This window comes from Ailuropoda melanoleuca, chromosome X, assembly GCF_002007445.2.
Source record: "Ailuropoda melanoleuca isolate Jingjing chromosome X, ASM200744v2, whole genome shotgun sequence".
Classification (NCBI taxonomy): Eukaryota; Metazoa; Chordata; class Mammalia; order Carnivora; family Ursidae; genus Ailuropoda; species Ailuropoda melanoleuca.
Window position 1 is genome coordinate 54,514,888 of NC_048238.1, and position 115,710 is coordinate 54,630,597.

Sequence of the window (115,710 nt, forward strand, 5' to 3'; positions counted from 1 at the left end):
TTCTATTCTTGAGAATGCTCCATGGGCATTAGAATAGAATGAGTATTCTTTTGTTCTGGGATGTAGTGTTCTAAATATATCTATGAGGTCCATCTCATCGAGTATGGCATTCAAAGCTCTTGTTTGTTGATTTTCTGCTTAGGGTGATCTGTCTATTGCTGATAGTGGAGTGTTGAGGTCCCCTACTATTGACATATTTTTATCTATATGTCTCTTTATTCTGGTTAAGATTTGGCTTGTGTATCTTGCTGTTCCCCTGTTGGGGACATAGATATTTATAATTGTCATATCCACTTGTTGGATACATCCTTTAAGAATAATATAGTGCCCTTCCATGAAAGATGGTATTCCATCCCTTTACTTTCAGTCTGGATGTATCTTTAGATTCAAAATGAGTCTCTTGTAGACAGCAAATGGATGGGTCATGTCTTTTTATCCAATCTGCCACCCTGTGGCGTTTTATGGGAGCATTTAGGCCATTTACATTGAGAGTGATTATTGAGAGATATGATTTAATGATGCCATGTTGCCAGTAAAGTCTTTGTTTCTATCGATTGTGACTTTCTGTTCTGTATCACTCTTGGGGCCTTTTTACTTTTATTGGATGCCATGTTGCCAGTAAAGTCTTTGTTTCTATCGATTGTGACTTTCTGTTCTGTATCACTCTTGGGGCCTTTTTACTTTTATTGAATCCCCCTTAATATCTCCTGTAGGGCTGGTTTCATGGTTACGAAATTGGTCAGTGACTGCTGATTCTGGAAGGTCTTTATCTCTCCATCAATTCTGAATGACAGCCTTGCTGGATAAAGGATTCTTGGCTGCATGTTTTTCTCTGAAAGAGCTTTACAAACAAATGCCCTCACAACCCTTTCTCTCATTCCAGGTCTGCGTAGAGAGGTCTGACATAATTCTGATACCTTTGCCTTAGTATATGAGAAATTTCTTTGCCCTGGCCACTTTCAATACTGTATCCTTGGATCTAATATTTGCAAATTGCACTATGACATGACGTGGCGTATGTTTGTCGTGGTTGAGCTTGGGAGGGGTCCTCTCTGCCTCTTGGACATGAATGCTTGCTTCCTTTGCTAGATTAGGGAAGTTTTCAGGTACAATTTGTTCAAATATCTCTTCTAGAACTCTGTTTTTCTCCACCCCCTCAGGGATGCTGATCTGACATTGGAACGTTTCATTGAGTCAGTAATCTCCCGTAACCTACATTCTTGAGATTGGATTTTTTTGAACCAAGTTTCTGTCTTAGCTTTCTCTTCTACTAACCCATCCTCCAATTTGCTGATTCGTTCTTCTGCCTCATTCACCCTGACCGTCAGAGCATCTAGTATTGACTGCATTTGATTCATAGAATTTTTAAGTTCTGCCAGATTCGCTCTCATTTCTGCCCTTAGAGATTCTATATTCTCATTAACATTTTCGTTAATATTTTTTTCAAGTCTACACATCCTCTTGACCAGATTCGCTCTCATTTCTGCCCTTAGAGATTCTATATTCTCATTAACATTTTCGTTAATATTTTTTTCAAGTCTACACATCCTCTTGACCATTGTTACTCTGAACTCCATTTCTGATAATTTGGTTATATCCATATCCATTAGTTCTGTGGCAGAGGCCACAGACTCATTGTCTTTTCTTTGCTGGGGGGGATTTCTCCTTCTCTAGGGATGTGGGCTTCTTGATTTTTCAGCCTGCCTTCTGGGGGAGGGGCCTGCCGCGCTGATACTCAGGCAACCCTCTGTGGGTAGAGTCTCCCTGTCCCCTGCGAGGGGGGATGGGGGTGGGCACACTGTGAGCTGGTATTTCCAGGCTTTTGTTCTCTGGCAACTTTCCCTGGTGGTTTGCTGTGCCTCTTCTGAGAGTCAGAGCAGCAGTGGCCGAATCTCAGCCTCTGTCTCAGAACAGAGGGATCGCAGACCGCTCTCCACTGGGGTCTTCTGGCCACTTTAACTCTGTTTCTGTTGGTGCTGCTCAACCCTGCAGCATCCCGGGATGTGCGCCCCACAGCCGGCATCCCAGCCCTCACTTCCAGGGCTGGCACGTCTCTGTCCTTTGTGTTTCTAACACCTCCAGCCGCCAGCTGCCCCTGCGTGCTCCAGAGCTACGTTTCAGTGTGGTTCGTGCACTCCGGAGCTCCGGTTTTCAGTCTGGTGGCGCGCGCTCCCCGCTCACACTCTCAGTCTGCTCTCTCGCAGGTGCCGGTCCGCGAGTCCGCCCGCTCCCCCGTGCAGGTGGCTACCGCTTCCCGGCGCCGGAACGCAGCGGCTCCCTTCCCCTTCCATTTATCTTCCGATATCTGTGCGTGGTTTCATGGCTCCCCGCTTTGTACCTCAATACTCAGCGCTGGAGAGGTTCATTTGTAGAGATCCAGATGTATCTTTCTGCATCTCTGGCTGATTCCGTGGGTGCTCAGGATGCTCTGGTACCTAGCCCGCTCGACTCAGGGGACTAGCTGAAAAGGGGACCCCCCTACTCCTCCGCCGTCTTAACTCCTCAATCTTGCCAATTCTTTAGATTTTTCTGATGTAATACAGAATCAGTTCTTGTGACTGTTGCAAATGTGTTTCAGATGAATTATTTCTGTAATTCTTCAAAGCAGAAGTGCATGTATTTCCATATCCATTTGGCAAGGCTTAGGAGTTGGGTTGTTTAAATCTTCTGTATGCTGTTGATTTGTATATGTGATTTCTCAATAATTGAAAAGGTGTTGAATTATTTCACTTGGTGGATTTACAATTTTTCCATGCACTTCTATTAATGCTCTGTATATTTTGAGGCTATTTTTAAATGTATATGCAATATTACATATTTTCATGGAAGTTAACATCCCATCAACTTTACCACACCCTGTTGGTTAGAAGCAAGACACAAATCCTGCCCACATTTAAGGGAAGGAGATTACACGTAGGTGTAAGTATCATGATCTTTTAGATCTACCTTTAGTCATAGTTTTACAGTAAATATTTGTTACTATTAAACACCCCCTGGATTAACTTAAGTGGCTTAGAACACTTACACTTCAAGTCCATTTATACCCATCCTAATTTACATTGTCATATATTTGACAAGGCAGACTCCATTAAACACTTTCGCTCTGAGCAAAATATTGTTAATGGAAAGACAAGCCACAGATTCAGAAAACCCATTTCCAAATAACACACCTGGCAAAGGACTTGTATCAAGAATATATGAGAACTGCACTCACGTGTGGAATTTAAGAAACAAAACAAGCAAAGGCAAAAAAAATGAGAGGGAGGAAAGCGAGAAACAGACTCTATATTACAGAGAACAATCTGATAGTTACCAGAGGGGAGGGGGACTTGGGGGGGGGGAAATGAGTGAAACGGGCGATAGGGATTAGGGCACCTCTGATGAGCATTGGGTGTTGTATGATAGTGTTGAATCACTATACTGTACACCTGAAACTGATATAACACTGTATGGTAACTAGAATTAAAAAAGAATAGCAGTGCCTGCATGGCGCAGTAGGTTGGGCATTCAACTCTTGGTTTCGGCAGCTTGGGTCATGATCTTGGGGTTGTGGCACCGAGCCCTGCGTTGGGCTCCACATGCAGTGCGATTCTGCTTGGGTTTCTCTCGCCCTCTCCCCCCCCAGAACAGGTAGATCTTTAAAAAAAGAAATAATATATAAGGAAATCTAAACACTCAATAGTTAAGGAACAATCCCCAAAAAAGGGGAGGCAAAAGATATGAACAGATACTTCACCAAAGAAGATATTCAGATGGCAAGTAAGCATATGAAATGATGCCGAAACTCATATGCCATTAGGGAATTGCAAATCAAATGTACAGTAAGATTACACTATATACCTAGAATAACTAAACATTTAAAAAATATATAATCCAAATTCTGGGGAAGATGTGGAGCAACTGGAACTCATGTATTTGTGGTGGAAATGCAAAATGAAACAGGAAGTTTGGAAAAGCTTGGTGCTCATTCCCACTCCTAGGCATTTACCCTATAGAAATGAACATTTTTATTCACACAAAACCAATATAACTGAAAGTTTATAGCAACTTTATTCATAATTGCCCAAACTGGAAACATCTCATATGCCCATCAATTAGTGAATGTATAAAATACTGTGGTACATTCATACAATGAAGTACAACAATAAAAAGGGATAAACTAATGATCCTCGTAACATGGATGAATCTTAAATGCATTTCTCTGTGAAAAACCAGACCAAAATATCTACATATTGCACGATTCCAATCATATCACCTCTGGAAAGGGAAAAACCATAGGGATGGAGAACAAATCAGTGGTTTTCAGGGATTGGGAATGGGAAAAGTGGTTTACAACAAAAAGAACAATTGGGAGAAAATATTAGTAATAAAACTGTTTCAAGTGGTACTGAAGTAGTATACATGACTATACTTGTCAAAACCCATAGAACAGGGGCGCCTGGGTGGCTCAGTCAGTTAAGTGTCTTCCTTCGGCTCAGGTCATGACCTTAGGGTCCTGGGATTGAGTCCCATATCGGGCTCCCTGCCCAGCGGGGAGCCTGCTTCTCCCCCTGCCCCTCCCCCCACGTGTGCACACACTCTCTCAAATAAATAAATGAATAAAATATTTTAAAAAACCCATAGAACTATAAATCAGGACTGAATTTTACTATATGTAAATTACAAATACAAATCTCTAATAGAACATTAGTATATTTTTACCTATTAAATGAGCAGGGATTTATAAAAAGAAAGGCCATATTTTGATGAACGTGTGGAGAAATATGCACATTTATACACCACTGACGGGAATGTAATTTTTACAACTATACTGAGGACAATTCAACAGTATCTTTCAGATGCCCTAGTAATGCTCTCATCAAACTCAGTAATTCTAATTCCAGAAATTTACTGCAAAGAAATAATTAGAAATGTACATAATGACTAATGTACAATGATGTTTATTACATTTTATAGGCAAAATTGGTAATATGCAAAGTGTCCAGCAACATACAATCATCTACCTAAATTTTGTTACATCCATATGAAATATTACATAACAATACTGTGTTTTCAAAGAATGCTAATGACATGGAAATATATTATTTTCAAACAAAAGAGATACAGAACATATACAACGTGATGTCAATTTTGTTTTTAAATTGTACACCTGAAATGAATAGAACGCTGTGTGTTTACTAACTGGAATTAAAATAAAAACTTGAAAAAATTGTGTTACAGATATTCTTTTTTAATTAAAAAGGCAAAAGGAAACACACTCGCATGTTGAGCTGTTTTCTGGGTTACAAGATTATAGGTGTTCTTTACTTTTTAATTTATACCTTTGATTTTTCAACAATGATCATCTGTTACTTTTATCATCAAGAAAAAAAGTATTTTTTAAATTCTGAAACAACAAACAAGCCCAGCCCAATCCAGCCAAGTCCATGATCTTTACTGTTGCCATCTTCACTCAGAAGACCACACTGCTGCCCCCGGGATGCCTGCTGTCCTCTTGCTCCTTCAAGCACTGGACTCATACTGTAGATGAACACCTGTCAAAGCAAGAGAGTGGCAGTAGCTCTCCGAGGGCATGAAAGCTCTATGTCAGTACTGGCCTAGGCAGCCACAGGCTGATCCTAACTGGTATCAATCTCCATGACCTATGTAGGCAGCAGATGTCTTTAAAAGCCGTAATGCCCATATTACATAATCAGAAGTTCCCCTCTTCTAAATCTCTTCTATGAAAGAATCTTTTATAACTCTTAGATATTTTATCATGCTCTGGGGATTGACAAAGAATAGGTCCAAGGGCTGACCTTTCAGTGTACTCTTTCCTCATGCCTTACCAGGTGTTTGGAGTTGCCTAGAACCACTGTGTTCCTCGCCTCTACCCCATCCATCCTATATAAAAAAACCCAAGCGATTTGGTACTACCTGGGCTACCTCCTCTGTCCTTGATCCCCCTCTGTCACTGATCCAGAGAGTTCTGAGTTGCAAACCTTGTTCTGGGTTGTTGCTCAACAGGGCTCAAGAGAAATCGCCACAAAGCAGCTGTACCTGAGAAGAGTGCTTGGAACGACTCTCACACAGATGGCAACCGAAGTAGTGCAGAGCAACGACTCATCTTCAATCCACCTTAAAAAGTCCCTGGTTTATGAAGCAAGTCTCAGGGCCTCCTCTGGGGACATAAAGGATTTTATGACCTCCTTCACTTTTCTCCTCTCTCTTCCTCCATTACTAAGGGCAATAAGGCGTTCACTCCTATCTTCATTCATACACACCCGAGGTCTCTCACATTTGTTTCCTGCATTCATGTAGGCTTCTAGGTCCAGTATCTACTAAAATGTCATATTTTTGTTACTCTATTATGGCATTTCATGGCCTCCTTCCCTCTCCTTATATTCAGAGAAAAAACATGGGTGTCACTCCAAACACTCACTGAGGCTTCATTCACTCATTCACAATAAGGCTCCTCCCAGATGACGACTGTTACAGATGGCCTGAGGAAGGGAAAAGAAAAAACAAAACAAAAACATCCGATGAAACCCATCATGGTTGGGCAGGGAATAAAAGGCAGTTAGTGAGAGCAAGAAGTGCACTAGAAAAACTCTGAAGAAGAGGCAAGACCCGCGATAAGGTACCAAATGGTATGACCAACGGTGTCCTGGGGAATCCCTGGGATTATATCTGAAAGGCACAAGACTTTCCACTTACCCAAATCTGCCCATTCCCAAGAGAGAGAAAAGGTAATAACCTGGACTCCTGATATTGTTTACTATTAACCCCTGGGTTATCTGTCCTTACGTCACATATGCCCTAAGACAAGTCCTGATCTCTAATGACTAACTCAGAAGAGGGACTGGGTTGGGGCAAGCCCTCCTACTAGTATTTTGTCATCAGCTGAGACATCAGGAGTAAGTCCCGCGGCTGGGGGTCAAAGGGCTGCTGGCCCTGGCTACAGCTTCTCCGGGAGCTGTCATGGTATCAGGTGGAAGTCGGTATCGGGCTGATTATCATTAGTATTCCCCAAGCACTGAGACAAGTAGGACAAGTTTGACCCCAACTCCAGCATTCATGACTCTGTGGGTCTTAAGAAGGAGGTGCTCATGAAAGAGAGGGACTCCTAACAGCATCTGCACAGGCCAGAAAAGTGCCAGTGGAAGGAGAAAGTACGGCTTTGGTTTGCTCTCATTAGTGGTATCTTAGTCAAGGAGCTGAAGGAAAAAAAAATATGTGAGTGCAGGGATAGGGGTTAGTTTGAAGTCAGCTGACTGCCTTCGCTTCCATGATGCTGGGGTCCTTTGTTGCTGAAACTCAAACTCCTCTCTGGTGGCCTATATTCCAGCTTTGGGGATCCAGCAATTTTTGCCCACTGGAGGCCTAACAGAGAGCGAGCCTTATGCCTTACTGTAGGGATTTTTTTTTTTTTTTTTTGCTGTGAACATGGAGTACTCTTTATGGGAAGTAATAGTTCATATACGCACATACAGTACAATTTCTGAACAGAGAAAGTAGCTGAGAGGGCTAAGCATGCAACTGAAAGGAGCAACCTGTGGTCTGGAGAGTCTCAAGAGGACGATCCCTCTGCTGGGTCACAGAGACGAGGACGGGCTGTAGTCATTCTCCGCTTCTTGCCTTTTCTTCTCCCTCACACGAAGTCTTCTACCAGATCCTCCTGAGGAATAAATATAAAGCAGCCTCCACAGGAGGGGATAGGCTGTCTGAGGGCCTGGTCACTCTATCACAGTGGCTCTAAACCTTCATTGAAATACTGACTCATGTGAAGACTATAACTGCAGAAAAATGAGACTACGTGCAATGCCACAGGGTTCACAGAGACTCTCTTCTCCTAAACTTGACCCTTCCGGGTCCTAAAGGCCATCTTTCTGGGTCAGTTTCCAGCCCTCCTTCCCAACAGCACAGCGGATTATCTACAACACGTCCACCAAACTGGAGGCACCCTGACCTCAGAGTGGCTTTCACGAAGTGGTTTCGTTATTCACCCATCGATGTGAGCTCTCTTTCATCTATCCTTCATCTTAAAAGCTCAATTAGATAACCGACTGTCTTGTTCCAGTTAATGAATATGTGTGTTTTTAAAGTGCTGTGCCTGTTTTTATGTTTGGCTTTTTTACCAGCATACCTCTCAACTCAGAGGCTCAGAAGCCGGAATACATTATGGACCAGCCAACACAAGCTTCTACCACATAATAAAGTTAGCTCAACGTCAAGGGAACTTCTGATCCTAAGGAAATCTTTTTATGCCACTTCAAGCTGCCCAATCTGCTGGGATGGCCACAGCATTCCATCAGTTCTGAGGGCGAGCAGCTCCCCTTGCTGTCCTTGCTTGGGACTGCTGCTCACTCTCTCACACCTGGTATGTGACACCCAAATGGGGTAAATGGGTAGCACAGAGTAAGGTGCCGGGGACAGAGCAGGCACTTAGTAAATGAGGGGATCGTTTTAGCTGGGCATTCCGCAAGCCAGCACCACAGTGCAATGTGCGAATCATAGTTCTTGTAACTTCTAATGATACCTGCCACTCTTCTGCAGCTCCTTCTACCACTATCCCATTACATCCTTTCCTCTTTCGCATCTGCACAGCTGCCATGAGCCAACCTCTGACCATTCCTCAGTCACCGAAGCCTATTCTATCAGCCCACAGTGTTCGCTCCCAGCCTAGCTTTCGCTATAATCCTGGGTCGCTTCAGTATTTATGTAACTGGCCATCTTGACATCCCAGCTTCACAAGTATCTTGACCACTCCAGTTTTGAAATCTCAAGGTTTCAAAATCCACCCTCCGATTACAGGCCCAATTATTCTAAGTTTCCAACTACTCAACACGCATCTTGATCACACTAAGTCCTCTTTTTATTCACAGACTTTGAGCTCACTTCTGACCTAACTGCCTTCCCCATATAGTTTGCATTTTCAAATTCATTTCTGTGTAACCCCCTCTTGCTAGCTGTCCACTCTTCAATCAATAAAGGCCAGTCCCAGGCAATCAAATTTACTTGTGACAGTGGCCCAAGACCACGTTATAATTTCCTGAGTTTCTAATTGAGTTTCAAACTAGTTTCTCACTTTAACCGAATATATCATGTATCATTTAATACAATAGTTTCTCACTTTAACATACCAAAAGGCCCCACTCCAGCCTTTTGGCCCGAATATTCCTTAGATCGTGTCCCTGGTCAGCTTCCTCTCCATCATTCACCTCAACAGTTACGAATTTGCAATACCCTTTCTCAGCTACTCTTCCTTACTCCTATCCCTATACTCCAGTGAGGAGGTAACTCCTTTCAACCAAGGCTATCCCTCTGCCCCAATTTTAGAGCCATAGGTTTTACCCTCCCAACCTACACCGTTTCCCAGGATCTTACTCCATCTGCTATGGTCTTTCTCTCCCCTGTCTACAGCACCTCCCTTCTCAGTTCTTCCTGCCCCAAAGTCTGCAATTTTCTCCCACAGCAAAGGGGAGCTTATATGACTCACTGTAGCGCCCTGATGGAATCGTTTAACTTGTATTCTAGTTGTCACATCTTCTAACAGAAAGAAGGCTTCATGGAACAAGAGCAATTAATCATACCAAATAAGAAAAGAAACATGAGCCTGTTGGGTGGCAAACGGAAAGGGGAGGCCTACCTGTCAGTGTAGGTAAGGGGATAGCTGAGGTAAAGTTGAAAGGGGAAACTGGGAATATCAGCCACAGGAACAAACCCCAGACTGTGAGGATGAAGGTTCTGAGCAATGATCACTTTGGTCCTACCCAAGGAGCAACCAGCAGCAACTGGAGCAGCGGCGGCGGCAGCAGCCATGCAACATCTGCAAGTAGCCAAGACTAAAATGCAGGCATAGAAACAGACTATTTCACGGAAAACATAATATCAAACATGACACATACGTGGCCCTTGTGCCGTTACGTCCCCTTCTCCCCCCCTCGGCAAACATCAGTGATTAGTCATTAACGCTCTTTCACACTGAAATGAGACCTGGCTTCAGAATCCTTTTGATCAAACATAATCAAGGCAGGTACTCTCAATCGGCTGGAGATGGTACTTGAGATGAAGTAAATGTATCTGCTATCCTTGCACTATACAGAGAAGTCCTCAGCAAAAGGATTAGAAGATAGGAGGAAGCTTCAGGAGAAAGCATACTGAAGACAGCTTGGACGTTGTAGGCAACTGGCGGGGAAAAGCTGAGCCCATGGAGATCACAGAGCAGGCGCCCAATTAATGTCTGTTGATGATTCAGTTTTTCATTCAACAAACATTTAATGAGGCCTACAATGTGCACGGGATTAGGCACCGAATACAAAGATGAATAAGGCACTGTCCTTGCCTGTAAGGAATTTAGAGTCTGGTAGACGAGAGCCATAGACACGGACAATGATAATACAACCTGATAAGTGCTAGGACACTTAGCAGGTTGTATTATATCCATCCGAGTAGGATTTCTTCAGAAGAGCACAACTCCAGGTTGAGGTTGGATCCATGCAGTCCTCCCAGCCACCAGGGCCTGCTGGTGTTTCTGCCACGTGGTGAGTATCCCAAGCACTAACAATGATAGCTATGATTTATAGAGTGCTTATGACATACACTTGACAAATACCCTCACCGAAACCCTGCAAATGAATTACTGTATTAGATGAAGAAACTGTGGTTCAATGAAGTAAAGTAACATGCCTTAGATCACACAAATAGTAAGCAGTTGAGTCAGGTTTTAAGTTCAGTTTTGACCAACTCCAAAGCATTTTTCTACATTTTTAGGATAACCTTTATTCAGGTATAACACAACTTTTCAACAGGTTTCTATTTGGAAATAAGAGCAAAGGCAATAGATTAGTGATCAGGGCATGGACAAAATTCATCTGGTTTCCCAAACCTATTTGGCGGACAAGAAAAAGTAGGCAGAAAATTGACTTCGTACTAGTATACCATTGAAAACCTTCAAGTCAGTTCATTTTCCTTTCTTTCTTGAACCCCAAGAGTCTCATTGACAATGTAAAATATAAGCACTTCTAGTTAACTATCTTCTTTCAATCCTTGTCGCGGTCAACATCATTATCAGCAGCAACCATAGTTGATACAGCATTTAGCACACTTCAGACTTGTTCTAAGCAATTTACACGAACAATACCATGAAATCCTTACAAATCATTGTGATCATCCATCCCCCCACAGATCATTGCAAAAAAGATTATTACGCGGATTTTACATAAGAGAAAGGAAAGTCCCAGAGAGGTGAAAAACCATGCTTGACACCACACTAATGAATGTAAGAGCAGGTCTGTGCCTAGGCTATTTCGCTCCGAGGCCCAAACTCTTACTGTACTGCTTTGCTGTCCTACTCGGAGCTTCCTCTCCCACCCCTTCTTCCCCTTACCGCCCTCTAGGATGGCTACTTACACAGGGTCCACTGAAAATACATAAGGTCTACTTAAATATAATCTCCTATTAATCGTTCTAGTCACAGAAATCCATTCTCTGAACCCGCAAGGTCACTACTCTGAGCACTAGGTGAATTTTCCAAAGGACATGTTCCTATTGCTTTGAGAAAAGAGGAAATGAATACTGCATGTATAGATTTTTGATTACTGAATACATTTTACTGGGAGGTATAACCATAAACACTGTAAAATCCCTAAGCAAAAGAGAACAGCTGAGACAGTAACAACGAGGGCCGTCTCTTCCCTGAGTGGGTTTTAGAGATGATAGCCTCCACTCTGACTTTGGGCGACATGTTGTAGGGAGCGAGGGCTGCTACTGCTGAGAAGGACCAGGAACTAAGTAATCCTAGGAGAGGTCTGCAGCTGTTCAGATGTCTTTCTGAGAATCAACATTTCATATAGAGCTACCATCTCAAAACGCAACTTGCAAAAAATGGTACAGTCAAGCCCTGGTCCAGAAGAAAGCGGCAGCAACGCCCATCTAAAAAACATGAGACCATTTCTCATCAAGGCCAGCGATGGAGGTAGGTGAATGGACATTTGCCAAAGTCTGAGAGCCTTAATTGTCCCCTCTATTACTCTTCCCAGGTTCTATTATGTCTGTGTTTGTATAGCCTTTTGTTAAGAGGTTAGCTCCTCTTCTCCACTCCCACTCCTTCTGGCCTTAGATCATTTACCATCTTACCTACTTCAGTATCCTTCTAGCTAATCTCCCTGCCCGGATTTGAAAATCTTCCAAAACATACTCTATAGTACTGCCAGAGTGACCATCAAAAACACTCAAAATGGAATCTGCATTTCAAGGAACACTATATAAGGATCTATTGTCAGCCTACATTTCTAACCTAATTTCAGGAACTACTTGTAGTTCCCCCGTTTCATCATTCTATCTCTAATGTCCATGCCTTTGCTTGAACGGTCCTTCCCTGTTTTCTTCCTGGTCAAGCTTCATTTCTTTTAAGAATCCACTTAAGCATCAGTTCCTCCAACCTCTGGCATCTCCATACTCAATCAAATGATTTCTCTTCTGAACCCCATAGTTATCTTGTACATACCTCCATTGTAGAGCATACCATACTGTTGTAATTATCTGTGTACATGTCGAACTCTCTCTCTAGACTGAGAACTCCTGACGACAGGGACTGTGTCTAAATTCGTCTCCATATCCCCATCTCCCAGCACAGTGCCTGGCAGCTCAAAAGGCAGCAGAGAGAAGAAACTGAAGATGCAGGAGAGAGAACAATAAAGCAATATTTTTGAGTTGGGGTACAATACAAAGATGGCGATTAAGCTGAAGCTGTAGAAAAATATATTTCAGCTCAAAACTGCACGGAAGTCTTCGAAGCAGGGCCAAGCTGACTTAGGAAGGACTTCCCCACTGCTAATTGTACTGGCCCACTGGCTAAATTTAAGGCCATTTATTGGGTATATTTTAAAAGAACTGGAATTAGGATCAAACTGAAATAAGCTGGTTTAGACAGGAAGTTTTTAAGGTCCTTCCATCCCTGAGGTTCTAAATCTGCAACCCATGCTATAGTCAAGGGAGCCAACATGCTGAGCCTATGTCACAGACCCACGAGTCACTTGGTTCCTAGAATTGTGGCAGGGGCTGAGCCTTCATTCCCATCCGTACCAGACTGATCGCAAACTAACAACGTAACCCATTCTCTCCTGCCCTGCTTCCCGTGTGTCCCTTGAACCTGGAGCAGGAAATACTTTAAATGTTTTCAGAGCTACCAAGAAGGATCTCATGACCCAAAGTATCTTCCATGACCTGTTCCCTAAAGCCTTAAGTTTTCTCCTTAAACCCTTAGTGCCTTTGATCAATGTCTGTTAAAATGCCATTTACTCTAATGTGGTGAGCTGGCCTTAATCAAGTGTATACTAAAGGATGGATAAAAGCAACACAACCCTTCTGTCCCCCCAGGATATCATGTAGCCTGATCTTCCCCTCCCTCCAACACAAATCAAAGAATACCTACGAAATACACTGATTTTTAATTCTGGTACTCAGTTTCCTCAACTGCAAAACATGGAGATTGTATTGCATGGGCTCCCAGATCCCTCTTACCCCCGAGAAACTCGAAGAGTTTCTAAACCCATGTTTTTCCACTTATAAAATAAACACGTGAAATCTGTTCTTCCAAATGCACTGAATTTTTATAAGGATCAAATAAAACCATGTTTGTGAAAAGTTTCTAAATGATAAAGTGCTATACAAATCTAAGAAATTACTCTTGTAAATTAAGATATACTGGAGAGGTATGTTCTGCCATTAATTAGATGAGTTACCTCAACAAATTTATTCTACCTCTCTGGGATGCCTCAGAAAGTTGTAATGATGATTAAATGGGAACACATGAAGTAGGCACACAATAATACTCGTTTCACTTGTCCTTATTGAGATCGTCAGAATCTCAGAAATTAATGTGACCTCTGAGTGCATGTAATCCAACCTCTCAATACAATGCAGGGAGATTCTCAAATTCCATTCCAAGTGGTCATAGAAACCACGAGGTATCACTTCCAAGAATATTTTCATCTTTGGACAGTTCTTAAATCTGTTTATCCATTAACTAGAACTGCCTTCAAAAGCATCAAAGAGCAACTATTCCTGACTCTCTAAAAGATCAGAAAACAGATTACCAAACTCTTTATTTTGGAAGTGTTGTCTCCCACAACCTAAACGGCCCTAATTCCTGTGATGCTTCTCATAGGATCCAAGTTCAAATCCCTCTCAGAATCCCTCTTGGAAAGCTGCTCTTAAGATTGAAACAGGACCATCAAGTGGAACAAGACTCTTACCTCTCTGTTTCTAAACTTCTGTAGTGAGAACACAAGTTAGCCTTATACTGGAGGGCATGAAGGTCTTCAATGGGTACACATCCTATATTCAGTGGGCACTGAGTTCCCAGAAGCTTGCAGGATGGAGGAAGCACTTCTAAATGGGAACGAAGAGGGTCAAGGGATGCTGAGAGCACTAAAAACAAATGGCCTACTTCATAATTTCCCTATTATCAGAAATCATCTCTGTAATTAATACAAAACAAGGATATGGAACATTATAAACAAGGCAGACCCCTAGGGCCGCGTGGAAGAAATGTCACCATTCTATCCAAAAAAATACATTTTAAAGCAGGCGTTGGTGGTATAGTGGTGAGCATAGCTGCCTTTCAAAAAAATACATTTTGTATGACCTTTTATACTGAAGAATCTAGTCTATGCAGATGATATCTTCTGTACTTTTCGAACAGAATCTCATTTTCTAGGATGTCTGCCTATTTCTTTCAGAAAGTAGGAAAAAATATTGAAGATAACAAGTGGAATAGATACACACAATACTTCAGACCTGAACAAAAGCAGAAACATACCACATTCATGTATGAGAAGATGAGAAAGACGACAGCTCTCCAAAAATTAATCTACACATTCAGTGCCACTCCAACTGCGATTCCAATGGTATTCATGGTGAGGACTTGACAAATTGTTTCTACAGGTCTCCTGGAAAAGTAAGTACATGAAAATAAAGACAATTATTTTTTTAAAGTAAGAATGAGGGACTTGGTGTACTAAAGTTATTAAGAACTAGGCATGTACAAAAGGACAGCAACCACACTAATCAAAATGCGATACAATATATTTTATATATAATTTTATATGTAACTTAAAAATATACAAGCTTCTATATTATATGCTTACATATAATATAATACATACTTATATAACACATATATCATGTATATATGAGGTAGTTCAAACCAGAAATTCTCAATATGAAGCTTCACAGTAAATAACTATTGGGTCAAAAAACAAATGTAAATTATGATCAAACACACTTAACAAACAACAAAACAAGAACACCGTTTATGAACTTCAGCCAGTACTACAGAGAGCCTTACGTTCTCTTATTTATTATAAAATAATGAAAAAGAAGTACTCAGTAAAGATGACAAACATAATGGGAGTCAAACAAAGGTGAAAAGAGGACAGAAAGAATAAGTGAATAAATAATGGCCAAAATTTGCCAAATCTGATGAAAAGTACTAATCTATACATCCTGCAAGAAGATCAATGCATGCCAAGAAGGATACCCTCAAAGACATTCAAATCAAATTTAGACTCATAATAATCAAATTGTCAAAGTGACTTCAGAATCTCGGATACAGCAAGAGAAAAACAACTCATCATATGTAATGGACCCTAAGTAAGTTTTCATAAACCATAGAGACCAGAAAATAGTGGGATGATTATATTCAAACTACTGAAGGAAAAAGAATGTTGACCAAGAAGTCTGTATCCAGCAAAACTATCCTTGAGAAATGAAGGAGAAATTGACATTCCCAGATAACCAAAAATTAGAAGAATTCAGTGCTAACAGACATGCCCTACAAGAGATACAAAAGAGTCCTACAGGCAGAAATGAAAGGACACTAGACAGTAACTCATATATACATGAAAAATAAAGAGCATGAGTAAAAGTAACTGCATAAATAAATTTAAAAGACAAAAAAATTCTATTTTTATTTGTAACATTTTTTGCTCATTTCTGACTTAAAGACAATAGCATAAAGGAGTAACTAGAAGATTCTGTTGGTGTTTACATTGTATACAGATGTAATTTGTATAATAGTAACAGCACAAAGAAGAGGGAAGAGAACAAGGATAGAGTGGAGCACATTTTGTATACAACTGAAATTAAGTTGGTATTAATCTGAAAACAACTATTTTAACGTAGGATGTTAATAATTGAAATACCAGAGCAAGCATGAAAAGAATGTTAGAAAATACAGTAAAAGAAACAAAGGAATTAAAATGGTACATAAAAGAAGGCAGTAAGAGATGAACAGAGAAACAAAAAGACATAAGACACATGGAAAACAAATAGGAAAACAACAGACATCAGTCCTACCTTATCAGTATGTTTAATTACATTAAACATAAATTTTAAAAATCTAATAAAACATCAGAGTTTGGCAAAAATAGATTGAAAACTACAATTCACCTACATGCTGTCTATAAGACACATATTTTAGATGCAAAAACACAAAATGTTTGCAAGTAAGAGGATATAAAAAGACATACTGGGCAAACAGTAACCAAAAGCGAGCTGGATAACTATATTAGTAAAAACTGTAATTTAAGAAGATTTGTTATTAAAAAATGAATAAGGATATTTCATTATAGTGGAAAGATCAATTCCGCAAAAAATACAAACATCATAAGCATATATGTACCTAACAAAAGAGCAACAAAAATAAGGGAAAAAATGATGGAAACAAAAAAATAGGTAATTCAGCACTAAACAGCTGGAGACATCAGTACCACACTTTCAACAACAGAACTAGGCAAAGGTCAACAAGGAGACAGAAGACTTGGCTATTCTATAAGAGCACTGGACTTACTAAACATCTGTAGAGGTGCATCTACCTAACAACTGCAGAATAAACATTATTCTCAAGTGCACATGGAATATTCTCCAGGACAAGTGTATGCTAAGACACAAAAGAAGTCTCAATAAACTTAAAAGAACTGAAATCATACAAACTAGGTTCTCCCACAATGAAATGAAATTTAAAAAAAATCAATGACAGAATAAAATTAGGGAAATTCTCAAATTTGGGAAAATTAAACAACAAACTCTTAAATAACCAATGGGTCAAAGAAGAAATCATAAAGAAAATTAGAAAATACTTCCCAAATGTAAACAAAACGTATAAAATTTAGGAGATACAACAAAAACAGTGCTGAGAGGGAGAACTATAGCTGTAATTATGAGGATCTCAAATCAATAAGCAAACTACCTTAAGAAGTTAAAAAAAAAGAAACTAAACCAAATGAATCAGGAAGAAGGAAGTAATACAGCTGGAATAGGAGTAAATGAAAGAAAGACTAAGGAAAAAAAACAAAATCAAGGGAACTAAATATGGTTTTTTGAAACAATAAAAGACAAACCTGTAGCTAGACTGGCCATGAAAAAGAGAAAACTCAAATAAATATGATCAGGAATAAGAGAGGAGACATTACCAACCCTACAGGAATAAAAAGAATCACAAGGAAATACTATTAAAAAGTGTGTGCCAATTAGATATCTTAGATGAAATGGACACATTCCTTGAAAGACACAACCAAATCTGACTCAAGAAAAATCTGAACAGACCTATAAAAATAAATACGATAATTAATCTATAAAAGTCACAAAAAGAATCCTTGAACAGATGACTTTAACAGTAATCAGTGAAACGTTTAAAGAATTAATGCCAATCCCTTGCTTAATGTTCCAAAAAAATATTAGAGAAGGAAACACTTTCCAACTCATTCTATGAAGTCCATATTAGCCTGATACCAAAGCCAGACAAAGACAAAATGAGGAAATCACAGAGCAAGCCACCTTTTGAATACAGATTTCCAAAAACATCCAATGTAACACTAGCAAACCAAATCTAGACATGAACATGATTATATACCATGACCAAGTCAGATTTACCTCAGTAAGGCAAAGTTGGTTTAACATCTGAAAATCAATGAATCTAATACACTATATTTACAGAATAAATACCAACAAATGTAGAAAAAACATTTGACAAATTTCATGACAACCACTCATGATTTAAAAAAAGGAAAACCCCAACTAGGAACAGAAGGGAATCTTCTATACTTGAGAAAGGGCATCTACAAAAACTGTACAGCTATAATCGTAATTAATGGAAAAAAAGTAAGTGTAGTTCCACTAAGGCCAGGAAGCCTGCTCTTGCCAATACTGTACAGGAGATTTTAGCCAGAGTAATTAGGCAGAAAAAAGAAATAAAAATTGATGAGATTAGAAAGAAGTGCAATGATCGGTATTTGTAGGGGATATAATCTTACACATAAAAAACCTAAGGAATCTACCAAAAAAAAACCCATACCCCACCTAATATTAAAACTATTAGAATAAAAAAAGCAACTCTAATGAGTTCAGAAAGCTTAGAACATACACTATCAATTAAAAATATTTACTTCTATATACTGGCAATGAACAATCAAAATGAAATAAGAGAACAATTCTATTTTCGATATCACGAGAAAAAGCAGAACACTTAGAATAATTTTTTACACAGAAATACAAGACTTTTTATCCTGAAAATTACAATGTTGAAGGAGATTAAAGACTAAATGAACGGAAAGACATCCCATGTTAATGGACTAACAGAACTAAGAGAACTAATAGTTAACATGGCAATACTCCCCGAAGTGATCTACAGGTTAAATGTGATGTTCATCAAAATTCCAGATCTTATTTTATAGCAATTGACAAAATGATCCTAAAATTCAAATGGAAACTCAGGGTCCAACAATCATGAACCAGGTTGGGAGGATTCATACTTCCAGATTTCAAAATTTATTACAAAACTAAAATAATAAAGACTGTATGATCTGGATATAAGGATATAGAGATAAATGAAAAAGAACTTACAGGCCCAAAATAAACCCTTAAATTTAGAATCAATGGATTTTCAATACAGGTGTCAAGATAATTCAATAGGATAGTCTTTTCAATAAACGGGGGTAAGACAATTCTATATCTACATGCAAAAGGATAGAGTTGAACTTACACCTCACACCATATATAAAAATAAATGCCAAATGGATCAGACATCAATGTAAGATAATGGTTTCTTTGTTATGACACCAAAATCAAAAGTGACCAAAAAACGGATAAAATGGATTTCATCAATATTAAAAATTTATATACCTCAAACAGGAAAGTTAAAAGACAACACAGAGAATGGGAAAAATTATTTGCAAATCACATACCCAAAAGGGGTCTATTATCTAGTTATATAAAGATTTTTCACAACAAAACCAAAGACATGTAACCCAATGCTAACGAACAAAGGATTTGAATAAACACTTCTGCAAAGAAATACAAATGGCCGATAAGCACATAAAAAGTTGCTCAACACAGAAATACTAGTTAAAACCACAGTGAGATATTTCACGTTCACTAGGATGGTTATTATAGAAGACCAAAAGTAACAAGTGAGAACAGGGATCAGCTGAAATCCTCATACATTGCCGGTGATACAGTAGGATGGTGCAAACACTTTAAGTCTTTCAAAATTACAACGTTAAAATAGAGTTGCCATACTACAAAGCAATTCTACTAACTGTATGTATAGCAAAGGAAATGAAAATATGTCCACGTGGAAACTTATACACAGCACCATTATTCAGAACAGACAAAAGGTGGAAACCCAAATGTCCTTCAACAGATAAACAGACGAAATGAAGTTCATCCATAAAGTGGAATGTCATTCAGACATAAAAACGAAGTACTAATATACACTATAATATGAGTAAACCACCAAAACATGCTAAGTGACAGAAGCCAGACATAAAGGCCACATATTGTATGATTCCATTCATATAAATGTCTAGAATAGACCAACCCACAGGGACAAAAGTTAGATTAGTGGTTGCAGGGACTGCAAAAGATGAAAACGAGGAATTACTGCTAATGGGTATGGGGCTTCTTTCTGGGGTGATAAAAATGTTTTACAGTAATACAGAAATGATGATTGCACAATTCCATGAATATACTAAAAGCCACTGAAATGTGAAAGGGTAATTTCATAGCATATGAATTATATCACAATAATTATCATTTTTTAAAAGAAGTTATTTGCCTTATTCAGAGTCACACTGATTAGCAGGGTTGCTAAAATAGGCATAAATCTTTTAACGAATTTAATCTTATGACAAAATTGAGAGGACACTTGTTAGCTATAACCCCACTGACAGGTGGCCCCTCAAATAGTGGTCACCAGTATCCTGGCCATGAGTGAAGGTAAAGTGTTTGTAAAAGCATCAAACTGCCCAGTATGTGTAGGCATAACACGTAAGCATGTAAGCAAAGATTAGAGATAAAGGAATACCACATGGAGATTAGCCTTATCACTGAAATATTTTCATCCACTAGGAGATGTAAGTTTTCCAGTGCACCACGAAGTCAAAAGATGATCTCATATTTTAACTGGGCTAAATAATGATCTAGTGGTGAAGGAGCAGAGGCAAGATTTGACGAAGAACAGTCACTAAAGAACCTCAAAAACAGAAGGCATGCCTACGTTTGACCACGGGTGATAGAAAGAAAATCTTAGCAGGACCAGATCTACAATAGAGAGGGACTGCTGAGTCAACAACTTGACAACATATATTTCTGGCAACACGTAGGAAAATATGACAACTCACAAAATAACAAGACAGTGGAATACCAAAATTTTCTTCATGTGGAGAAAGTCTAAGAGTTACCAAATATATCTGAATCACCTTGGTGACTAGGATTGAGATGAATACTATTCAACAAACGATGGCTCACCATGATAAAATTCTGGGTACATTTTTTGATCAAGTGAATAACGGCAGTTTAACTACTCATGGACCTACGGTTTCATAATACGGCAAAGAACAGTACTTCTAGAACCACTCAACCCATGGTTGCCAGGTTCTAATACCTAATTTTTTGCAAATAGACAAAATCCAGGCAGTCAACTGGAGGGGCAAAGGTAAATAGTTAATACTAAATAGTAACAGCTAAATAGTTAATACTATTAGAATATACCCAGTCTACACAGCGACACTGGACTAAAAGTAAACAACGAACAGTTACACACATGAAGCCGTATAATGTGCTGAGCAACACTGGTGCCAATACAAAAGCACAATAATTTGCAGCAAATTCTTTAAAAGCCTCATTGTATTGGCAGTATTTCGAAAATGGGTGTCCAACCTGTAATCTTACTGGGCAACATGACTGTACAATTGTGTGGAAATCGCCCAACTAGGTAATAGGCTTTCTAACTAAAATTAAACACTGCACCTAAAAACACAGTGACTGGTGTATCACTATGTGTTTATACGTATATGTATGAATACGGTTCCAAAAATCAAAAGCCCTTAACATGCAATGTTTTTTTTTAATAAGCAGCAGATTTTTACTAAAATTTTACTAGGTCTAAACTTTGGAACAGAGCTGTGCATTAGAATTTTCCAAAGGACAAGGTCACAATTACATATAAAAGATTTATTCGCTTCTCATTGTTCACAAAGAAACCAAAATTGGAAATTCATTACAACCATATACATGGCAAGATAATCCTTTGCTGAGTTCAGCTGCTCACTGGGTGTTAAATCCCATCTGAAGAATCAATTCCGCTAGAAAAATAACAGCAGCACCGTATATGAGATGTGCATCCTATTTCGGGACAACGACTCTCCAGCGGGGTCTGTCGGCAATACCACAAAGCAGTTTCTACAAGAGCAAGCTTAGGAGGGGCAGGTGGATAACTGGAAGAGAGGGATGGCAGCAGCACACTTTCAAGAGAACAAAATATTCCAAAAGCATTTATTAAAAAAACTGCTAAGCTTAGCTGCACTACCAATGTAGGGAATTGGCTGTAAAATCTTCACTTTGTGAAAATTTAAGTAATATGTCTTAGGCAGTAAAATGCTCGAAAGGAACAATAATGGCTACTAATAGTAATAGACATTTACTAACTAGAAAAATACAATCCAGCCCATCAGCGGATAGTTGAGAACCACAGTGTTTCAAAGAACCCCGGCTGGCTCAGACCAAAAGTGCCAGCACTATACTAAAACCACTTCCTGTTCACTTGCAGTAAAACTGTCCTTGAAGCCAATGGGAGGAGATGCAGTTGCAATCACAGGGTTCCCACAGAGCAGGGGTGCTACAAATGACAAAATTGTATCAGAACCTTTACAGATCGCAAACATGTTGAAGACAAAACTCATACAAATCAGGCATTAAAGAATTTCATCACCTAAAAGATTGTTCCGTATTTGTTGACAGCAAATTTCCACCTGAGGTTTTGCCTCCTAGCTCACTTGAGGAGACATCTTATCAATGTTGTCATAAGGCAATTCTGATTTCTTATTAAGTATTGAGGTGTGATGGGAGGCACTTCACAATATGCTGAGGGCTCCTAGAAAGGATCTTTGTGTGGATGGGGTCCGGGACAGACTACGGGGACACCTATGTGTTTCTGATTCACCTACTCTCATGCAAAACAGGGAGGGGAACAATGAAGGTAAACTGACCTTAACGGAAGGATGAGAGATCTTCAGGGACAGCATGAGGCTTCTTTTAATCATTAAAACAGCCAAGCAGGGAAGTGTGTCCATGAATCCCACCCATACTCCAAGGACACAGTGCAAGGTATTTGTTCCTCCCTCCTTGCAGGAAACTTGCCCAGTTTAGAGTTAACCCATGCATAAAACCAAATGCTTTTCACTTAAAAATGCCTTTTTTCCTTCTCCCTCCCTCCCTCTCTCATAGTCTAAAACTGACAATTCAGAAGCCGGTTTTATTTCCACCTCTGCCAGTGTCACTTTTAAACTTTAAAAACAAAACAAAACAAATCTTTTTGACAGGTAATTGATGGCAAGATACGAGCCAGGAAAGGAAATGGAAGCTTTCAGGGCCCTTTTAAGAATCAGGCACAGTAAAAGCACCTCATCCAAAGGACAGACAACTCAATATAGGGAGGGTACTGAATACAAAGTGCACTGGGCATTCTGGCTGGCAGTGATTAAAGATTACCTCTATCAATGGTTATGGGCATCAAAAAGCATTTTGGGCTAAGTGTACCACAAACTAAAGGCATCAGGCTCATCCCTCCTCCCGAGGAAAGCAGGGCTAGTCTTTGTTCTTTTTACCGCAAAACTGTTCTGGATGATTCTTGGGGTCAATGCCCACAACCACCCTTCTGGGTAAAAGCCACCTCACTACATTCTTTACCACATACTCTCGTCCTAACATAAGGTATGGGATTTCTTAAATCTTTTATTTTGGAATCTCATCCAGGACCTCCTAACACTAACAGTACACCCTGCACTACTGCACTTAGTTAAAAGGCAGCAGGGTGGGGGCGCCTGAGTGGCTCAGTTGGTTAAGCGTCTGACTCTTGATTTCAGCTCAGGTCATGATCTTGGGGTTGTGGGATTGAGCCCCACACTGGGCTCCATGCTCACCAGGGAGTCTGCTTGAGATTCTCTCTCTCCCTCTGCCTCTCCCCGCCCATGCTCACTTGCTCTAAAATAAATAAATAAATCTTTTAGAAAAAGGCGGTTCTTAAAGAGTTCCTAACTTTCCTAGGAGCACGGTTACCACCAGACACTGAAAAGGACCTCATTTTTTTCCTCCCACAACTAAAGCATCGATAAAGAAAAGAGAGCCTACAGAGCACAGACTTTGGGGCCAAACTGCCTGACTCTGACATTTGGGGGCAATGTTACTGAGTGTAACTGACCTCAATTACCCCATCTGAAAAAAATAAGGGATAATATTAGAATGTAGTTCCTGAGCATTAAAACTGAGTTGATGCACATGGACAACAGTGTGTAATGCTTACTCTGTATGCTCAGTTAATGTGAACTATTGCTATTAAAAGACTACTATAAAAAAAGAATACTGCATAAAATGGAATGCTGCCTGAAATAGAACAAATAAAGAAGAGACAATTAAGAGGTACTGATATGAGAAAAAAAATAGTTTAGTAGGAAGTGCTGGAAAAACTAATTAAAAGGGTAAAATAATCTTATGATCATTAAAAGTGTGTCATTTTGTGAGAGAAAGGAACAGAGCCATCTCATTACGTAGGGCTGTCTTGGAAAGCAAAGAATAGTGGATGATCACAGGGCACAGGATGATTGTTTGTCAGAGGTGAGAATGAATTAACTGCAAAGAGATGCAGGGGGTATATGAACAATATTTGCTTCTTGAATGTGGGTCTACTTACTTTACACTCAACTTCATTCACATTAGCTAATCAAGAGATGCAAAGCAGACAAAAAAAATCGGTCTCTAACAAGATTACAATAAAAGAAATCATCAAGGAGGTATGCACACAAAAATGTTTCCACAAGTATGTTAACTACGTTATGTTCAAATTTTATTTTAAAAAACTTAAAATAACCTTACTGCTTAAAAAAAGATGTAAATATTTTATAGAAACTCATGGCCCAAAGACAAGACTTGTATGCATTCATATTTAAAGATAGGAAAATGTTCTCCTTAACTCAAGAGCCATCTAATCACTAAGTTGTTCACCTGAAGCTAATGTAACATTGTATGTCAACTACACTCAAAAGAGTATCTAAAAACATTATTAATATACATAAACATACTTGAAAGAAATGTACCAACAAGCTGCGTATTTCTACATATTTTTAAAATCGTGCTATGGTTTTATTTCAAATTTTTTACAATGAATACCATGCCTTTTATAATTTTTTAAAACACTGTATAATGGAGGAAAGGAAACAATTCTTTAAGTAATAGGTATATATTTGAACTTATTCCTGAACTGACTAAAGGCCCTCAGAAAGTACGAAGAGACTAGGAAGGAAAAAAAGGAAGGAAAAGAGATGTTCAGGAAGTGGATGATAATTCTGCACAACATACTAGCCTGCACTAAAAATAACAGCTGAGGCACCTGGGTGGCTCAGTTGGTTAAGTGTCTGACTCTTGGTTTCGGCTCAGGTCATGAGCTCAGGGTCCTGAGATCGAGCCCCACATCAGGCTCTGCGCTCAGCATGGTGTCTGCTTGTCCTTCTCCCTCTGCTCCTCCCCCCCACCCTGCTCTCTCTCTCTTTAGTAAAATCTTAAAAAAAATAATAGCTAAAAGAAAAATATTTTTTAAATCACAAAACTATTCACCCAATTACTGTTATTGTTTACTTTTAACTGAAGAAAATAGACAGTGATGCCAAAGGTATCACATCTAGAATAAGAAAAGATTTCGTTAATTTTTGGATAGACTGTGCTAATATGAATATGGATGCTTCACAATTCCAGTGGACTGAGGTTTTAATACTCCAGAGACAATTTCAGGATTTTATTGCAAGAGTTAAATAATTTCCTATTGTACAGTTTACTATGACCAATCTAATCAGACTAATAAGATGTGATAATAATTAACCAAAAATATGTTCTAGAGCAGTGCTATCCATTAGACAGATGGTGGATAAACAAAATATGTATGTAAATAACTATATGCTAATATATGTATATATAAGCAAAATGTGGCACATAAAAACTGAATGGCACATAAAAACTGAATGGCACATAAAAATATGGCATATACATACAATGGACTATCATTCAGCCATTAAAAAAGCATGAAGTTCTGGCACGTGCAATAACACCGATGATGAACCTTGCAAATATGTTAAGGGACATAAGCCATACACAAAAGGACAAATATTGCAGTGCTCCGATTATATGAGGTACCGTGAACTGGCAAATTCAGAGACTGAAAGTAGATTAGAGTTTACCAAGGGCTAGGGAGAGGTGGGAATGTGACAAATGTACCTAGTAATATAAAATGTTAACACAAGACACCCTGAGTTGAGGTATATGAGAACTCTTTGTAACTTTCACGTAAATCTAAAACTTTTCTATAAACAAAAAAGTTTATTTAATAATGAACAGAATGGTGAAATCCACTCAAAAAAATTTTTACTCTATAAATAGGTTACCATACATTGATACTTTGTGTGTGCTAAAAATGAGACTTACTACAAATTCAACAAAGCAAACTGAATCAAGTTTGTAATATCCTTGAGACCCCTGGTGTGCAAAGAAAATTCTGGAAAACGTGTTTTGTGATACAGTCCTAGAATACAGGTTAAGCAGTCCACAATCTTGTATATTTTGAAGAAAATTACTTAAGCAACTATAAAATAGTTAAATAAAGCACTGTGACATGTATTAAAACATTCTGAGATGGGCAATTTGGGAGGAACTTTAATAAACAAAAACTGTTCTTATTTTTATCAACTTTTGCAAGGATTCCACCATGTTGTCATATAGAAATAAGAATACATGGATCAAGTTTTCACTGCACCATTATTTATGAAAGACGACCAAAAGGCTTATTAATAAGTAAATGGTTAAATTATGTTAAATAAATTATGGTATACATGAATTTTCATTTCAAACAAAGAGCCATGTATTCTGATGCACAGCCCATAGTCACATTAAATGCTAAAACCAATGATTTTTTGAACGTAAAACTGAATGACTTGTGTATGACAAAGGGTCCTGTTTGAGCCACACAAAGACACACAGCAAGGGAAAGGTCTCCTTATGACTATGACAGCCATGAAATATCCCATAAAAACTACTTGTTACTCAACCAAGAACACAAGCAATGTGCAGCAACTAGGCATGCAAGAAAGGACAGATCATGAAACATTATCTATACTGTTTCTGATATAACTCTATCACATGCATTCGGATTAAAATCACCCTGCATATTAATTTTAACATGTAAATTTTTCTATTATAAAGTGTCTCTCCACACACACACACCCCCCATGTGACATCTTTAGGGTACATCTGGCAAAAGAAAATATAGTAGCAGCTGAGAAAAACAAACAAAACCCTGGGCAGAATTGACACAAAATATTCAGAGGGGAGGGGAATGGGGGATTGGGATAGGCCAGTGATGGGTATTAAGGAGGGCACATATTGCATGGTGCACTGGGTGTTATATGCAAATAATGAATCATGGAACACTGCATCAAAAACTGCGGATGTGGGGCACCTGGGTGGCACAGCGGTTAAGCGTCTGCCTTCGGCTCAGGGCGTGATCCTGGCGTTATGGGATTGAGCCCCACATCGGGCTCCTCTGCTAGGAGCCTGCTTCTTCCTCTCCCACTCCCCCTGCTTGTGTTCCCTCTCTCGCTGGCTATTTCTCTCTCTGTGTCAAATAAATAAATAAAATCTTTAAAAAAAAAAACTGCGGATGTACTGTATGGTGACTAATATAACAAAATAAAAATTATTAATAAAAAAAACATTAAGAATTGACACAAAATAGAATAATGAAAAAAATCAAGATGGAGCCTATTCTAGTAAACTGTTGAAGTGAGGAAGTCAGGAACCATAATGAATAGTTGTTGATACAAAAATTGTGTACAACCAAGAAATTTGGCATCTACAAAATGGTATCACAAATGAATCTAAATGTGGACAGGCAGCAGATGAGCACAGCAAATAGTGACATTTAAAATACTTATAAATCAAAATAATTCTACAACTACCACAGGAGAAGAGAGTTAATGACAAGCCAAGGAACCCAGATGCAGACCCAAATTATGAGAATTTAATATTTGACAGATATAATTTTAAATGAGTAAGCAAAGGATGGATTTGCAATAAACAGTACTGGACAACTGGCTGTCCCTTAAAAAAATCAAATGTGAGATTATATGATGACTGACATCAAAATGTGATCCAAATGGATCGGTAATTCTAATTAAATCAAAACAATACTAAAAAGAAGTTCAACTTGTAGAGCTACTCTTCTGATAGTTTTTCCTTTGACCTACAATGTCCTAAATGATATTCACAGATTTCCTAAAATTGAACCATCCTTGAACAGCTGGCATGAATACGCTTGCCTCATGAATTTGCTTGTGGAATCTTTTTTTTTTAAAGAATGTATTTATTTGTTAGAGCGAGTTAGCGCACACAAGCAGGGGGAGGAGCAGGCTCCCCCACTGAGCGGGACATTTAACCGACTGAGCCACCCAGGTGTCCCTGCCTGTGGAATCTTATCACCAAATTTATATTTGGGTTATTTGCTTCTATATTGCCATCAGAGGCTGGTCTACAGATTTCTTTCATTTTTCAGTTTTTATCAGGCTATTTTTCTACAATATGCTGACTTTATAACAAGACTACTGACTTATGTATGTAGAGACTATCTCTGAAATTAGTAACAATACTTGGATCTATAAAGAAGGAAGACTGAGGACTAGAAAACCAGGGGTAGGGAGGAAACTTTTAACTAAATTAACTTTAGTACAAATTGAATTTTATACTATTTACCATTTGCATGTATTATTGTTTTTGAAAAAAGTCTATGAGAATAAGACTGGAACATTTTCAAAGGGTAATTTAGCAACATAATGAATCAAATTATTAAAACTATATACTCTTTACTTATAAATCATGATATAGAATTACTAGTGCAAGTACCCAAAAACAACAGTGTAAGATATATAAAAATATAAATAAATGCGTAACACATTGTTTTCATTCAGGGGACGATACATGTAGTATCATATATGTGTGTGTATTGGTATTATATCCATACCAATGTTTATTCAACATTTAAGGAGTATCTACTACGTGCCAGGCAGTTTTAAGAGTTGGAATCACAACATTCTAAAAGGACAAAAATCTTCTGTCTACAGACGCACAAATCCTTGTATATAGCAGCAAGAAGCTTATATATCAGCAACAGCAACCAATTTGCCACTAGGCTGCCAAATCAATCAGGGGTTATAGGAAAATACACCAAAGCAGGAATGGCAGGCCACCTTATATAATTCCAACCTAACTAGAGGCTCAAGTGTTAATGCTTACTGGACTCCTACAAATTCTAAAACACACCTTTGACCTCCATGAGTCTGGCAGAAATTGATTGGTTTTAGGAAGTTCGTACAACGTGTTGAAAGTGGCTAAGTCTATAGCCTACATTACAACAATGTAATTTCAGATCCAGGGTGCAGTGCTTATATGATATAACAATTATTCAATCCCAGGTACTGACAGACATATCATGTAGTCTCTTAACTAGAAAATAATCAATCCCAAAGTATCAGATTACACTTAAAGATCATTCACTAAAATTACTACAAGATATACTGACCCCTTGGGATCATTGTATTTGGCCTAATGTCAGAGGAACCATTCTGGGTCAAAGAAATGCCCAAGCAGAACTTAAGTCAGACATCTGACATTATTACTTCAACAGATTTCTAAGGTTCCACAAAATGAAAATAATCTAGAAATCACTCCAGGCTACCAAAGTACCATGACTCCAAGAGAAAGGAATGGATGATGACCAACAGTTTAACATGAAACAAAAAAGGACAAAATTTTATCTAGGGACATCATGAAAAAGGCTACATTTATTTATTTATTTATTTTTATAATTTTTATTTTCTTATATTAGTCACCATACAGTACATCCCCAGTTTTTGATGCAATGTTCCATGATTCATTATTTGCGTATAATACCCAGTGCCATGCAATATGTGCCCTCCTTACTACCCATCACTGGCCTATCACAATCCCCCACCCACCTCCCCTCTGAAGCCCTCAGTTTGTTTCCCAGAGTCCACAGTCTCTCATGGTTCATTCCCCCTTCTGTTTACCCCCTCTTCATTCTTCCCTTCCTTCTCCTACCAATCTCCCTGCTATTTCTTATGTTCCATAAATGAGTGAAACCATATGATAATTGTCTTTCTCTGCCTGACTTATTTCACTTAGCATAATCTCCTCCAGTCCTGTCCATGTTGCTGCAAATGTTGTGAAATCGCTCTTTCTGATGGCTGAGTAATATTCCATTGTATATAGGGACCACATCTTCTTAATCCAGTCATCTGTTGAAGGGCATCTCGGCTCCTTCCACAATTTAGTTATTGCGGACAATGCTGCTATGAACATTGGGGTGCATATGGCCCTTTTCTTCACTACATCTGTATCTTTGGGGTAAATACCCAGTAATGTAATTGCTGGATTATAGGGTAGCTCAATTTTTAACTTTTTTTTAAAAAAGATTTTATTTATTTATTTGACAGAGACAGCCAGCGAGAGAGGGAACACAAGCAGGGGGAGTGGTTGAAGAAGAAGCAGGCTCATAGCAGAGGAGCCTGATGTGGGGCTCGATCCCAGAACGCCGGGATCATGCCCTGAGCCAAAGGCAGACGCTTAACTACTGCACCACCCAGGCACCCCTCAATTTTTTAACTTTTGAAGGGACCTCCACACTGTTTTCCAAAGTGGCTGTACCAACTTGCATTCCCACCAACAGTGTAAGAGGGATCCCCGAAAAAGGCTATATTTATGAGTGACATGATTCCTTATTCAAAATTACAGTAATTTTAGCAGAACACCTAATGTACAAAATTAGGTCCCTTGGAACCTCTAATAGTTGAAACTTAAGCCCTAAAAATATTATTCAGTGGCAAGAGATAGCTAGATAGCTAGATAGATATAGCTAAGTCCACTGTGACAATACCAAAAGTCCTTCAGAGAACAAGATCTACCAATGTTAGCCTGATTAATTGTTCTTAAAGTGGGATTCTGCTTTAGGATGCCACTTTGGTGAAATTCCCCCAAGGTCCATTGTTACAAAGCCTTCCTCTCTTTCCTACCTTGGCTTCATATCTTCTATACTGCTAGGCAACCTTCCTACATACCCTACACTTAACTCTATTACACTTCCCCTAGCCTACTGAACACCCTGAGAAAACCTAGAAATTACTACATGCATTACTGTATTTCAGTAGTCATGGCATGGGAGGCATTTAATTTATACAAATTGAACAAAAAGCTAATCAAAAGAACAAATGAGTGAACATAGCCACAATAGTTTTTAAAAAAACACATATTAAAACATAGTTTAAAGACCAGTAGGTAAAAGGAAATCAACAGATCAACACTTAGAAATTTACACAAATATATAAAAGTTAGAATTAAAGTTAAAAGTGTATTTTGTCACTGGAACCTTCCAAACATACTCATTCTGCTACCTTCCCCTACCAAAAAATTATATATAGAAAACTCTTGCTCTTATCCCTGGGTGCACCTGCCCCATTCCCCCAGCACCAACAGGTAACCACTTTTATATAATCTATATATTTTTTTAAGACATAAAGCATGTATATTTCACTAGTTTCATTTAAAAACATATCACTGCATAGACTGCTTCCTCATTCATTTTTACAGCAATCTAGTATTCCGTTGTGTCAATGGACCAGTTATCTAGTCCCACACTGATGGGCTCCTGGGTTGTTTCCAATCTTTTGCTATTATAAAACATTCTTCAATGTTACAGAGGCAACTTGTTTCACATTTTCAGATATGCAGGATAATTTCTAAAGAGGGATCACTAACTCAAAGAATAAAGGCAACTACAATTTTGATAAATATCTCTGAAGTACCCTCTGTAAGAATTATATACTATTTTGAACTACAACAAACATTCTATGAATGCCAGTTTTCCCACAGTCCTTCCAACAAAGTTCTCAAATGTTAACTTTCTGTAGTTTTATTTTGCATTTCTCTTATGAGCTTGAGCATTCTTTCACAAAGGTTTAGGTGTCATTTGTTTTTCTATGACTGTCTGTTTATGCCCATTGCTCATTTTAAACTATGGTCTGATTTTTTTTTATTTAGAAGCTTTTTATATATTAATGGAGATTAGCACTTAATAATGTGCTGCAGATATTTTTCCAAGTATTTCATTTTTCTTTTGACTTCATTTACGGTGCTTTTTGACATGAAGTATTTTATTATATAGCTACATTTATGAATCTTATTTTATGGCTTCTATGTTTGAAGACAGAAAGATAAAGATGCATTTATAAACCAGTGAACAAAGGATGGATTAATTAACAAAAGGAATAATTAAACAATTGAGAGAAAAAAGCAAATCCTTTTCACTTAAAAAAGATTAAATATTAGAAGACTTTGTAAGAATAAGAAAAAATACATAAGCAAATATACTTAGTCTTGGCATTTAGAATTCCTTTCTAAAAATAAATCCAAAGTCAAACACTTATTTAAACTTGATTACATTTTTTGTCATGACATTTACCAATCTTTTATATTAAGAATTTTGCTTTGGGGCGCCTGGGTGGCTCAGTCGCTTAAGCATCTGCCCAGGGGTCCTCTGGGATCCCCCCTGCTCCTTTGCAACCCACTCTCCCTCTCTCTCAAATAAATAAAATCTTTAAAAAAATAATTTTGCTTTTGGTATTAAGAAAAGGATTGATACCCTTAATATCCTTAATATTTTAAGTACTCTTTAAAAAGAAACATTTTAATGTTGTTTTAGAAGTGATTTGCATTGCAATGAGACAGTCTTCCTTTACACCCTGAGAGAAGTTTCTCTGTCTTCGGAGCCCAAGAGCAGTACTCCCAACCCCAGCTAGGAAAGAGCCCGTCAGGATGAAAGGCTGACAATTCCTACGCACTCAAGTTTTAAATATGCAGAGCCAAGTAAGAACTAGAACTGGATCGAGTTCATGAGGAAGCAGAAACCATGAGTAAGCATTTTGGATACTAACCCTTCATCAGCTGTGTTATTTGCAAATTATCTTCTCCCATTCAGTAGGCTGTCCTTTAGTTTCATTAATTGTTTCCTTTGCTGTGCAGAGGCTTTTTACTGTGATGCAGTACCAATCGTTTACTTTTGCTTTTGTTTTTTAACTTTTTAAAGCTTTTATTTAAATTCCAGTTAGTTAACATAGAGCATAATATTAGTTTCAGGTGTCCAATGTGGTTGGTGATTCAACCCTTCTATAATATCACCCAATGCTCATAGCAACAAGTGCACTCCTTCATCCCCATCTCCTATTTAACCCATCCTTCCACCAACCTCCATTCTGGTAACCACCAGTTTGTTCTTATATAGTTGAGAGTCTGTTTTTTGGTTTGCCTCTCTCTTTTTTCCTTTGCTCTTTTGTTTCTTTAATTCCACATATGAGTGAGATCATATGGATTTATCATTCTCTGACTGACTTATTGCACTTAGCATAATATTCTCTAGCTGCATCCACATCGTTGCAAATGGCAATATTTCATTCTTTTTCATGGCTAAGTAATATTCCATTGTGTATACACACCATATCTTCCTTATCCATTCATCAGTCAATGGACACTTGGACTGTTTCCATAATATGGCTGTTGTAGACAATCCTGCCATAAACATCAGGGTGCCTGTTCCCCTTTTTTTTGTTTGTTTGTTTGTTTTCCTCACCTGAGGAGACATATCTAGAAAAATGTTGCTATGGCCGATGTTAGAGAAATTACTGCTTGAGCTCTATTCTAGGATTTTTATGGTTTGAGGTCTCTCTCACATTTAGGGCCTTAATCCATTTTGAGTTTATTTTTTTGTATGGTGTAAGAAAGCAGTCCAGTTTCATTCTATTGCATGTCACTGCCCAGTTTTCCCAGCACCATTTTTTGAAGAGACTATCTTTGCATCACTGCATATTCTTGCCTCCTTTGTTGAAGATTAATTGACCATATAATCATGGGTTTGTTTCTGGGCTTTCTATCCTGTTCCACTGAACTGTGTGTCTATATTTGTGTCAGCACCATACTGTTTTGATTACTACAGCTTTGTGATATACCTTGAAACTCTGGAATTGTGATACCTCCAGATGTTCTTTTTCAAGATTAAAGCACTTTGGCTATTCAGGGTCTTTTGCGGTTCCATACAAATTTTAGGATTGTTTGTTCTAGCTCTGTGAAACATACTGTTGGCATTTTATAAGAATTGCATCTGTACATTGGTTTGGGTAGTACGGACATTTTAACAATATATGTTCTTCCAACCCATGAGTATGGAGTATCTTTCCCTTTGTTTGTGTCATCTTCAATTTCTTTCATCAGCGTTTCATAGTTTTCAGAGTATAGGTCTTTCACCTCTTTGGTTAATTTTATTCCTATGTATTTTATTATTTCTGGTGCAGTTGTAAATGGGACTGTTTTCTTAATTCCTCTTTCTGCTGCTTCATTATTAGTGTACGGAAATGCATCTGATAGATGTGAAAAGAAGGGGCACATGCACCCCAATGTTCATAGCAGCAATGTCCACAATAGCCAAACTGTAGAAGGAGCCAAGATGCCCTTCAACAGATGAATGGATAAAGAAGATATGGTTCATATATACAATGGAATATTACTCAGCCATCAGAAAAGATGACTACCCACTGTTTGCATCAACATGGATGGAACTGGAGGGGATTATGCTAAATGAAATAAGTCAAGCAGAGAAAGACAATTACCATATGGTTTCACTCATATGCGGAACATAAAGGAACAGCACGGAGGACATTAGGGGAAGGAAGGGAAAAATGAAGGGGGGGAATCAGGCGGGAGATGAACCATGAGAGACTGTGGACTCTGGGAAACAATCTGAGGGTTTCAGAGGGGAGGGGGGTGGGGGGATGGGTTAGCCCGGTGATGGGTATTAAGGAGGGCATGTGTTGTGATGAGCACTGGGTGTTATACAGAAATAATCATGTAACACTACACCAAAAACGAATGATATACTCTATGGTGACTAACATAATAATAATAAAAAAATGTATCTGATAAAGGGTTAGAATCCAAAATATATAAAGAACTTCTACAACTCAACACAAAAAAACCAAATAATCCAATCAAAAATGGGCAGAAGACATGAACAGACATTTCTCCAAAGACGTACAGATGGGCAACAGACACATGAAAAGATGTTCAACATCACTCATCATCAGGGACACGCAAATCAAAACCATAATGAGATATCACTTCACACCTGTCAGAATGGTGGAAATCAACAACACAAGAAACAGGTGTTGGCAAAGATGTGGAGAAAAAGGAATCCTCACGTACTGTTGGTGGGAATGCAAACTGGCGCAGCCATTCTGGAAAACAGTATGGAGGTTCTTCAAAAAATTAAAAACAGAATTACCCTATGATCCATTAATTGCACTACTGTGTACTTACCCAAAGAATATGAAAACACTAATTTGAGAGGATATATGCACCGCTATGTTTACTGCAGCATTATTTACAATAGCTAAATTATAGAAGCACTCCAATTGTCTTTCTATAGATGAACGGATAAAGAAGATGTGTGTGTGTACACAAAGGAATATTATTCAGCTATAAAAAAGAATGAAAGCTTGTTATTTCCAACAACATGGATGGAGCTAGAGAGTAAAATGCTAAGTAAATAAGTCAGTCAAAGACAAATACCATATGATTTCACTCATATGTGGAATTTAAGAAATAAGACAAATGAAAAAGGAAAAGAAAAAGAGACCGAAAACCAGACTCTTAACTATAGAGAACAAACTGATGGTTACCAGAAGGGAGGTAGGTAGGGGATGGATGAAATAGGTGAAGGGGATTAAGAGTACACTTATCTTGATGAACACTGAGTAATAAGTATATAGATTGTTGAATCACTATATGGTGCACTTGAAACTAATACAACACTACATGTTAATTATCCTGGAATTTGAATAAAAAAATACAACTAATTTAAAAAAAGAAACTATGAAGTCAGCAAAAGCTCTAGGATAAAGAAGGACATAGAAGGAGGGAACAAAAACAATCGGAGGCAATGTGATGACAGAGCAGGAATGGCAGAACAAATATGGCCAATAAAGAAATACAGAGGGTTTTTCCAGATACCTCCATTTCCTGATGTCTTTCTAGTTCTCATCCCGGAGAGGCATAGCCAACTCACCAGTTCTTTTCATGGATTTCCACCAAAATCCCTACCTCCCTTACTGCCCACTATCCCCTTGTAGCCTTGCAAATTATGATCCCCTCACTGGATCTATCTTTTTTGCTCCTCATAATAAAAACCTTATAAAACCAGAGGTAAAATATAAAACTATAATAAATCTGGGTTTTGTCCCCTGTTGGTAGCACAGAGCTCCAAAACACCCAAGAGAAAAGGAGTGCTCTTTTGTTATTCCTAAGAAGCCCCTTTGACCACCCCTGAGTTTATGCTGATGAGGTGACTCAAGGTGGGCCCTAGGACAGTTTCCAGAGAGAAGGGATGGCCATGCCAGGAAGACCAAGCATAGGATTAGAAGGCTGGAAGTTTCAGTCCCAACCCCTAAGACCCCTAAGGAGAGAAGAAGGACTGGAGGCTGGACTTAATCAAGTGGCCAACGACATAGTAAGACTCCCAATAAAACTCTGGACACCCAGACCTCAAGGAGCTTTGGAGCATAGAAGCTCCTTATCTAGATCCCCCGGGGGCCTTGTCCTGTATATCTCTTTCATTTGGCTGTTCCTGAGCTGTATCCTCTATAGTAAAACTTAAGTATAGTGCTTTCAGGGAGTTCTGGAAATTGTTCTAGCAAATTAACAAACTTGAGATGGTCATGGGAAGCCCTGAATTTAGCCAGTTGGTCAGAAATACAGATGGACCTAGACTTGCTGAAGGGAAGGCAGTCTTCAGGAAGGCTCTGCGAGTTGTGGCATTAACTTGGGTAGTTAGCCTCGGAAATGAACTCAATTGCAGGACAGCCAGGTGGTGTCAGAACAGTATCAATCTCTCATTGTTAAACTACCAAATAAGTAAATTATTCACTTTTTCTCAACATAGTATATTTTCATCAAGAACAAGAAAATCAAGGAACCAAAACACCCCCCCCCCACCAAATAACAATTACTTAGCTCAATCTGCCTCAAAAGACAACTAATGTGAACATTTTGGTGTGCAGACTTCAACATTTTTTAAAAAGATTTATTTATTTGAGGGAGAGCAAGAGAGGGAGAGAGAGTGTGAGTGGGGGGAGGGGCAGAGAGAGGGGGAGACAAGCAGATTCCCCATTGTGCGGGGAGCCCAACCTGGGACTCGATCCCAGGACCCCGAGATCATGACCTGAGCCAAAACCAAGAGGTGGATGTTTAACCAACAGAGCCATCCAGGTGCTCCTCAACATTTTTAATTTTACCAGAAAATGCATCAAAGAGGTTACAGCAATTCCTTTAATTTCCGACAATGGGCAAAAATAGGATTACCTAAATTGAATTATGTCCAGATAGCACAGTTTATCTGTTTTTAAATCTTGTCAAATGGAAAGGCCTGTTATTTTAAACTTTCAGTTTTCTAATTAAAGTCATGTGAGACCACAGAACAAAAATTTCACATTCCCTTACACTTATTTCTTTAAAAATGGTTCCTAGAATGTCAAATTCCAAATTAACGTGTGGGGAAGGAATGACGCATGAATTTTAAAATTAACATACTTTTTACAGTTATCTGTCGCAACAGCATGAGAAAAAAAGGAAGCAAAAAAAAATAGCAGTGTATTCAAGATTTTGTTAAAAATACTTTACAAATAAGCTTAGATCACACTCTGACATAACAGAGTTCCAAACAGGCACTCTCAAATTTTTCACGTGCCCCAAACAGAACAGAAAACATGTATTTAAACTCGCTCTTGTCAAAGTGGCCCACCCTCTTCCCTTAAACAGGGTCTGAATGTGATCGATTATAGAATGCTCTAATTCCTATCTTTTATTATACATTCAACCCATGTACACAGAAAAGAGTTAACATAAGCAAGCCTAAGACTACTATCCTAGAGAGGCCTGCTTTGCAAGGTTGGCCTCGGCTGGCATCCAGGAACTTTACAGGCAAACAGTTCCCTACGCTGGTAGAAAACTTTCTCTAACTGATAAGGGTGGCTCACTGTACCTAGATTACTGGTAGAAATAATGTGGATCATGCTGAACAACTACTTTCCTTCTGGAAAGTAGAACTTTGGTACACGCTAAGTGGAAGGTGCCAATGTGACTGACCAGTCCACAATAAAAACACTGGCTCTTGAGTCTCTACCTAAGAGGCTTCCCTGGCCAGAACACTGCACACATGTTGCTGCATTTTGTTGCTGGAGGATGCACTCTGTGACCGCTCGTAGGAGCGAGAGCATAATGAAGCCTGTATAGGGATTCCTCCACGCCCTCCTCTATCTTCTTCCCTTATGGTAATTTTAGAAAGGCTGTATATCCTTACTGTGTTGCTGTCATAAATCTTAGCTGTGAGTACAACTATATGCGAGGTCTGTGACCTACTGACCCCCAACATACCACCTATTTTTTAATATTAAGATGCCAAATCACATATTTTTCCTCTAAGTTTCCAAATTGGGCTTTTATAACAATAACATATAATACCTATTTATATTAATGACAATTAGATGTTCTGGGGTGTTTCTGTCAGATTTGTTAGAATCATTGGATTAGATCTGTCAATAAATGAGGTTATATCTATAGAACATAAACTCACAGCTTAGTAACGACTTCTGACTTAGAACAAAATGTCAAACCAGTCTTCAGGCAAAAAAAATGCATGTTCCTAGCTAGGCAAATCATTTTGTTTTGAGAGGCTACCTTTCTCAAAAGAAGAGGAAGAAGAGGAAGAAGAAGAAGAAAAACAAAAAAACCCCAAAAGGTGGTACATTTGTTTCCTTGCTCCCAGCAAGATATTTTTCTTTAGTGATGCAGAAGTTCCGTTTAGATATTAAGCTGTTGGTCTCAGTTAAAATATATCCTATATCCTACTTTTAATTAGGGATATTACTATCACGTTCCAGATAAAAACAGTCATTCTTATTTTAGATTTTAAATTTTATTTTATTTTATTTATTTTTAAAGATTTTATTTATTTTTTTTAAAGATTTTATTTATTTATTCGACAGAGATAGAGACAGCCAGCGAGAGAGGGAACACAAGCAGGGGGAGTGGGAGAGGAAGAAGCAGGCTCATAGCGGAGGAGCCTGATGTGGGGCTCGATCCCATAACGCCGGGATCATGGCCTGAGCCGAAGGCAGACGCTTAACCGCTGTGCCACCCAGGCGCCCCTAGATTTTAAATTTTAAAAAGTTCAAGCAATTCTCTCTACTTGGATGACTTCAAGGTGTGAAAAATCCTTTGTTGGCCCATTGTAGCTAACTTCCAGCAACCGTGCCTCAGAGATATATATGCTATCTCTAAACTGTTAAAAGTAATTTTCTAGGTTTAGTTAGAAAATGAGGGAGTTTCTCTTAACAAACTACAGCTGTTGATTTTTATTATCACACTATCTTCTCTTTTTTTTTTTTTAAAGATTTTTTTTTATTTATTCGACAGAGATAGAGACAGCCAGCGAGAGAGGGAACACAAGCAGGGAGTGGGAGAGGAAGAAGCAGGCTCATAGCGGAGGAGCCTGATGTGGGGCTCGATCCCATAACGCCGGGATCACGCCCTGAGCCGAAGGCAGACGCTCAACCGCTGTGCCACCCAGGCGCCCCCACACTATCTTCTCTTAATACTTCCAAATGCATACTCACCCTCATCCCTGATGCCAGAAACATGTCCATGTTATCAATCTTCTGTTAGGTTCTTTTCCATGGAAACAAACCACACTTCAGGGCCATGAGAAAATTCACCGTAGCTTCTGTGACTAAAAATTACAGTTGATAAGGAAATGATGAGTCAAGTGTAAAAATAAATTACAAGGGCACTCACCAGAGCTGACATATAATAAGAAATAAATAATCTTCAACATGCCAATTTCTTAATTTACAAGATTGTAAACATACCCATCAATGTAACCAGAATACTTGTTTCCACATGAAGAACATTCTTTTCCTGTAGGCAAACTGTATAATAAAATTGCTTCATCAGTACAGAATTTGAACAGGTGGCATAATTAGATAAAATAAATGCTCAATAACATTAAACAAAGACAGCCTCACATTCAAGTTTATATACCAAAAGTTTAACGGTGGTTTTAGTTGAATGATGGGATTATACCTTATCTTGACTGTATTTTTAATATCCTGTGTTATCTGAATTGTTTGTAAGTACCTCTTCACTTTATAACCAGGAACAATAACACTTTTATTTTGAAATAAGTTAGGAAAAGTAACTACTTATTAAAATCAACAGAAAACAACCTAATTAATTTTGGCTATATATGGCATGAAATAACTGAGGAATAGCATAAGAAATACTGGAGATTCACATGATGAAAATGATGATTATTAGGATATAAAAAGTTTAATAAATATGTTTAGAAGGGGAGAAATGTTGCAAACATGTTAATTCTGACCAAATGAATGTACAAATCAAATGCTGTTACAGTATCCCCAAGTGAATTTTTTAGACAAAGCAGAATTTTACAAATTCTTGTAAAATATTTATTTATTTGAGAGAGAGAGAGAGAACAAGAGAGTGAGAGAGCGTTTGTGAGCAGGGGGAGAGGCAGACGGTGAGAGAGAATCCTCAAGCAGATTCCATACTGAACGCAGAGCCCGACGCGGAGCTCAATCCCAAGACCCTGAGATCATGCCCTGAGACCAAACGAAGAGTTGGCCGCTTAACTGACTGAGTCACCCAGGCGCCCTTATAAAACACTTCTTAAATTCAGTTAATATTAGGGAACAGTAGCTAAGAAAATATTGAGAAAGAATAAATAAGAAATTTTACCATAAACAAGAAGGGAACAGATTAGGGGTCAGCAAACTAGAGCCAATGGGTCAAATCTGGCTGCCAACAGATTTTGCATTCATCGTCTGTGGCTGATTCTCCAAGTGAATGGTTGCAGAAGAGCCTGTGGCCCACAAGTCCAAAGTATGAACTATCTGGGACTTTTACAGAAAATGTTTGCCAACCCTTGCAGTAGACATTTCAATTATGTTGTCATATCCATAGCCTCTTCTCTAAGGGAGTTCATGGAGCCCAAGAGAAGGCAATTTATGAGGTACTACAATCCATGAGTACCACGAGGAAGCAGAAGGTAGAAGGTAGAGAAATAAAGGTTGGGGAAGCCAGCTGATCACAAAAGAAGAAGAGTGGGAAGGAGTTTTAAAAATGCGGGTGACTGGGGCCACTCGAGGCCAATTAAATCACAATATCTTGCTCTGGTTTATTTTTAAAGTTCCCCAGTTAATTCTAAAGCACAACAGTAATAGAAAACCACAAAGCTAGGGGAAACAGCAAATGTGGAGGGGCTGGGTGGGTGATGTCAATGGTGAAGCACAAGAATAATGATCCAAAACATACTGCCGTTAAGGTACCTCAGGGCTGCTTGAATCTGGTTCCCATATTCAGTATTATTCATTTAGAGTCCCACTAAATCCCCATCTTCCACCAATGTTCCACATGTTTATATACAATAAACCCCTATTAATGTGGTAGGCTGAGTGATTCTTCATTTCTTGGAGCCGAAAGAATCTAATTAGTATAGAAATTAGTATCAGGTATATAGTTGCATGAAACAGACCCTCAGCAGAAAAAGAAACACTTGGAATTGTTACGGTATGGCTGTAGAGTGAAAATCACGCACAATACCCGCCACATACCAGGATGAAACGTTTCTTTGGAAATCCAGGTTATACTGTGGCAAAGCCATGAGTTATGCAATTGCCTTCTTGACTCCTGCATGCACCCATGTAGGGCAAAGCTCTGAGGCAAGAGTAGTGGCAGTATTACAGCAACTTCAAAGAAATAAGCAAGCAGGGTTTGACAGTTTCTCATCTGACAATGATGTACAAATTCTGATATAACCACGAAGTTTGACACTGGAAAGCATGATTTTGTCTTTACTATAGCTAGGCATGATTCGCAGTTACCATTTCAACAGTCATGGAATAACATGGATAGATAACAGATTCACAAATCTGAGAATCATTGGACTAAATGTGTCAGTTCTGGTTCCTACCAAACATATACCTGTTTCCTTCTTTTTTTTTTTTTTTTAAGATTTATTTATTTGGGAGGGAGAGAGAGTACATGGTGGGGAGGGGCAGAGGAAGAGAGAGGAAATCGCAGACTTCCTGCTGAGCATGGAGCCCGACGCAGGGCTCCATCCCATGACCCTGAGATCACGACCTGAGCCAAAACCAAGAGTCAGACACTGAACTGACTGAGCCACCCAGGCGCCCCCACCCATTTCCTTCTAAAGACCTGTTTACTGTCACAGCTGTAGCACAGCCCAGTATGATCAGGTTTCGTTTCACATTATCCAGCATTATATCGTCTCCACTGAGTACAGCTGGTGGGATCAATCCATACACTGCCAGCAGCCTAGGAACTGTCTGAGCATGAAAAAGCACTGCACAAATAAACATAAACTAAGCCAATTAGATGTGCTCAAACTCTTTGAAATTTGAGAAGAAACCAAGAGAACAAGTAATTAACGGTGAAATCTGAAGCTAAAAGCGTCACCAAAGACAAGGTAACGGCAAAGCCAGGCATAAGGAAGATGAATGAGGGAAAATGTAGATAAGAGAGGAGAATAGAAAGCTGAGTCAAGTCAATGGCACAGCAGAAAAGGTCCACTAATTCCATGTGCTTAAGTCCCTAGAGCCACCACAGATGAATTTCCACGCCACACTGTTCTTGACAGTCTTATGAAATCCCTATTTTCCTTACTACATGTACCTATGTGATAAACACCGGTTTCTTGACCTAAGCCTGTGTCTTATTTCTTGAAACCAGAAATCCTATGTAATTTAGAAAAAAAGTAGAGAGTTGGGCTACATGAGCAGAACTTCGGCAGGAATGTGGACTATTTAGACCTGGTTATTACCTGGTGGTGGGATAGAGAGTGTATACATCCACCACAACCCTGGCTAGAATGTTCTAAGAGCCTCGAACTGTGGCAAAGTTCGTCACAGGACCACACATCCAGTGAATGTAAGTTGTGACACAATCACAACAGACAAAATTCAAGTGGCCAAGGACGATCACAGATAGCTGAGTGCTTCTGCAATTGGAAAGTAAATTTCAAAACTGGCTTTATGACATTACTTCAGACTACAGCATCTGGCTTGCCTTAGTTACTCTCCAACATCTATACTTAAGCACAAGTTGGAAAAGTACAGAAAGAGCATCTTTACAAATGAGTATATGACATGAGGAGCATATATACTTAGAGGTCAACATGTAGAAACGTAGTACAAACACATCTGAATTAAATGGTAGCCACACGCATAGTCCCATCCAAGGTAAACTGTCCCAGCCATAGGCAGTTCTGGAGAAAAGGCAGTTCTAGACAGCAATAAATTTTAGAATACAAACTGTCATGTCAACCAAAGTAGAATGAGCCAAGTGTAGGATACACTACCCAAGTGCTGTGTTATTGCATAACTCAGAAAGCGACTATCCAAGCCGGCGTGAGCTAAGCCACTGAAATTCTTGCACTGAACAACGCAGTTTGTGAAATGCAAAGACAGTGAGGCCCATAGCCAAGGGAGTTGAACTGCAAAGGACAGAGCTGGGAAACATGAGATACAGCCAAGGACACCAGAGCTCAAGGTTTAATGATGACTAATTGAAAATTTATGAGGAGGCAGAATACAAAGCTAGGAGGTAAACTAAAGCTTGAGTAGGTATGAGGAAGCAGAGACAAAAAAAGAAAAAGCAGAGACAAAGGGGAATTAAGACACGATGTATGAAATGGTATCTACAATTAAGACTGTATTGAATACTCAAAATGTGCTAATAGAGTAGATTTCAGGTGCTTTCCTCACACAGTAAATTTTAACAAGTGAGAAGATAGGTTAGTTTGGCGTCTGACTATAATCATTTCATGATGTATATCAAAACATTGTGCTGTATACATTAACTATATCCGATTTTTATTTTATTTTTTTAAAGATTTTATTTATTTATTTGACAGAGATAGAGACAGCCAGCGAGAGAGGGAACACAAGCAGGGGGAGTGGGAGAGGAAGAAGCAGGCTCATAGCGGAAGAGCCTGATGTGGGGCTCGATCCCACAACGCTGGGATCACGCCCTGAGCCGAAGGCAGATACTTAACTGATGTGCCACCCAGGCGCCCCACCGATTTTTATTTTAAAAAGATGTTAAAGGTGACATACTAGATGCAGGATACAAACCCCTGCTGCCAACATTCCTGGATCTGTCTTGGAACCACCATTTCTAACCCTCAAACCATTTTCCTCAGAGGGGAAACCTAATTTTATTTTTTAAATTGTCTTTATTCGAATACAGGGTTTTCTGTATTTGAATTCGTAGGAGATCCTTGTCTATCTTAGAGGCTGGCCATGCATAGCTGCGGGTGGTCCAAATTGCTTGGATGGCCCAAGAAAAGTCTCTTTCTTGAAACAAAGGAGCCAACAATACCAGAAATTGCTAACAGGATTCCAGCCACAACTGAAGCTCACCAAGAATGTGAGCTTTCCAGAATTAGTTAGGGAGTCACATCTGGGAATAAGGAAGTGAGAATCTCCCCACACAATAGAATAGAGTAACAGTCCCTAGTAGTCCATGACAAAACTGCTAATTAGGCGTTTAAAGCCACCAAAGATGATCCTTGTGAGGGATCTGGTAACTGTTGCAACAGAGCAACCTCAAAGTTTTTCTGTTCATGGCCAGGTAGTAAGTAATTTAGGCTTTGCAGGCCATATGTCACAACCGTCACAACTACTCTATTCTGCCCCTGTAGCATAAAGCAGGCAGAGACAATACATATATCAGTGTGGTGCTATGTTCCAATAAATGTGAAATTTGATTTTGTATATTTCATGTCACGAAATATTATTCCCCTTTTGATTTTCCCCTGACCATTAAAAAATGTAAACATCATGTTCACTCATAGGCTGTAAAAAACGAAGTGGTGGGCTACATTTGGCCCATGGGCCACAGTTTATGAACAGATCCTTGATATACAGAAATGGAAGGACGGTCATAAAACTCTTAAAACTTGAAGACGTTATATTTAACATACCCAAGGATATTCTGATGACTGTGTAAATTTTCTGTTTAATGAACTATTCTTGTTCGATTTTTTTATACCATCTCAACCACTTCTAGCTCAGTGGTGTTAAGTGTATTCACACTGTTGAGCAACCAAACTCCAGAACTTTTTCATTTTGCAAAACTGAAACTCTATACCCATTAAACAACTCCCCATTACCACCACCCCCAGCCCCTGGCAACCACCGGATTTTTATGAAACATTATGTGGGTCTAAAGGTGGGGATCCAGACCAGAGGATGCCAGTTTGCTCACAAAGTTCTTTCCTAATCTATCCTATTCTATTCTATACAATTCCATTCAAAACTGTGACCTAGTTTTAAACACTACCTAAGGGAAACTGCCAACCCCCAGGTTAAGTCGAATGGGCAGGGCTACACATCCATTTCTCATACCACATTTGAAAAAAGTAACACCACAAATAAGCCAAAATTATGAAGAAGCAGACACTTATGAGGTCATAAAAACATTTATAAACATGCTGTGTTGGCCTGTGGAATTTTTTTAAAAAGTAAAATAATAGGGGCGCCAGGGTGGCTCAGTCGGTTGTGTCTGCCTTCAGCTCAGGTCGTGATCCCAGGGTCCTGGGATTGAGCCCCACGTCGGGCTCCCTGCTCCACGGGGAGCCTGCTTCTCCCTCTGCCTCTGCCTCCCTCTCTCTCCCTCTGGTGAATAAATAAATAAAATCTTAAAAAAAAAGTAAACTAACAGCTCAAAATCAGTCTCCTTGCAGAGAGCTGAAAATCCTGTCAATATTGAGCTGTTTTCCCACTGGGCAACAATCAAGAGCCAAGGAATAATGGCCTTCTCCTTTGTATCAAAGGTGCATGTTCCATGGAACCACAATCCCAAATACTCCCTACTAATCCTCTCAGAAGCATCAGCTGCTCTTTACCATCCAATTTGCACTCTTGTTTTTAAGAGCAGAGAAATCTCTTCTCCAAGGTCTCCATCAAAAGTAGATAAACAAAAGAAAAGCCCCTTGCAAAAACCCCTAAGCAGCATCTGAAGAAAAAGGAAGAAAATAAATTTCAGAACCATGTTACGCATTTACCCCATCTGGACCCTGCAGGCACTTGCAACTGAAACCCCTGAAATAAAGGATAGAGAAGCCAGTTGTTAATGGATGCATTAGAGGCAGGAAGAAACGAAACAAAGTTAAAAAAAAAAAAAAAGCAGAGACTGAGTATAATAACGCTATTAACTGCAGAACACGATAGTGAAGACCCACAAACTGCTGCTACTGGCATATAAACATCTAACTAAACTGAGGTAAGTCAGGCCTAATAATTTGTGTCCTCAGTATTAGAAGTGGGCTATTAAAAGTCATCATACTAGCAAAGGGAACTGAAACTGAGAGGACACACAGCAAGCCAACACAATGCACAGGTAAGGCCATGAGGGCCACAGGCAAATGAAACTTACGATGAAGCTGAAGCCTGAGGTAAGCAGAACTCATGAAAGCTAAAAATATGAGGTGGATTAAAAAAGATAAAATGAACAGGAAAGCCAACATGTAATGGGAGAAATAAGACACAAAAGGTAAGTGAAAACAGTAGCTCTGTTACATAAACGGCACAATCTTAACATAAAGATCCACAAACTCCTGCTGCAACTTTTCTACATTCATTTATTCTAATAGCTTTTTGGTGAAGACTTTAGGGGTTTTATTTTTTTTTCTTATGTATGATATGTCAGCTGCAAATTGTGACAGTTTAACTTCTTCTTTACCAGTCTGGATGCTTTTATTTCTTTTTCTTGGCTGGCTGCTGTGGTGGCTAGGACTTCCAATACTACATTGAATAAAAGGAGTAAGAGCGGACAAACAACAAAAACACTAAACACTCTTAAAAATATAGAGAACAAACTGGTGGTTGCCAAAGGGGAGGTGGATGGGGTATAGGTGAAGCGGGTGAAGGAGATTAAGAGAACACTCATCATGATGACCACTGAGCAATGTACAGAATTGCCGAATCATTATATTGTATACCTGAAACTAATAACACTGTATGTTTAATTATACTTGAATAAAAATAAAATAAAAAATAAAATAAAAAAACAACATCCACACCAAATTGGGGAAAACAGCTGCAACATACAGTAGATTCAAAATCTGTGTGAAAAAAGAAAATAAAAAAGTAGTCTCCAGTAAGATTTTTAACTGCTCTTTCTCACTAGGAAACAAATAAAAACTAGAATATCAAGGAAGACCACTTTTCACATTTGCAACTGGCCAATTTTTAAAAGACTATAATATAGTATATTGGTGAGGATATGAAAAAATAGGCATTTTCATACACTACTAGAGAGAATGTACATTTAATTCAACCTTAGGAAACAAATATGGATACACACAGAGATTTATCTATAGAGAGGTTCACATTATTATCATTTGCATGATCTTAAAAGAACAGTAATTGAACAAGAGCCCAAATACTGGATAAGAATTAAAATTTTACATTAATGCAGTGACATATTATGTGCCACTTTAAAAGCGATGTTATTAAAGTATATTTAATGGTGTGGAACATGTCTGAGATCTGCTAAACTGAAAAGATAAGGCAACAGGATTTCATTAATGATCCTAACTTCAACAACCGACAGACTGCCACTCCAACCAAAAATTCACTTTTGAACACGGAAACAAAGTAATAAAAAAATAAAATGGAAAATGACATTAAAACAGCAAATTTAGGAAACCTAATTCAAAATCCTTGAAAAGTAAAAGATTTTCTTCTAGAAATGCAAGGTAGGCATGTGTTGGGATACACAACTAATGAATTGCTGAACTCTACAACAGACACTTATGATGTACTGTATGTTGGCTAATGGAACATAATGAAAAATTTTAAAAAAAGAAATGCAAGGTAGGTTCATTATTAAGAAAGCTATCAAATGTAATGCATACAACAAAAGGTCAAAAAATATTCACTTCCACGTCAAAATAATCACTTACTTGACTGAGACACCTGTTCCTTTGTCCAAATCTCATTTTTAGATATCACTGGAAGGATTAATTCCTCCTGTCCTGAATGAGAATTTTAGGTTTTGACACAGCAAATTATCAAAATCACAGTCCTTACATCTACAGTAATCTCTGTATTAGACTCACTTACGGGCTTAAGTACCATAGAATACATACGCTGCTGAAGAAGGTAAACACTAGAGCTGATAATGTAAGGATAAGAAAAAAAAATGAAATAAATATTCCAAGTCATGCAAAGAAAAACCTACTGTACACAAACCAGACAAAGATGCTACAAAAAAAGAAAACTACAGGCCAATAGCAAACCACATTCAACAATACACTAAAGGATCATTAACCACGATCAAGTGGGATTTATTCCAGGGATGCAAGGATGGTTCGATATGTGCCAAATCAATGTGATATACCACCATTAACTAAACAGAGGATAAAAACCATAAGATTGTCTCAATAAGTGCAGAAAAAGCACTTGACAAAATTCATCATCCATTCACGATAAAAACTCTGAATGAAGTGGGTTCAGAGAGAACATATCTCAACATAACTAAAGCCATATATAAAAAACCCACAGCTAACATCATACTCAACGGTGAAAAACTCAAGAGCTTTTCCTCTGAGATTAGGAACAAGACAAGGACATCCACTCTCTCCACTTTTATTCAACATAGTACCGAAAGCCCTAGCAACACAGAAATTGGTTCTGTTTCTATACACTGATTATGAAATAACAGAGAAAATAAGAAAACAATCCCATTTACACCTGCACCAAAAATAATAAAATACTAGGAATAAATGTAACCAGGGAGGTGAAAGACCTATACTCTGAAAAGTATGAAATGTTGATTAAAAAAACTGAAGATGACACAAATGGAAGCATATTCCATGCTCATGTATTGAAAGAATTAATAGTTCAAAGTCCATGCAACCTAAAGCAAGCTACAGATTCAGTGCAATCCCTAACAAGATAGCAATGGTATTTTTTACAGAACTGGAATAAATGCTACTAAAATTTGTATTGGGGGGGCGCCTGGGTGGCATAGTCAGTTAGGTGCCCCGACTGTTGGTTTCGGCTCAGGTTGTGATCTCAGGGTCGGGAGATCAAGCCCCGGGCTCTGGGCTCAGCACAGAGTCTTGCTTCAGATTCCCTCGCTGCCTCTCCCGTGAGCCCCCCTCCCACTCAGGAGCTTGTGCCTCTCTCTCTCTAAAATAAGTAAGTACATCTTTAAGAAATAAATAAATAAAATAAAATTTGTATGGAACCACAAAAGACCCCAAATAGCCAAAGCAATCTTGAGAAAGAACAAAGCTGGAGGTATCATAATCCCAGATTTCAAGATTACACTACAAAGCTGTAGTGATCTAAACAGGAGTAAGTCACGGTGATAAAAGGTACAGCGCAGGGAATATAGTCAATGGTAGCGTAATGACATTGTATGGTGACAGACAGTAGCTACACTTGTGGTAAACAAAGCATAACATATGGGCTTGTCAAATCACTATGTTGTACACCTGAGACTAATGTAACATTGTGTCAACTGTACTTCATAAATGAATGAATGAAAACCTATGGCAAGGAAGAGGATCCTCTAAGGGATGGTAATAACATGCCCCGTGAAAATGCTATCACTCTACCAAAAACTCGAGCCAACACTTAGATGACTTTTAAGTCATGTACACATGCACAGATCACAAGCCACTTGAGGGCTGATTCAAGTACAGCTGTGTTACTGTTATTGTATCACGTGAATAGTTGAGTAAAAATTACCCTTAATGTTTGCTTTAATGGATCACCTCAAATCTTGTATGTATATTGCAGAGTGGGGATGGCCACTCTCCCCATGGGCTGAATCCAGGCTGCTGTTTTTGTAAATGATGTCTTATTGGAACACAGTCCTGCCCATTTGCTTCCATACTGTCTATAGCTGCTTTCATGCTACGGAGTGGGGAGATATACTAAAATTAGGTAAAGTCATAATTAGGAAACATGAGTTCTAACTTTTTGGATACCCGAGAATGGCTAAATTTTAAAATGGTTATCCCTGAAAAGGAGGGAAAAAATGGGGGCACCATATACGATAAATGACTTAACTACATGAGGCATATGAAACACAGTTCTTTTTTGTATATACGGCCCAATCTGTATGTGTGCTTTCTTGGTGAACTTAATCTGAATGGGAAGAAATCCAGAGGCAAACTGACCACTAAGAAATTCTGTACTTTGTAGGATTAGCTAGCTGTAAATTCGAGCCCCACAGAAAAGAAAACGGGAGGGGGAAGGCAAGGATTTGTAGACACAGTACATTTAACCTATGTCAGGAGTTGGCACACTTTGCGTGAAGGGCCAGATGATAATGCTTTAGGCTGTGGACCACAGAGTCCATCGCAACTACTCAGCGCTACCGCAGCACAAAAGGCAACTGAGAATAAGCATGATCCTGTGCTCCAACAAAACCGTCTTTACAAAAACAAGCTGCTGCCATGCAGGCCATAGCCTGCCAAACCTTAGTCTATGCCAACTATCTGGACACTGTTACCTTACCAGCAATAAAACTGCTGGAAGTATTAACTGATACGTATCCCTGTTATTTTCCACTCAAAACATACGAAGAGGAATTTTATCAGTGCTGTCCACTAGCAGAATGCAGTGTTTCTGCTGACTTCCAGTGAGGATGTACTGATCGGCACAGCAAGCTGCTCCAGCCCTTGATGCATCCGCACCTGAGCTAACATTCCGTAAGCAGTGGGTGTTCACTCGTGACTCTGACTCTTGTGATTCCTTTTTGTTGGGGTAGAAGAAAACATAACCTCACAGAAATTGTCCAACATAAACATCATGCAGGATGGTGGGGGGAACACTACAAGGTGAAAAGACAATGATAAGCACACAGTGAAGAGACGTGGGGGGAAAAAATAAATGCTACTTTACTCCAAGTGGTTATTTCTAGAAACTGAAGGGACCTACACATCCCTCACACCATCTCTCTTGCACATCTGAATCCCTCTTTTAAAACAAACCCTTCACATGTGCCCCCGTGTTCTGGAAGAAGACAGTGACAAGGGTCCCATGAGGAGGCAGGAGGGCCCAACAACGAAGAATATGCTCGCCACATTCTAGGGCTTCAAGTACAGCAAGGTAGCTAAGCTTTCTGGAGTGTGACACATACAGCTCCTCCACTGGCTCTCTGTGGCACGCTGGGGACATCATCTCTCTGATACTCAGCTTTATTATCTGTGAAGTAGGGACAAATCAGACTTCCCAGAGTTACTCTTCGGTTAAAATGAGATGACAAATATGTATAAAGCACTTGCCTAGAACATAAAAGGCACTTATAATTAACTGATAACCACTGTTATTGTTATAGGACCTCAGGCAGAAAATTTTCAAAAGTTGTGCGTGGGTATTACTATAGGGGTGATGGCTAGCCGAAAGAGAAAGACAAAAGAGAAAAAAAAAAACCCGCAACGGACCTGCTGTCACAAAAATAAAGAGCAGATAATGAGGATAGGGAAACTCTAGGGAAAGAACTGGGGTTCAGAGAACAAAAGCCAGATTTATACAACCCATTTTGGCCCATATAGAGAAAGAGACAGAAGATTTGTTTTTTGACAGCATGCTAACATTCATATGTCATTTTAAAATAAGCTGTGAAGGCGGGCGCCTGGGTGGCTCAGTTGGTTAGGCGTCTGCCTTCGGCTCAGGTCCTGATCCCAGGGTCCTGGGATTGAGTCCTGTATCAGGCTCCTTACTCAGCGGGGAGTCTACTTCTCCCTCTCCCTCTGCCTGCCTCTCCCCCTGCTTGTGCTCTGACAAATAAATAAAATCTTAAAAAAAAAATAAGTTGTGAAGGACATCGAATGTGGGAACTCCCTTTGTATAAATGACTATCCCAGGCTTCTCCTTAGGGAAAAGACAATTTTCCTATCATTCAGGTTCCCTGTGCAGGCTAATTATCTAATTCTATCAGTAGGAAATTATCCAAATATTCCAGAGAGCATATGAGGAACCTTATGCTATGAAGGGACCATCTCAAGACCATCCTCATGGGAAAAGGTGACCTTTATTACTTTTATGAAAAATGGCAGACACCAAGGAATGATCTAGCATTCCTTAAAAAAGCTTAAAGTAGGGGCGGCCTCTGCAGAGCTATCCCAGGGATGGTCATATGCTGCCTACTTTAACTCTGGACCATTTAAGTGCTCCCTGGAGCCTATCAGGGGCCACTCCCCTTAGGAGCCAAAAATGAATACTAGTCCAGTGGGTTTAAATGCAGTCCAAAGACCCTGCGGCCTCTGAAATTAGTAACTCAAAGTGCTATATACTTCGCTGCTGCTGAAATAATGAGCCTCTGCTATGAGCTCACTTTTGATAAGATGTATGCAGCTCCACTGTCTGATGAAAACTCCCAACAAATCTGGTTAAAAAGAACAGACTCTCCCCGTAAGGGGAGTATAATTAGTGTCATAGTGATATTATATGTGACATGTAACTTATGCTACCTATTGGGAACCATTTCAGTTCTGATCCTTTGCAGGGGTGATCACAGACGGGGTAAGCATGTCATTTACCCCTGTTGTTTTGAGGAGGATGTACTACAGAATGAACTGCAGGCTTTAAAGATATTGGCCCCTGGAAACAACATTTCTATGAGCCTCCCTGATAGGAATCCAGGCAGTCATCCTTCCCTCCCCTATTTATCTAAATCACTGAGTTACCTTAATCACCGAGAGGATCCCCTCTTCTGCTACACGTTCACTCATGTGAAAGAGCTGGTAGACTCTCTAAAACACTTTCCAGAAGACATTCTTCACAGTTCAGCCTAGTGAGGGGTTACAAAAAGGAAAAAGATTGCTTTCATCATCTATCACCCCCACCCATGCAGCCTGGTCAGCCTCCACTGTACTGAAAGGTAGTGGCAAGTATTAAAAGGGAGAATGGTGGGGGCAGTCTGGGTGGCTCAGAAAGTTAAGCACCCAAATCTTGATTTCAGCTCAGGTCATGATCTCTCAGTCATGGGATCAAGCCCCGCATCAAGCTCCATTCTTGGCGTGGAGTCTGCTTGAGATACTCTCTCCTTCTCCCTCTGCCCCTCCCCCAACTGTGCTCGCTCACTCGCTCTCTCCCAAATAAAGAAATAAAATATTTTTTTAAATTTTTATTTATTTGACACAGAAAGAGAGACAGCCAGCGAGAGAGGGAACACAGGCAGGGGGAGCGGGAGAGGGAGAAGCAGGCTCCCAGTGAGCAGGGAGCCAATGCGGGGCTCGATCCCAGGACTCTGGGATCATTCCCTGAGCCGAAGGCAGATGCTTAACGACTGAGCCACCCAGGCGCCCCAAGAAATAAAATCTCAATAAAAAAAAAAAGGGAGAATGCAAAGTGGGGAAAAACACAGGTGTTGCTTCATCTAACCCACCCATTTTTAATGTAATTTTCATACCGTAATGGAAAAACTTGAGATGTAACATTTATGAAACTTTATGCTTTTAGTGGTTCTTTATTCCTTTGTCTACTCTCACAAGAATGAAAGTTCCATGATGGCAGAACTCTGTTAACATCTAGAACAGTCTCTGGCAACTAGTGAGCACTTAATAGCTGTCTGTTTAGAAGGGAGGAAGTGCTGCATCGCAACCATCTCTTCTCTGCCCCCAGCTGGGGACCCCACCCAAACCACTGGCAACTTACCAAGGCTTCCCAACTGCCTCACGAGGACATCCATGGCAATGGGGATTCACTCTGGCTTGCTGATGAACTCACTGGGCAGGAAGCCTCAATATAAGTGACAAGTAGGTCTTAGTGTTGCTCTTGACAAGGCTTCTGGCTGCCCAGGAATCTGCATTTTTAACAGGCCTCCCAGATGATTTTCTGCATAAAAAAATGTAATTACACCATGAACATTTCCTTCATTGGGCAAGAACAATCTCGGAGGCTATTATAAAGATCTTTCAGTGTGGAATAAAAAACACTTCTGTCTCACACGGCCTCCTTGGACTCAAATGGAACCGAGAGGAAGCACTAGGTAGAAGACACAGTACTGGCTTACACTCAAAGCCACTTCCTACACTAACTAGCTATAACCTTAGGCAAGATAAGCAATTCCCCCACCTGCAAAAATGGGAGAAGGAAAAAAATGAAAGGTTAGGCTCTACACTACTTCCTAGTGTAGTCTGAACATTTTGAGACCTTTTTTATTCATACCATGATGGGGAAAATACCAAGTAATCGCCTCATACCTACTAAGACAACCTTCCCTGCCCCTTCCCACTAACTGGGCTAGCCCGCCAAAGCCACTAGCCACTTACCAAGACTTCACAATGATTTGATAACCATGTGCAGGATGTTGATCTAAGCTTCTCCCAATTCTTCATAACCTCCCTGGGCCAGGCGGGGCTCAATGACCTCCTCACCAGTGGCACGGCTTCTGAGCACATCTGATGTCACCTGTAGGATAGAAAGAAGGAAGAAGAAACAAATGTTAAGAGAGAATAGCCAAGGTTTGAGACACAGCTTTGATTTACTTTTACCACCTTAGTTAAGTCATCCAGCCCACACCATGGACCTCATATTTTGCTCTCTTCTTTATCTGGCAGACTGCTGAAATGTCTACAATTATTATTTAGTAAGAATTCTTATACTCATTTTAAATGAATAACCTGAGTACAGAGACACAAGTAACTGGCTATATCAAAGTGTTAGAACTCAGGTATTAACTCATGCGGATCTTCCTAGCTTCCTGCAAGTCCTTCCCCTCTTTAGACTTCAATATCCCTACCTTCAAGTGGGGGTAAACTTGATTTCTTAGGGGCCCTTCTCTGTCTGGCAGCTATGACCCTTCAATCTGTAATCCTGGCTAAAAGAGCTCCCTAAAAGTGGATGAAACCTCCATCTATCTGGTCTGTGGATGGCTTCTGGTTCACACTAATGAAGAAAGGTAACAAAACCCTGGGCTCTGGGCCAAGGCCTGTCACTCACAATCTCAACTCCCACCAGGACTCACTTTACCTGTGTGTGAAAAGGAATTAAACATATCTATTGCCTTATCTGCTGCCCAGGTTACCCAACGATCGAAGGGAGCTACACAGGCCAATGGCTACTCCCCTATCTCCCAAGACTCAACTGCTAGGAGGAATGGGACTCTGAGACCTAAGACCCACACGGGATAAGCCAAAGATCCCCAAGGGTTCTTTCTTTCTAAGAAAGCAGACTAATGTCTTTAAGCTTCGCAGTCCCTAGCTGCTTAGCATGAAAAGCAACCCAGAAATCTGGCAATTCAGCAATGGCCCAAAGCCCAGGCTACTAAAATCATTAGATGCTGGCAGCACCAGTGAATGCAACTAGGTTTCCTGTTACCTGGTGAGGCAGACAACCCTTGCACCCCAGGAAAATGCAAGGAGCAGTTTCTCAGGATTCATTTTTAACTACTGCATTCCCCATCAGCAAAAATGTCCTAGAATCTACTAGTAATCATGAGAGCCAGGCAGAAAGCTCTCCCGCCACAAGTGGGGAAGATTTCATGCTGCCAAGCACTGGGGAAGGGGAGCAGGAGCCTTGATGAGTTTGAGCCATCTCTTAATTGGATAAAGTAAAGAAGCTGTTACTAGAGCAAGATCTGCACACCTACAAGCAGCAGCTGCCACTGGCAATTACGTAGCTTATTACAGCCCAGAGGGCAAGAATGGGGAATAAAATTTGTACAGGGCATAATTGGGAAATAAATGGTGAATGTAAATGTAGACACCTTACCGCGAAATACCTGCACTACGGAGCCAAGAATAGAGTAGCTGGTAGGTAGTACCTCTCTCTGAATACAGAGATCTTATTTCTCCCGCTCCCTTCTCCCACTCCACCTCGCTCTTTTCTAAACTAAACTACTCCAGTTCCCAGCCGCCTTGCCGCCCAATTTATTCCACTTTTGTTTAGGTCAACAAATTTCAAAATGGAAATACTTTCCATGTTTGTCTAACTTTGAAAGTTATAAATGCACACTGTGAAAAAAATTCCAGAAATATATTAAGGATGGAAAGTAAAAATCACAGAGTCCCAAAAGTTTAACACTCGGGGTATATTCTTCCAATTACTTTCATGTACACAAACATTAATTTTTATTTCACAAGAACTGGATGAAAACCATACTACTGCTCTCTAGCTTTTTTTCAAATTAATATACTTGATACATCTTTCCAAGTAAAATATTCGTCTACAAGACTATTTTTATTTTTAATGCCATGTTGTAATATTACATGAATACATCAAAATTTATCTACCCAAATTATTATTCATGAATAGCTAAGGTTTTTTCCCCATTTTTGATTGCTATGAACATTGTAAACATCCCCATAACTACATCTTTTAGAATATCCTTAGACTATTTTTTTAGGATTTCTTTAGAATATTTTGGGGTATATCCCTAGAAATGCAACTGTGTGGTCAAAAGACATACAATATTTATTCTGCCACAATATATATTGCCAAACTGCCCCTACAAAGGATTACACTGAAACTGGATAACCCTACTAACACCAGCATAACATTTTTTAGTATTTGCCCACGTGATAGGTATTAAATGCAATAATACATTTTTTATGAATTCAAACATTTATTACTAAGAGAATTACAAAGGTGAGTAAGATCCAGTCTCTGCCCTTGAGTTTAAATGAAGGGAGACAGACACAAACAGGTAACATTTACCATCATCATGCTCATGAGAAGAGAAATTAAGATTTCAGTTCGTGGTGCTTCCTAAATTGCCTCTGCGGCTATTGCTAATAGAAAAGGTCTGGGGGCGCCTGGGTGGCACAGCAGTTAAGCGTCTGCCTTCGGCTCAGGGCGTGATCCCGGCGTTATGGGATGGAGCCCCACATCAGGCTCCTCTGCTGTGAGCCTGCTTCTTCCTCTCCCACTCCCCCTGCTTGTGTTCCCTCTCTCGCTGGCTGTCTCTAACTCTGTCAAAAAATAAATAAATAAAATCTTAAAAAAAAAGAAAAGGTCTGAAAGAATATTATTTGTCAGTACTTCAAATTAAAAATTCATCTGCTAAAATTCCAAGGAGTTGTGCTAATCCTAAATCACCTAGGTGGCATTTTGATGTGACTTTGTTGTTTTTCCTTCATCAAGTCTAAGTTAAGAACCACACAGAAGCCGCTCAGGAGGGTCCCCCTCCCCCCAGGCAGGGAAGTGAATGAAGTATAGGGCAATGTTTTATTGAAAGGATTCACTGACAATGGACCTGGATTTCCAGCTTTCCTTCCCCTACCATTTCCAGTAAGCTGCAAGCATTTTCTCTCAGATGTCAAATGTCTTCTCTCCCTGGAATCTCACTGCCAGGAAGATCTGCTTATACACAGTTAGGCTGCAGCAGTATTTGTTCCAACTTGGGAAATACAAATAAGAATAAAAAGAAACTATTTTTCAAGTACCATGTGGGGCAGATACAGATGAGCTCAAAATGGATAACACCATAAGCATTTTAAAAACCTATGCGACAAAGATGGATAAATATGCAATAAAGCAAATACAGCAAAATGTTAATTGCAACATCCAGTTGGTAGGCAGATGGGTTTTCAATGTGCAATTCTTCAACTTTTCTATATGTATATTTAACACTTTTCATAATAAAATGCTGGGAAAAATAGAACAAGCAACCTGAAAAACAACGCCATAATAAGGGCCTTTCCCACCATTTTACTCCTATGTTCCTTCCTTTCGTTTGTTTTTAGATCTAGCTTTCTTGAATTGGACTTGGGAGCTCTCAACTTCTTAACGACATGAAATCATGAAATGAATCACAATAGACCCCCAGGCAGGTTACCAAGACAATGTGTGGAAGGTTAGGGAGGGTAAAGGGGAAGGCCCTAAGCTCCTGGAAGTCCAGGTTCCCTAACTGTATGAAGTCTAAGTAAGTGAATATTTCAGAAAACCCTTTTCTTTGTGTATTAGCATTCAGACCCTGTCGGCATTTGCCTTGGCCTACCTTTCTGCCTTAGCTCACATTAATTTGTTACTTTCCATATTCTCATTGCAAAGAGCTGTGCAGGAAGGAGGGGGTCAAGGGATAAGGCACCAAGGTATGACATGGCCACATTCTTCAGGTTAGGATATAACAAAAGGAATTTCTAGAGATGAAGCTCTAAGCTTGATGCCGAAGTACATGGTATAACTGACTAACTGTCGGACCCTGGTGGAGGCCTTATAATCTATCTAGTTTGAAGTGTGTTCTAGCTGGCCCACCTGTAAAACAGGAAAAAAGACCTGTTATAAGCAATAATGAATGAAGTAAATAAATGAGTTTCTGAGATGCTAAAAACATCTTTGTTGACTGGCAAGGAACATGAAACCATCATTGCCAAGTAATGATCCAAAGCAGGGTAGGCAATCTTTTTCTGTAAAGGACAGGCTTTATGGGCCACCAGGTCTCTGATGTAGTTACTCAACTCTGCCGCTGCAGGCCAGAAAGGCCACAGACAAAACATCAACAAATAACATGTGTTCCAACAGAACTTTATTTGCAAAACCAGGCAGTCCACGGGCTGCATTGGCCTACCCCTGATCTAGAACATGCAGCCCTCCCTAGGAACACCATCTGAAGGCTGACCTGAGGAGGAGTGAAAAGGGGATGAGTCTACAGATAGGAACCGCTTAGCACACACTGGGCAGGGAGGATGAGGCTCCTGACCTGGCAGCTATCACCCAGGTGCCACCAAGGAAGAGAGCATCAGCAGCAGCAACATAGCAACATCTGTAAATAGCAAGGACTGAAATCCAAACACAAAAACAGCATTATCTCAGAAAAACTCTTTAGATACATAACTAGAAAGAAACAGCACGTTTCTGACCACATGCATTTTGAATAAACAGTTGACAGTCCAGAGCCTGTGGAGATCACCTTAGCAGGCACACGATAAATGTTTGTTGATGACTCATTCATTTATTCATCCAATAAACATTTACTGAGGCCTACTAATGTGCCAGGCTGGGCTCTGGAGAAGACACTGTCCCTGCCCTCAAGGAGCTTACAGTCTAACTGACAACATAGGAAGGGAGACAGGCATATACACAGACAATTACAATACAACCTGGTAAGTGCTGTAACACTTATCAGGTTGTATTATAATGGCCGATGTAAAATTTCTTTCCGGGGGGGCGCTGCTCCAGGCTGCTGCTGGCTGTAACATCAAGAGAGGGGAGGAACAAATTGTAGAAATCAAAGGTTAAAGGCTTTTAGGCTATTTCAAATACCCACGCTCTCCCTAACTCCTGATCAGAGATGGGCTGGGGAACTAGACACCGGCCATGATGTAACATGGGACTCCCACGCTTAAGACAGGAAGAGACATCCAGTAAAGGATCTTCTCAACCACCTCCTCTACAGTACAAGTTCTACTGTTTTGTTTTGTTTATTATACATCTGTCAACCTCCCCCACACACATAATAAGCCTCTGTTTAACACCTGCAACTAACAAAATGCTGAAAAATGGGGGCTTATGATCGCCTGGATTTACCCAGTGTAACTGGATAGCAAAAAGCAGTAAGTAACAAATCACTTGGCACCTCTAATCCTATAATTCCCACCCTTCACTGAGAAAGTAAAAATTTATGTTTGTTAAATTGTTATTAAATATGTTATTAAATATATTATTAAATATTAATTATAGAATGTTATTAAATATATGAGATAGTATGGAGCTCATGTACTGGGAATGATAATTTAGAAAGGTTTACTTAATAAATATAATTAAACAGATTCTCTGAACCACAAATAACAGACCCAGTTTCAGGAAACCTTCTAAGACACCTCACCCCAAAACCTTTAAGAATATCTATCCTAAATTACCTACATAATAGTAAATAACAAAATAAATAAGAATAATGAAACAAGGAGGTAATATACTCTTCCCAACCACTTGTCAACACTGAGTGATAGTAAGAGACTCCTTGAGGAGAGATTACTAGTGTTAACTAGTCATTTGGTTCAGATGGTTTTATACAAACACAGGATGGAATTTTTCTGTGTCCCATACTGTTCTTAATAAGGCCTAGGGTTTTAAGGGCTCTTCTGTCTCTGCACCAGCAAACTGAGCTGATGACATCAATAGATTGTTGCCCTTTACACTGAGATCCCTGTCTTGGGACCCAATGTCTCCAAAGCCACTTTTATATGGACTATTTCCCCTTAAATTCATCATATTGCTCTTGCCTACACTGTTCCATTCTGCCACTGTCAGCCCACACTCACAATGTCTTCTCAGGTGATGCAGTTTGTTCCTCCTAGCATTTTACACTTTCAAAAAGCTTGGTGTTATCTATAAATGTGGACATTACACTATGTCCATATCCTCCTCCAGATCACTCCTAAGTATTCAAAATAAGATCAGTCCCTGAACGGATGGGGAAGAGGGTTCTACTGTTTTGCATCTTGTCTAAGTTGGTTTCCTATTAGGGACAAAATGTTGCCATGTCTTCTTTCCACAACCATAGCCAGGATGTACCAATGCTATGCAGCACATAATAAAAAATTATTATAAAAAAGTGCTCTTTTTAAATAAAAAGACATGGCTATTTATTTAAAGGACAGACAAATGTTATCTCAAAATGGCTACCAAGAATCTGACACGTATCCCACAAAGCAGTTGTCTTTGGAATCACAAACATTTCTTAAGACTCAATGGCAACATATACCAGGAGTATATGTGCAACAAATCGCATTTGTCATTTGCAATAAATGACAAGGGATAATAGATCCTTATACAGAACACGTAATATACAGCTCTTACAAATACATAACATTCAGACTCAAATCAAATAGTTCACAAAGCAAAGAGCTAATAATTAACATTTGAGAATCCAGCCTCACCAGGAATCAGAAAAATGGACCATAAAACAAAAATGCCATTCTCTTACATATAAGGTAGCAAAAAAATTTTTTTCTAAATGTCTAAATAACTGGGTACAAAAAAATGACAATTTTTTCGAATGTTACTATAGCAAGTCTTATAATGTTCAAACTTTTTGATGAACAATTCTAATTCTGGAACTCTATCCTATAAAGAAATGACTCAAAATAGATAAACAATAACTAAATGAAAATGAAAAGACATTCATTACATCATTTAAAATACTTAAAATTTAAAAATATTTCCATACAACAAGATATCATGAAACCATCAGACGACAATTGCAAAGCATGTTTAACGCAGAAAAATGCATGTTATAATGTTAAACACAAAACACAACGTAAAATAGTACAAATATATGATCAACTGTAGAAAAATGCAGGGAATGAAAAGACGTGAGCACATTTATAAACACCGGGTTATCTCTGGGTGGTGAAATTACAGATCCTTTTCCCCCAAACTTGATGGTTATCCTCAGACAAAGCTACAATGCATATTTACCGAACTTCTAGATTGAGGGAACTATTCAAACTTAAACAATGGAAGAAAAATCAGAAAACAGAAGATAGAGATTTGACCACTTGCTTTCAAATCTCTACTAACCCTAAATTTAAAAACAAAAATTAAAAGGCAAACAATAACCTGGAGTATGTAACACTGCAGAAATCCAAGTAATAGCCTTTACTTGAAGAACACTTTCAAATAGGTAATAACAATAACACTAAACTAAAACTCCAACAGATAATGGTGACTAACATAATAAAAAAAGATTAAAAAAAACTCCAACAGATAAATCAGTATAAGACCTGAACTAACATTAAATGAAAAAAAATTAAACTGTTAAGAAATATACAGAGGAAAAAGGAGTTCAAACTCACTAATAACCAAAGAAATGCAAAATTAAAATACTGGTTTTTATCCAAAACATATATTTTTAAAAACAAACATCACCCAATGCTTGTGTGAGTAAAAACTGGTACCTTTTCAGAATGAAATCTGTCAATACATACTGAGTATTAAAAACGTTGACATAGTAATTCCACTTCAGTGAATCCATCCTAACCAATAATAAAAGAAATGCATGTATTTTCAGTCTTTTATTATAAGAAAAAAAAACAATAATCTTTCCTTTACTATTGGACATTTGTATTAACACACAAAAATACTAATAACGGATAAGAAAAAAATCTCTACTGCAGCAAAAGACCGCTGTCTGAAAGCATTTGACCAGCTCTCAAACTAGGCAAAACAAGAAGGGTGTGTCCAGCCTGCCGCAGTCGGCCATTTTAAACCCTCTGCAGAACAAAAAGCATAGAAGACAAGGGTAGATAAGGATGGCCATCCCGGTAGGCTCCAAATCAACAATTCTTTACTTTTTGTCTTCTACATATGTTACCCTGCACAATACACTGAGTAAAAAGCAGCCAAAAGCAAACAGGTCTCCTTTCTTAAATAGCACAGGTAAATTACAAACAAAATCTGAAATCATGAAAGAAGGGTCCTTTAAATTTTGAACCCTCATTTCAGGGGAATAAAGCATAATGTTTAAGAGCACAGCATTATGGAATTATACAACATGGATAAAAATCCAGTTTCGACCATTCAAATAAGTGTAAAGCCTTGGACAAATTACTTAATCTTGTGTCCCCCACATTTCTCATTTGTAAAATATGAATAATGGTACTGCTATTTCATAGGATTGTCCAGAGTACTAAATGAGTTAAGGCATGTGTAAAAGCACGTAGACCAGTACTTGGCATACAGTTTTAAGTGCTACAGACGTCTAAATATAATTATTACCGAAGAGAAATGGGCTCAGAGAAGAAAAAGGACCAGTATGAGGTCACAGCTAGGATTATTGGGCAAGAACGGTCTCTTCTATTTTGAATCCTGTGCCCTTTGTGCTGCATATTTAACTGCTAAACTATTAGTTTTAGCGATTCACAGATCCTCACTGACAGCCTTCTGAGATCCACGACAGTACAGCTACCTAAAAAAATCTTCCCCCTAGGCTACAATTTTACAGAAAAAATAATTTAGAGTAAAGGATACGAACCCAGGTTACCTTCCTACCATCACCACCATTTGCCCAAATCCTACTTGGAAACAGCCAAATCCTCACACCAATATTCTGCAGAGGGGGAAATCAAGGGCTTCTGACCAACCTTAACAGTAGATTCTCACAATATTGCAACCACTGTGTTCTGCTACTCTGATGGGATGAGAGACTGTGTCCAGAGCCAAGTACAGCGGCCCGAAGTCTGACAGAGAGCACTCCAAATGTGTATTGCCGGAATGTGGCCTGGCTCCAGGGCTCCCATTTTATGCATTTCCTACACACAGCCAGCCGCCGAAACCTTTTAGACAGTCATCATCGCCTCCGCATTTTCAAACCCACATGTATCAATGGGCCAGTGAAAGGCTAAGATTCTGGGTTAATTTCTGGTGGATTTGGCCACAGCCTAGGACATCTCCCACTCGGCAGATCCCTCCACGCAACCAGAAAAGTAGATTCTACTTCTCTGCAGGGCCCCCTAGCCCAAGACGGCCAAGCAAAGACAACTTACCTCCCCCCTCGCCATTTTGCAATCTTAATTACACACACGGCGCGCGCCTCCCCTCCCCGTCATTCCATCTGAAATACGCCTGCGCTCCTCTCTCCTCCCAAAGCCAACCGTCACAATGTCGTCTCAAATACGCATGCGCGCCTTCACTCTCCCTCCCAACTGTGGCTGCCAACTGTGTACTAGAAACTTTGCTTTCTTAGATACGCATTCGACACCCTGCCCCGCCCCCGCAACATCCCAAGCTTGCGCGTGCTTACCTCCCACTCTCCCCAACTGGGGCCCCTTCCCCCTCACATCAGGCCTTCTCAAAGGTACGTGCGCGAATCTGCGCCTCCCCCCAACCTCTCAAACACACATGCGCACCAAGCTCGTCCTCGCCTAGTCCCTGCCCTCCCTCGGTTTCTTATATATAACATGCCTGATGCCATCTCGATGTGTTCCTCGCCATAGCTGTGCCCCACTACTCAAGGAGAGACGCTACCAGCATTTCCTAATGGGGGTACGTGTGATAAACTAGGGAAGTGGAAATATTGCAGGTGACCGCAGGGGGCAAATCTAGATGGAATCCGCCCCGGCCCCCAGGGAGGAGCTGGATGGAGTACCCTCAGACTCCGTGATGAGACCCACCGCCCAGAACAAAGGCAAAGAAAGCTCTCATAATTGGATGAGCCTAGTGCTAAGGCCCATACTCTAAATACACCTTCTGCTACATAAGAGGAACCCCCAATTTTTAAACAGAACGTTACGGAAAATACCGACGCTCATGTGCCTCAACCCTGATTAGAGGAAAGGAGTCTGTATCCTTTCACAATGGAAGTAAACGCTCAACATCCTTTTGTAGGTTTGAGACCCATGCTGTCCCCCACTCTTTCCTCTCGTGAACCGGGAGAACACACAGATCAAGGATCTCCCCGTCCCGAGTTCCCTCCGCCGCCCTCCATGTTCTTCTCCTACCTCCTGGCTGAATCGAGTGTCGGAGCATGAATTCTTAGCGCTGGCCGCCGCAAGACAGGGTAGAGGGAGCGGCGGCACAGAGTTCGCGGATCTAGGGTGGCTGCACAGGCCAAGGTATAGAACTGGACAGGCGAAAGAGAAGCAGCGGCGCCTCCAGCCGCAGCGCCGCTGCCAGTTAAAGGACTGCCTCTCCCGGACCGCCGCAGTCTGCTCCTGGCGCATGCGCTGAGTACGCCCTCTTCTCTCCACCCCCACCCGTTACCGCCTTTCAGAGGTTAACCCTCTGGCCTTCTTCACTTTTTCCCCAGGGCCAGGTCTTTAGCCCATCCTGCTTCTTCCAGCTTTCCTCCCCTTGGTCTCACCGGCCTACATCACCATTCCTTCTTCAGCCCATCCTTCCTTCGTCACTCCTTCTCCTATTCTTAGCTCACCATTTCATTGCCAAGTCTCTCCGTTGGCTGCCTTTATTTGCTTTTTGTGTTCTTTTTGTTGTTGTTGTAAGTTTTATTGAGATATAATTTTGTGTCATACAATGCACCAACTTAAGGCATACAATGCATTGGATTTTAGTATATTCACAGAGTTGTGCAGCCATCACCACGATTTGAGAATTTTTCATTACTCCAAAAAGAAACCTCATGCCATTAGTGTATCTTTGTGTTCTTTACATTTTTGTTTAAACATGTAATGTTTTAACATCGACATTTTTATTTTTACATCTGTAACAATGTGTCATCTTAACTAATTTTCCATATTTCTAATTATCATCTTTATCTTTTTTTTTTAAGATTTTATTTATTTATTGGACAGAGATAGAGACAGCCAGCAAGAGAGGGAACACAAGCAGGGGGAGTGGGAGAGGAAGAAGCAGGCTCATAGCGGAGGAGCCTGATACGGGGCTCGATCCCATAACACCGGGATCACGCCCTGAGCCGAAGGCAGATGCTTAACCGCTGTGCCACCCAGGCGCCCCCTGTGCCACCCAGGCGCCCCATCATCTTTATCTTTTTAAATGAATGGACGGCATTATTTTTTTAAGTATTGTAAAATTGAGGTCTGACCTCAATAATAATTCTTGCAGATGGAGTTCCTTGCTCTTTCCACTTTCTCTTCCTTTTGACAAAACTTCCCTAATCTACAATGGTCCCATCTGAAGAGAAATTAAAAAAGGAGGTACAAGTAGTAAATTGTGAGTCCTATAAAATGCTTAGAGTCCTGGGCCTAGCTCTTTGTCTGAACTTCCCAGTTCATATGCAGTTCCTCAGAAGTGGTAAAGGAGAAATTTGGAGACCTCTAGTGTATCCATCCATTTTAGGCTAACATTCTGAGGCTCTGTTTCCCTCACCCTGTACTCTTAGAGGATGTGATGGTTAATTTTATGTGCCAACTTGGCTGGGCCATGGTGCCCAGATATGTGGTCAAATATTATTCTGGATGTTTCTGTGAGGGTGTTTTTGGGTGAGATTAATATTTAAATCTGTGGACTTTGAGTAAAGCAGGTTACTTTCCATAATGTGGGTGGCCTCATCCGTCAGTTGAAGGCCTGGAGAGAAGAAAAGACTAACCTTCCCCAAGCAAGAGAGAATTCTGCTAGCAGATAGCCTTTAGACTTGAACTGCAACATCAACTCTTCCCAGATTTTGGACTTCCCAGATAGATATAAATATATCATCGTAATTGTAGATATATAATTATAGCTGTGTTGGAGATATATATGTATCATATTGGTATGGTCCTATATATCCATATATAGATAGACATAGATATCATTTTGGTTCTGCTTCTCTGAAGAACCCTGACTAACACAGAGGATTTCTTGAAACTGCGAATACCCTGAACTGAGGTTGGGGTGCAGGGAAAAGAGGCAATCAAGAATACTCTATTAATCCCTTGAATACAGCTTTGCATTGTCAAATTGTACATCAACAAAATCTGAAACAGAACTGGACTTAACTTTGCAAAATCTATCATTACAAGGATATAAAACAACTGAGGAAATAAGTACCCTTGTCTTCTCAGAGTCCAATAATTTTTCCATGATAGTACTAGTCTACTTTGGCACAAGAACTTGTCTGTTCTTTGTGACTTTTGAGGAATGAGGCAATAGGAAAGCAGAGACTGGCAAAATGGTACAGTATCAAACTCATGTTAATAAAAGCCTTAATTGCACTGCTAAAGTTTAATTAGTCTGAATATGTGAACAAGATGGCTAAGAGACAGTAATGGGATTGATTTGTTTATTGACTCCCTGATACATTACTTGAAGAAAAACCTCTTGCAGCAAAATCCGACCAGTGGACAAAAATTATATACATCAGGGCCTAGAATGCATCCAGTCTTGTGTATGGGTAATAAAGATATCTGGTTATGGAGCAAAGATGTGTCATTTAAGAGGATGTGTATGTTTTTAAGGAGGTCATAATTATGATTTGGGAGATGTTTGTATCAATCAGGATTCATCGTAAGGAGGAGAAAACCTATCTGTATTTTATATGTAAGAAGGAATTTAATATAAAAAATTATATGTCTACAAACTATATGGAAGGAAAAGAAGAACAGGTTCTAGGTAGAGTCTCAATGAATAACTCCCAGAAGAATATAGAACTGACTAACCAGAGTTCTGTTACCACCACTGCTGCCACCTCTGTCCTGCAAGCACATTCCCCAGCCCCCACCCCAGGCCCCTGCCTCCCCTGCAGCCACCACCCTTCAAAAAACCACCTAACAGAGAACATGGCTGAGACTTAAGATTCCCAAGGGAAAAAATGGGTCAGGTGACTGCTTTGCCCCTGAGCCTGCCCCCTCCCTACAAAATATGCATTTCTGGCAGCTGGACACGGAGGAGTAATATGAGGCCTTGTGGTAGGGAACTGTCCTCTGGCTGGGGGCTTGAGGGTCCATTTGGAATAGGGTTTGGGCTTCTGGGAAGGGTAGTTCTTGGATGGGTCAGATGGGGATAAAGGATCAGGTTTGAAATCCCCTCCCAATCCAAAATATCCCCATCTGGCTTGAGACACCCTGGAGTGAGTCTATGCATAGGCATCATTAAAGGTAGGGGTCCTGGTTTGGTGGGGTTCTCTAGATGGGGGCTCCAAGCTGGTGTAAGCCAACTTCAATGTATCTGTGTGTTTGAATCTGAGCCTGGACTTAGGGGTCTTGGATGGGTCAGGGGCTCGGATCAGAGATTCTCGGCCTAGAGACCCTTAAGACAGGGTTTAGGAAATCCAGAATATGGGCTTGAGGGTTGAAATACTCCCAGGGGTAGGATTACAGTGTTGCCACTGAGTCTGTGGGCTCCAGTCTGAGATCATGAGTGTGAATCCTGGGGCCCAAGATAATGGGATCCCCATTAGAATTGGGAGCATAGACCATGGTTCTGGTGGCCCCACCTAGGGCAGAATTTAAAGTACCTCTCAAAACAAACAAAAACAAAAATAAAAAACTAACCAGAATTGCTAGTACCTATGAGGCTACAACTGCATCCATGAACTCAAGAGTACACCAAAGCCAAAGTGAAAAACCACAGCTGCTGCTGTCACCACCATAACTGATTACTGGCAAACAATGTTGATGAATGAACATCAAAATGTTATTTGTGTGGCAAGTCTGCACAATTCGCTTGTCAGAAACAAGCAAAGTGTAACTGGAAGATGTCACATTTGCCTTCCAAATCTTGAGGAGTTGATTCTGATTGATAAACCCTATTTTACCTCCAGAACTATGGCCATAAGTGCATATAGAAAGTGGACTCTTTGACTTTCTAACTTCTCAAACAAGAAGGATAATTAAATGAAGATTGAATAAGCCAGTCCAGAGTACCCAGCTCAGTGGTACATACAGTAAAGGGAGTATTCAACTGGGAGTTGGGAAACCTGGGATGTAGTCCTATCTCTGTCACTGTCTTAATTTGATCTTGGGAAGATTACTTCGTCTCTTGGGCCTAACAAAGTTTATCTAGTAGTTATTGAAGAGAAAGATTTTAAGCAAGAGTTTGACGTGGTCCACTTTGCATTTTAGAAAAATAACTTGGTCAAGAGATGATGTAAAGGTGCTTTAGAGTAGTTGTGGGTTGGAAAGAAATGTGACACCTTGGAGAAATATTTAAAAGTTCAAAGTATTTTATAATGATAAGGGGGATGATTCATCAAGAAATTATAACAACTAAAAACATATATGCAATTAACAAAAAATCCCCAAAATGCATGGGAGAAAACAGACGAAATTAAATAGATAAAGGAATAATTCAACAATAATAGTTGGAGACTTAATATTCTATTCTCAATAATGGATACTACAGTAGACAGAAAATCAACAATGATATAGAAGTAGACAGAAAATCAACAATGATATAGAAAACTGGAACAATACTATCAACCAAATTGATTTGATCAACATCGAGAGAATGCTCCAACCAATAGTAGCAGAATAGACATTCTTCTCAAGCACTCATGAAACGTTTTTTTCCAAGACAGACCATATGCTAGGCCATAAAACAAGCTTCAATAAATGTAAAATGATTGAAATTATACGAAGTATATAATGGAATGAAGTTATAAATCAATAAGAGGAGGAAATGTAAAATGATTGAAATTATACGAAGTATATAATGGAATGAAGTTATAAATCAATAAGAGGAGGAAATGTGGGGAATTCACAAAAATGTGGAAATTAAATATTGCACTCCTGAATAACCAGTGGCTCAAAGAAATAATCACAAGAAAAATTAATGAACACTTTGAGATAAATGGAAAACACACCATACCAAAATTTATGGGATGCAGCTCAGAGAGAGTAGCAGTGGAGTATGGGAGTAGTGCTCAGAGGGAAATATATAACTGTCAATACCCATATAAAAACAAGAGAGATCTCAAATCAAAAACACAATCCTCACCTTTAGACACTAAAAAGAAGAGCAAAATAAGCTTAAAGCAAGCAAAAGGAAGGAATAAAGATTAGAGTGAAAATAAGTGAAATAAAGAGGTTAAAAAAAACACTAGAAAAAAATTGACAAAGTCAACAGTGGCTTTTTCAAAGATCAGGAAAATTGAAAAAAACCTTTGGCTGGACTGGCCAAGAAAAAGAGAGAAAAGACTCAAATTTCTAAAATCAGGAGTGAGAGAAAATGCATCACTACTGACCTTCCAGAAATAAAAGGAGAATAAGGGATACTATCAACTACTGTATGCCAATAAATTACGTAACCTAGATGAATTAGACAAATTCTCAGAAAGACAAACTGCCAATGCTGCCTCAAAAAGAAATAGAAAATCTGAATAGAGCTACAAGTAAAGGAACTAAAGTAGTAATTTACAAACTTCCCACAAGAAAAGCCCAGGCTGAGATGGCTTTAATAGTGCAAGTTTCCAAACATTTAAAGGAGAAATAGTATCAATTCTTTACAAACTATTCCAAAGAGTAGAAGAGGTGGGAAGACCTCAAAAATCATTCTTTGAGATCAGTATTACCTTTAAATGACAACCAGAGAGATCATCATCATCATCATCATCATCATCATCATCATCATCAAAATGCTATAGATCAACACTCTTTATCAATAAAGATGCAAAACATTCAACAAAATACTAGCGTACCAAATCCAGCAGCATAAAAAAGGTAGTACTTATCTGAGGAATGTAGGATTAGATGAACATATAAAAATCAATGTAATACACCATATTAATAGAACAAAGGACAAAACCACATAATCAACTCAATAGCCAGAGAAGAATTTGACAAGATCCAATGAAATTTTATGATAAAAAATGTTTAATAAACTAGGAATAGGAGGGAACTTCCTCAATGTGATAATGGACATCTACCAAAAGCCCACAGCTAACGTCATACTTAACGGTGAGACTGAATGTGTTCCCCTTAAGGTCAGGAACAAGACAATGACATTCATTTTCACAACTTCTATTGAACTGGTGGTTCTAGCAAATGCAATATGCCAAGGCAAACCCAAGAGATGCAGAAAAAATATTTGACAAAATTCAACACCCCTTCATGACAAGGACATTCAACAAAGTAGAACATCGTCACCTGATAAAGAATATGTATAAAAACCCCATAGCTAACATGATACTTAGTGGTCTTAAAGACAAAACTTTCCCCCTAAGATCAGGAACAAGACAAGAATGTTCACTTTCACTACTTCTATTCAACATTGTATATTGAAAGTTCTATTCAGGGCAATTAGGCAAGAAAATGAAATAAAAGTCAGAATTCAAACTGTCTCCATCATTTGACATAATCTTGTCTATAGAATCTTACGGAATCCACCAAAAACTATTGGGACTATAAATCAGTTCAATTCAGCAAGGTTGCAGGATAAAAGATCGATATACAAGACAGTTGTATTTTTACATATTAGCAATGAACAACACAAAAATGAAATTAGGAAAATAATTCCACTTACAATAGCATCAAAAAGAATGAAATACTTAGAAAAAATTAACAAAAGACATATGAGACTTATACACTGAAAACTACGAAACATTGTGGAGTGAAAATAAAAACCTAAATAAATGGAACATCCTGTGCTCATGTATTGGATGACTTGTAAGATAATACTCACCAAATTTATCTATAGGTTCCACGATATATATCAAAATCTTAGTTGCCTTTTTTGCAAAAAATGACAAACTGATACTAAAATTCATATGGAAATGTAAGAAACTCAGAATAGTCACAACATTTTGGAAAAGAAGGGAAAAGTTGGAGGCCTCTTACCAATTGCAAAACAAAATACAAAACTATAGCAATGAAGACTGTATGGTACTGGTGTAAAGGTAACCATATAGACATATGAAATGGAATTGAGGTAAGTATATGAGAAACCAAGGAAATGAAGAATGACAATAACAAACTCCAGGAGACAAAAAGCTGTGCAGGTAGTAAGAATTGATCAGAGTATTCATGGCTCAGCCATAAGTAGCATTTACATAGTTATAATTATGTAAATGTTGGCTATTGACCCAACCAATATTAGCAGAAAGGTGAAGCCATGGCAGGGGGGCTGGAGAATTTGAAATGTTTAAGTGCATGAGGTGGACCAAAAGATGGTATAGGTAAGAAAGGGCTACATGTTCATTCTCTGAAATGGAAAATCATAGATCAATTAAAACATCTAAAAAACATCAAGAATTCATAAGCATCTGCTTGACTTATTTCGCTTAGCACGTATTGCATGGTGCACTGGGTGTTATACACAAGTAACTTGGAACTTTTCATCAAAAACTGGGGATGTACTGTATGGTGACTAGCATAATATAATAAAAAATATTATTATTAAAAATAATTACACTTAACGACAAAAAAAGAATTCATAAGCATCATTTATAGTTATGACTCCTTTTTAAAAAAGATTTTATTTATTTGACAGAGAGAGACACAGCCAGCGAGAGAGGGAACACAAGTAGGGGGAGTGGGAGAGGAAGAAGCAGACTCCCAGTGGAGCAGGGAGCCCGATGATGTGGGGCTTGTGATCCCAGCGTCCTGGGATCAGGCCCTGAGCCAAAGGTGGACGCTTAATGACTGAGCCACCCAGGCGCCCCTATAGTTAGGACTCCTTAAATCAGTGTGTTTTAAACTGTGAATTACAATCATTTAATGTATTTGAGAGATCAATTTAATAGGTCACCACCAGCATTTATTACAATATGAATAGAAAATGAAATAGCCAAATTATGGAAAGAGCCCAAGTGTCCATCAACTGATGAATGGATAAAGAAGATGTGCAAACATTCCAATATATAAATATTCCACATCCAGAAGATGAAATGAAAAAGACTCTTAACTATGCAGAACAAGCTGAGGGTTACTGGAGAGGAGGTGGGCTGATGGACAGATTAAATAGGTGATGGGTATGAAGGAGGGCACTTGTGGTGATGAGGACTGGGTGTTGCATGTAAGTGACGGGCACTAAATCCTATACCTGAAACTAATACTACACTGTATGTTAACTAACCGGAAGTTAATAAAAACTTGAAAAAGAAAAAAAAATAAAACTAGGGTGTTCGTCTGAAGGGGGAACAAAAAGAGTTGCAGGGGCTCACAAATTCATCACCTATCTTCAAAATTTCATGTTGTCTTCCCATATATTAAACCGAATTAGATTTTCAGGATCTCAAGTCTCAAGAAAACAAGAAAGAATATATTTCCTTATAGAAATCATTTGCCCTCCTGGGGCACCTGGGTGGCTCAGTCGGTTAAGTGTCAGCCTTCAGCTCAGGTCATGATCCCAGGGTCCTGGGATCCAGCTCTGCTTTGGGCTCCCTGCTCAGTGGGGAACCTGCTTCTCCCTTCACTCCCCACTCCTGCTCTCTCTCACTGTCTCTCTTTCTCAAATAAATAAATAAAAGCTAAAAAAAAAGGAAATCATTTGCCCTACTAATTCAAAATTTATGCCATAGTATCTAGTGTACTGTACATATCAAATGAATATTAATTTCCTCTTTACTTTGTCTTATCCAACCAGTCCTAGGCTAGAAAATACAGCTGGTGGTATAATGAAACTGAGGTATATAGATACAGACATATAAATTTCATAGTTACTTCATCATTTTAAGTTCCCTTTTGCCATATGCACCTTTTACACATTCCAGTGTATAGCTTACATTATTATATGATCCTAATTTTTAGGTGGGCTCTATTTTAAATTTATTGGAAGTTTCTAAATTTAAAAAAAGTAATGGATAGAGAGCTTGTTAGATTTTCTGGTTGTATCAGTTATGGTAGGTTGTGTTTTATAAGAAATTTGTCCATTTTATTAGGTTATCAAATTTATTGGCATAAGTAAATTATTCTTTTAATACCTAAAATAAAAGAAAACATCAAAGTGCATTGCACACATTAAAGGTAAGTATTTTTTTCTTGAATTTGTTTGAGTTATAACACAAACATATATATCCTCTATTGTGATGTAAAATGCGTATCTTCATGTCTCAATTAAAGTTGTTTGAAAATCAATACTTTAAACTATGGGCATGTATTACTTAATAAAGATATAAACCTAAAGGGAAATATACATGTTATAATTAATAAGGTTAATTTAATAAACATATATCAAATTTTGAACCACAGAGAGGTTTTTTGCCTTTTGAAACCATTTATGCAGCATCATTTAATTGTTTAGGAATAAAACTCATTTCATTACTATATATATAGCAACTCATGCTCTTTGGCTCTAATCCTTTATTAATTTTTGAAAATATTTATCTTTGTCATTGCATTTATGTGACCAGTTGCACATTCCAATGAAGTCACATTGAAAATAAAGACCAATGGCTACGTATATTATTCTTATGTCTGTGTTTTACCAAATATGTTTGTAATGCCTGCCTAAAAAAAATTCATATGCAAAACTATAGTTAACTAGTAACTTAAAGAAAAACATTTATTGTGAGTTTTTAAAATTATCAATAACCTAAACTTATTTTAAAAGCTGTAAAGTACAGAAAAGGAAAATAAGGAGAAAAAAATTGTGTTCAATCACAGAAACACAAAATAGCTATGGTTGATATTTCAGTGTCTAGTATTCTATATTTATTTGTATATCTATATAAATGAACATGTCCATAAATCTTTATGCAGTTTATATAAGATATAAACAATTTGGAAAACAACAGAGAGGAAATGTGTCCAATATTTAAATTACGGTTTTGTAATTTATTTTTCAAGTGATAATGTGTTCTTTATACTGACTGCTTCAATCCTGTTATGTTTTATAACTTAAATGGTGGTGATTATCTTGAAAACTAGAATTCCTTCAATAAAATATGCAAGATTATAAGTCTCACTGTGGCATTTTGTTTATTTTTTTAAAGATTTTATTTATTTATTTGACAGAGAGAGAGAGCACCAGGCAGGGGGAGAAGCAGAGGGAGAAGCAGATTCCCCCCCAAGCAGGGAGCTGGACTGGGGCCTCAATCCAGGAACCCTGTGATCATGACCTGAGCCAAAGGCAGACACTTAACCGTCTGAGCCACCCAGGCACTCCTCACTGTGGCATTTTAAAGATTTTTTTTTCTACCCTATGTATCTTATATCTTTGTGAACATTTGTATTTTATTTTTTAAAACAAAAAAGGTGGTTGGTCTAATTTGTTATAATGTGTTTCTTTCATTTACTGGATTAGATACATCTCATACATATATTTCCTATGTCCATAAAAATGTCATCTACTAGATCACAAAGATCTAATTCTTAATTATGAGAAATCTTGTAGGGTGTATTTTCTGAACGGGGAAGGATTCCAACAAACGTAAAGATCCAAGCGTTTATTTAAAAACACACACACACACACACACACACCAGAAAACACCAACACAGCCATGCTTTTGACTTCAAGGATGGAAGGAAAGCGGGGCGGGTGGGGGGGGGGGAAGGGCAACTGGAATGCCTGTGACACATAATTGGGGCCGTGCGCAAACCTTGTGTGACGTTACCGAGGCCCCTAGAGAAAAACGGCCACTTGTCACTTGTTTCTAAGCCGCCGTAAGGGGAGCTGCGTTGGAGCCTCCGGGGCAGTGGTGGGCCGGCTCGACCTAAGATCTCACCGCCGCCATGAGCAGTAACGAATGTTTCAAGGGTGGATGGTCTGGCCACTGGGCCCGGGGATGCCCTAGAGCAGGAGGGAGTCGAGGGCGCGGAGCTAGAGGCCGCGGCAGAGCTTCTCCGAGCAGTTCCACCAACCTACCTGACATCTGTTACCGCTGTGGTGAGTCTGGCCATCATGCTAAGGATTGTGACTTTCTTGAGGCCCTCTGCTACAACTGTGGGAGAAGTGGCCACATCGCTAAAGACTGTATTGAGCGGAAGAGAGAGAGTGAGCAGTGCTGTTACACTTGTGGAAGACCAGGCCACTTGGCTCGTGATTGTGACCGTCAGGAAGAGCCGAAGTGCTACTCTTGCGGGGAATATGGCCACATTCAGAAAGACTGCAGCCAGGTCAAGTGCTACCGGTGTGGCGAGACCGGCCACATGGCCATCAACTGCAGCAAAACGAGTGAAGTCAACTGCTACCGCTGTGGCGAGTCCGGACATCTGGCCCGGGAATGCCCCATGGAGGCTACCGCTTAGTTTTTCCCCTTTGTNGCCCCCCCCCCCCCCCGCCTCTTGCTGATTGATAATTGTATTATTTTCTCTTAAATCTCTTCACTGACCAGAAGTTGGTAGATGGAGGCTACTCCCAGGCCAGTGAGCTTCGATTACCTTGTTGAAGAACGAAACGGCTGGAAAAAAAATCTCAAAAGAATTTGTTCGCTTTTAGATACTGTAATTAATGTGTTTCTGTGTCACTGGTGAAACATTACTGGACAATCATTCTAGACATTAGACAATTTTTGGTTCTCTGTACTTTGATTTAACATCCAACTAACTGTTACTGTGTGCCAGCCACTACTGCAGGAATTGGGGATATATCAGTGAACAAATCACGTGAGATTTGAGAACACAGGTCTAGAATCTTAACGAATAACACAGAGTGTCAGTGAAGATAAATTGCTATAGAGAAAAAGAACACCAGGTAAAAGGATAGAATATACTGGAGAGGGGACATGCGGTTCTTAGATACACAAGGTGCCCTGAGGACATTTCCTCAGAGATTCGTTGATAAATAAAGCTGATTCTAAAAATGTCTATGACTTTGTCAAAGTAATTTCAACTTTATTATATATTGACTGTTTTGAATTATCTGATCTCATTAGTTTTTAAATAATGTTGAAAGACATCTCTATCTGACCCTACCTAGAGTGTACAGTTTAATGAAAATAAACCAGAAAATGTGTACAATGTATGTAAGTAGCTTTGAGAGAGAGAGAGGGCAATGAGAAACGAACAAAAAAACCTTCACAGCAAATGGTTGACATAAACATATGGCAAAGTTTGGACTTACATATTTTTTAAAATCTAAGAAAAGTATAAACATTAACATTAAACATTGATTGGGACTTTGACAATTTAAAAAATACCCATTTTCATAGATAGGAAAATTATATTTATATTTAGGAGTTTCTGAAAAAATGTGTTGTCACAGATATAAAAATGTTCAGTTTCAAATGCTGGAATCTATTTTTAAAAATCAAATCTGAAAACAACTGAAGTCTATAAAGTAGAATATAAATTCTAAGTCTATAAAGTAGGATTTAAATTCTAAATAAACCCTGGGATGGGGGAGGTAACCATAATTGAAGTTGTAATGAAAAAATGGTTTGGAAAATAATAACTACATGTCAAACCTAGGATGTGATAGAATTTATATTAGAAAAGATAGTGTAGAGGGTACAATTTTTGGTCTATAAACACATGAGGTCAAAGAAATGTACTGATTTTATAACTGAAGCCACATTCTTTTATGAACCTCCATAAAATTTCATGTGTAATTCTTCATTCCTATCTAAAAGATCCCTTCAATGCAGCTGAGTTTCAACTTCTGTGACCCTCTTGGGTTCCTAGAAATTGATTCTGCCATTGTGTGCTGTTGCAACAAGATAACCTCAGGTACACTCCCATCCCCTAAGTGAGGCAATCTCAGTTCAATCTGCCAAGACACAATATTAAACCCCTACATCACTCTGAGCCAAACAAATTCTCGAGTCTCATCACAGTGCTGAGCTCTAGGAAAGGAGGAACACAGATCTCTGCATTTGAATCCCCCCAAACAATCTGGAGTTTCATTTCCCATGTCCTTAGGAGTTTGGCCCAGAGTTGGAGGGGAAAATACACTGTGTCCCTTTATAAAGAACACACTCAGCATTTAAGTCCTCTTTACATTTTTTTCTAGTTCAAGAAGAAAGGAAGCCTTATTTTGACTCATTAGTATCCCTGTATCAGAAGTTACAAAATGGTGGCCCTTTTACTGAATCAGGTCCATATTATATTTAGTCTGATCTACACATTGTTTAACAATATTCATGAAATAGATGCCAACATTTAAAAATTGCACCATTTTTCATAGACATTCTTATTTTTGGTCTCTCTGGAACATAAAACAAAGATCAGAAAGCAGTAGTCACCCATTTCCGTGTGGAAGCTTTCAGATGAAGGTGAGTAGCATTTTCTCCCTATTGACAAGTCACATGTTCCTCCTCTGACTCCAGCACCCACTATTCCCCATAATCTTACAAAAACCCCAACAAGCACTCCTTTCTCATTAACTTTACCTGCCAGGCCCCTCTAGTCGCTTGAGTCTAAACCTTTGCAATATGCTTGGGGATAGGGGTAAACAACTATATGACATTCCCCAGAGAAGTTTAATTAAAGCTGTTTATATTCTCCTCAGTATCTGTAGATACAAACAGGGAAGCAGGTTATATCAATAGAGGATAAAAAGTCATTTTATCAAATTCAAGTTTCTAATTTAAAAACAAAATAACAAAACATCTTTTCAAAATAACTTAAAATAGGGTCAATGGGGCTTCTTTCAAGAAGACTGAATAAATGCACTTTTACCTATTCCCATTCAGTGCAATAAAAACCTTGAACATTATAAAACAAACATAAAAAAACTCTGAAAGGTAGAGAGAAAAAGATGGGTAAGGGCCTTTGGATCAAAGAACTACACTGCAGTGAGTTTCCTGGGTTTTCTTTTTGCCTCCTATATCCTGGACTTGAAGCCGAAGAAATTTTAACAGGCACAGAAATAAAAGCTTTCACTAGCCAAATGGCCATGAAAGAAGTAGCCTAGAAAGTTAGAAAACTTTTGGACAATAACTGCTTTACTTCAGCCAAATATCACAAGTAAAACTATGGCCCCACCCCCACCAGCAAAAGCCTAATGGGGAGACTAGACTTACACCCTGATAAAGCTGTAACAAAGTACTCCAACACCTCAGTTGGAGAACTGTCCAGAGAAAGCCCAGCAGTAATGAAGTGGCTTTTTGAAAAGATTTTAAAAATTGATAAACCTCCAGCAAAACTAACCAAGAAAAAAAAAAGAGGGGAGAGAAATTACCAACATCAGGAATGAAATAAGGGATATCACTACCAAGCCTGTAGACATCAAAGAAATAATAAAGATTACGATAAACAACTCTACACACATAAACTGGACAACTTAGATGAAATGGACCAATTCTTTGAAAAACACAAGCTATCACAGCTCACCCAATATTAAATGGATAATGTGACTAAGCTAGGCAGCCATTAAGGAAATTGAACTAGTAATTAAATATCCCCCCTCAAAAAATCTCCAGGCCCATATGATTTCACTGTAAAATTCTATCAAACTTTTAAGAAAGAATTCATACCAATTCACACCAATAAAAAGCCTCAAGAAAAGCCTACTTTCACTAGCCAAAGGTGCAGGAGGGAGTCAGCCTAGAAAGATAGAAAATAGAAGAGGAAGGAACATTTCTCAATACATTTTATAAAACTAGAATTACCTTAATAGAAAAATTAGACAATGATAGTACAAAAAAAACTACAGATCAATATCCCTTATGAATATAAATGCAAAAATCCTTGACAAAATATTAGCAAATAAAATTCAGCAATATATTAAAAGAATTACATATCATAACCAAATGAAATTTTTTCCCAAGGCTGCAAGGCTGGTTTGGTATTCAAAAATCAATAAATGCAGGGGTGCCTGGGTGGCACAGCGGTTAAGTGTCTGCCTTCGGCTCAGGGCGTGATCCCAGCACTATGGGATCGAGCCCCACATCAGGCTCTTCTGCTATGAGCCTGCTTCTCTCTCCCACTCCCCCTGCTTGTGTTCCCTCTCTCGCTGGCTGTCTCTATCTCTGTCAAATAAATAAAAATAAAATCTTTTTTTAAAAAATCAATAAATGCAAGCCAATGTATTAATAAGCTAAAGAAGAAAAACCACAGAATCATGTAAATTTAAATTGATGCAGGAAAGGCCTCTGATAAAATCCAACATTCATTCATGATATAAACTCTCAGAAAAATAGGAATAGAGGGGAACTTCCTCAACATGATAAAGTACATCTACAAAAAACTACAGTTAACATATTTAATAGTGAGAGACAGAATGCTTTTCTTTGGGGGTCAGGAAAATGGCAAGGATATAGACTCTCACAACTTTTATTCAACATAGTGAGGGAAGTCCCAGTTAGTGCAATAAGGTAATAATGGGAAATGGAAGGCATACAAATTGGAGAGGAAGAACTAAAATTCTTCCTATTGGCAGATGATATGATTGTCTATATAGAAAATCCCAAGTAATCACCAAAAAACCCCTCCTATAACTAATAATTTCAACAGGGTTGCAGGACAGAAGAAAAACATAAAAATCGATTGTATTTTCATATACTAGCAATGAATACTGAAACTAAAAATGCAACGCAAATTATACTCAAAAAGAGAAATACCTAAGTGTCAATTTAATAAAATATGTACAATAATTGTATGCTGAAAGGTACAAAATGCTGATGAAATAAAACAAAGATCTGAATAAATGGAGAGACAAGTTAATGCAAATCTTATAAAAATCTCAGCAACACCTACAGGCAAAGGCAAAGGAAATAGAACAGCTAAAGCAATTTTGAAAAACAAGAATAAAGTGGGAGGAATTGTTCTATCCAATTTCAAGAGTTATTTAATTGCCATAGTAATCAAGACAGAATGGTATAGGTGGAGATATAGACATGTGTAGATCAATGTAACAGAATAGAAAACACTGAGGTAAATTCTTACAAATATGTCCAACTGAACTGTGATAAAGGTATAAAATCAGTTAATGGAGTTTTAAAAAAAGGAATCTTACATAAAAATCAACTAAAAACAATTACACACTTAATTGTAAAATGTAACCTATACAACTTTTAGGGAAAAAAATCTTTGGGATCTATGGGTAAGTAATGAGTTCCTAGGCACAACAAAAAAACACAGGCAAAGGAAAAATTGATAAATTGGACATCATCAAATTTCAAAACTTTTGCTCTGAAATACCCAACTGACAGAATGAAAAGACAAGCTGCAGAATTGTAGAAAATATGTATAAATCACATATCCAAGAAAGAACTGTTATTTAGAATATATAAAACAACACTCAAAACTCAACAGATGCAAATTCGAACACTCTGATTATAAAATGGGTAAAACACACGAAGAGGCTTTTCACTAAAGAAAACATATAGATGTCAAATGAAGAAACATTAAGATTTTCAACATAATTATCTACTAGGAAAATGCAAGTTAAAGCCACAGTAAGATATCACAACATACTTATCAGGATTGCTAAAATAAAAAAAGAGTGACATCAAATGTTGGCAACAATGTAGAGAAATTGAATTATTCATACATTGTTAGTAGGAATGTAAAATGGTACAGCCATTCTTGAAAATAGTTTGGCAGCTTCTTTAGAAAGTACACATGCAACCACCATATAACCGAGCAATTGCACTCTAGGGCATGTAACCAGAATAATGAATAAACTTCTATTCACATAAAAACCTGTACACAGGGGCGCCTGGGTGGCTCAGTTGGTTCGCATCTGCCTTCAGGTTGGGTCGTGGTCCCAGAGTCCTGGGATCGAGCCCTGCATTGGGCTCCCTGCTCCGTGCAGGGCCTGCTTCTCCCTCTCCCTCTGCCGCTGCCCATGCTTGTGCTCTCTCTCTGTCTCTCTGTCAAATAGATTTAAAAAAAAACCTGTACACAAATGTTTATAGCAGATTTATTTGCCAAAAACTGGAAACAATGCAGCTTCCCTTTAATGAGTGTATGGTTAAACTATGGTATAGCCATATGGATTATTACTCAAAATAAAAAAGAATAATGGATTATTACTCAAAATAAAAAGAATAAACTATCAATTCATAAAAAGTGTAGATGAATTTCTAGAGAAATATTATTGAGTGAAAAAGGCCAATACCAAAAGATCATATACTGTATAATGCCATATATATAACATTTGTGAAATCATACGATTATAGAAATGGAGAACAGATTAGTGACCATCCAGAGTTAAAGAGTGAGTGAGAGTGAGAAGGAAGTGGTGTGGCTATAGAAGAATTACATAAGGGATACTAAGGGTGATGGAAATGTCTGAGTTTTGACTGTATCAATGCCACTTTCTTGGTTGTGATATTGCATTATTGTATTATAAATTGTTACCATTGGGGAAAACTGGGTACATGGGGTATTTATGTATTACTTCTAACACCTATATGTAAATCTGTGATTGTTTTAAAATGAAAAGTTTAATTTTAAAAAATAGGACTTCACAGCAGAAAAACCTGACAAACACTACCTAAAATAGGTGATCAATTTCAACATGCCCAGTCACAAATAATGTTGACAGTATATACTCATTTTTAATTAAGTTTTTAATTTTAATTCCAGTATAGTTAGCATACAGTGTTATATTAGCTTCAGGTGTACAATGCGGTGATTCAACAATTCCGTACATTACTCTGGGCTCATCGTGGTAAGTATACTCTTTAATTCCCATCATCTATTTCAACTGTCCTCCCACCCATTTCCCCTCTGGTAACCAACAGTTTGTTCTCTATAGTTTAGAGTGCTTCTTGGTTTGCCTTCCTCTCTTTTATTTTTCTTTTGCTCATTTGTTTTCTCTCTTAAATTCCACATATGAGCAAAATCATATGGTATTTGTCTTTCTCTGACTAACTTATTATGCTTAGCATTATACTCTCTAGTTCCATTCATGTCATTGCAAATGGCTAGATTTCATTCCTTTTTATGGCTGAGTAATACACCACGTCTTTTTTCTCCATTTGCCTATTGATGGACACTTGGACTGCTCCCATAATTTGGCTATTATAAGTAATGCTGCAATAAACATGGGGGTTCATGTATCCCTTTGAATTAGTGTTTTTGTATTTTGGGGGTAAATACCCAGTAGTGTGATTGCCAGGTTGTAAGGTAGTTCTATTTTTAACTCTTTGAGGAATCTCCCTGCTGTTTTCCAGAGTGGCTGCACCAGTTTGCATTCCCACCAACAGCGCACAACCGTTCCTTTTTCTCCACATCCTTGCCAACACTTGTTATTTCTTCTGTTTTTGATTTTAGCCATTCTGACAGGTTTAAGATGGTATCTCATTGGTTTGTATTTCCTTGATGATGAGTGATATTGAGGTATGTAACCTTTATATAATGTGATTAAAATGACACTTTACCTGGCAATTTTTCTCCTCTGAACATGTAACCCTAGTCTAATCATGAGAAAGACATCAGACAAATTCTGAGAGAAAGGATTCCTATAAAATAAATGACTAGTATTCCGCAAAACTGTCAAGGTCATCAAAAATGAGGGAAGCATTAAAATGATCACAGCCAAGAGGAGTTTAAGGAGACATGACAACTAAATGGAATGAGATATTTTGGATGGAATCCTGGAACAGAAAAGGCATTAGTTAAAAAGTAAGGAAATCTGAATGAATTATGGATGTTAGGTAATAATTAGGTATCAATATTGGTTCATTAATTGTAGCAAATGTACCATACTGATAAAAACTGTTAATAAAAGGGGAAACTTGGTGCAATGTATATTGTAACTCCCTATACCATCTTCTCCATTTTTCTAGTAAGTCTGAACTGTTCCAAAAAATAAAGTGTATTAAAAATTAGGGCTCTTGGGTGAGAGGATTCTGGGAAGATGGGGGGGTAGGAAGCCTCAGGAATCTGCCTTCCCCCCTCAACAATTGCACTGGCAGAAACTGTCTGATGTAACTATTTTGGAATTCAGGAGTGTATTGAAAGATCAAAACTTCCAGGGGAAGGCTTGCAATGGGAAATTGAAGTTAATTTTGATCAGTTTCAGCTCTTAACACAGTAGCAGCTACCCATTTCCCAGCCCCAGCCTTAGGCAAGCAGCTGCGCATGTGTTCCTGGATCAGCTTGCACACAGCTTGCAAGAGCCATGGTAGGCAGAAAGGACCGTGTTCTCCAAATATCAGGGATCTGCCTTCTGATCATCAACTGCTTTCTGATCAACTGTTGCTTCCAATCACAGAGGTACAACAAAAAATCAGTGACCATTGTTGTTGCATCTTCCCGCATTGTTGCAAACTCCACCCACTTTGGCTGAAGTGACTCCCAGTGGATTTAAAGGACTGGTGCCCTTTTCCCCCTCCCCCGCTTGATTTCTCTCTTTTACCCCTTTTGAGAGCTAGACATTAGAGATAAAGACATTTAAAAATGGGGAAATTAGAAAGTGAGTATGCATGCCCACAGAAAGTCTCAAAAAAGACCCGAGAAGATCTTAAGTTTCTACCACAGCCTGAACCTCAGCATAGAAACAGCCTAAAACATCATCATCATCATCATCATCATAGCAAAAGACAGCAAACCCTGTGTAAGGGGGAGAATCTGATTTCCAGAATTATCACATTATTAGATTCAAATGTCTAGTTTTCAACAAAAAAAAATCACAAGACATATAAAGAAAAGAAGTATGACCCATTCAAAGGGGAAAAAAACCAACAGAAATTGTCCCTGAAACATATTTGATGACAAATCTACTAGAAAAATATTTTAAGCATCATTCTTAAAGCTGTTCAATTAATTAAAGGAAGATGTGGATAGAGTCATAAGAATAATGAATGGACAAAATGGAAATAGCAATAAGGAGAGAAATTCTAAAAAGAAACCAAAAAGAAATTCTGGAGCTGAAAAGCACAATAACTAAATTAAAAAATTCACCAGAGGGATTCAAAGGCAAATTTGAACTGGCATAAAAAAAATAATCAGCAAACTTCAAGATAAGGCAATGGAAAGTATTGCATTTGATGAACAGAAAAAAAAAATAATGAAAAGCGAACATGAGTTGAAGGGACCTGTGGGCTACTATCAAGAAGCTCAACATACACATTATGGCAGTCCCAGAGGGAGAAGAGAGAGGAAAGGAGCAAAGAGAGCATTTAAAGAAATAATGGCTGGAAACTTCCCAAATTTGACGAAAGACATGAATATAAACATCCAAGATGCTCAATAAATTCCAAGTAAGATGAACTCTAAGGGATCAAACTTTAAAAACACGAAAGAAGGCAGTAATGCAGGCAATGAGGGACAAAAACTATAAGACATATAGAAAACAGATTGTAAAATGACAGAAGTCCCTCTTTATCAGTAATTACCTTAAGTGTAAGTGGTTTAAGTTTTGTCAAAAGACAGATATTGAAAGAATGGATAAAAACACACAATCCAACTATATACTGTCTACAAGAGATTCATCTTATTTATTTATTTAAAAGTTTTATTTTTAATTTCAGTAAGTTAACAAACTGTATATACATATGCAAGTTTCACATGTACAATATAGTGATTCAACAATTCTATACATTACCCAGTGCTTATCAGAAGTGAGCTTCTTAATTCCCATCACTTATTTAACCCATTCCCCCACCCCCCTTTCCTCTGGTAACCATCAGTTTGTTATTACAAGAGACTCATTTTAGGTATAAAGACACAAATACATTGAAAGTGAAAGCATGGAAAAAGATATTCCATGCAAACTGGGGATGTACTGTATGGTGACTAATATAACAAAATAAAAATTATTTTAAAAAAGATATTCCATGCAAATTGTAACCAAAAAAGAGCAGAGGTGACCATACTAATATCAGCTAAAATAGACTTTATTTTTTAAATTTTTTAAAACTTGATAAAAAAATATTTTATTTATTTATTTGAGAGAGAGAGAGTACGAGCGGGGGGGAGGGGCCGAGGGAGAAGCAGACTCCCTGCTGAGCAGGGAGCCAATCATGGGGCTCCATCCCAGGACCTTGAGATTATGACCTGAGCTGAAGGCAGACGCTTAACAGTTATATCTTATTGGCCCATGTATAGAGAAATGAAGGTAGAGAAACGAGCCACTGCCAGAGAAGCTGCCCAAAGTACAGAGAAATGCCCTAGAGTCTTTCTTCCTCCCAACCATGGAGGTTTTTCCTCAAGAGGCTGGGAGCCAGGAAAAGTAGAATAGTTTTGAGGGCAAACACAGCCAGGAGCAGCACAGGCCTCAAAAAGCTGCACTCCAGGGATCAGAGTGAACCAGAAGTAAAATATTCCCTTCCATTATAACTTATTAGACCACTGCTCCATTTTAAATGCAGGTGACTCAAAGCCACTATATTCATAACAGAGTACAAGTTAGACTATCTGGAACTATGTTGGAAGAATTAACTTTGTGATTGATAAGATGATTGGCCCAGTATCATATTTTTCCCCCACTTCTCCTTGCCATTTATTTGTAGAGCCATGTATTTTGTTGTGCTTTAGATATTCATAGAAAAACTTTTCTAGGGTTTTTTTTTAAATCATGATAAAAATTTGCCATCTTAATCATCTTTAAGTGTTTAATTCAGTAGTGTTAAGTATATTTGCAGAGATTGAAAGTATGGATAAAAACACATAATCCGATTAGAAGTTTTTCATCTTACAAAACTGAAATTCCATACCCACTAAACAAGAACTCTCCATTCCCCCCTCTCCTCAGTCCCTGGTAAACACCATTTTACTTTCTGTTTCTATGAATTCCTCAGGGATTTTATACATGCACATGCATACACACACACAGACACACACACACGAACAGAGACATTAAATCAAATTGACAAGATGTTAACATTTGTTGAATCTGCATAGTGTGTATATAGAGTACACTGCATTACTCTTTCAGCTTTTCTGTGTTTGAATTTTTTCATAATAAAAATGTGGGTGAAAAGTAATTAAATGATTGGGTACGACAAAAATAGTAGGGATAAGATAAAAATGGACATTCCCAGTCAAACAAAAAATGAAAGACTTTGCCACCAGAAGACTGGAACTAAAGGAAGTTCTAGGAGCACCTGGGTGGCTCAGTCAGTTAAGCATCTGCCTTTGGCCCAGGTCATGATCCCAGGGGCCTGGGATCAAGCCCCCTCGTGGATCTCCCTGCTCCACAGGGAGCCTGCTTCTCCCTCTCCCTCTCCCCCTCCCTGCTTGTGCTCAATTTCTCTCTCTGTCAAATAAATAAATAAATAAATAAACAAACAAATGAATAAATAAAATATAAAATCTCAAAAAAATAAAGGAAGTGCTAAAGGATGTTCTTCAAGAAGGGAGAAATGATATCAGATGCTGGGTCAGATAAAAGGAATTAATGATGAGCAGTGAAAATTTTGTGCACTGTTGTGGAAATAATAATATCATTGATGCTAGAGATAAGGATGATGTATTATTTGAGGGTAGCAGTGATTCAGTTTTTAATTCAGTGAATGCCTAAAATGAAGAACGTTCTCTACATATACTGGTGATGAAACATCTTGCTCTGAAGGTAGTGATTTCCTGGGCTTTGAAGATAAAGATAAAAACTTTTCAAAGATAAAATAAAAATCAAGTGTGGCATCTCCTCAAAAAATTAAAAATAATATTACCGTATGATCCAGCAATTCCACTTTTGGTGATATATCCAAAATAATTGAAAGTAGAGTCCTGAAGAAATATTTGTATGTAGCATATATAATTCACAGCGATATTGTTCACATTACCCAAGAGCTGGAAGCAACATAAGTGCCCATCAACAGATGAATGAATAAACAAAATGTGGTATACACATACTATGGAATATTATTCAGCTTTAACAAGGAAGGAAATTCTGACACATACTATAATATGGATGAACCCTGAAGACATTATGCTAAGTGAAATAACCCAGACACATAAGGGCAAATTTAACAAGGTTCAACAAAACAAAAAGGCAACCTACAAAATGGGAAAAAATATTTGCACACTATGTATCTGATAAAGGGTTAATATCCAAAAATATAAAACATTTATACAATTATTGAAAACTAACCTGACTGAAAAATGGATAAAGGACCTGAATAGATATCTTTCCAAAGATATACAAATGGCTAACGGGTATATAAGAAAGGGTGCTCAATATCACTAAGCATCAGGGAAATGCAAATCAAAACCACAATGAATTATTATCTCAAAGAATTGCTAATATAAAAAAGAAAAAAAATAATAAGTGTTGGCAAAGATGTGGAGAAAATGGAACCCTTGTACACTGGTAGAAATGTAAATTGATACAGCCATTTTTTTTCAAAAAAATTTAAAGTAAAACTACCATGTGATGCAGCAATCCCACTTTGGGACGTATATCCAAAGGAAATGAAAACAGGATCTCAAAGAGATATCTGCATCCCCATGTTCACTTCAGCATTATTCACAGTAGCCAAGACATTGAAACAACCTAAGTGTTGCATGGATGAAGAAAGTGTGGGCCATGGACATGAATATTACAGCATAAAGAATATAGTCATTGATATTGTAATAACATGGTATAGAGATAGATGGTGACTACACTTATTGTGTAACATTGAGTAGTGTATAGAATTGTCAAACTAATGTATTGTACACCTGAAACTAATATATTATTGTATATCCATTATACTTTAATAATAAAAAAGGAAAATGTGAATATTATTTGGTCATGGAAAAGTAAGGAAATTCTGCTATTTGTGTCAACATGGATGAAACTGGAGGCTATTATACTAAGTGAAAAAAGCCAGAAAGACAAAGACAAATACTGTGTGGTATCATCTTATATGTGGAATCTTAAAAAAAAAAAGGTAAACTCAGAAACAAATAGTAGAATGATGGCTAGCAGTGGCTGGGAGGTGGGGCATATGGGGAGATATTGGTCAAAGGGTACATAGGGTTATAAGATGAATAAGTTCTGAGGATCTAATGTACAGCATGATGACTATAGTTATAATACTGTATTGTGTCCTTGAAACTTGCTAAGAGAATAGATCTTAAGCATGCTTACAAAAAAAAAATTAAGGCCATTGTGAGGTGATGTGTTCATTAATTGATTGCAGCAATCATTTTACAATGTATATGTACATTAAATCATAAGTTGTACACTTTAAATATATGTAATTTTATGTGTTCATTATACCTTAATAAAGTTGGGGAAAATGGTTGATATGGTAAATATTATGCTATGTGAATTTTACCACAATTAAAAATAAATAAATAACAATAATAAAAGTAATACTTCTAGTTGTATCTCTAGGGGTGGGTAAATGAATGTTGATTTCTTATTATTATTTCTGTATATGTTAAAATATGCTGTATGTATGATATTTCATGATAATAATTTTTAGAAAATAATTTATAAAGATATCAATTTTTCCTATTTCACAATTTAACAGGATCCCAACAAATATACTTATGTGGTTTCTTTATTTGGTTGTTTTTTGAACTAGACAACCTGATCCCTTAGATCATGTGGAAAAATATACATCTAAAAAGATGCAGAAAATCTCTGAAAAAGAAAATTAGAAAGAACTCATTTGTTCAGTGTTTTTTAATGTGAAAGGGTGTTGGACTTTGTCATGCTTTCTCTGCATCAATTTTTCTGTATCAACAGTAATATGGGTTTTCCCCCTTAATCCTCTTAATATAGGTTATATTAATTTATTTTTGTATTTTGAACCAGCCTTGCATTTCTGAGGCATTTCCCACGTGATCACAGGTATAATCATTTTCTTACAAATTCTATCACTTTATCGCTATAGGTTTGTTCAGGTATTCTATGTCTTCTTGAGTCAGTATCAGTAGTTTGTGTGTTTCTAGGAATTTGTCCATTTCATCTAGGTTATCTATTTTGTTGGCATATAATTGTTCTTAGTATTCCCTTATAATCTTTTTTTATATGTAATAGGAAAAAATCATCTTGGAGAGAAAGATGTCTTCTTATTTTCCTTTGCTAGGCATGATACTCCTTAGACCTAATTCTTCCAGACAATTTACCACTTACTGAACACAAATCATGGTATGTTGATCAATTTTAGGCTATTTGTTTAGTGTACAATATTCCTACCTTCCCAAGTCTGTTATAGGTTGTGGTAAAATCAGGGATGAATAGACTTGAATATAATGCTCTAAATAAGAATTTGTAAAGAAAACCCATAAGGCTAGCTGCAGATCTTTCAACAGAAACATGGCAAGCCAGAAGGGAGTAGCATGATATATTCAATGCACTGAATGGGAAAGATATGCAGCCAAGAATACTCTATCTAGCAAGGTTGTCATTCAGAATAGAAGGAGATAAAGAGTTTACCAGACAAAAACTAAAGGAGTTTGCGACCACTAAACCAGCCCTGCAAGAAATATTAAATGGGGCTCTTTGGAAAGGAAAGACCAAAAGCAAGATAGACAGGAAAGGAACACAGGAAATCTCTAGAAGAGACAAAGCAAGTGATAAAATGGCACTAAGTACTTATCTATAATTAGGCTGAATATAAATGAACTAAGTGCTCCAATCAAAAGACATGGGGAGTCAGAATGGATTAAAAAAAAATAAGACCCATCTATATGCTGCCTACAAGAGACTCATTCTAGACCTAAGGTACCTGCCAGTTGAAAGTGAGGGGATGGAGAAATATTTATCACACAAGTGGATGTCGAAAGAAAGATGGAGTAGCAATACTTATGTCAGACAAACTAGACTTTAAAAGAAAGACTGTAACAAGAAATGAAGAAGGGCATTATATCATAGTAAAGGAGATAATCCAACAAGAAGTAGTAACAATTATAAATATTTATGCACCCAACATGGGAAGACCCAAATCTATAAAACAGTTAATAACAAACATAAAGGAACTCATTCATAATAATACCATAATAGTGGGACTTTAACACTCTGCTTACATCAATGGATAGATCATTTACTAACAGAAAATCAGCAAGAAAACAATGGCTTTGAGTGACATACTGGACCAGACGGACTTAAAAGATATACACAGAACATTCCATTCTAAAACAGCAGAATACACATTCTTTTCAAGTGCACATGGGACATTCTCCAGAACAGATCACATACTAGGTACAAATCAGGCCTCAACAAATACAAAAAGATTGAGATCATACCATGTACCTTTCTGACCATAAGGCTGTGAAATCAGAAATCAACCACAAGAAAAAATTTGGAAAAAAACACAAATTACATGAAGGTTAAATAACATGATTCTAAAGAATGAATGGGTCAACTGGGAAATCAAAGAAGAAACTAAAAAAAACACATGTAAACAAATGAAACTGAAAACACAGTGGTACAAAACCTTTGGGATGCAGCAAAAGCAGTCCTAAGAAGGAAACTCAACACCTACAAAAATGAATGATCTAATTTAAAAATGGGCAGAAAACATGAATGGATGTATTTCCAAAGAAGGCATACAGGTAGTCAACAGCACTGTGAAAAGATGCTCACTATCACGTACCGTCAGGAAAATACAAATCAAAACTTCAATGAAATATCACCTCACACCTGTCAGAATGGCCAAAATCAACAACACAAGAAAAAAATGTCAGTGAGGATGTGGAAAATGGGGAAAAATTTGTACTGTTGGTGGTGATGCAAACTGGGGCAGCCACTCTGGAATATAGTATGGAGGTTTCTCAAAAAAGTTAAAAATAGAATGACCCTATGATTCAGCAACTGCACTACTGGGTATTAACTCATGGAGAATGTATATAGAATGCAGCTAAATATAGCTCTGATGCTGCTGGTGTCAGTAACGAACCAAAACTTTGAAGAGCTTGAAAATGTCCCTAATGAATGCAGTGCATTCTGTTCAACGTGTGGAGCCTGAGTTTCCCACTGGAGAAATGTCTACACTTCTATGCTCCATAACTCCTTCTACACTTTAACCCCAAGTTCTCTGCACTTCTGCCATAAACTCCCAATTCTAGTAGGTCTTGAAAGGGGACAGATGTCACCCAGAATGATTGAAAAATGATAGAATCTGGAAATTTCAGTTAGAGATGGTGGACCAAATATTCTAGAAACTCACAAAAATGACAGTAATGGGATATTATGAAGGTATAAGTCTTGTAGGATCTAGAGAGGGAGACAAATAACAACAACACAATTTCGGAAGAAGGAAACGATGAAACTGACTTTGCACGCCTAAATCCCAAGCAATGGAGAAAACTGAAAAGTAATCCAGTTCACCCTGAGAAACCCCCCAAAAAGTCAGGAATTGGCAGCACTGAGTATTTCTGAATATGGGAATGAAGATGATGATAAAAACCAAGGGCTGATTATCTAAATTTTATCTAAAATCAGTTAGATCCCTAGATCCCCACCCCCTGAGCACAGCCAGCCAACTTCCTTTCTTCCATCTTGGTGGAAGATTAGAGATTCATTCTTCAGAGAAGGTAAAACAATTTCTGGAGCAGGGAACCCAGGCACAATTGAAGTGAGAAGTATTACACTTAAAATAGTATAATTCATTTATATGAAAGTTTATATACTCAATATTGATACCTACCTCATCCCAGTTCCTGAGATTATTGCTATTTAGATTTACTACAGGGGAAAGATTGGACAACTCTATATGAGGAATCTGATCACCCTGACAGAAAAGACTAAAAGATACCAACATGGTAAGTTGCTCCCCAAAATGGAGCAATCAATACCCTACAGAGTAAGTTAGTTTTTAAATCCCATCCATGTGTACAGGACTTCTAATCAGCTTCCTAGTATTCAAATCTTAAATACAAGTAGTCAACCAAGGATCACCATGCACTTGAGGAAATACAATTATAAATAATATGAAAGACAGAGGACCAAAATCAATAGAGAGAGGAACTTTGGAAATAATAGAGGCCATAGTGAAAAGGAAAACTTAAAGAAATCTAAACATTCCATTTCTCTAACATTTCTTTAGCATATTATTCCATAGTTTAGTCTTCTTCCTTTGGGAGCCACTTAACCACCTCAGCAAAATCCTGAGCTACCTTCAGATCTGGTGTGTATTAGATCTTCCTACCTCTAGTAAATTGCTCATGTATGTGTCTTACCTATCTAGAAGCAATTGAACTTTCTTTGAAAAATTCGCATCACTATTAAATATTTAGGAATAAAGGGCCTTGACATCTGTCATTTATTCTCAAATGGTTTAACGACAACAACAACAGCAACAGCTTAAGGTATATGGGAATTCCCTGTACCATTATTGCAACTTTTCTACAGAAAGCTTTTATAAGTTTTACATTTACATTACATGAACGTTTTCATTTACAAAACACAAGTTTTACATTTTTAAAAAAACAAAAGGTAAAAAAACATTGTGTTAGACAATACATATGTACATACAGCCCCATGTGGCCACCTTCCCTTGGGATTTACCACAGTAAATTTTATTTAGAAACTGCTCAGCAAGCACAGTTCCAATTTTCCATTTGAAAAACTGTCTCTTGCAGGTCACTGCACCCAGTGATTCTAAGGGAAAGAATTCAGCTCTTTATCATGTCCCCCTCCCTTTGAAAGAATATTTCAAACACTATTACAGCTCATGCCGAGTTCATCTCGATTTCTTTGTGTGATTTTTCTAACAATCTGAGTGCCAGAAATGGACATTTCTTGGCTCAGATTTAAGGCATGTTTAGATTTAGGTAGTGTTGAATATGAGTGTATAGTTCCATTATCATGAAAAAGTCCCCAAAAGGTAATCATTATAAATACTGCACCCATGTGGTCCATTTGTTGCAAAGAGTTGTATTCAAGGAAGATAATCAAAAGATCTTAAATAGTTTAAAAATATTTTACATTTTATTTTGTGTCCCTTCCAGAATATGAAATAGAATCTAATTTACACATGCCAGCAATACTTTTTAAAATCTTTTTTAATTTAAATTCAATTTAGTTAACATATAATGTATTATTAGTTTTGGGGGTAGAATTCAGTGATTCATCAATTGCATATATAATCCCCAGTGCTCATTCTATCAAGTGCCCTCCTTAATGCCCATCATCCAGTTACCCCATCCCCCCACCTATCTCCCCTCCAGCAACTCTCAGTTTGTTTCCTATAGTTAAGAGTCTTCTATGGTTCGCCTCCCTCTGCTTTTATCTTATTTTACTTTTCCTTCCTTTCCCCTAGGTTCATCTGTTTTTTTCTTAAATTTGACGTATGAGTGAAATCATATGGCATTTGTCTTTCTCTGACTGACTTATTATACTTAACATTATACTCTCTAGCTCTAAACATGTCATTGCAAATGGCAAGATTTCATTCTTTTTGATGGCTAATATTCCATTGTACATATATAGCACATCTTTATCCATTCATCTGTTGATGGACATCTGGGCTCTTTCCATAGTTTGGCTATTGTGGAAACTTCAGCAGTACTTTTTTTTTTAAAGATTTTATTTATTTATTTGACAGAGAGAGACAGCCAGCGAGAGAGGGAACACAAGCAGGGGGAGTGGGAGAGGAAGAAGCAGGCTCCCAGCAGAGGAGCCTGATGTGGGACTCGATCCCATAACGCCGGGATCACACCCTGAGCCGAAGGCAGACACTTAGCAACTGCACCACCCAGGCGCCCCCAGCAGCACTTTTTATATCCTCTCTCTTCTTTTCAGTTTTCTTAAACACCCCACCCTAACATGTCTGAAGCCTCTCATCTGCAAAAAATGCCTTCAAATACTCTTGTTTCTCTCCCGCTCTCTCTTTCTCCCCAATATCTTCTGGTTCTTTATTATGTAGGTTAGTTTAGCTTCTCTCTTTATATGTTTCATCTTTTCCCTCCACTTTTGAGATATTGTCTTCCTCAGTTATTTTTCTATTTCTGCATCGCAAAAGTGTAAGAACTCACCTGGTAGAAAATTAGTCTTCTGGTTGAGGCTACTAAATTGGAAAGATTCCATCTCTTTACTTCCTTGAGGGAGAGAGAAAAATTGAGAAACCTGATATGTTAATAATTTTTTGCCCCTTTACTTAAGCAAAAAGAGAAAAAGCATCCAGGAACCAACACCTAGGGCAATCCAAGTAATTCTACCTGGCAGTCTTTTTCTCCAGTGGGGCTGCTTTTAACAGACCAAACCTGCAGAAAAATTTGCATATATTATTATTTAAAAAACTATTTATTATGTTTTGAAATGCAGAAAAATTTGAAGGAGAAACAAAAGACCTATAATTCAATGCAGATAAACTTTCACTAACAGTATTTTTTTTTTTTACTGGGAAAATAACTTCATTTTGTTTAGAGGTGTGGGCTGATGTCTAATCTCAGAACTCTGAACTGCTTTTTGGTGCCAGCAGCCTTGGTGACCTTGAGCATGTTGAAGCTCAGAGTCTCTCTCAAGGGCTGGCACCCACCCGCTGTGACAATGTTGCCAATGTTGACATCCCTGAAGCAGGAGGGAAGGAGCATGGATATATTCTTATGGCATTTTTTGAAGCAGTTGTACTTTTGGATGTAGTAGAGGTAATCTTGCCAGATGACAATGGTCCTGTGCATCTTTGCTTTGGTCACCACACCAGATAGAAACTGCCCTTGGATGGAGACATTACTAGGAAAGGGGCATTTATTGACAATGTCATCTTGAAGCCCAGAACAATGTTTTTGTAGTATCATGAGAGCTTCTCCTTACCAGGCCCCTCTTCTTATTTTGAAAAATGGTCAGTGGCTTTTGTTGGGCATACTAACTGTGAATGTCTGCCATCTTCCTGGCCACCCAAAGATAGTATTTTTAACAATAAAATAAATATATGCATATGTCCAGAAAATTCAAACAAAATAGAAGGATAAAAAGAAATGTTTTCTTTCACCGTCCTGCTCCCTAATTTTTCTCCTCAAAGGTAAAGGAACTGACAACAGTTTCTTGTGTACTCTTCCAGAAACACATTAATGCATATGCTAGCATATGCGTACTCCATAGTGTCATCTCAAAAGCTCTAGACGATAATACAGTCTGAAAATTCTTTTCCTAAATCAAGATGATAGAGGAAAGCTAGTGACAATATTTAACTATATCTGAGACTTGTGCTCTTGGAGATTAGAGGTGGTTGAGAAATCCTCCCACCTTTTTGTGTTCTGAGAAATGGCTAACCACAAAGGACCACCTGCCCTCATGTATTCCCACTCTGCTTCATAACTTAAAATTTGCTGTCCACCTTTCCTCATGGTTCCCTTGTTTATCTGCCTCTATAACACTCAGGCCCCCTTCCTTTTCTTTAAGACATTCTTCCACAGAATTGAACATTTTCCTTATTGCACTTGCCTGAATTAAAAAAAAATCTCTTTAATTGTCCAGTGCATTTGTCTTTCACATTAATGTCAAAGAAAAATTATTCTGACACTTGTTAAAAATGGTAAGGAAGACTTTATTCAAGTGCCTATTGTAATGGGGATGGGAGTCAGTGGGTAGAAAATTACTTAGAGGTGAGAGAGGATCCTGATTTGATAGGATTCTTGCTGAAGGAAGGCCAGTGTGATTAGATACTAGGGTAAGATACAAAGAATTTAATCAGATATCAAGAGTGGTCATATGCTGAGTGTGGGGATTCTTGCTAAACCAATTTAGGAGGAGTTTTGCTAAAATTGGGTAATGCAAAGATGGACATGGAAGTTCAAAGGTTGAGGCCTAGTTGGAAAGAGGTTTCAGAGGAACCTGACTAAAATTTGGGTCAGGGAGAGAGTCTATGTTACTAACAATTGAGGAATTCGGCCTCCTTTCCATAAGCAAAGACTAACCCTCAACGTTAGGCTAAAAAATGTATGTGACTTTTACTCTTGGATCTTTCCAGTTTACAACTTGAAACTACAAGAAGTCAGGTGCCGGGGAATCCTTTGGGTTCCTGACCAGGACTTCCAAATATCTAAAGATGCATTCTTAAAATATTTTTAACACTATCATTTCTCTATAATAAGTCTCTAGAAATGGTTGCTGATCAGCAGCTCCAATATCTCTAGCAAGGGGTAATACAAACTACCAGTACTTTTTACAGGCTTTTTTCCTGCAATTTACTTTTGTTTTTCTTATTAGTATTAGAGCCAATCCTTCAGTGCTGCCCTTTTCCATCATTTATTCTCCCCTTATTGGCATGACAGTGAAAGGCTATCTAGGCCAATAAAAAGAGCACAGTGCTTGGAGCCTAATCCAAGTTCCAGTACTGCCCTAGATGCCAACAAAAATGAAGAGGACTGAATTATCCAGAAATGGAAGTTGCCAAGTTTATCTGTAATGGTAGGGGAACATCAACAAGAGGTCTCATGGCAATAACGTCCTGAGTTGTCTCATTCCTTCTATCCTTGTCTACAAACAGTTTATTCTTGGCACAATCGCAACAGAGACCCAGTTAATGACTAGATGATGTAATTTTGCTCTTCTCCTGAAATTGCAATGGTTTCCCACTTCACTGAATTAAAGCCAACTTCCTTATCATGCCATGTAGGGCTGTGTATAATCAGACTCACCAATTCTCTGCCATCATCTCCTAATATTCTAATTACCTCATACTCTTTACAGGAACATTGGTCTTCTTGTTCTTCAAACATGTCTCAGGGAATTATAATTATAATTGTTGTTGTTCTTCCTACCTGAACATCTTCCCCTAGATAATCATATGGATTGTTCCCTGACTTTTCTTCAAGTTCTTTCTCAAATGTCACTTTCTCAAAAAGGCATTCGTTAATGGCCAAATATAAAAGACAGATGCCCAAACTATGAATCTTGCAACATCTTATAATCTTCCTATTGATTTATTTAGTGTTTGTTTTCTTCTATTAGAAGGTAAGATTCATCTTTTTTTTACTGTTGTATTCGGCATCTGGAATGGTGTCTGCCATATGTCAAGCAACCAATAAAAATATGCTGAGAGTAATAATGGAGGATTAGCATTCCATTGTTTCTTCTCCATATATCGAAGCTTACCTTTATAATTCATTAGTAGTTGCCTTGTGTCTTCTGGAACTAGGGAAAAAGCCCTGTGTTCTCTGGGTCTCACTTTCCAACTCTTAAAAAAGAAGGGGCAGGATGCAGCACACCTGTGCTTTCTCCCTCATTGACTGTGGACAGGGTTAGGGCTCAGCATAAGGGAATAAAAGGAGGTGGAATCCTGGGTCCTAAAGGACTAGGAGCCCACTCTTTTCCATAGACACAGCCCCACATCAGGGACAGAGGCAAAGAGACAGTACCTACACATGGTTGGAGAGTTGGTTAGGAGAGACCCAAGGGACAAGAGGGCCCTTCCTTTTCTGTTCCAAGAAAACATACAGCTCCTTAATAGCTCAGCACTTACAAAACAGCCTGGAAACAAAAAGACTCGGAAACCAAACAATAGGAATGACCAGGCAGTTAAAACAAGGCATTTCCTTACTTTTTCCCACGAAAGTTTCACTTAAACCTCTCTACATGTCACTGAGCTTCGTAAACATAGAATCCACAGGACACTTTCCATAACTTCCCTCTCCCCCCTTGTTTCCTGTGTCACTTCCCACCACACACATAGCAGAAGAGCAGCAAGGATGGAGAACAGGGGCAGCCTTGCTCAGTGCCCTTGCTCAGTGCCCTCTATATTAATTGTCAGGATCAATGGAAGATAAATCACAAGCACAGGTTTGAAGAAGGAGATGACTTGGCCCTCAGAATGAGTGGGGGCAATTTTTTTTCAGAATAATTTAACTTTTGACATTTTTTGAATCCCCACAATGCACACTTCACATCACCACAACCAGCAAGAGAAAGGGGGCCAAGTTCATATGCAACTTCTGCTCAGGAGAGCCACTGAAGACTCAACAGTGAGTTTTGGGGTCCCAACCCATTACTTTGAGAAGCCCCGCCTAAAGAAAAGGAGCCTCACCTCTCCTCCAAGCTCCAGAAGTTGCCCAGTTCTTACTGAGATAACAAAAAGTTCCTGAGGGTCATCCACATCCTTGACTATGCCTGCCTGACCTGAAGAAAGGAAATCAATTGCTCCCCACAGCTACCCTCCCAACCGACCAGAACTGACTCCTCTAGAAATGGGCACAACCAGGACAGTGCCTGTAGCTCTCGAGCCCCTGAGATGGGCTCTGCTGCGTTCCCACAGGCTCCGGCTTCCTTTAGCTTGGGAGTAGCTCCCTGAGTTGGAATCTCCTCTTGAGCACTTGCCTATGTTGCAAACTCTGAGAGGGAGGGACCATGTCCCACTTGTTCACAGTTTGGTCCCCAGTAACTTAGTCACTATTTGTTGAATAAATGAAATAGCTGGGAGATTCAGTAGCTCCTGGTGGGGCGGTCAAGTTAGAGCCCCAGCTCAGGTGTTTGGTAGTCAGACATGTTTGTGACCTCTTCTCCTGTGGTCTGTGTGTGTGTGTGTGCTCATTCCCCCAGGAGAACCCAGCAGCTCCCTGATGATGGGTTTCACAAACTGATTTTAGTTAATGCCACAACTCTGGGGACTGGTTCTCTTCCTCACCATCCCCACCCCTCACTAGGAAAGATTCCCTACTGAGGAGGTCCCCAACTCTTCCCCACTCCAAGCTCCTCTCTGTCCTAGCTCTTTGTGAGCTTGGACAAGTCCCTGTTTCCTTGTCTGGAGAATGGGGAGGTAGGGCTACATGGAGGGCAAGGAGATGATCAGTGTCACAATCGTTCATCTCCATGACATCTGAACGCTGCTGCCTCCTGAACACCTCTGGGGTTGGGTGTAGGGGCTGCAGAGCTCCAGACCCCACTCTCCCACCATTGTGACTTGAGTTGTGCATTCTATTCCATGAAAGTGCCTGTTGCCCACCCAGATACTTCTGCGACAACGAACATGCCTATCTAGACCTGGGCCTTGGCCAGAGAAGCCAAGACTCAGAGACAGTAGGAAACGGGCAGGAAGACCCTTCTGACTGTAAAGATAATAAAGAACAGTAACCATTTACCAAGGAATGTTATGGGTCTCTGTTTCCTGGAGATCATAGAAATGTGGGGGCTAGTGGTCCCCTAGAGATCATCTGGCCCAACGCTTTCATTGTATAGATAAGGAAACAAAGACCCACAGGGAGGAAATTGCCTGCCCAGGGTCACAGAGCAGCAAAATGAAAGAGCAGAGACCCAGACCTGCCATCAGGGTTCCCCAGCTAGAGCACACTTCAGTGCTCCAAGCTGAGAGGGCTCCTTCAACCACAAGACAGCCTGGCAGATTCTCTGGAGTGTCTTTGCTGCACAGATGAGGACTCCCTGATGCCTCCAGAGGGTAAATAGTCTGTAAGAGGGAGGGGTGAGGCCAAAGGCCCCTGTCATCAGGATGCCTAGACCCAGGCTGCTCCCTGGGCACTGCCTTGCCTCCTCTGAGGACAAGAGAGACCATTTTCACTCTGCAGTGTCTGACGGCTGCTCCTTCCTGGGGTCCAGCACCTCTCCTCCCAAAGACTCACCTGTATTTCCAGCACACCTACCCGCCAGAAGGCCCCTGACTCAGGCAGTCAGTCAGTAGGCCCCCCTCCTTTGGGGAGCACCTTCCAAATGCCTCTGGGTGAGTCTCAGCTGGGGCAGGTCACCAATATCCAAGAGCTAAGGTCCTTGTACTCAAGGAGCTTCTGAGTGGGTGGGAGACCGAGGCACATGCACCCAAAGGCAGATACTTGGGAGGAAAGAAATGGGCCAGAGCGGTCAGAGGAGGTGGGATTGCATGGGTCTTTCGCAGATGCTGGGTAGGACCTGGACTAAGAGGTGGTCAGGGGAGGCCTTCCCCGACTCCTTCCTAAAGCCTTCTCTTACCTCTTTGGAGGCAGGACAGGTGGGGGTGGCAGAGCATGGTTGTTGGAACACATACAATTAGGAGTTTGGACTCCTGACATGAGTTACTGGCCTGGCCCAGTGCCTCATTAGCTGGGTGACCTTGAGCTCTTCATGTCACCACTTTGAATCTCAGTGTCCTCGTCTTAAGATTTGGGAACTAATAATGCTCCACACAGCTCAAGGCAGAGCTCATAGGAAGTCTAGGAAAAGCCCGGGCGTCGATGGTTTCCAGGATAACTTCAGTTCCTTGTTATGTTGGAATATTGTGGGGACCCACTTGGAACCCTAGAGTTGGTATAAAGATTATTTTAAGCTGAAGAACCTTGAGATTCAACAGATGACAGGGGGAAAATCCTTCTTGGAGCCTCCCTTATCTGACTAAAAGCAGCAACTTCTGGGAAATGAGGCGGTCATAAATTCCTTCTCAGGCCATGTACTCCCAGAAGGTAGACTGTGAATAAAATCTACCCCAAATCTCTTCTCCAGGAGAGTTTTGTGGTCCTGAAGGAGACAGAAAGACCACTCACACCTGTAGAGACAAACGTTATCACAAACTTTCTTATCAACTGTTTGTTCTCCTGAAAACCCATTTATCTTTCCAAAAAGGCATTTGTTTTCCAGCAAGTGCCTTTCTCTCCTAGCCCTCACCTAGTAAGATGGCATATAAGCATCAAACTCCAATCACTCCTCTGAGTTATGATCGCTCCGTTCTGCCATGTATACAGAGATTGGGCCTGTAAATAAACTCTGGTTTTCCCCTCCTGTTAGTCTGTGTTTTATCAGTTTAATTTACACACCTCAGTGTGTCAGTTACTGAGCTTAAGAGAGTAGAGGAACATGCAACACTACATCAAAAACTAATGATGTACTGTATGGTGACTAACAAAACATACTAAAAAGAGAGAGAGACAGTAGAGGAGAAGGTTTTCCTCTCCTACGGTGTTCAGAAAGTGGAATCTATAGATTAATGTGTAGATTTTATTTAGATCCCGACCCAAGTAAGATGTTAAAAAAAGAGACCAACCCTTCATGATAGTGATGCGATATTTGAAGTTTGAACACTGACTGGGTATTTGATGATATTATGGGATTATTGTTAATTACTTTAAAATAACACTGTAGTTATGTTAAAAAGAGAATTCTAATGTTCCAGAGCTGCAAACGGAATACTTAAAATGATGTGACAATCTGGCTAGGAGTTAATAATTGTTGATGCTTGGTGGTGTGCACAGGAGGGCTCATTATGCTATTCTACTTGTGTGTAGGCTTGAAATTTTCCATAACAAAAGGTTTTCAATATGAAATAGAAAAGGGTGGATCAAGGAGGTATTTATCCAAATGCGGGTTATCTGTCCGGCTTTGGGAAGGCTTTTCATCATAGAGCACAGAAATTGCAAATTTAAGAAAATGTGTACTTTGTGAGCACCAGCGGCAGTGCTGGCAGAGGCTTAGGACTGGAGCACAGAGATTTTGCCCCTGATTTCAGCCCCCTCATTAGGCAGCATCTGTGCTGCTCTTCTCAGCCTGTGGCAGTCTGGTTGCCAGGCAATGGAAACCAGAAGCCCTTTTCTTGGGAGGGAGAAAGGGGGAAAGGGAGGGAGAGAAGCAAGAAGAGGGGGGAAGGTAGAAAGAAGTTGCCCAGGGGAAGGCTTGTCCCTGCCCAGGGGCCTGGCTCAGGGTGAGAGATGGGGATGGGGGTCCCTTGTTAGATGCCAGTTTCCCATAGCCCCCGCTTTCCGTGGCTTATTTCTAGGGGGCAGCCCTGTTGTCAGAGCTTGAAGCCCTAGGGAAGGGGTAGAGGAACGCATGTGTGTGCACCTCCCATGAAGTCCAGTGAGATCTGAGATTCAGATACCAGTGAGCCCCCACTCACAGAGTCAGAATTCTGATCAGCCTCCTCCTAGCGGACACTCCTGAACTCTTACTAAGTTAAAAAATTCTAGGAAAGCAGCTCGTCAAACGGAAAATCTGCACTGATGATCACCCTGAGCTGAGGCCATCCCCCAAAGCAGGAGGGCAGAAGGCTTCTTCTTCGTGGTGGAGAACCCTGTCCTCGCTGTCTTTTGGGGAGGGGCAGCAGAAGCCCTCTGTGCTGCACAGTGGCCTGGCAGTCTCACGGATGCTGACTGTGTTGGGGAGCCTTGTGCTCTGGCATTCGTTCAGACCCAGCTGTCAGTGATATGTTGCGTGGATCTGAGCCCATCTGACTCTGTTTTCTGACCCCTAGAAGTGGGGAGTTATCATGTATGGTCCCTTGCCTCCCTTCAGACGCAGGTGGGCTGGGAGTACAATGCACAGCCCCTGACACCCAGGTCATGGATTGCTCTCACCCAGAGCAAAAGGAGTGGCCACCAAGGAGTGGCCCACCCCCACTCCCACCCACCAGGCCAGCCTGGAGGAACCCACATAGCCAGTGAGCTCTGTCACTGGTCACTGGGAGTGACCTTCACTGGAAGAGGCACTTCCTAGAGCCACCCTACTGTGATCATGAGCTGTCTTCTGCCAGGGCTGGGACGTGGGATTCAGAGAGGCTCCAGGCAGGAAGAATGGGTGGGGGGTGAGGTCAAGGCAGCTGCCCCAGAGATCAGCCTTTCAAGACCTGGCATCTGAGAAAGGAAGGGTGTCTGTACTCAATGAGAAAAACATCAGGGAGGCCAGGAGTCAGGAGCTGAGCAAGAGCAGGGCCCAGACAACCCCCCTTTCTGCAGCATCTTTGTGGCTTCTGGTTGCTAGGAGCAGGCTTTTCTGTTGCTAAGCAACTGGAGCCTGGTGGATTAAAACCAATTTCCTGAGCTCACTGCAGGGGGAGGGAGAGAAAGTGCAACGCAGACGCCCTGGAGAAGCTCATTCCTGCCTTCAGGCTTTGTTGGGGGATGTGGGTCGTGGGTAAAGGGAAGGTGCGGCACAACTTTGAGCTGATCTCTAGGGAGAAGGGGGGGTGGGAGGAATAGGGACAATGCCCCAGGTATTCACTAAAGACTAAAAGAAGAGAGTGAGACTGGTGATTAAAATGCCAATTAGAGTGCTAATGAATGCTAATGCTACTCCTTTTTGAAACCTCAGGAAAGGGCTGTTAGTCCCTGGGGTGCTTCTGAGCCACCTGACCAGGCCAGACAGGACTGGGCAGGGTTTGTCTTCCAAAGATGGGAGGATCAGAGCATTTTAGGGTCCATGGGCCCCCAAAGGTCCTGGGGCCCAACCTCTTGATGAGTCCCAGAGGCCCCTCCACACATGGCCCTCTGCTCTCTGCTTAGATAATGACCTCAGGATGACAGGGAGCTTACTTCTGTACCTTGTCCTTAGAGAGTGCTTTGTCCCTTGTAGCCCAAGTCAGTCTCACTGTGACTCTTTCCCTCAAGGGCCAAGGGAGCTAGTCCAATCTGCCTTGCTGTAGGCATCTGTAGTGTCTCTCTTTCGTGAGTCCCACATCCCACCTCTTGCCACTTCTTGGGGGACAGACTTGGTGGAAGACTTGCCATGGCTGGTGCCCTCTGGTCCCCCACCCCAGCCTGATCTTTAGTCTCCTTAAGGGGTGGGCCCCTGGGGACAGACAAATTTACGAAGAGGTCCTGGATCCAATTCCTACACCAGAGTCCAGGCAGGCTTTTTCCATCGCCCTGCTCAGGTGGAGACCTCCTGGCCCAGGACCCTGTCAGTTGGCAGGTGTTTGTCTTTCTGGTTCTATTTCTGTTTTACAAGAGGCAGATAGGGTCAATGGAGGAGGACAGTGAGCCCTCTCCCTGCTGTCCTGATCCTTTGTCCTGATTCTGAATGTGACCTGATCCTGAATGTCTTCAGGCATCAGCTCCTGTTTGCTGAGCAGGACTGCTCTTCGTGCTTGGGCCTGCCCTGGGCCTTGGTTAGTCAGACTGACTGACAGAATGCCTTTTTCATGCAGTTGCCTGTAAGTGATCAAGAACATATTCAGCTAGGTTGAACATTTTCTTTTCCTTTATAACACTTGCCATTATGTAATATATATTTTTACTATTATTTTGTTTTTCTGTTTCTCCACCCTGTGATATAAGTTCCATGAGGGTTGAGATTTTTCTGTGTTTAGTTTATTGTTACATATCAGTGTGTAGAATAGGTCTGACACCTAGTAGGTGCTCACCAAATGTATGCTGAATAATAAATAAATGCTTACATATATAGATAAGCTATTTCTATACTCATATAGCATGATATCCAAGCTAAATCCTGAGTGAAAAGAAGCAGGATACAGAACGGTGTGTATTATATGGTACCTTTTGTGTGGGGGGGCAAAAGAGAAATACATAAAGGAGAAATTTATTTTTGTAAATGCCCAGAATGTCATTGGGAGAATAAAAAAGAAACCCGACTTGGGATAGGAGAGTTGGGTGACTGAAAGAACAGGCATCGTCTACATACTTTTCGTGGCATACGTTTTCATGCCTTTTGAATTTTGTGCCATTAACATTAATTACTTAAATGTTTTCATTAAAAATTTAAAGCTTAGAAAGAATTTTAAAACCCTCAAAATAAGGGCCAACTCACTGAATCATTTCCAACAATCTCAGGTACTATGATTTGTCGGCTTGCCAGGCACAAGTCGTATGGGCCGATGCCATGTGATCCCCTAACTGCCATTCTTTTAGGCAGTTTATATTTAATTATCAATTATAACTGATAACTTGCCATGTCAAATTATTATGTTCAAATAGACTAGTTCATATTAGAGGTATATGTCAAAGACTTTCAGCTGCATTAGTTGCAATAGGACCTCATTCTTTCCTATCAAAAGCTCACCAGTCACAGCCACTCTGGAAAACAGTATGGAGGCTCCTCAAAAAGTTAAAAATAGAGCTACCCTATGATCCAGCAATTGCACTACTAAGTATTTACCCCAAAGATACAGACATAGTGAAAAGAAGGAGCGCCTGCACCCCAATGATCATAGCAGCAGCAATGTCCACAATAGCCAAACTGTGGAAAGAGCCCAGATGTTCATCCATAGATGAATGGATAAAGATGTGTATATATATACAATGGAATATTATTCATCCATCAGAAAGGATGAATACCTTCCATTTACATCGACATGAATGGAACTGGAGGGTATTATGCTGAGCAAAATAGGTCAAACAGAGAAAGACAATTATATGGTTTCACTCATATGTGGAATCTAAGGAGTAGCGCAGAGGATATAGGGGGAGGGAGGGAAAACTGAATGGGAAGAAATCAGAGAGGGAGACAAACCATGAGAGACTTTTAACTACAGGAAACAAATTGAGGGTTGCTGGAGGGGAGGTGGTGGAAGAATGGGATAAGTGGGTGATGGGCATTAAGGAGGGCACGTGATGTGATGAGCACTGGTTGTTATACGCAACTGATGAATAACTGATCTCTACGTCTGAAACTAATGATGTACTATATGTTGGCTAATTGGATTAAAAAAGAAGCTTACCAGTCTTTTCTTTTTCTGTAACATGAAGATATGCATCTCTTTGGTGGGATAAACCCTCTAATTCATTGCCTTTGGGACCATAGATTAGTATGTTTTTTCCCGAAGGTGGTGTATCAATACGTGCTAAAGCTTAAAAATATTCATTTCCATGAGTATCCACTTCTAGATAACCTAGAGAAAATATTTGAAATTTACATTATGTTTTATGTATAAGGATATTTGTCATGGTGTTGTTTACAATGGGAAAATATTTTAAATCATATAAATATCCAACAAGAGGAAAATAGTATTAAAATAAATTTTGGCAGGACCATGTGATAGAATATCATGCAGCCATTAAAAATACATATTTTGTGGAAAGGTGAATTTAATCTAATCTTATTGAAGAATGCTTAAGGATGTGGTTAATTATACATACTAGGCACACTGTCAGGAGCAACTGTAGGAATTATGAAAAACAAAATGTCAGAATGTGCCTGATGAAGAATTATGAAAGTACAGAACGCCAGACTAAGCCTGAAGAATTATGAAAAATAAGACTTCAGAATAAGCTCAATGTAACAAGTGATGTAAATTGAAAATCAGTTCACTGTTCACCAAAAGTTGGTTGATGTGTAACAGCTATGGATTTAATTCCATATAAATGCAGCTGAAATTCCACTAAACTTTGTAGTCACTTGTTGGCTACCTGCATGCATTCAAGGTATTTGCTTTGTTCAATGATAAAATCTGTTAATTCTATATAAACTGGTGCTTCTCTTTGGGTCTTTCTCTCCTCCCCCGCCCCACACCAATAACTTAGCAATGAGGATAGGATTACTTGAATGAGCCCTTCTTCTAGATGAATTTGTCAGAGGATTTGTGGCCACCTTCGATCAGGTGAGACTCTGGCTGTTTGCTAAGTAATCTCCCTTTAATTATTTTGGCTGAGTTTAATTGGGTTCCTGGGAAAAAATTTCAAACCCTTATAGCAAATTTTGAGTTACAATTACACAAAATAGGTAACATAGGTTCTAAGATCCCATCTGGTTCACCATTAGCTCCAACAGCAGAAAAATATGAGAAACCCAAAGTGTTGGCTGATTTCATTCTGTCATGTTGGGGATGGGGATGCTTATGAGTACCTTGTGTTTTAATGGCCAGAGGAAGGCTTTTTCAAGGTAGACAAATTGCTGTACTTACAGGAATCTTAGAAAAGCTCCACCCAAGCAAATGTATTATTGAAATGACTATTTCTCAGGAAATAAACTCAAGAATGAATTGGATAGCTGTAAGCAATGAATCAATATACTGGAGGAAAAGATTAAGAAACTGAAAGCTCCTTTTCTTTTTCCAGGTTTGCAATGCCTCCCTACTGTTGCTCTTTCTGCTTCCTCTGTTTTTGTTTTATTTTTGTTTTTGTTTTTGTTTTTTTTACCATTCCAGGCTTCAACCTGGGACCTGGGAGAAGGAGGGTAATAACCTCTTGGATGGATGGTTCCCAATGGTTATAGAACCCAGAGATTACTTCCTTTTGGAAGGGGGAGAAGTGTCAGCTTTATTCAAGTGTCCTAATATAGGCTGTCCAAACCTTAATTTCACCTCTGAGATTTTCAGAAAACCAAACATACAAAACACGGTTAGAGAAGTAGAAACAATTAAGAGGAAAGAACAAGGAGTCATTGAGAATTTGGATAAAAGACTGTGTCTTAGAATGCAAAAGAATTTATTTTTTTAAAGATTTTATTTATTTGAGAGAGAGCACAGAGGGAGAGTGATAAAGAGAAGCAGACTCCCTGCTGAGCAGAGAGCCTGATGCGGGGGCTTGATCCCAGACTCCAGGACCCTGAGATTATGACCTGAGCCAAACGCAGATGCTTAACTGACTGAGCCACCCAGGAACCCCAAGAAAATGAATTTAAAAGGCAGTCAGCCTACTAAATGGCAAAATGGGAATGGACTACAATGCCTTTTAAACTTCCCTATTTTTCATCTCAACATGAAAATCAATCCTACTTTCTTGGAGCTCGAAAGACTCAAATGGCTCTTAGAAGTTATTTAGGACTACTGGGAAGACTGGAAAGGTACTTTTACCAGCTGATATTACTATCTTAAGAGCTTTTTTCGGTGCTCCATGAAGATCTGTAAAATTGTGCTGAGGTCCTCCACAGAGTGTTTTCAACCTACAGCCTTATGCATGAGGATGCACCCTGGCTGCTTCATAAACTGTTGACTTCTGGATGATTTTGCTCGACTAATAGAACAAGCACAATGTGGCTGTATTAGTTTCCTAGGGATGCTGTAACACAGTACCACAAACTAGGTGACCTAAAATAATAAATTATTATCTCATAGTTCAAGAGGCCAGAAGTCTGAAATAAAGGGGTCAGCAGGTCGTGCTCCCTCTGAGACTCCGAATAAAGTTCTTCCTTGCCTCTTCTTACCTTCTGGTAGTGGCTCTCCACTCTTGGCACTCTTGGCTTGCAGCTGCATCATTCCAATTTTTGTCTCTATCTTCACGCAATGTTTTCCCCGTGTATCTCTGTTTTGACATGGTGTTTTCCTCTTCTTAAAAGGACACCAGTCATATTAAATTAAAGCCTACCTTTTGTTTGATGATATCTGCAAAATATCCAATTCCAAAAAAGGTCACATTCTCAGGTGTCATGGGTTGGGACTTCAACATATCTTTTTTGGGGACACAATTCAGCTCATGACAGGGACCAAAGAACTCCCATCACCAGGAAGTGCTTTGGCTTCAGGAAGTCTACTGTTTACCTCTTCCAACATCTCAGGCTGCTTTTAGAGCCTTGGAAACTCAGTGCAAGGGATTGATGATGGCAATCCTTGAAGCCTTTCTGCAGAAGGTGAAGTGGAAGAAACTACAATGCTGCACCCAGAAGCTGGATGAATCCTCATTAATTTTCACCCGTAGTTTACTAAGGTATTATCGAAATTTACAAGGATTGATCCGGGAGCAGATTAGAAAAGTCCCTCGGTTTTCTTTACTTTGTGGTAGCCTTTCTGTCTAGAACTCAAGAGCAAGTAAGGGAAAATGTAGTTAGATTGCAAGGACAGTTTCTTAGGTATTGGCAACAGCAACAACTCAGTTTTAGAAGATTATGGAGACGGATAAAGACAAAAAGAAACTTAAGACCTCAGTATTAACTTCTCAGGATTATTCACAAAAAGAAGAAACCATTATCTAGAGCCCTCCACACATATGAGGGAGTCCCCTAATGTAAAGTCAACATGTCACTATTGTAAAAAGGGCACTGGAAAAATGAATGCCAGAAGAGACTGAGGAAGATCAAAGGGATGGAAACTAACTCTGAATCTTTACAACTGCCTCAAAAAAATTATCCTGCAGGAAATCACAGAAGAAATAAATGCAGATAGTGCAAACTAATAAGCAAAATTGGTCCAATGAGGAACCTTGCAGCTGAGGATGGGAAAAATTTACATGTCTGTTTTTTCCCTGCCTTAGTCTTTCCTTGACTGTTCTTATGGGTACTGGAGGCACATGTTCTGTGTTTTATTTTTTATTATCTATTATCTATCTATCATCTATCTATCTATCTATCTATCTATCTATCTATCGCCTACTTTAATTCCAGTATAGTTAACATACAGTGTTATATTAGTTTCAGGTGTGCAATATAGTGATTCAGCACTTCCATTCAACACTACTGGGTGATGTATCACCCAGTGCATCATGACAAGTGCACTCCTTAATCCCCAGCACCTATTTCCTATTTCCCCCACCCACCTCCCCTCTGGTAACCATCAGCTTGTTCTTTATAGTTAAGAGTGTGTTTCTTGGTTTGTTTCTCTCTCTTTTTTTCTCTTTGCTTGTTTGTTTTGTTTCTGAAATTCCACATATGAGTGAAATCATATGGTATTTGTCTTCCTTTGACTTATTTTGCTTAGCATTATATTCTCTATCTCCATCCATGTTGTTGCAAATGGCAAGATTTCATTCTCTTTAATGGTTGAAAATATTATATATATATACATATCACATATATATTTATACATATATACACACATATATACATATATATATGTATACACACATATGTATATATACACATACCACATCCTCTTTATCCATTCACTTATTGATAGACATTTGGGCTTCTTCCACAATTTGGCTATTGTAAATAATGCTGCTATAAATGTCGGGGTGCATGAATACCTTTGAATTAGTGTTTTTGTATTTTTTGAGTAAATACCTAGTAGTGTGATTACTGGATTGTAGGGTAGTTCTATTTTTAATTTTTTGAGGAAACTCTATACTATTTTCCACAGTGGCTGCACCAGTTCTCATCCAGAGTGCAAAGGGGTCCTTTTTCTCCACATCCGTGCCAACACCTGCTGTTTCTTGTGGTTTTGATTTTAGCCATTCTGACAGGTGTGAGGTGTGATGTTATTGTAGTTTTGATTTGCATTTCCCTGATGGTCAGTGATATTGAGCATCTTTTCATGTGTCTGTTGGCCATCTATATGTCTTTTTTGGAGAAATGTCTGTTCATGTGTTCTGCCCATTTTAAAATTGTATTATTTGTTTTTGGGGTTTTGATATGTTCTGTGTTTTCTATTGACCTTGTTTTTCCTTGGCCCATAAAAATATCCAAGTTGTGGGTATCTCTGGACAACCTTCTACCTGTTCATTCTACTCTAAATTTCCTGTGCAGCAAGTCATCTGTTAGAGGAACATGACTTTCTCTTGTCTCCTGTTGTGACTGTTAATCTGATGGGAAAGGACCTGGTATATAAACTAAGGGTTACTACATTCTGTACTCAGGATGGAGTTTTTTGGGGTACTCAGGAGGCAAAACACCTGGGTTGCTAAGTATGTCCTTCTAAAACAAAAGGGGGAGAGGAGAAAGTTATAGTCTCATTTGGTGCTGGAAAAACACTCTGAATTGTAAGAATTGATTCATCTTTAGGAATTAGGATTTAGGAATTTAGAAGTCCTAATTAGAGAATTGGAAAGACAGAGCATAATTTAAGAAAAAAAAGTCTTGCATCTATGAAAAAGAAAGGACAATTTGACATGAAAGTTCAACTTATTAAAGATTTGTATGAGATCTGAGAGAAATAAATAAGTTAGTCATTTCTCTGACATGGTTGTTATACCCAACCATGCTACTCTTTTAATTTCTATACTTGTGTCAGCTAAATATTTTTCTGTAATGGACTTACTTTTAGTTTTCTTTTCTTATATTTAGCTGAGGAGTCAATATTCCTCTTTGTATTTGTCTATGGAAGCTTTCTTTTAGCAATGGATGTCTCAGAGATTTGCCTATTACAGTTGACCCCTGAACAACATGGGTTTGAACTGTGTGGGTTCACTTATATACAAATCTTTTTTGATGCAGTAGAGTAATATAAATGTGTTTTTTCTTCTTTATGATTTTCTTGATAACATTTTCTTTTACCTAGCTTCCTTTATTGTAAGAATACATTATATAATACATATAACATACAAAATATGTGTTTATCAACTCTTTATGTTATTGAAAAGGCTTTTGGTCAATAGTAGGCTATTAGTAGTGAAGTTTAACAGGAGTCAAAAGTTATATGTGGATTTTTTTTTTAAAGATTTTATTTATTTATTTGACAGAGACAGAGACAGCCAGCGAGAGAGGGAACACAAGCAGGGGGAATGGGAGAGAAGAAGCAGGCTCAAAGCAGAAGAGCCCGATGTGGGGTTCGATCCCATAACGCTGGGATCACGCCCTGAGCCGAAGGCAGACGCTCAACCGCTGTGCCACCCAGGCGCCCCTATATGTGGATTTTTGACTGCATGGGGGTGTTTGCACCCATAACCCATGCCTTGTTCAAGGGTCAACTGTATATTCTCTAGACATTTATATAAGAACTTGAAAAACTTTCCCTGACTTAGTAGCCCATGCTAGTTCAATATGTGGATGATTTACTGATAACTACTAAGACTGCATGTATGCCTGTAAAGAAGATACTTTGGATTTCTTAGTATTTTTAGCTGCTGAAGAACAAAAAACCTCTCTAGATAAATTGTAGTATTAACAAACTGAAGTCAAATATTTGAGACATTTAATATTGGTCAACAGGCAGAAGATAGTTCCATCTCAAAGTCAGACCATTTACAAAAGAAGCAAACTGCTCTGACAAAAAAACCCCCAAAATACAAAAAAACCCAAAAAACAGTCCGCTAATTTTCGGGGTTGGTTGGATATTGCAGGCATTGTGTCTCTTCCTTTTCTGAAGACTAACCATCTCATTGAGCTGTCACACAATGCAGCATAGAACTTTTACTGTGGTCCAAAGAAACTAGAGAAGTCTTTTTCTTTTTTTAGAGAGATTTTATTTATTTATTTGAGGGAGGGAGAGAGAGAGAGAAAGAGAGAGAGAGAGAGAGAGAGAGAGAGAGAGAGAGAGAAAGAGAACACACAAGCAGGGGGAGTGTCAGGCAGAGGGAGAGGGTGAGGCAGGCTCCCTGCTCAGCAGGGAGCCCATTGCAGGGCTTGATCCCAGGACCCTGAGATCATGACCTGAGCTGAAGGCAGATACTTTTTTTTAATTAATATTTTTATTATATTATGTCAGTCACCATACAGTACACCCCTAGTTTTTGATGTAAAGTTCCATGATTCATTACTTGCGTATAACACTCAGCGCAGCATGCAATACGTGCCCTCCTTAATACCCATCACCAGCCTATCCCATTCCCCCACCCCTCTCCCCTCTGCCGCCCTCAGTTTGTTTCCCAGAGTCCATAGTCTTTCATGGTTCATTCCCCCTTCTGTTTACCCCCCTTTCTTCTTCTCTTTCTTCTCCTACTGATCTTCCTACTTCTTATGTTCCATAAATGAGTGAAACCATATGATTATTGTCTTTCTCTGCTTGACTTATTTCGCTTAGCATTATCTCCCAGTCCCATCCATGTTGCAGCAAATGTTGAGAAATTGTTCTTTTTGATGGCTGAGTAATATTCCATTGTATATATGGATCACATCTTCTTAATCCAGTCATCTGTTGAAGGGCATTTCGGCTTCTTCCATGATTTAGCTATTGTGGACAATGCTGCTATGAACATTGGGGTGCATATGGCCCTTCTCTTCCATACGTCTGTATCGCTGGGGTAAATACCCAGTAGTGCAATTGCTGGATCATAGGGTAGCTCAATTTTTAACTTTTGAAGGGACCTCCACACTGTTTTCCAAAGTGGCTGTACCAACTTGCATTCCCACCAACAATGTATGAGGGACTCCCTTTCTACACATCCTCTCCAACATTTGTTGTTTCCTGCCTTGTCAATTTTTGTCATTCTAACTGGCGTAAGGTGGTATCTCAGTGTGGCTTTGATTTTAATTTCCCTGATGGCTAATGATTTTGAATGTCTTCATTGTACGTCTTCATTGGAAAAGTGTCTGTTCATATCTTCTGCCCATATTTTGATTTGATTATTTGTTTCCCGTGTATTGAGTTTGAGAAGTTCTTTGTAGATCTTGGATACCAGTCTTTTATCTGTAGTGTCATTTGCAAATATCTTCTCCCATTCTGTGGGCTGCCTCTTAGTTTTTTTGACTGTTTTGAAAGCAGATACTTAACCGACTGAGCCACCCAGGTGCACCTAGAGAAGTCTTTTCTCTTTTACAAATTTATTTAAAGATTTTTAAATTAAAGTAAAATTAACATACAGTGCTTTATTAGTTTCTGGGGTACAATATAATGATTCAACAATTCTATACATTTCTTAGTTCTTATTAAGATAAGTATGCTCTTTTTAAAAAATTTTTATTTAAATTCTATTTAGTTAACTACAACATGATAGTAGTTTCAGGTGTACAATTTAGTGATTCAACACTTCCATAACATTACCCTGTGAGAAGTCTTTTAAATGTGTAAAGCAACTGCTATTTCTCAGCCAGGATTAGAGTTCCTAACTCTGACAAACTATTCCATCTTTTCTGTCATGAAAATAAGGGAGCTGCTAATGGTGAACTTTCTTAAAAACTAGGCTCTGATTATAGGCTTATTGTTTATTTTTATTTGTTATTGGATTTAGAGATGTCAGGATATTTACAAGTCTTAGCACAGCTGGTCTTCTAGTTGAAAAGACTCAGTCTTTGACCCTGGAACAATTAATTTACTTACATGCACCTCATGCTGTTACTGCTGTTTATAAGTTCATAAGACATTAACACCTGTCACTGTGCTATGGAAATAACTATGGAAAAGCTTTATTGTCTAACCCTAATGTTATTCTAGAAAAGTGTAACCTTTTGGACCTAGCTACTCTGTTGCTGGATCCTGACCAAATATGTAAATATGATTCTCTCACAGCTGTAGTAGAAGATACTCAGTCTTGGTCTGATATTCTTATTCCTAATACTGACTTAATATAATTCACTGATATATCTTGTATGAGACACACACAGGAATATACAAAAGTGTTGCATGTAGTAGGCAGTTCTAATTAACTTCTAGAGGCTTATCCTCTCCCAAACAAGATCAGCCCATGAAGTAGATCTCATGGCTCTTGCATAAATTTTTGAATTAGCCATAGATCTTAAAGTAAATAGCAATCTTAAAGTAAATATCTATACTGATAGTAAACATACATTTGGTATCTATCATGCTATGAGACAAATGTGGAAGAATAGAGAGAGCTTTCCAGCATCAGTGGGAACTAAAGTATTACATGAAAAACATAATTGNTTTATTTGTTTATTTTTATGTAAACTTTTCACTTTGGAATAATCTCATTTTTTTTAAAGATTTTATTTATTTATTTGACAGAGATAGAGACAGCCAGTGAGAGAGGAAACACAAGCAGGGGGAGTGGGAGAGGAAGAAGCAGGCTCCCAGCAGAGGAGCCCGACGTGGGGCTCGATCCCATAACGCCGGGATCACGCCCTGAGCCGAAGGCAGACGCTTAACCGCTGTGCCACCCAGGCGCCCCTCTCCAACAGATTTCTAAAATTCATTGTAGAGCTCAGACGAGACAGCAAGATGAAATATCTAAAGAAAATAAATTTGCACACCAAGCCAAGGAAAGAGTTATTAAGGTTTTGATTGGAGAAATTGAAACCCCATTAATTCTATCTAGGAATCCCATTCACAATTTTAAAAGCATGCAACTCCATAAGATTTAGAAAATTGGAAACCAAGGGGAGCCAAGAAGGATACCATAGAAATACGGGAATTATGAAATAGCAGAATTCATGTATCTCAATTGTATATGCTTGGATGGCTTTTTCATGTCACTAACAAACTCATTCAGATAAAAGGAATATACTGAAAACCTTGGAATCTTACCACACTTGGAATAAGGATTAAATGATTCAAGAAATAATACAAAGGTGTACTGCTTTTCAGAAAAAATATTTATTGGAAACACCTAAGGTAATCAAGAAAGCTTACTGAGGACAATATTACATGGGATCTGACAGCAAATAGACTTTATAGGATGTCTTAGTCCATTTGGGCTGCTATAAAAGACTACCATAAACTAGGTGGCTTATAAATAATGGAAACTTATTTTCCATGGTTCTGGAGTCTAGGAAGTCCAAGGTCAAGACACCAGCATTTTTGGTGTCTGGTGAGGACCTCCTTTCTGTTTTATACACAGCAGTCTTCTTGCTGTGTCCTGACATGATGGAAGAGGTGAGAGAGCTCTCTGGGATCTCTTTTATGAGGGCACTAATCTCATTCATGAGGGTTCTGCCCTCATGACCTAATCACCTCCTAGAGGCTCTACTTCCAAATACCATCCCATTGGTTATTTGGTTTCAACATATCAATTTTGGGGAGATCCGTTCAGTCTATAGCATAGAGTTTTCACCTTCAGAGGGTGAGAATGATTGATTAATAATATTGTGTATGATGCCTGGATTTCCAGAAGTGTTCCTAGCATCTAAAGCAGATATTCAGTGTTTCATGGACTTATTAAATAATATCATTTCAACCTGTGGAATTCCTGAATATGTAGAACCTGATAGGGAAAGGTATTTCATTTCTACGGCAACTCAGGAGCTCTCTAAAAACCTGAAAATACCAATAATTTACTCTGCTCCTTATAATCCTTACTCTTCTGGATAAGTGAAACAAATGAACCATACTCTAAAGAATTTTTTGGCTAAATCATATCAAGTCACTGGCTTACAATGGCCCAGAGCTTCACCATTGGCTTTATTTAAGAATAAGGTCAACTTGGAGGGAGGTTAAGATGGCGGAGGAGTAGGGGACCCCTTTTTCAGCCGGTCCCCTGAGTTGAGCTGGATAGGTACCAGACCAGCAGGAACATCCACTGAATCAGCCTGAGACGCAGGAAGATACATCTGGATCTCTACAAATGAACATCTCCGGCGCTGAATATCGAGGTACGAAGCGGGGAGCCGTGAAACCGCGCACAGATATCGGAAGCTAAACAGAAGGGGGAGGGAGCCGCCGTATCAGGGCGNGGCGCCGGGAAGCGGTAGCCACCTACACGGGGGAGCGGACAGACCACGGACCCGCACGCTTGAGACAGCAGACTGAGAAGGGAGCTCTGGGAGCGCAGGCAGGACGGCTGGCGGTTGGCGGGCCACCTGCACGGGGGAGCAGGTGGACTCGCGGATGGCACCCGCGAGACAG

At 39.1% G+C, this 115,710-nt stretch overlaps 1 protein-coding gene, 1 long non-coding RNA gene and 1 pseudogene across 10 annotated transcripts; 1 reads left to right on the forward strand and 2 right to left on the reverse strand.

Moving 5' to 3' along the window:
- Positions 1 to 4,027: 4,027 nt before the first annotated feature.
- On the reverse strand, positions 4,028 to 64,415 carry LOC105242232. 9 transcript variants are annotated; one of them, XR_004622352.1, is made up of 12 exons: positions 64,199 to 64,413; positions 54,089 to 54,227; positions 53,472 to 53,651; positions 52,502 to 52,605; positions 39,618 to 39,677; positions 39,366 to 39,478; positions 14,804 to 14,933; positions 14,238 to 14,373; positions 7,533 to 12,651; positions 6,422 to 6,482; positions 6,040 to 6,160; positions 4,028 to 5,534 (listed from the first exon to the last, which is right to left on the reverse strand). It is a non-coding gene; the product is annotated as an uncharacterized LOC105242232 (long non-coding RNA). The 9 variants fall into 9 exon arrangements; XR_004622353.1 differs by having other exon boundaries at positions 4,028 to 6,482; positions 7,533 to 7,657; positions 9,629 to 12,651; positions 64,199 to 64,415; XR_002144672.2 differs by lacking the exon at positions 6,040 to 6,160.
- Positions 64,416 to 74,761: 10,346 nt separating this feature from the next.
- ZCCHC13 (zinc finger CCHC-type containing 13) lies at positions 74,762 to 75,298 on the forward strand. The gene has a single exon (XM_034649990.1). It carries the CDS (start codon positions 74,762 to 74,764, stop codon positions 75,275 to 75,277), a length of 516 nt encoding a protein of 171 aa, XP_034505881.1. The 3' UTR covers positions 75,278 to 75,298.
- Positions 75,299 to 94,165: 18,867 nt separating this feature from the next.
- Positions 94,166 to 94,628, reverse strand: LOC109491324 (annotated as a pseudogene).
- Positions 94,629 to 115,710: the final 21,082 nt, after the last annotated feature.

Excerpts from the sequence above, each read along its gene's own strand:
- ZCCHC13 (XM_034649990.1), top strand. The coding sequence starts at position 74,762 with ATGAGCAGTAACGAATGTTTCAAGGGTGGATGGTCTGGCCACTGGGCC.